The sequence below is a fragment of the Solanum dulcamara genome, chromosome 7 (assembly GCF_947179165.1).
Source record: "Solanum dulcamara chromosome 7, daSolDulc1.2, whole genome shotgun sequence".
Taxonomy (NCBI): Eukaryota; Viridiplantae; Streptophyta; class Magnoliopsida; order Solanales; family Solanaceae; genus Solanum; species Solanum dulcamara.
In genome coordinates, this window is record NC_077243.1 from 1,238,236 (window position 1) to 1,353,263 (window position 115,028).

The 115,028-nt window shown below is 32.4% G+C and overlaps 12 protein-coding genes across 14 annotated transcripts; 4 read left to right on the forward strand and 8 right to left on the reverse strand.

Moving 5' to 3' along the window:
- Positions 1 to 477: 477 nt before the first annotated feature.
- LOC129895993 (glycylpeptide N-tetradecanoyltransferase 1-like) lies at positions 478 to 3,268 on the reverse strand. The gene is made up of 2 exons (XM_055971799.1): positions 3,095 to 3,268; positions 478 to 2,068 (listed from the first exon to the last, which is right to left on the reverse strand). Exon 2 carries the CDS (start codon positions 2,043 to 2,045, stop codon positions 747 to 749), a length of 1,299 nt encoding a protein of 432 aa, XP_055827774.1. The 5' UTR covers positions 2,046 to 2,068; positions 3,095 to 3,268; the 3' UTR covers positions 478 to 746.
- Positions 3,269 to 14,289: 11,021 nt separating this feature from the next.
- Positions 14,290 to 22,057, reverse strand: LOC129894247 (casein kinase 1-like protein 2). The gene is made up of 14 exons (XM_055969838.1): positions 21,610 to 22,057; positions 21,479 to 21,519; positions 19,827 to 19,896; positions 19,580 to 19,728; positions 19,410 to 19,505; positions 19,249 to 19,319; positions 16,812 to 16,873; positions 16,648 to 16,711; positions 16,476 to 16,560; positions 16,271 to 16,397; positions 16,058 to 16,140; positions 15,919 to 15,982; positions 15,393 to 15,529; positions 14,290 to 14,896 (listed from the first exon to the last, which is right to left on the reverse strand). Exons 1-14 carry the CDS (start codon positions 21,683 to 21,685, stop codon positions 14,606 to 14,608), a joined length of 1,416 nt encoding a protein of 471 aa, XP_055825813.1. The 5' UTR covers positions 21,686 to 22,057; the 3' UTR covers positions 14,290 to 14,605.
- Positions 22,058 to 25,377: 3,320 nt separating this feature from the next.
- On the reverse strand, positions 25,378 to 30,686 carry LOC129896712 (probable phospholipid-transporting ATPase 4). Its single transcript, XM_055972664.1, has 10 exons — positions 30,625 to 30,686; positions 28,532 to 30,483; positions 28,333 to 28,443; positions 27,810 to 28,086; positions 27,550 to 27,726; positions 27,262 to 27,471; positions 27,050 to 27,175; positions 26,757 to 26,855; positions 26,425 to 26,616; positions 25,378 to 26,345 (listed from the first exon to the last, which is right to left on the reverse strand). Exons 2-10 carry the CDS (start codon positions 30,322 to 30,324, stop codon positions 25,698 to 25,700), a joined length of 3,633 nt encoding a protein of 1,210 aa, XP_055828639.1. The 5' UTR covers positions 30,325 to 30,483; positions 30,625 to 30,686; the 3' UTR covers positions 25,378 to 25,697.
- Positions 30,687 to 31,996: 1,310 nt separating this feature from the next.
- Positions 31,997 to 35,441, reverse strand: LOC129896677 (coatomer subunit zeta-1-like). The gene is made up of 6 exons (XM_055972616.1): positions 35,301 to 35,441; positions 34,805 to 34,964; positions 34,351 to 34,498; positions 34,175 to 34,252; positions 33,275 to 33,359; positions 31,997 to 32,273 (listed from the first exon to the last, which is right to left on the reverse strand). The coding sequence occupies exons 1-6, from the start codon at positions 35,322 to 35,324 to the stop codon at positions 32,214 to 32,216; spliced, it is 555 nt and encodes a 184-aa protein (XP_055828591.1). The 5' UTR covers positions 35,325 to 35,441; the 3' UTR covers positions 31,997 to 32,213.
- Positions 35,442 to 38,120: 2,679 nt separating this feature from the next.
- On the reverse strand, positions 38,121 to 40,282 carry LOC129896148 (serine/threonine-protein kinase STY13-like). Its single transcript, XM_055971981.1, has 6 exons — positions 40,054 to 40,282; positions 39,788 to 39,912; positions 39,427 to 39,620; positions 39,129 to 39,315; positions 38,793 to 38,927; positions 38,121 to 38,681 (listed from the first exon to the last, which is right to left on the reverse strand). Exons 1-6 carry the CDS (start codon positions 40,178 to 40,180, stop codon positions 38,505 to 38,507), a joined length of 945 nt encoding a protein of 314 aa, XP_055827956.1. The 5' UTR covers positions 40,181 to 40,282; the 3' UTR covers positions 38,121 to 38,504.
- A 12,263-nt stretch (positions 40,283 to 52,545) lies between these two features.
- On the forward strand, positions 52,546 to 55,473 carry LOC129896949 (IQ domain-containing protein IQM4-like). The gene is made up of 8 exons (XM_055972950.1): positions 52,546 to 52,583; positions 52,686 to 52,800; positions 53,123 to 53,188; positions 53,521 to 53,609; positions 53,867 to 53,954; positions 54,212 to 54,442; positions 55,177 to 55,278; positions 55,396 to 55,473. Exons 1-8 carry the CDS (start codon positions 52,546 to 52,548, stop codon positions 55,471 to 55,473), a joined length of 807 nt encoding a protein of 268 aa, XP_055828925.1.
- A 2,368-nt stretch (positions 55,474 to 57,841) lies between these two features.
- LOC129895306 (protein IQ-DOMAIN 8-like) lies at positions 57,842 to 61,022 on the forward strand. Its single transcript, XM_055971004.1, has 5 exons — positions 57,842 to 58,148; positions 58,237 to 58,491; positions 59,474 to 59,695; positions 59,901 to 60,008; positions 60,106 to 61,022. Exons 1-5 carry the CDS (start codon positions 58,083 to 58,085, stop codon positions 60,742 to 60,744), a joined length of 1,290 nt encoding a protein of 429 aa, XP_055826979.1. The 5' UTR covers positions 57,842 to 58,082; the 3' UTR covers positions 60,745 to 61,022.
- A 15,191-nt stretch (positions 61,023 to 76,213) lies between these two features.
- LOC129893862 (transcription factor MYB26-like) lies at positions 76,214 to 78,156 on the forward strand. The gene is made up of 4 exons (XM_055969282.1): positions 76,214 to 76,450; positions 77,091 to 77,220; positions 77,405 to 77,972; positions 78,088 to 78,156. The coding sequence occupies exons 1-4, from the start codon at positions 76,318 to 76,320 to the stop codon at positions 78,154 to 78,156; spliced, it is 900 nt and encodes a 299-aa protein (XP_055825257.1). The 5' UTR covers positions 76,214 to 76,317.
- Positions 78,157 to 81,487: 3,331 nt separating this feature from the next.
- LOC129894369 (uncharacterized) lies at positions 81,488 to 86,614 on the reverse strand. 2 transcript variants are annotated; one of them, XR_008767674.1, is made up of 11 exons: positions 86,075 to 86,614; positions 85,406 to 85,500; positions 85,212 to 85,279; positions 85,061 to 85,104; positions 84,816 to 84,893; positions 84,577 to 84,730; positions 83,755 to 83,907; positions 82,996 to 83,106; positions 82,533 to 82,598; positions 82,172 to 82,327; positions 81,488 to 81,820 (listed from the first exon to the last, which is right to left on the reverse strand). XR_008767674.1 is itself a non-coding variant. In XM_055970034.1 (10 exons), the coding sequence occupies exons 1-10, from the start codon at positions 86,389 to 86,391 to the stop codon at positions 82,229 to 82,231; spliced, it is 1,185 nt and encodes a 394-aa protein (XP_055826009.1). In that variant the 5' UTR covers positions 86,392 to 86,613; the 3' UTR covers positions 81,851 to 82,228. The 2 variants fall into 2 exon arrangements, 1 of the variants encoding a protein (XP_055826009.1); XM_055970034.1 differs by lacking the exon at positions 81,488 to 81,820 and having other exon boundaries at positions 81,851 to 82,327; positions 86,075 to 86,613.
- Positions 86,615 to 89,942: 3,328 nt separating this feature from the next.
- Positions 89,943 to 95,730, reverse strand: LOC129896257 (glyoxylate/succinic semialdehyde reductase 2, chloroplastic). The gene is made up of 12 exons (XM_055972113.1): positions 95,433 to 95,730; positions 94,458 to 94,539; positions 94,072 to 94,137; positions 93,692 to 93,767; positions 93,542 to 93,597; positions 92,889 to 92,973; positions 92,659 to 92,719; positions 91,620 to 91,672; positions 91,476 to 91,546; positions 91,312 to 91,384; positions 90,487 to 90,591; positions 89,943 to 90,407 (listed from the first exon to the last, which is right to left on the reverse strand). The coding sequence occupies exons 1-12, from the start codon at positions 95,647 to 95,649 to the stop codon at positions 90,249 to 90,251; spliced, it is 1,104 nt and encodes a 367-aa protein (XP_055828088.1). The 5' UTR covers positions 95,650 to 95,730; the 3' UTR covers positions 89,943 to 90,248.
- A 551-nt stretch (positions 95,731 to 96,281) lies between these two features.
- LOC129896166 (heterogeneous nuclear ribonucleoprotein 1) lies at positions 96,282 to 100,682 on the reverse strand. Of its 2 annotated transcripts, none has more exons than XM_055972004.1 (7): positions 100,546 to 100,682; positions 100,282 to 100,422; positions 100,114 to 100,154; positions 97,733 to 97,896; positions 97,521 to 97,623; positions 97,282 to 97,451; positions 96,282 to 97,180 (listed from the first exon to the last, which is right to left on the reverse strand). In XM_055972004.1, the coding sequence occupies exons 2-7, from the start codon at positions 100,386 to 100,388 to the stop codon at positions 96,656 to 96,658; spliced, it is 1,110 nt and encodes a 369-aa protein (XP_055827979.1). In that variant the 5' UTR covers positions 100,389 to 100,422; positions 100,546 to 100,682; the 3' UTR covers positions 96,282 to 96,655. The 2 variants fall into 2 exon arrangements, with proteins under 2 accessions (XP_055827979.1, XP_055827980.1); XM_055972005.1 differs by having other exon boundaries at positions 100,534 to 100,682.
- A 9,379-nt stretch (positions 100,683 to 110,061) lies between these two features.
- On the forward strand, positions 110,062 to 114,184 carry LOC129896224 (nucleosome assembly protein 1;4-like). Its single transcript, XM_055972081.1, has 12 exons — positions 110,062 to 110,259; positions 110,349 to 110,392; positions 110,478 to 110,573; positions 111,994 to 112,086; positions 112,226 to 112,313; positions 112,399 to 112,460; positions 112,549 to 112,736; positions 112,820 to 113,000; positions 113,085 to 113,128; positions 113,313 to 113,484; positions 113,601 to 113,615; positions 113,716 to 114,184. The coding sequence occupies exons 1-12, from the start codon at positions 110,187 to 110,189 to the stop codon at positions 113,782 to 113,784; spliced, it is 1,125 nt and encodes a 374-aa protein (XP_055828056.1). The 5' UTR covers positions 110,062 to 110,186; the 3' UTR covers positions 113,785 to 114,184.
- Positions 114,185 to 115,028: the final 844 nt, after the last annotated feature.

Consider the following 115,028-nt stretch of genomic DNA (forward strand, 5'->3'; position numbering starts at 1 on the left):
AGATACAACAACATATTAGGCAGATCTTATCCCTATTTTTGTGAGGCTTATGTGAGAAGTTAATTGCCCAAAGGGAATTAGTTCTAAAAGTACCATCCAATGGTAATGAAGTTTCATCAATGGACTTCAAACGAATATTTAAGGTGTGTTTTGGTGGAGGAAAACATTCAATTTTGCATGTTCCCTTAGTCAAAATTAGAAAAAAACATGTTTTCCAGAAAAATAAATTCCTTAAAAATGAGAAAAATAAATTCCCCATTTTGAAAATAAGGAAAAAAGTCCACAAATGACAGTCCACATGTTGGGGTGTGGTACACCCCAACATCCAGTAACTCCCACCCCCACCCACCTTCCATAGTACTCCCTCCGTCCCATATTAGATAGGCATTTTATTAAAAATGTTTGTCAAATTAAAAATCTCAGCCAAACAAGTCTCCCCCTTTTCACACAAACTAAACCCAATTAAGATCCAAAATATTACTGAAGGAGGTATATCTGCTTTATTAATGACAACGTCAATCAAGCAAGTAATGGATTTAGGAAGGACGTACAGAGATAGTTTACCCAGAAAAAGAGTTGAATTAGTACTTATCCATAGTTACAATGAAACAGGGAAGATCAGGAATTACAAAGTCCAATTGAGAGGGCTACGAGACAGATAGAGCAAAATAGAGAGTTTCACATAGAAATAAAATTACCAAAAATGCTTCTCTGTCCCCAGTAACAAGCAGTTTCGCGAGATCCAACTACAAGAGTACAAGCCCAAGCTCTGATGATCTTAAAACATGCTTTGTACGATAATTGTAGAGATAGTAGTGGAGTTTCCCATCACCGGGGCCAAACTTCAGTTCCTTCAAGAAACTATCATTCTGCATAACATCTAGGGCATTGAAAACATCAAAATCCTTCTGCTTTGCCACAATAAGGGCATCATTCATCAACTGAATAAATGGAGTCTTTGTAGAGACATTGTAATACGAATAAGCAGCTTTTAGAGTGGTATGATTCTGGTTACCAAGAATTGATGAAGGGAGTGTGTAGAAACTGCAGAAGTCGGTGATTTCATGAGTCTGAGGACTTTCAACCAGGTAACTGTCAATAACACCTTCCTTCGGCAGTAGCCAGTGTTCCACATCATTTTCATCGAAGTCAGGTGCAACCACAAACTGCTTCAAGTAATTCCTAAGCAATCGAGTAACTGCAGGAACATCATGGGGCTCCATCTTCCTGAACCCAGATGTGACAGTCTGATCAGGTAACTTATACAGCTTTATTGTACGACTCATTGTCATCCTTGCACCAAGCCTGGAAAACCCGACATCAATTAGCTTCTTTGGATTCAGAGATCTATGCCAATATTGACAGGTTGATACAGGTGTTGGAAGGACCACCCCAGCTGTATAAGCAGCTTGCCAAATATTCTCCATATGAACCCTCCTTGTGACCTCTTTTATCATGACGGGAGCAAGTCTTTTTGATCTAAGCTTCTTATGAACACACAGAAAATTGATCTCTGCCATGATCACAACAGCATCTCGGACACGTATCCTTGCAGGTACCCCTGTAATAAAAGCAACCAACTTTTTTGAGGTCTTCACTCTGACTCCAATGTGCCAGCTCCTGTAGTAACCTGGAGGGCGAAGTGCCCATCTAAGAAATTCTTTTGAGTAATTGAACCTAAACATGTTTTCATCATCCTCAACATAGTTGTTTGTTAGGAGAACATAGACCTCATTGCACATCTCCTCCGAGTCCATATCACAGGTGGTCCACTCATATGGACTTGGAAGGTTGTAAGGCTCCTGCTTAACTTCTGATAAGGGAGTTGCAGGTTCAATAGGGCCTTCAGGCAAGCTTGTATCCCCAAGATCTTTAAACTGGCCCACAGGTTGAGTCTCCCAAAACTTATGTCTCTTTGCGAGCGAGAGAGATTCTTGGACTTTTCGTGCCAAGGAATCAATGCAAACCTCGTTACCATTCTCCGGAGCTAAATTATCATCAGAACTTTGGTTATGGTTTTCGGTTGACTTACTGTTGTCAGCCATTTCACCAGCTTCAGTGTATTATTCTGTGTCATTACATCATAAATTCAAAACCCAGAGCAAATGACTAAAAGAATAAGCAACAAAATACAATACAGTGGTAAGAGAGATCAGAATATGTAACTAAGCATCAGGGGGATTAAAGGGGTTGTGACAAGTACTTTGACGGAATCAGTTAACAGTCTTTATTAAGTGAAGTCTGTGAAGACAGAGAAAAAACCATACACTTAAATCTTTAGCTTTTTGGCATAAAACAAATTTAATAAATAACATAGAAGTTCTTGAATTATATCAGCTTCCTCTGTTTTTGAATATATGAATATAATTGTAACCATAGAGACGGTTTTTGCAGTAAAATGAAACTTTCAGCTACTACTTGATGTCAAATGAACAAAAGTCACTTGTCTTTATATATATGATTTAAACTAAAAAAGTAGCCCTAATCAGCTCAAGTAGACACCATCCCTCAAAGATCTTATATATTATGTAAAGCCGTTTTGTTTTTGGTAACTGTGGTGTCCAGGCCAGACTAATTCCATAGGATACCACCCACCTATCACGAGCAACAAGTACCAAGGTAACTCTGTACACCAAGACTAGTGGATTTCACTTAGTTACAACTTACAAGCAAGAAATAGTAATGAAGAATCCTCCATACACATTGAATCCGTCAGAATATCAAACTGATGGATGGGCACAAAACAATAGGCGCAATGCATCAGACCAAAATTGATGTCTCCAAGGAACTACATAGTAGAATAAGCAGTATTGTAACTCTTGAACGAGCTTGACCAGCTGGTTTACCAGCTAAACTACATGTTCTTCAGAAACCAAATCAAACATCATTTTCCACTATTGCATGACTTCATATTCAGGCTAACTTACACTTGATTCAAAATAGTGCAGAGTTTGTAATATATAAGAAAACATCACACAGCAGGATCCAAAATTCCACAATTTCAAAATCAAAATCAATCAACATCTTCCCCCATATAAGAACGAAAACAATTGAATTTAATTTTCCGAGAATGGATAGAATCAAGGAATCAAACCTAGCAGCGTGTTCGAATTCCGTCCGGTGACGGAGATCTGGGGTTTCAGAGCCTTACTGAGTTACCTGCAGGCGCACCGGAGAAAGCAAAGAATATGAAATGGTGGAAATTGAAGCATCGAAGCTATGGATGGGAATCTGAAATGGTCGAAATGGGAGATGGGCCTTATTTTTCTTATGGGCTATGTTCGTCATTCTCCTTTGGGCTGGATTTACACAAATGTCCAGTTTTTAAGCCACCATTTAAATTTGCCCCTATTTTAAAAGTTGTGCAAATATAATCCCCACTTGTACATGAATAAAACTTCAACTTTAAACTTTTTTGACCTTCAAGTTTCGCCTATAGGTAAGCCACAGTAAAAAATTTAAGATCACACAGTTTCAAGGTCATTGAATGTAATTTCCTACAAATTTTTAGACTATGATCATACATTTACTCATTAGATTTTTAATTTGCTCATATTTTTTAGATCGTAATCTAAAAGATCCTTGAGGCGAAAGTCTATCGCAAATAACCTCAATGCCTCTAAGGCTAAGGTAAGATTTGCGTACATTCTATTCTCTTCATACCTCACTTTATCAAATTATATTGAATATATTATTGTTGTAATCTAATAGGTTCTTAAATTGTAAGTGAAATAAAGGGTACTTTTACTAATTGCTATTACAAACTCAACCAAGGTTGGACAAGTAAATAGTACAAAAAAGTAGATAAAAAGAGAGACGAGACGTTTGCAAAGATTGTAACCTTACCCAACATATCAAGTGGGATTATTATTTTCTTGAGCAAGTGAAGCTCCTACACTTGAAGTGCACAGTCAAAACTAGTATAGTCAATAATGGAGTACCATTTATGATGCCTTTGATATTAACCATATGTAATCATTCTTAACTATTTCAAATTTTTGTACATAGTACAATGAAAGCAACCAAGAGACAGACGTGCTTGCTTAATAGTGAAGCAACAACTATGGGACCTTTTGGGTGTGTTTGACATGAAGGAAAATATTTCCGTGGAACTTGATTTTCTAATTATTATTTTTTTGAAAAATAAGTGATTTTCTTACTTATTTCTTTTTATGTTTGATTAATAAGAACAAAATATTGTCCTAAGAGCATTTAGGTATAATTTAGACAAATAATATGACATTGAACCAAACCTTAACCCAAAATTTGGGATTCGACCTCGACCTAGGATTCGACACCTGATTTGAGACCCGACTCTAGAACTCGACTCTCAAGACTTGGAATCCGTACTCGACACTAGATCTCGATCCTGATACGGGTTTGGACAGTTGACCTCGATTTGACTCTTGACCTCGACGCTGACCGAGGACCCTACAAAAACTCATGCCTGGGTCGGGAGTCGAGAGTCGAGACCCAGGACTCGAGTTGGGAGTTGGATGGTGAGGTTGAAAGGTAGTTTTGAAAAATATTATTCTTGTTATAAAATAATAAATTATAAGAAAAGTAAACAAAAGACTAAAGGAAAAAACAAAGCGGAGAGAGTTTGAGAGAATTGTTTATATTTTCATTGTCAAATCTGACAATTTATAGGCAAAGATTAGTTGCCACAATTGACAAAAGAAAAAGTAAAGGGGAGAAAATGACATTCATTAATTCCTAACACCCCCCTTGGATGTCCATAAAAAAAATCTAGTGAAAGAATAAATATATACAACCATCCTGAACGCCCATATATGTTGTGCCTCGTTAAAATTTTACTAGGAAAAATTCAGTGGGAAAAAGCCTAATGAAGGAACAAGAGTACACACATCTAATAATACACCTTGAGTGTTGTCTCATTAAAAACCTTGTTATGAAAATCCAGTGGGACAAAACCTAAACTAAAAAAAAGAAGAGTGCAACGCGTATTATACTCCCTCTGATGAAGACATCATTTAATATCTCAAAGATGATGCATTACAATCTTGTGTCTCAATTTCTCAAGGTTGAAGTTGGCAAGACCTTGGTGAACATATCTTCTAAATTATCACTTGAACGAACTTGTTGAACATGTATTTTACCTTTCTTTTAAAGGTCATGGGTAAAGAAGAATTTTAGTGAAATATGTTTTGTTCTGTCTTCTTTGATGTATCCTCCCTTTAATTGAGCTATACATGCAACATTGTCTTCATACAATATTGTTGGAGTGTCTCTTATCATGGAAATGCCATATGTTTTTTGGATGTATTGAGTTATTAATCTTAACCAAACGCATTATCGACTTGCTTCATTATTGGCTATTATTTCTGCATGATTTGAAGAAGTGACAACCATAGTTTGCTTTGTTGAAAGCCATGATATAGCTGTACCACCACATGTAAATAAGTAGCCTGTATGCGATCGACCTTTATGGAGATCAGATAAATATCCTATATCTACATAACCAATCAATTTTGACGTGGATTTATTTGTGTAAAATAATTCCATATCCGTGGTCCCTCGGAGGTATATGAATATATGCTTAATTCCATTCTAGTGTCTTCGCGTTGGGGGAGAACTAAATCTTGCTAATAAGTTTACTGAGAAAGCTATATCTGGTCTAGAATTATTGTCAAAATACATTAATACACCAATTGCACTAAGGTATGGTATTTCAGCACCAACAAGCTCTTCATCATTTTCATGAGATCGAAATGGATCTTTATTAATATCAAGAGATCTCACAACCATTGGGGTACTCAGTGGGTGTGCTTTATCCATGTACTCCTTAAAATATTTTCTGTATATGTTGTTTGATGGACAAATAGTCCATTTGCAAAATGTTCAATTTGTAGACCAAGACAAAATTTTGTCTTTCCGAAGTCTTTTATTTTAAATTCCCTTTTCAGACATTTTACTGCCTTTAAAAGTTTTTCAGGAGTTTCGATAATATTCAAATCATCAACATATACTGCTATTATAACAAATTCAGATCCAGACCTTTTAATAAAGACATAAGGGCAAATTGGATCATTTTTATATCCTTCTTTTAGCAAATATTCGCTAAGAAGATTGTACCACATTCACCCTAATTGTTTCAGCTCATATAAAGATTTTTGAAATTTTATTGAACAAGTGTTCCGAAAATCTTTATATATTTCAAGCATTTTAAATCCTTTATGAATTTTCATAAAAATATCGTTATCCAGAGAACCATATAAATAGGCTGTAATGATATCCATCAGATGCATGTCAAGTTTTTCATGAACTGCCAGATTTATAAAATACCTGAAAGTGATTGCATCCACCACAGGAGAATATGTTTTCATATAATCAATGTCGGGTCTTTGCGAAAATCCTTGTGCCACAAGTTGTGTTTTATATCTTACGACTTTATTTTTCTCATTTTTTTTGCACAAAGACCCATTTGTATCTCACTGATTTTATACCTTTAGGTGTTTGGACTATCGGTCTGAAAACTTCGCATTTTTCAAGCGAAGCTAATTCAACTTGAATTGTGTCTTTCCATTTTTGCCAATCATTCCTTTGTCTACATTCATCTACAGATTTTGGTTCAAGATCCCCATTTTGTTGCATTATTTCGATAGCAACATTATAAGTAAAACTATTGTCGATAATTACATTATTTCGGTTCCATATTTTTTCTGATGAGACATAATTTATTGAATTTTTTTATCACTTTCAAAAGCCTTAACCTCTTCCAATGTCTTATCAATTGTTATGTCTCCTCGCTCTTTTTGAGCAGGTTCTTTCATATCATGACCATCTTGATTGTTTGCTCATTTTATTTTTTGAGAATTTTAATCTTTGGAGGCGATCGGTCTACCACATTTTAAATGTGGTTTAGATTCATTTGCATTAATTAATTTTTCTACCGGGACATCAACTCGAATTGAAGCATTAACAGCTGGAATATGAGATTTAGTAGCTCTTGATAGATCAGTAAATGCATCTGGCAGTTGATTTGCAATATTTTGCAAATGAATTATCTTTTGAACTTCCAATTCACATTTATTTGTACGATGATCTAAATGAGATAGTGATAATGCATTCCAATCTATTTCCTTTTTCAGCTGTTTATTTTCTCCCCCTAATGCTGAGTATATTGATTCATCAAAATGACAATCAACAAATCTTGCGGTAAATAAATCTCAAGTCATAGGTTTCAAATATTTTATGATAGAAGGAGATTCATACCCAACATATATCTCTAATCTTCTTTGGGGTACCATTTTTGTGCGTTGTAATAGAGCAATTGGAACATATACTGCACATCCAAATATTCTAAGATGGGAAATGTTCGGCTCCTGACCAAAAGCCAATTTTAATGGGGACACTTTATGATAACTTGTGGGTCTGATCCGCACAAGACTTGCTGCATGCAAAATAACATGACCCATAATGAAATGAGAAATTTTGTTCTCATAAGCATTGGTCTAGCAATTAATTGGAGATATTTAATCAATGATTTTGCTAGACCATTTTGAGTATGAACATGAGCAATCGGATGCTCAACTGTTATCCTAGGGACAAACAATAATCATTAAATGCTTGAGATGTGAACTCGCCAGCATTATCAGGACGAATTGTCTTTATTGCATAATCTGGAAATTATGCTCGTAATTTGATTATTTGAGCAAGTAATCTCGCAAATGCCATATTACGAGTTGATAATAAGTACAAATGTGACCATCTTGTAGATGCATTTATTAAAACCATATAATATTTAAATGGTCCATATGATGGGTGAATTAGCCCACATATATCACCCTGTATACGTTTCAGAAATGCTGGAGATTCATTTCCCACTTTGATTACTGATAGTCTAGTAATCAATTTGCCTTGAGAACATACAACACAAGAGAATTTTTTAAATTGAATAATCTTTTGGTTCTTCAAAGTGTGTCCATGTGAACTCTCAATTATTTTGTGCATTATATTAGAACCGGGATGGCCTAACCCGTCATGCCAAATAATAAAATCATTTGAGTTAAGGTTTACTATGGCATGTGTTTCAACCATGCTAATACTTGTGAAGTATAAGCCGGATGAAAGAGCGGATAACTTTTCAAGTATAAACTTTTTGCTCGACGTCATTGTAATAATGTAAAGATATTTATTCTTTCCATCATTTGTAGTCTCAATATGATAACCATTTTGTCGAATGTCTTTAAAACTTAATAAGTTTCTTTGAGACTTACTATAATATAATGCTTCATTAATTGTTAAATTTGTTTCTCTAACAAGTACAACTTTAGCCTTTTTGGATCCTTCAATTAATCTTGTACTACCAGATATTGTATTAACATTAACTTTTTTCATAATCAAATAATAAAAATATTTCTTATCTCTTAAAATAGTGTGTATTGTGGCACTATCAATAAGACACATTATCATAATTGATGTTGGATCCAACTGATGACTGAGAATTTTCATATTCTTTATAAACAAAAAGATACATTATAAGAACGTGAAAAACTAATAACATAAGAAATTTTAAGAAACTGTACTGCCTTAAGAAATATTTTACGAAGGACAACATAATATCAAACATAAAAAAAACAATAACTATTTTTATCCCCAGTTAGATGATCAATTCTCCAGTCAACATTCATAAAATCTTCAGCTTCCAAATGAGTAATATTTAGTAGATCTTCGAAAGCATCATCTTTATAAGCAAGATTCGCCTTAATATCTTCATATTTATTTGAGGGAGTTGCTTCATTATCATCATTCCAAAAATTCAAGTGTGCCTCTACATTATTATCTCTTCTTTTGAGAGCGGCTTGATAAAGTTTCACAAAATAATCGGGCATACGACATTCACGTGCCCAATGACCCTATATACCACACCGGTGGCAAATATTGGATTTACCTCTGGAAGGATTATTTTGAGGAATTTTATTGTTCTCATGTTTATTTCTATCATGATGACGATAATTGTTTCGTCCTCTTCCACGTCCATAACCACGACCACGACCACAACCACGATAATTATTTTGTCTTGATTCAGATTGATTATTTGTTGCTACAAAATTTGCTTCAGGAAATAGAGCAGACCTAGTGGGACGGACTTCATGATTTTTTATTAGCAAAGTATTATTTTGCTCAGCCACATCAGAATACTTTTTAAACCCTTTTTACGATATTGTTGTTGTAGCAACACATTTAAAGCGTGAAAAGTGAAAAGAGTTTTCTCAAGTAAGTCATCATTAGTGATAGTATGTCCACATAATTTTATCATGGAACTTCCTTGTGGATAGCAGAATTATACTCTGTCACAGTTTTAAAATCTTGAAATCGAAAGTGTATTCAGTCATATCGGGCTTTTGATAACACCGTAAGTTTTAGGTGGTGATATGGATCCTTCAAATTAGTCCATAATTCAAGAAAGGTTTTCACAGTTAAATATTCACTTTTTAATCCTTCACAAATATGATGACGGAGAAAAATTATGGTCTTTGCTTTATCTTGACTTGATGCTTTATTTTCTTGTTTAATAGTATCACCAAGACCTTTAGCGTCAAGGTGAATTTCAGCATCAAGGATCCATGATAAATAATTTTTTCGGGAAATGTCAAGTGCCACAAACTCAAGTTTTGATAAATCTGACATGATGACAACTGATATAGAAATTTAGAAATAACAAAGACAACTAAAATAAAATTTCTTCAGTAGATAAATCTGATATAGAAGATAATTTGTCTGAAGAAAATACGAGCTTCGTGCTGATAACGTGTTATAAAATTATAAAATTATAAAAAAAATAAACAAAAGACTAAAGTGAAAAACAAAGCGGAGAGCGCTTGAGAGAATTGTGTACATTTTCATTGTCAAATCTGACAATTTATAGGCAAAGGAAAAGGGGGCAGGGAAAAAGCAAAGGGAAAAAAATGACATCCATTAATTCCTAACAATTCTTACTTTACGAAGGAAAGTCATTTTTCTTAAATTGAAAAAACATAAGTCTATTTAAAAAATATTTTAACTCACTAAACATGAGAAAATAGAAAATTATTAATCAAAAAATGTTTTCCTTCATATCATATACAGGATACACTCCTTGTGTTTTGTGGTTTTACACTTTCGTTCTTGGATTTCTAGGTAGAATGAAGTAGGAGGAGAACATATAATTTATTATACATAAATTTTAGCAACTCAAAAACATAATGGAGTTGCGAATAAATTGATCTGAACACTCCATACAAAAAGAAATAATCGTGTTACAATTTTGAACCAAATGAACACGAATTTCGAGGTCCCATCATCTCCCTCTTCCTGACCTTATTCTTACCTAATCCATTTAAGTATGACCAAATATAGTACAAATTTAGTTATATTACTGACTTAACATTAAACATCTTTTACAATAATCAATTAATATTTGCTTACATGTGAAAACAAGCATGCTAATTAGAAAGACTTCCTTACTTGTTTGATTGGGATTTTCTACCTATTCATTTCAAAATAGACTGCTCTGCAATGATATTATTTAAAGTTTATTTTGTGTGCTTATGATTAAGTTTATTTAATAGTCACTAACTATTTATGATTTGTTTTAGATCACACGTATATGTTTTTGAAGTTTCTTGTTTAAATTCCGTTATATAAATTGAAATTGATAAGAGTAACAAATAACACTTAATGAAGTATCCAACCTGATAAAATAATCTAGACAACAACATAACAACTGATCCATCCATTTAATTTGCATTGATATTGTACTATTGACGTGTATAATATAAATTCTTATTTAAATATCCTATATATACCATAACAATAGATAACGTACAAGTTTAAAATTTGAATTTCAGAAATTAAAGTCAAATGAATAGAAAAATTCCCATCTTTTTAAATTTATTTTTAATTGTCTTCTAAGTTTTAATTAAAACACAATCAAGGTCATAAACAGACCAATCATTTCATTTTGAAACCAATCATTTCATTTAGATCACATGTTTTTTTAATTTTCTTTATCTTAATTTTTTATTTAACAATTCTATATGGTTTAAGACTACAAAATTAAATGATATTTTAGTGTATTTTATAAATTTTAATTTAAAATAATATATTTTAATTTAAATTATGTATCAAATTAAAATTAAATTAAATAAATCAAAACGGATGAGTATTATTTATTCCTATCTTTTATATATTGCCCACAAGCAAAGAAAAGAGAATTTCAATTTGATATTCAACAGTCAACATTGATGAAATGTGGCATGTGATTTTTCTCTTTTTATTTATTTATTTAGTTTAAAATATTCTTGGCGGCCATTGATTAGTAATAGTAGAGGACAAAATAGAAAATGAAAGAGCTTTCGGTGACATTTTTAATATTTTTTTTTATTTTTTTATTTGGTGTTCACTATTCATATTAGAATTAATTAAATTCGAATATACGTCGAAAAGTCTTATGGATAAAACGCCTCTTAACAAAAATGGCTCCATATCCAAGAGAACTCGAACCCTACATCTCTTAATTAAAGATAAAGAAGTACTTACCATTCTACCACAATCTTTATTGGTGTTTCTGTGACATTTAATTAAACGTTTTCTTAATGATAGTATATTGTATTAATATGAAAGGATTTAAACAAGGTATAAAGTTTAAAATTTGTATATTAGCATATACGATATCATGTTGTAATAATAATAATATAAGTTGCTTTATTTGCCAGCGAGATTATACAACTTGATAATGTTAAATTTTTTTGTTATATTTGTTTACGTACATAATATTAGTGGGTTTGTACGAAAAATAAATTCAATATGAAATATATTCCCTCAACTATTTCTATATGTGATATTCTTTAGGCTGTTTCAAGTAAAACGATACTTTCCAAATTTGATTGTTTTTTTTTTACCTTATAGGCCAAGTTTCTTCAAAATTAAAAGTTCTTCTATTTTTAAAATTAAGGTATTTGATCAAAATTTTCAAAACTGTTTTGAAGAAGCTAAAAATTAATAATTTCCCAGTCATGTGTCCCCATTTATAAGTTAAAAATCAACATAATTAACATATGTATAAGTTGTATTAAAATCAATATATTATCTTATATAAAAATAAAAAATAAAAAAACTAATTATAACTAATAGGTGCATTACCGACAAAGAATCAAACTACCCCTTAAAATTTTATGCCATTCTACTATTCTTCTTATTCTAGGAAAAGTCAAAGCATGCCTTTAATAATGTAAAGGAAAAAAAAATCATAATATCAAAAAAGAGACATAAAAAGATGAAAGGATACTCCCACTTTCAGCTCCACCCAAAATCAAACCAAATTTACACAAAACCAAAACTTTGAAGAAAAAAACCAAAAATCTGTGTTTTGATATAATGGAGAATTTTAGATCTATGTCAACAAGAGAAGGAAAGATGCAAATAGAAAATTACTATGGTGGTTTTCCAACAAATATGCAAGATTTGAGGAGTTATAGTACTAATTCTTATTATTCCTATGGGGGTATGATGGATAAAGAAGTGAAGATCAAGAAGAGCAAAAGCAGAGTGTCTTCAAGAAATTGGGCTTTTAATGACCCTGAATTACAAAGGAAAAAAAGAGTTCTTGGATATAAATCTTATGCTATGGAGGGTAAAATGAAAGGTTCTTTCAGAAAAAGTTTCAGGTGGATCAAAAATACTTGCAATCATGTTGTCCATGGAATTTGGTGAAACAAATCATCCTTATTCAACTAATAGTCATTTTCTTGGTCTATTGTCTTTTTTTTTTTTAAAAAAAAAGAAAAATGTTAAAGATTGTGTACACACTATTTTCTTCGGACTCCACTAATGCCCAAAGATAGAATTACACAGATAGAATTACACTGAATTTATTGTTATTGTTATTTGATTTTCTATAAATTATATCATTGAAGTGAAAAAGTGGGGTGGGTGGGTGAGTTTGGGGAATTCTTCCTCTTAATGTTTTGCTCAGATGGTTGTAATCTTGCAAATATTATTAATGATCTATATTTGTTTTAATTTTGATCTTCTATTGAGAATTGGGATTTTTTGTTTATGAGTTATATGTAATATGTAATGCACTTTGAAGCTTGAGGGTGCAATTGTTAAAAGGAATCTTTAACCTTCTAAATTGAGAAAAAAATTGGTCCTTTTTTCTAAATTGATGAAAGATAATTGCTGATATAAGATAGTAATACAATATTAGTCGTACACAACAAAATAATCAAACACCATGGTTAGATTTTTTATTTTTATTTTTTTAAAAAGAGGACGCTATCGCTGATCGCTTAGAAAATTGGATAGGTTAATGTTACCGGTTCAAAAATAAATAAATTGGAGTGGTTCATAATGTCTTTAAAATCCCATGAATTGGTGACTAATAACTCAGTTGGTTGCCTATTTAAACTCTTACTTTATTGATGAGGATTCAATTCTCTATCTTGTTATCTCCTTCCTCATTTCCGTTTTCCCAATTTCCCATTAAAAAAAAGAAGAGACTAGCACATAAAAGAAAGGATAGCTTTTCATTTTTGGTTCCTTTTACTTTATACTTCACTTTTTCTATCTGTTGGACAAAAAAAAAGTGAATTCCTATCAAAATATTTCCTTCCAAAACAAAGAATCTGCTAAAAAAAATTTGGACATACCTTATATTTTTTAATTGTCGATGAAAATTTCATAAATTATTACAGCGAAAAATAAAATTAAAAAAATAAATATTTAACTGAAATGTATATATCTCACTCTTTCACTCTTTTTAAAAAAAGATTCAAGTACATTACAATAGAATCTACACGGGTCCTATAATATAACTTTTGATTTGTCCCTTCAACATCACATATTGTTGAACAACTCTAAATTAATTGAAAAACCCAAAACTCCATCAAAAAAACACCTTTTCCTTACACGTAAAATTACTCTTCATTATACTGAATTAGTTTGAGACCTAGAATTTTTTTTTGGTCACTCTCTTTGACTACACTAGCCTCAAAATATATAAACATAATACAATGTTCTTTCTCATCTACACAATACCAGGAAAACAACATCTTCTTCCACAAGTAAATATCAAGAAAGTGGATATTAATTTGAGGCATAGTGGGTGTAATTAGTAGAAAATAATGGGAAGAATATGCCATAGAGGCTATGTGAGTTGCAAAGAATAATGACAGAACTTTCCCCCCTTTATGCCCACTAATATATATCATGCACTTCAACATTAAAAATGCACATGAACACCCGACAACTTGCAATTCAGATTCATGCACAATAGCAAAAGGATGGGTGTAATTCCAATACAATAAGTCTCAAGTGAATATTTAGTCTCCAACCATACAAAAATACATTCATAATGCACAACATAACACCATTAAAAATACTAAGAACTCTTATAAAGGGGATAGAGAGAGTGAGATGAGAAAAACAAAGAAAGTTTCAAATGTACAGAAGAAGCATAAGCCAAGATTACCAGAGGGATCTCACATTAATTTCTATTTTAGCCTTTCCTGATGGCAACTCGTAGCGAAATCCCCAAAGTTGGTGCAATTCTTTTGCCAAGATTTTACAGTAACCAGAGAACAGAGATAAAGCAGCAAAGCTAGTAATGCAGCCTCTCATCATTTTTGACACTTAAGCCCTCTATTCCTTTAAGGGCGGCCTCAAAGTTCTTTTCCATTCTAGTGGAGGAGCTGCGCTTCTGATCTGATGACACGATTGGTGAACTTCTCTGAGCAACACTGGAAGTTTTACGGAGATGTCCTGGATTTGCATCTGTTTTACTGATGTGAGAGGGATCGGGTTCAACACTGGTGATAACTGGATCACGACTGCTAGAGACAGCTGGACGCCTTGTTGATCCACTAGTCCGGAAAAAACTTGAACTAGATAACTGCAACAAGAGCTCAGTCAAAATTTCTTTATTCCATTGGTTGCCAACAGAATCACAAAACATGAGTATATTTTTGCTTGCATTCTGCAAGCTGTATGTTTTTCTGACCTCGTGCTAAATCATGTGGAGTGAATTTATATTCTCAGCTTAGCATTTACATTGAAGAAAGAAAATGTCAAAGGATGGAAACTTTTGTGATGTTCGACTAGGAGAAAGTGCAATACATGATGAGAAATAAATGCAAATAAAAAGCAACAAAAGAAGAAAAAAAAGAGGGCAAAGTTCATGATATCCCTCCATCCCCTACCTGGTAAATTGAAATGACACAAAATTTATGCCATTATAGTCTAACAAGATCAAAATGTACTCATAATCTTGTGCCAACTTGTGTTCTACTAAAGCACAATTTGTTTGATATAGTACTACCACTTTAAACAAATCAACATAAGCAGGGATATACTTGTAAAACAACAAGAGTGACAGAGCGAGGAGTCACCTCTTTACCCATGGATAAATCATTGGCAACTGTCCCTTTTTGCTTAGCTAAGCTTCCAGAGTTGAATTGCAGCCCCGAGTTCCTATTAAGAGCAAGATTTCCTGAAGACCAACCAGTACGCCGACCTTCTTCACCACCTGCATAATATGGGCAGCATGTTATTTATAGGCCCCAATAAATAGCAAACTAGCAGATTGGAGGTATTATACTTTCCTTAACTAACCTGTGTAGAGTCAAAATAACTAATATGATGAAGTAGTGAAAAATACATGTTAATTTTATCCTTTTCATTTAAGGCTAAAGAGGCATTTATTAGGAAAGATACGAGGGATGAAATGATTTGCACAGTAAGTAGTAAACATGAAAGAAACTTATACAAGCTCTATGTAGCAAGTAATGTCCGGTTTTATTGTAAATCTATCATCAGCAAACCGCCAACACCATTATATGCACACCAAAGTTCTAAAATGTAGATTGTGTATAATTTTCTTTTATGCTTGAAGTGAAGAACACATAAGAGGCCCACCTGATTGCCTCTCAGCATTAGCAAGAGCATGAGGCATCCCTGAACTTGGTCCAGCAGTACCACCCTGCACCAAAATTATCATTTCATTTAACATCCTGAGGCCAATTAACACATAATCTGATCAACCTAAGTCACTCACAAGAGCACGAGATGGAGGATTGGCAAGCTGTGACTGCTGATATTTCAAAATGGTCCAGTCAAATACATAATCAAACTGAAAACCTGAAAGGACAAAAAAAGAGAGGAGAAGAAAGAAAAAATGAATACAGACCCTTGAGCAAAGCGTTAACTGAAAACCTTACATTGTCTATACAGCAAGTATCATTGCATGGAAAGAAAGAAATTATCGTACCTTCACGAATGAAAAGGTCACGGAAAATTCTCTTGAGATAAGCATAATCTGGTTTATCCTCAAACCGCAGTGATCGACAGTAGTGAAAATATGATGCAAACTCTGTAGGATAGCCACGACACAATGTCTAGAAAAGGAAAAATATTGTGTCAGTATCATTATAATCATATCACTAGCATAAGAAAAATGTTTGAACATAAAATACCTCTATTGATGTTGAAACTTTTTTCTCACTGATCCTCTCATACTTCTGTTTCTTTGTGCCTGCTTTCAGCCCCTGCCAAGGAAGACTACACATTTTGAAATCAGTAAGTAGAAGTAGCATGAAAGAAGAGCGGAAGACAAACAAAAAAGAAAATTACAGGAATAGATTCTACCTTCCTCTTAAGAAGTACATTAGGACATAACCCAGTGATTCCAAATCATCCCTTCGGCTTTGTTCTATAAGTTTGAAAGCAACAAAGAATCAAGGATCTGTTCAAGAATAAACACAATCCACAAACACGAAAGTGTACAAAAGTTTAAGAAACCAAAATCTTACCGATGCCAAGGTGAGTATTCATGCTTGCATATCTGGCAGTTCCTGTCAAATTTTTGTTTTCTCTGTATTTGAAATTAGAAGAATAAAATAAAATTACCCATTCATTATCTAGAGTTACATCATTTCCTCAGCTAATAGATTAAATGAGAAAAGAATCCCAAAGCATTCACAGTAATAGAACTCAACTCAAAAAACAAAAACTACGACTTTGACTAGCTCAAAATACCAATAACCCACCTCAATACAAACCAACAGCAAAACTCTGCTCTCACTACTAGATTTCAGTAAATAGTGTGTCTTTTCAATAAATAATAATAAACATCTTCACAATTAGACATTGCACTAGATTGATGGTGCCGTCACCAGTAACTTAGAGAGAGAGAGACAGAGAGACAGAGAGAGAGAGAAAATTGATGAGGGAAACTTAGGAAAATGAGCTATAACCATAGGAGAATTAACCAATTTGCTGCAATTCCAAATTAGTTGGGAGTTGAGGTTGACAATATCATGATTTCACTATCTTTATGCTAGCCGTCATCTTACCGCAACTCTCCTCCTTTATCCGGATATGGGAAAAATGCTATCAATTGTTTTGGTTTATTTCACTACCTAACAGTAGTTAGCAACAAAAGAGGTAATCTAGAATAAACTATAGAGGTACCCTGTCGTAACAAATTCAAAAAGTTAATCTTCTTGTTTAAATAAGTAGACTGGTTTAATTAGTAGGAAGATTTGATATTATTTCCTAGCTTGATTATAGGAAGATATTATCACTAGCTTTATTGGAGCATTAAATGATTATTTCCTTTCCTAGATTAGCCACAAGCTTTATTGCAACATTGCTATTTGATGTAAATACTACTGGAATACAAGAAGACTTTTCTTCTTCTCAAAATTTATATGGTATCAGAGCAATTCTTGTTTCACCCGATGCTGGACCCCCATATTATCTTGTCCACACTCCAGTTGGCAAGCTGGGTGTACGAAGGTGTTGAAAAGTCTCACATTGGCAAATTTGTTTCCTTATATGGTCTTGGGAAATCCTCACCACTTGAGGCAATTTTTGGGTTGAGTTAGGCCCAAGGACCAATTTCGTATCATGTGACAGTCAATGGGACATGGTCACCTCTACAAATTTAGAAAATGAACGTAAGCAAGTAACGGCAAGAAAAACAGGAGAAAGACCCACCGCAGAAGCTATAAATGATGTATACTTCTTTATTTTTATAATCTATAGATGCTGAATACTTCTTTATCTTTATAACTAATAATGTAATTTCATATTCAAGACCTCACAATCCATTTCATTTGTTACTTCTTGCCTCTTAAGTGGGAAGTGTCGTCAAAAGGTGAAAAGCCTAGAAAAGTATCAAGGTCTTCAGGCTTTTAAGTTCAAAGAACAATTAAGGCATGGACTTTAGCAAAGAAAGGTGTTAACGAAGGGAAAAAATGCGTGTAGTTTAAGAAAAAATAGTTAAAAATACAAATAATAACCATTAGGATAAAACAACGAAAATTTAATAATTAGGCAAAATAAATGATGTTAACATCATGTCAGTCAAGATATCAATACCATTTTAAATTTCTGATGCATTTTAAAGTTTTAATGACTAATTTTTTCTACTAAAATTCTGATACCAATTGTGATATGCTAGTAATACCAACACATTATAATGATCCAGGAAAACCACATCGATTGTGTCAATATCAAGAAAGCTATGAGATGCATATCCAGCTGGTAATTTTGGATTCTATTGGTCTTTGGCTAGGATAATATCTTATGTTTTAGAAAAAGGAAAAAAAGATGACACTGAAATTCTGTCTTTTTTTTTAGAAAGAATTCTGTCTTTTCTTACAACTCCCTTAAACCAAAAATACTTGTTTTACTTTTCTTTTAGGGATGTCTCTCGTCCATTTTCTTAAATATAAATTGTTAATTCATTTTACATGCCAAAAGAAGTTTTAGCAGACAAATATTTCACTCTTCTCAGTACACATTTATCATCTCCTTTGCTCTATTACAACACAAAAGTCAAACTCTGGTCCCAATAACTCTTTACAAATATTAAACAACTCATATCTTGAAATCTTCTCATAATAAGTGTCCCATGTCAAAAGGGACAAACCAATTGGACCACGGGAGTATCTTCGAAGGAGGAGGAAGGCTAGTGTTTACAGTTTGTGCAAACTTAAACAAGTCATCTTTTCTGTCCCTTTATAGAAAATGCAGCAAAAAGACCACACAGAGCTTATACTTGTTATGAACCATCCTTTTTTGTTTTTTTAGTTTAAAAAAAAACCCATCCTTCTTAGACAAACTATTTCAATCCATGGAATATAAGCATTATCTTATCCTCTCTTGAAAAAGTTCAAAGGAGCTTACAATATGATTAATCAAAAATCAAAGATTTTTTTTGGTTGGGGTGGGCGAGCTTACCTATATGGAATATGCTGATGAGTGGTGGAGTCCCTAAACTTCTTAGCCAGCCCAAAATCAATGATATAGACCTATATGTAACCGATGGTAGTAATGAATCAGTAATTACCCTGCCAGCAACAAGCGAATGAAATAGCAATCGATAGCTTTGATCCCAATACCTGATTTGCACGTCTTCCTAATCCCATCAAGAAGTTGTCTGGTTTTATATCTCGATGAAGAAAAGATTTGGCATGAACAAATTCGACCCGATTTATCTAAAAATTGAATACAAATGAAAACATGTGTTAAATAGTTAACGAAATAAACAAGTGCAAAACTTCACACCTACCATCTGGTCTGCAAGCATAAGAACAGTCTTTAGGGACAGCTTCCTACTGCAGAAATTGAAGAGATCTTCAAGACTGGGTCCCAGTAAATCCATCACAAGGACATTATAATCTCCTTCAACTCCAAACCATTTTAAATTGGGGATTCCAGCTATCAATGTCAACAAAAAATTTCAACTGATGAGGACCAGATATAAACATTATGTAGTAAAGAAGCAATACTAGCCAACAAGAAGAATGAGAAATTACTTCCTCCTTGTAGTATTTTATACAGCTTTGATTCATATAGTAGTTGAGGATGCTTTGTCTTAACATTTTCCTGAGCAACGGAAACAGCAGAAGTATTTATCACAAACTAAAAGAATACCACCAGTGATGGAAGATAAATAACTTAATCTCTAAAGAAATCAGAAGCCATAGACCACGTGTCAGCTTAAGTGCCAAAATGGTAAAAAGAGAAATCAAAGCCATGAGTATCAGCAAGTTAAAAGTAAATCTTCAGTTTACCGAATCTCCACGAAATTAAAGCAGTGAAGCTGTTCTAATATCTACAAAATCGACAGGCAAATTCAAGAGACAAATTCGATAGCAGGAAAAAATCTAAGGTAAACGTATTAACCACCAAATGCGGCCATGAGGAATATGTATAATAAATTCTTTACAAACTTATACATGTTCACATATCAGCGGTCTTGTTATTAGTTGGTAACCGTAAATGTTTCCATGTAAAGCATCTTGAAACTCAACACATTAGCCAGATTGTAATAGTAAGATCAGACGTCACCTCAAATTACAAGCCTAGAATTTCTATCTCTTGCCCAGCTACATTTGCTTAATCTTGGAGACGTTTCTGATAAGCTGAGGATTTGGTTTTATGAACTTGCTGTTTTTCGCAAAAATGTTGTGTGTTAGTTTTCGGAGTTTATACTTATTTTGTTGCTGGAATAGTGCCAAACCTTGTCTAAAATCATTGTGCCATATAGCACTCCTATTGTTCTAGAAGCTTTACGTTATTTACATCTTTTCATTTGTTGCCAAACATCCTCTGAGCAACAACAACAATGCATACCCAATGTAGTTCCACAAATGGAGTTTGGAGAGGGTAGAATGTACGCAGACCTTCACTCTATCTTTGTGGGATAGAGAGGTTGTTTCCAGTAGGCCTTCGGCTCAAAAAAAAAGTTTTCAAAGCAGAATTGCAAGAAAATATGACACCAAAACAGCAAGATACAAAGCCAATGCAGAAACAAATACTAATACACATTGAAGAATAAGAGATTATGCGACTACTAAATACTACTAATAATACTAATAATAACAAGGAGAAGAGATCCCACATAAAGTGGGATTACACTCGGCTAGCTACAAACCTAATCAATACCCTCCAACTCTTCCTATTTGGAGCCATGTCTTCAATAAACTGAAGTTGTGTCATGTCCTGTCCAATCATCTCACCTCAGTTCTTTCTTGGCCTACCTCTAGCTCTCCTAACTCCTACTACAACCAACCTCTCACACTTCCACACTGGGCACATCCTCCTCTTCACATGTACGAACCATCTTAGTCTTGCTTTCCTTGACTTATCTGCCATGAAGGTCACTCCCACCTTATCATATCTCTCCTAATATGCTCACACATCCATCAGAGCATCCTCATCTCCGCTACTCTCATCTCTAGACGGGCCAACACTCTGACCCATACAAGAATGATCTAAAAGGAAGTAAAGAAAAACTTTAATTACTTCCTACTAAAAAATAATGAGAAAGACTCCAACTTTCAACTAACAACAGCTCAAATTCCTTACTAAGACAATCAGGAAGCAACAAAATACAGAATTGTACCAACAGGCACGCGCTGAAAGTTAAAAATTGGGAAAAACAAATAAAAACATCAATACTTACCAGCTTAATCGCAACCTCTTCATTGGTCTGAACATTAGTCCCTAAACATGACAAAACCAGAATTAATCAGAAAATTGAAAAAAATAAATCACAAATAGCAAAATTGAAGAATGTGGGGTTGCATAACATACCGAGGTAGATCTCACCAAACGAACCGCTTCCGATTTTCCTTCCGAGACGAAACTTATTACCAACACGAGGCTCCATTGATTGGAGGCTCGAAGATTAATTATGAAAAAAATTAAAGGATACCCAGTTATAATTGGGAAATCTTGAATCCACAAAAGGGATCTAAGAAGATAAAAAGGTATTAATTAATTAGGTCTATGAAACGAGCAACGTATGGAGGAAGATGATCCATATGCAAAAGATTTAATAATAGTAATATTTGCAGATTTTATGTTTTTGTCTTGTTGTCCCTCTGCCTCATGGCGAAGAAGCATGATGAATCTTCTTTAACATTACTGCTTCAACTTTGCTTTTGATCCAATTTCAATTCAATCCACCATTTCTCTCTCTCTCTCTCTCTCTCTCCCAACTCGACTATGGTGATGACTTTGTTAAATGTGTTTGGTCTTAAAAAATATCCCATCTCTTTCAAGTTTCAATTAATTAATTACTAATATTATCTTAGGCTGTGTTTGATAGGAAAGGAAAATATTTTATTAAAAAAAATATTTCTTTGAAAGATAATGAATATTTTATATATTTTTTTAGTGTTTTGATAATTAAGTAAAAATAATAATTGTATAAGTATTTATATATATGATTTTCACATAAATAATTAGATAAAAATATTAATTATGTTTTCTAGTTTGTATATAAAAATTATACATAGATTATACACTACCGACTATTTTTAATTTAATTTATTGAATGACCAACTATTTAGTAGCTATTTAAGTTAAATCTTTCAGTGATTCATGAAATGTGAGACTATCTTCTCAACTCACATCTTTCTATCTCAAAAGTTTAACTAAAGTTTTCCTCTTTTTATTTAATGAGGGACAAATGATTTTCATCTGTTTTTTTTTTTTTTTTTTCATTTTTCAATTCATATCTTTAATTAAAAAATCTAACAATTTCCCATATGAATTGGAAATGAGTATATGAGGGGAGAAAAGGCATAAATTCCCCCCGAAATTATATCGAAAAGTCAATTACAACACTTAAACTATAATGTCGATTTATTACACATCTAAATTATTTAAAAGTGAAACTATTACCCCCTACAACTGACGTGGAAAAAAAAACACAAGCGCATCAGTAAAAAAAAATAATTAATAAAACAAAATCACCCCACCCCTACATGCTTTCCTTCTTCACACCCACCTACCATCTTCTTCTTCACACCCACCTCTATTTACTTACATTTTAAATTTTGATTTTTTTTCTTTCAAAACTGATTAAAGTAAAAAAAATTAAAAAACAAAATCACCCCACCCCCACATCCTTTCTTCTTTCACACTCACCTACCCTCTTCTTCTTTATACCCACTTCTACTTATTCCCCATTTTGAATTTTGATTTTTTTTCCTTTCAAAATTCATTAAGAAGAAGAAGAATTCTTCTCCCCATTTTGGTGGAGAAAACAATTGGGGTTTGGGGGGTTGAATGGAGGGTTAATAATTAATTAGGAGTTAATTAGTATAAAATATTGTTAATAAAAGAAAAACTAATTAATAAAGAAAAGAAAAGAAAAGAAAAGAATATAAAAAATTGGATGGGTAGTTAATAATTAATTAGGAGTTAATTAGTATAAAATATAGTTAATAAAAGAAAAATTAATTAATAAAGAAAAGAAATATAAAAAATCGAATGGGTGGTTGATAATTGATGGGTAGTTAATAATTAATTAGGATTTAATTAATATAAAATATAATTAATAAAAGAAAAGTTAATTAATAAAGAAAAGAAAATAAATATAACAAATTATAATTTCTGACGTGGCGATGATGTGGCACCACGTGACAGCGAGTGTAATACACCACATACTATGAGAGTGGTGTTATGCGTTCATGTGTGTAATAGTTTCACTTTTAGCTAGTTTAGGTGTGTAATAGATCGTCATGATAATTTAAGTGTGTAACTGACTTTTCGGTATAACTTCAAAGGGTAATTTATGTCTTTTTCCTATATGAGGGATGGAAAAATCGCGTGACTCGCAAATATGAATTCTAGATGAGTAAATTTTTCTTTGAACTTTTCGTAGTAAACACTCATGTCTCATGTAATAGGTCAATCAGTAGATTTAATATACGGAAAAAGGGTCAAAATTACCTCTGAACTTTGAAAAATAGTTTATTCATACCATTCGTTATACTTTAGGGTCAATTATATCCTTATTATTATACTTTGGGCCAAATATGCCCTTGAGTATAACAGAGTGCCACGTGTCGGCCTCTGAGTGGACAACTTATTTTCCCTTTTAAATGTGTTTTTTTATTTGTTTTTAAATCTGTTTTTATTTGTTTTTAAATATGTTTTTAAAATTTATTTTTTTAAATCTATTTTTTTAAATATGTTAATTTTAAAAAAACAGATTTGTTTTTTAAAAAGATAAAAAAAAATTTTAAAAAAGAAAGATTTTAAAAACAAATAAAAAAACATATTTTAAAAAATAAATTTTAAAAACAGATTTAAAATCTTTTTATTTTAAAATATGTTTTTTTATCTTTTTTTTAAAAAATCTTTTTTATTTTAAAATCTATTTTTTTATCTTTTTAAAAAAAAATCTCTTTTTTAAAATTAACATATTTTAAAAAATAGATTTTAAAAAATAAATTTTAAAAATAGATTTAAAAACAAATAAAAAACAGATTTAAAAATAAATAAAAAAACATATTTAAAAGGGAAAATAAGTTGACCACTGAGAGACCGACACGTGACACTCTGTTATATTCAAGGGCATATTTGGCCCAAAGTATAGCAATAAGGGTATAATTGGCCCTAAAGTATAACGAAGGGCATGCATAAACTATTTTTCAAAGTTCAGAGGTAATTTTGACCCTTTTCCGTATATTAAATCTACTGATTGACCTATTACATGAGACATGAGTGTTTACTACGAAAAGTTCAAAGAAAAATTTACTCATCTAGAATTCATATTTGCGAGTCACGCGATTAGGGTATAATTGGCCCTAAAGTATAGCAATAAGGGTATAATTGGCCCTAAAGTATAACGAAGGGCACTCTGTTATATTCAAGGGCATATTTGGCCCAAAGTATAGCAATAAGGGTATAATTGACCCTTTCCCGTTTAATATATGTAAACCATCGAATTTTAGTGTATACATAGACAATTATAAATCACACAATCAACATTTTAACTGTTTTTGTGTTTCATTGTTTTGTTCGTTTCAGCATAAATATAACTTGATTTTATTAGTACCTAGAAAATTGACCTTACAGAATCTTACTTAAAGAGACTTACACTTCACATTTATATAGATGATTCTTTTATCCTTTACATTGAACATTATCTTCGTCATAAGAATGAATCAGTATTTGTTTTAACAATATTGAATCGTAAATCATAACTTTATTTTTCTCCTCGAACCATCATTTAAGATTTAAATTAACAATACGATACAATACAACCTAATATAACAAGTTAACAACCATTCAAACCAACTTGTTAAGGAGTTGTGATGAAAACTGAAAACATTTAACAAACACCAAATATAATATATGCTTTACAAATTACAATATATAACTACTAGATCTTAGTCCCAATTAACTGTTATTATGGATCATTTGATACCATTATGTTCTATTATTATCTAATTTGTCAACATCAATTCCAATATATCATACTATATTTTAATGATAAGTTGGCTATATGTATACAAAGTAAATGGATTAGGTAGTTTGATCTTGAATTAGTATTTGGCTCAATAATTAGTCATGTCAACTTGTTGAGAATTTTATAAATTATTGACTTTGAAACCAAGAGAAATGTGTGTTAGCTATTTCTCATAATTTTACAAGGATGTATAAGTATTGTACACTGCAATGTTCACAGTAAGTACTTCCTAGCTAATGAATGATCTCATTAATTGATCACTATACTTGTGAAGAAAAAAAAAATGAATTTTACAAATAAGTCAGAAGGGGCCAGGGGAAAAATTTGGAAATGGCCAACCTCCATTTCTGTTAGTAATCGAAATGGGGAGAAAGGAAGAAAAGAAGATAAAGCAATGCACAGTTATGACTTATGTTTACTCCATCTGTGAATGCTTTTTCTGCAGCCTTCCTTTCAAATTCCTAATTTTGGCATCTACTCTGGCTGTGAAACCGATATTCGTCTTCTGTCTTGCTTTAGTTTGCTGTCTCTTCCACATACGTTCATCTTGAACGTCTTTCTTATAGTACTTGATTTCTTGAATAATGTGATGATCCCTTGGATGAAACGCTCTTTGGAAAGCTACGTGGGCAAGGTAAGGCAAAATGCAGGCTAAAGTTACTAGGAGGGTGGTACACCAAAAGATTGGAGCAGGACCTAAGTGTTCCTGCAGGATTCTGAAGGCATATTTAGCGTAATCTGGGAATATCTCACCATAGAGAACAACAGATAGGTACCAAACAGCAATGCTCCCCCAGATAAATACATGTTGTATCCATGTGAAATGACTCATTGTGAGCGCGATCTGGCAGTTGACAGCCCAGATGACGCAGGTAAACATTGAAGTACCAAGAATAGCCAAGTCAGCAGTCTGGCCTTCAGAGTGGAAGGCTTGATTATGGAAGAATAAAACGTTGAGGAAGAAAACCACAAGGGAGGTGTAGATACCGTTGCTAAGCCACCCAAGTATTCTATACCAGTCAAAGAACAAGTTTTTGGGTCCTTGCTGGTACAGTGCAGGAAACTGCAGAGGGCATTAAAGGTTTTAATAGATTAACAGATAGGAACTCCGAGAAGAGGTTATTGCCAAAGGACTCACTTACCTGTAAGCAAACTTCAGAGGACACATCCTGCTCGAATACTCCGAGTGCAATTACAGGTAATGAGGTAAGAAGCACATTGAATAGAATCATATACATATCATTATAGACTGACTGTCCGGAAAAGCCAGCGTAAACCTCAAAGTAAAAGAGTGTGAGGCCAAAAGCTATATTTTTATAGAAGAAGTAGCATATCTGCATACAGAAGATTATGGTGCAGATTAGATGAAGTATGTAAAGGATCCAAGTAATGTAGGGAATTTTATGTTATGAGGCCAGGCCACAAATGTATTTCATGTTCTGTGCATAAAATGAAACAGATATACATCAATTACCATCTGAGCAATTCGTTTGTAGCACCAATGCCCGTGTACAACGAGAAGTCTCTCCAAGAACCGAAACTGTGCAACAGCAAAGTCACTAGCCATCACTGCCTGCAAGAAGCTGATAACCATTTAAGCACAGTTACAGCAAGAGGATACACCCGCCAAGGGGAAAATATGACCTTGTTCCATTCCTCAAGATTGATGCAAGAATTGTTCGTATATGCATATTATAGTCCCAAGAAGAATGTAAAGTTGATTTTAATAGATTAATAAGGCAAAAACCCTTTACACGCATTACCAACCTGCATTCCTTCTGCACCGCTAATGCCAACACCAATGTCTGCTTCTTGAATCATCCCAACATCATTTGCACCATCACCAATTCCCAGGGTGATTTTTCCAGTTCCCTCCTTCACTAACCTAGTTACCTGAGAAGTATGAATAGGTTCACTTATGGAAGAAGAAATATCTGTGATAGATTTGAAAAAGCAAATCAAGTTTGAGATTATCTTACCAAAGCCTTCTGCCTAGGAGAGACACGACAGCAAATGACCGAAGCACAATCAACAGCTAAATTCAAAAATTGGTGCTTCGTATCATCCTCCAATGCATAAGACAATGTTTTCCCATCAATTATCAAAGCAAATGCGGCATGAGGATCCTTTTCAAGTTTGACCATCTGGGAAGCATTTGTGATTTGCTTCAAAATGTTCTCCTTTGTAGCCTGATCAGTAATAAATAAATGGAAAGCTGTCACGAGTGATACTAATAAATGTCCACTATTTGATTCCAGCAAACCTACCTGTTTAGAATCTTGGGCCACTGAGTCTGCATCCACTGTTGTTATGCATATCTGTTTCATCCCTTGTCGAAGCAAACTACATGCGTACCCTATGTTTATGGCTGTTTCCATCTTATCACCTGTCAGTACCCATATCTTGAGACCAGCTTGTGCCAGTTTATCTATGCACTGAGGAACCTGGTGAAAACATATGTTAAAAGGACAGTGAAGGGAAATATATCTACTTCCATTTTCTAGTTCCAATAATAAAAGGAACATACTCCCTTCTGTAGTTTGTCCTCCACAGCCGTAGCACCAACAAGGATCAAATCCTTTTCCATCATATCAGATACACGTTCAAGAACAACATCTCTATCCCCGCCAATTGAAGTTTTTGCTTTAGTAAACTCTTCATTCCAAATTGAGTACTCCGCCTCATCCAGTTTCTTGTAGGCAAGCACAAGAGTACGCAACCCTGCTTCCCCGTATTCGTTCAAATGCTTTGTCATAGCTTCCTCAAACTTCCTTCCATTCTTTGCTAATCTATCATAGATGATGCTGCATAATCCAAATAGACAACATTTAATTTAAAATTTAAGCAAGACAGGTAACCGTAGGATACATTGATAAACATAACAAATAGCACAAGCAATGGAAATTCATCCCTTTTGATATTTCCTACTTCACGCAGACAACAAGACATTCGTGTTGACAGTATGTTTTACAGCAGAATGACTTGAATCACTAACTTTGAGAGATGCAGGATATAAAAATGAGAATAAAAAAGGGTAATGAAAGAAAGACCTGTCTGCTCCTTTACACAAGAGAAGAATCTGGCCAGTCTCATCCCGAATAATAACAGACATTCGCTTTCTCTTGCTGGTAAAGTCCAAAAGATTAAGAATTTTGTATTCCCTGGAGTAAATGGACCAAAATGTAAGTGTACAACAAGGGTAATGCAATTCTTGGGGGCAACTTTTGGAGTTTTGAACCTTGATCTTACTTTTCAATTGGATCTTGAAAAGAAGGGTATCTTTCTCTTACAAAAACACTTGATTGAGTTCTTTTGAAAAACTCAAAACCGAATTCTCTGGCTGCAACAAGAAATGATACTTCATCTGGAGACTCTGATTCATAATTACAGCCTCCAGTCTCCTCATTTTGCTCGGGAATAGCAGCATGACAAATTGCAAGTATTCTATAGAAAAGCAAGATGACATCTGTATTTGGTTCTTTCATCCAACATCCCTTCATAAGGCGGCTATCCTCAAAGCTGAACCCCTTTATTGCAGGTTTCACGTTTGTTTCATCTTTAGAGGTGACGACGGTCTCTAATTGGACTCCTACATTCCCACCATTAGTTGTCTGCGAAGGTTCAAGATCTTGCCCACTCATGTCCTCTGCCAACTGCTTTGCAGCTGCAAGTTCTATATCACTAGCACGTGTTCCATACTGAAGACCAGCAATAGAGCATTTCAGGAAGTCCATTTGGTTGCACGTCAAAGTGCCAGTTTTGTCCGAGAGGATTGTATCAACCTGCCCCAGCTCCTCATTTAAGTTTGAAGTACGAGCTTGAGCAGGAGTTCCTGTCTCATCATCATACATACTGATATCCTGGTTTATGAATGATGCCTGTAGGACTTTCACGACTTCAATGGAGACATAGAGGGATATGGGAATTAAATAACCATACAAAATAAGTGCAGTGAGCAAATGCAGAAGGCCAGACAACTCAGACTCGCTTAGATCAGTTGAATTATTGGTATTGTCAAAAGGTTGCAGATACCACCATTTTGGCATGTCGAATTTTACATTTAAGGCAAAACCAATGGAACTAACACATGATATCAAGAGAAGGAGGCCGAAAAGGAGATAAATAATCTTGTCCATCTGTAATTCAACCCTGCTCCTCTTTGAAGGAGACTTTGTAGAATTCTGCATAACTTTGCTATCATGACCAGTGAATACTACAACTCCATAGACATAACCAGTATTCCTAAGCTTTGAATCCCGGAGAAGAATCTGACTAGGATCAAGAGGATAAACCTGACGATCATATTCAAGGTTGCCAACAAAAGTGTAAAGGCTGGGATTGGGATCTTCACATTTTACGGTCGCACTAAATTCCTTGAAAGCCTCATCGTCATCCAAGGGTAAGGTAACCTCTAAAGCTCTTCTTACCTTCAAGTTTGTCTCTCCATCCAAGTTCATAGTTTCCACATAACAAATTCCATCTTCGTAACTAGATGATAAAAGAAGTAAATCACATGGAAAAAATTGATCTTTTTTCACTTTCAGGACATCTCCAACCCGGACTTTCATCCATGGCTTATCTTCAAACACACCATCTGTCGAATGTACACTAGCTTTCCTACGATTTACATTCATATCTTGTAGGAATCGCTTTGAATCTTCCAATCCTTCCTTCGCCATACTCAAACCAACAACAAATACCAAAGGAGCCACTGTACTAAATGGATCAAATGGCGAAAGATCTGTTGTAAGTGTTAGGATTGCACACAGGAGAAAGTACAAGTTAGCAACACGCCTAAATTGCTCGAATAAGGCCTTGGGTAGGAACGTGATGACATTGTACTTTGTAGTGGATATAAAATTTGTGCAATACTTGAGAGGTTTCTTTTCATGGAGTTGGGGTTTGTTGCAATGGACTATTCTTGAAGAGTCAGGTCCTAACTCATGAGGGCCTTCTTCCTCAGAAGTAGGTGGCCGTTTACGACAACCAAATGTGTAAATACTACTCCTACGGATCTTTGCCCTTATCCTACCTCCAGCCATTCTTTACCACCACATGAAAAAATTCAACACACACAACTATAGGTTGCCTTCAACAACACAATTATACGGCCCGAGCATCATGCTTAACTGAACTACAACATCATAACAAGATGTATTTAAGCCACAACTCAAGTTAAACGACGTTGAGATTTACTTAACCTGAAAACATCCAAAAAAAACATCATTTTTTTGGCATCAATTAATCGAAATAAAATTTTGACTCCACAGATCAATAAAATCAAAATTTTTGAGAGCTGAAAATCTATTAACCAAATATTTCACAGGAAAAGAATGCCCCACATTTTTTTTTTATGACAATGGAACTCGCACTACTACCCTTGGGTACTCATAGGTAAACCCCGCTTTTGTGCAATAACTTGCAAACTAACCGCACTAGGGACGAGCTTGACCAAAAGGCGAACCCCATGTTGTTTCGCAAACAAGAATGGCCCCCTCATTGAAAGAGAATATGAGAATGATGCAAAATGACAAAATATTCAGCTATTGGAATGGCATATATTATACGAGTAACATAATAAAGGTGAAAATCCACAATAACACAATATGGGATTTGAGGGAAATACATTATGAAGTTTTTTTCTTTTCTTTTTTTAACGTGCCCATAACAGAGAAAAGTGAAAATACAAAAAAGTTACCTGAAGCAGGAAAAGTGAAAAAAAAAAAAAAAAAAAAAAAAAAAAAAAGGAAAGAGAGAAGAAGAGAATTGGGGAGAGGAAGAAACGGAGGTTGCAACGTGAGAATGCAGAGATAAGTTTTTACGTAGAATTAGGAATGACAAGAAATTCAAGTCCTCTCTCCCTCCTAAACTCTCCAACTAATCCTAGTATTTCACGGAGCCTCTCTCCCTTTTTGTTTTATTACTACTGCTATTTTTTAATAATTGAATTCCTCACTAATTTCACAAGTACTTATTATTTCCATGATGTTCGATATCTATGTTGAAATCACGATTAATCGGAACGTATGACCGGAGAAAATGTGCACCCCTACCAATTTTTTCTTTTTAATTTTCATAACTCAAACTTAAAATCTCTTAGCAAAAATAAACGGATGGTATTCATTCTGTCGTAACCTTTTGGTGGTCTTTTTATTATCATTTGTTACTTTCTCTCCTCTCTGTTTATTTACGTGCATACTATTTATGAGTAATTGTATTCTTTTATTTCTCTAACGAAGGTGAAAATTCTTCGAAACAACAACTTTTTAGTCGTCAAGCACCAAAAGAATTACATAAGTTTATTCAGGAATCTCTCCTATAATAAATAGTCCTACCACTCCATGTTTATTAGTGTATTTTCCATCTCCAAAGTTTGCATTATTTCATGGCATCCGCTACAATTTCATATTTATCATCCATTGGATGCAACGAACATATTTTGATTCGAAATATGTTTCGTTTTTGAAGAATTTTTTTATGATGTGTTCGAAATTGTATGAAGTAAACTAAGTTTAGACATCTAGAAACTAACATAGATATATAAACTACTCCTATTAAAGAAATAATCTCTTGCAAAAATGCACAATAAAATTGCATATAATAGACCTTCCCCAAACCCCGCAATATAGCGGGAGGTTAGTGCAATGAACTACCTTTTTTAACAATTTGTTAACTTTGAGCAAGGTAAAAGGAAAAGGATTAAAGAAGCAGAAATTCATATGTTGATCCAAAATGCATAAAGGATGGCCTCCACTTACGAGATAATACAGGCAACAGAACATTATAAATGGTATAAAAACTGAGACTAAGAATACGCAACCATCACCATCTGAAATAAAAATAACTACATATATATATATATATATATGTATATAATCATAAAGAATTACGTCAAAAAATAATTGCTCTCTCCAAACTTAAAAGAAAATGTTCATCTGAGAAGTGATCTTGTCAAATGTTCCCGCGCTGTTGCCAATGCTTGAGATATTGTCTGAAAATTGTAGCACACATTAAGATAAAAGAAATACTCAGCATAAACAAGTGTAAGCTGGCAACATCTGATGTGGTTCCTTTTAGATACTTAAAACACCAGCTGGTAAAGAATCAAGAGATAATGAACATTTCATTTCAAATAATTAAGTTGTTTAAATCTTGAAAATCAGTTCAGCCATTGGATAGATTTACTGTTTGGTTTTGGATTCTTTCAACTGATTTAATATGCAATAGCTTATTATTAAAAAAGGCCATGGTACAAGATATTCATGCTAACAAGCTAACTAGGGGGGATTAAGGCATAGTTGTTGTCGAAAACTGACTACTCCCTCCGTCCCAATTTAAGTGTCGTACTTCACTTTTTGGTCTGTCCCAAAGTAAGTTTTTCAATTCCAACATTCCACATGGAAAACTTGAGACCACAAGATTTAAAGACCACACATTTTTAATTTAAGACCACAAGATATAAAAGTCTCCGTTTATTTCTTAAACTCCGTGCCTAGTCAAACTAAGACACTTAAATTGGGACGGAGTCACGGAGGGTGTATAATCTAACAAGAAAATGAATTTACTGTGAACACTACCAAGACAGTTGCTTTTTCTTTATAAGCTAAACAAGGCGCAGGAGCATTTTGGGACAATCTAGGAGAGTTCTAACTACAAACCTTGTTTAGGAAACGACTGCAAAATTATTCTAGCTACGCTTAAGAGTATGAGATATCTTAAAACATTGGCTCACTACAAAATTTGCTTCGCCCCTTTAAGTTTCAGCCTAAGCAACATTGTAGATCCGGAAGGGCTTGATTTTCAGACCTTTGCAAGGGATGGATGGATTACTCTACGGTGTCTACTTTTTAAGCCTGTTATTTTACCTGTCCTATAACCCATAAAATTCCGACGGAAGTTTATATGAAGTCAAGGAAAGATATGAGATTCTACATAAGTACACATACACATGATTAAAGTAAGATTCAGCAATAGAAAGAATATGTCGCTCACCTGTTCAGACAAGGGTGCTCCATCATCCATGTTATTACTGGAAACTTTTCCAGCAATAATGTTACCGTCAGTTTCAAGTACCATCCTGCAAGCATACATTCCAAGCACCAAAAAAGCTAAGTAAATGTTGATTGTAAAATATGGAACAGAAGGCAACAATTCAAAGTGGTTAATAGGATGAATATGATACTTGAAACTTAACAGTAATTCTAGATGTTAATAATCTACCTTGTAAAAGCAAGATATCTAGACCCAGCGATGGAACCACATACATTCAAGGGGTATCTGTTGATACCCCTTTGCCGAAAATTATGCTGCATAACTAGGAATTTTTTTTAAATTTATGTATATACATTATATGTTGTCTCCAAAATTTCATGCGTATTTACTTCTTTATATATTGATAATCCTTAGTGAAAATCATGGCTTTGCCACTGTCTGAGACCAATACAAGTATCCTCTAACAAGAGAACTAGATCACAATCAAAATACTTATGAATTTGTTATATTTTTTTTTCCTTTGATAGCTGAAAAATTCTCCTGTGCCAGTGGCAGTTCGCAAATAGAAAATTGTTATCTATCTATGCAACAAATTAAGACACAATACAAGAGTAACTACTATGGTGTCTCCTGTTAAAAGTCTGAACACATATTTGCACAGAGGATTCTCTTCTAACTTCATTAACTCCAAGGCTAAATTCTTATTTGCACTTACTTTTTCACTACACTAAGTTTTGTTTAATCTTGGAAAGAATAACATGAAATTTCTTTAGCAGCAGCAGAACACTAAACAAAGAAGGCGAAGTAACGACAACAAAAAAAAAATGGGAACTGAAATGCTGGGGAAAGCCAAAGACAGTAACATGCTAGACTACAACTACTAAAGAACCACTGACTTACCCTCCATCCACAATCTCATCAAGGCATAAAAGAATAAGATCTAAGTTCTCAAGGGCCTCCCTCTGGTCAACGTTGTTCCTGAAACAATTGCACTTGGTTTAGGCAGAAAATTTACACAGATCAAAAGATCTCAATCCCGAAATCGAGGAGAAGTTTTAGAGTGTCACTAAAAATACCTTAGGAGAAGTGTAACTGCATCATAGAAACCCTGAAGAACAGTGGCTAACACTAGTTCATTTTCATCATCACCTCCAGTGACAAAGAAGTGGAGGTCTTGCACAATCTTATAAACAATTATGTTGTTCTCAAACATTGTTATTTCAGCTGCAGATCAGAATTCAAAAGGTAAGCCCAAACAACTTAAGCACATTCTAAATAGAAAAACTCAACAAAAAGCATTCAAGTCACGTTCAGGGTTTCTTTCTTATTCCATGAAAATACGTAGTTGCAAAAAGAAAAACAGCACTAGTTGTAAAATGCTAAAATGTTGGCCCTATTAGTTCTTGTGTGTCACGCGAGCATGTAACTTGTTGTGAATTTCACTATATCAGAAAGCAAATGCAACGGTATTCCACAAAAACATACTAAAACTAGTTCAAGGATCATTCAAGCAAGAAGAGGTCCCAATACCTTCAGTCCGAGCATTTGTCTTTTGAGTCTTGGTGAAAATGGACTTCTCGAAGGCAACCTTAGCGCTGTTTGTCAGCCAGTCATCAGAGTAATATTTAACAGCTACACGCTTTCCTTCTGAGTCCAAAAGAAGTATGTTCTTCACCACAGGACAAGAATCCTACACAATCAAACAATCACGCAATTTCCAAATTCACTAATAGAACAGGTATCATTAATTGACTAATTTCTATGAATCAAACGGCGATATGAGCTTCTGTACCGAGTGAGATCTAATTCTTAAAAATCGAAAGGTAATAGCTAACAAATGATTGTTTACATCAGTGGAAACCCAATAATGATAACGAAAACTAGAAACCTAAATCACTAAAACAGAAGATTAGACACAATTGATCATTGAAAAATCGGATCTTGCAAAAAATGTAAACTTCTTTTTTGAAGAATTAAATCTTACGCCAAATAAAAAGTACAATAGAACAAGAGGAAGATTACATACGTAATTTAGAAGGAAACCGGCCATTGATGAAACAACGATTCACTAGAGGAAAAACTCTTGTTGATTTGAAGCTGTTCGCGTCAGATTTGGAAACTATTGGGGGATTAGTATAAATATTTTCGGTGAAGGCTAAAATTGGGCTGTTGATGAAGGGTGATAAACCTTTTTGAGAGTTCAACCAAGCCCAGCCCATATGATTTCTAAAATTTATATTTTTGTATCATAATATTCATAAATTATATTTAAGCGTGACTTTAATTTCTAAAAAATTTAGGCCCCACTAACCATAAGTTCGATAGCCAAAGACAAAAATTAAAAAACAACTCATTTGAAAAAAGAAACGTGCAATTTTATGGAGCAGTTGAATTTTAGATTATATGTAAGCAAGCAAACTTCGACTAAGGCCAAATTTCGTCAGATTTCTTTGAAGTAGGAGGATTATTGATAAGGAAAAATTGAATGATTATACTTCAGGCATTTATATATGCATGAAGTTCACTAAAATATTCCTTTTCTTTTCTAGTATGAAATACAAAAGACATTAATAAATATCAAACAATTCGATCAGATTAATTCTTTAAACCATCCATGAAAACCACCCTTACTCTTTTCTTTTCAACACAACAAAATTTCTTAATGCCACTATACAACATCAAACTCATACAATTTGGTCTAAGACTAAATCCAAGCGATAAATTCCTCTCTTGTTAGCTAGAAGTTGAGATCTGAAATTCCTCATCACGGGCTGAGCTTTTTACAGCGCGTGAACAGATTAAGGAGTGTAGAATGCAGGGCCACACTTGCATTTCCATCCTTCAGGCTCGTAATTAGTGTACTGAACTCCCACTCGACCTGTGTTGGTGGGTACTTGTATGGCTTCACAAGGCATACATCCATAGCATTTATGCTCACAGCTTGGAGGACTTGATCCTATCATCTTCATCTCTTCAGCTTCCTTCACTTGTCTTTGTCCTTCTATGCTCATGTTTCCCTTAAATTGGAAAAGAAGAACAACTTGTTTAGTACTCCATTTGAATGCGCTAAATCGCGAAACAAGAGAAATCAAAAGGCAAAGGATTTAGAGAGTTACCTTATTTGTGCTCAGATTTTTGTGCAGAGGTTGATGATTTGATGTCAATGGTCTGCTATTAACACAGGATAAGGAGAGTGCGAATGTGATGAGGACGAAACAGTAGAATTTACTCTTCATTTTCTACTTGCACACCAACTGTTTGTATAAATGAGGCAATGAAAGTCTGAAAGAGAAAGAGAGGAAAAATTCAGGGGATTTAGTATAATTGGAGATTGATCATTTGGTTCACTTCAAAGGATGTCCATATCATCATAGCTATATAAAGGAAGCAAAGGAAAAAGAGGTGGTTCAAAATTGTCAAGCTCCCATTTCCCAAAAAGCAATCCCTCCAAAGCTTCTTGGATTTCTCTAAGCCTCTCTGTAAGTTGTATTGGTAAAAACGAAATCTTTACTTCTCAAACAAGTGATACTACTCTTATCCTGCATCTTTCTGCCCAAAAAAGCCTACACCTTCACAACTTTTTCTTTCAATTTTTTTTTCTTCTTAAATTATATGTAGTAGGATTTAGTTGTACTAGTCTTATTTTGACAACTCAATTCACCTTATGATTTATCTATTTTCTTTCTTTCTTGTTCCTCTATGTACACGTTGCTTCAAATCTTGAAATGAAACTGGAAGTACCCTTTTTAGGTTCTGAGTAAAACCTGAATACAGCAGCCTATAGAAATAGCAGGTTCATTAACAGTGGAAAATTGTGGGTGCCTAGACTGCAGAGCCACCTATTCCCCCTTTTGGTCATATTCTGGAACTAGACAAGAAGGAAAATCTTTCTTTAGTTCTTTTCAGTTTTAAATTCAAGAAATAAGTACATAGAATCAATGTCTGGGTGATTCAGTACCAAAAAGAAATCTTAATTTGTGTTAGTGAACAGAACTTATATAGTACATAATAAAATGTATGAGTAGTTAACTACTTTCATGGATAGGGAAGCGCCGGGGGCGCAGCCAAGTAAGACGGAAATTATATGTTTAACTCATTTTGATTTCTTTTTACTTTTCATATTTTAAACCACTTTATTGAAACTCTGGCTCCACCCACTGGGAAGCACTGTGACCAAAAAAGTTTTTCTTGTTATCCAAAAAGAAGAGCTTGATTTTCTATTGGACCTTGCAAGGGTTTCTGAATTTATCTATCCAAAGAAATGAAGCCTTTCATTGACTTTTAGCATTAGGCTAAAAGTTGAACCAAGTGAAGTAAGAGCAGCTGATTGCAGCATCAGCATTGAATAATGAGTTGCAATAAATAGGAAAGAAAGAATGAGGAGCCAATAATTAAACATACTTTTATTTTTGGTTTTTTTAACATTTGAGGTAAGAACTGCGAAACCAAACCTGGGAAGCAAGCACATATAAAAGGAAAGCTGATAAGTACCATTCAATGCACTGTTTTTAATTTTCTTTTGCTATAGTACTAGCTGAAAGTAGCATGTGCAGACAAAGTCAGGTTGTAGGAATGTAGTATATAGCCTATGGTTTTGGGATTTAAAAGAATACTGTTAATTAAGTTTTTGATAAATTGTTTGTTAATATCAGCTGCTTCATGTTATTTTGCCATCTTATTTTCTTGCAACCTTGCTTCGGATTATTATCTTTTTTAAGTTGAGGGTTTATTGAAAATAATTTTTCTATTTGTAATTTAAACGATAACAACTAAAAAGGAACGAAAGACAACTATTTTAGAACAAATATTTATGGTATACATGACAACTAAAAAGGAACGAAGGAAGTAATAACAATAGGAAAAAATTCTTTTGGCCAAAAAAAATTTCATTGCACCTACTTTTAGATTTTTGAAAATAGTAACTTTATTTTGGAGGCAAAAGGTTAGTATTGTCTTTCTACATTTGTGGCACAATTTTGAGCCAAGTTTTTTGAGCCATTTAACATTAATTTTTTGGGCCATTTATACATAAAAAGATCTATATTCGTTTTAGCAGATCTGGTTGTCTCTTTTATGTATGTATCTCCTCCTTCATCTTTTGTCTGCTCTGTGCTTTTGGTTCTTCGTTTAAGCTTGCCTCTTGCTGGAATTTGTTTCTGTTTTGTTCATCGCCCTTGGCTGTGATGTTGAGCTCGCCAATTATGATGAATTCCTCTGTTCATATGTCTTTTTAGGCAAAGCAAAACATATGTTTTTGTTTTCTTCCTTGTCTACTTGTCTGAATGCCTTCTAACATGTGCAACACTTGCTTCATCTCTGGCCTATTTTCTGGCTTTACATCCCAACATTTCTTCATTATATCTGACAATGCTGTGGGACAACATTTAGGTATCTCAGGTCTTCGATCCTGATATATATTTCCAAAACAACTCATCAGTACGTTGAATGAAGTATATACATATATAAAACACGTCGAGTTTTTAATGAACTAACAAGTAGATGAAAAGAGAGTAAGTACCTTATAAATTTGATGTGAGATTTTACTACGAGGAATGTGTTCTGGATATGGGTCTAAACAAGTGTACATCTCCCACAAGCAAATTCCAAAGCTATAGACATCACACTTGTGATCATACGACGGTTCGCTCAAAACCTGATGAAAGAGTAAAAGATAAATTACTACTTTTATTTAACAAAGGAAGAGAAGTTTAATGGATGCCTTTTTAAGCTCTGTTGCATACAGCCGTTTTAACTTCTTGATTAATGCACAGATTGTTTACTTAATATTTATGTTTAAGACGATTGCAAAAATAAAATTGATAAAGAATATTTGAAATATATATGATGTACGTACCTCAGGAGCCATGTAACCAATAGTGCCCGTTGTTCCAACCATCATAGGAGGATAATTCAAGCCAAGAGAATAAAATTGACTAGAGATTCCAAAATCAATTATCTTCACTCTTCCAGTTTTGTCAAGAAGTAAATTTTCAGTCTTCACATCTCTATGCGCAATCTTTTCCGAATGAAGGTAACTTAATCTGTAATTATACGTATTATTAGTAAAATAATAATTCCACATATAATTTAACATGTGATTAACCTATGGTTTAATATGTGTATCAATTTAGATGATAGATGAATATACATACCCTTTAGCAACGTCCATTGCAAGTTGGACTATAGTATCCAAAGACAGCTTCTTCTTCATTGTGTATTTTGAAAGATAGGATCTAAGAGTTCCTCCACCAACATATTCCACAACAAGGCAACATCCATTTACTGAACCTTTTTGACACTTCATTTTTATTTCTGACATGTTCTCCTTCTTTATAGCCCCAATAAACTGCACAAAATTTATATAATTCAGCTAATTTTGTATATAGGCTTCAATAAGAAAAGAAAGGAGAATTTTGGAGAATAAATGCTTAAATAGATGGAAACTTTACTTTGTAAATAAACAAATAATCAATATTATAAGAAAAAAGAGAAATTAATTAAGTAGATATGTACCTTGGCGATATTGGAGTGTTCAAGAGTGCACCAAATAGAAACTTCTTGCATGAATACATCTTCCATCAATTTCTTTTTTTCTTCCGTTGAATTCTTCTTTTCATCTCCAAAATCAAACATTTTAACTGAAATTCATCGAAAGAATGTGTATTAATTAAAAGTCACCAATTTTTTGATAAATGCATACTACTTTTTGAATCCATAATTAAAATAATAACAATAGTATAAATCATAAACATTGAACCCATCGAAGAGTTAGTACTTACCTGCGACTTCTTTTCCATTGTAAAAGCCTTTGTAAATTAATCCAAAACCTCCATAGCCAACGAGTTTTTTGACTGTGAGTTTTTTAGGATTCAATTCCCATTCTTCTTTCTCCATGGTGATCTTCATGTTAACTTCCACACGACCTAGCTAATATTACTTGAAAACCTAGTATTTTGTTAACTATTTTTTTTTTTTGTGCTGTGAATTGTGATGTCCCCCACCCTCACGTATATATATTAATCGTAATTAATCCGTTTCCTATATGGAATGGGATTAATGATATTAGGAAACTATAATCCGTTTCCTATATGGAATGGGATTAATGATATTAGGAAACTATAATCCGTTTCCTATATGGAATGGGTTTACGTAAGTGATATTAGGAAACTATAAACCGTTTCCAATATGGAATGGGTTTACTTTAGAGATATTAGGAAACTACTAGTATATATTATAAATTGTTTTTTGACTTTTAATATTAAAAATATTTAATAAGATGTATTATGTACTAATTAGTAATATATTATAATAACAATAATTTTAATCATTAACTTATTTATTTGAGGATATTAAATTAAAATAATGAATACACAATTTAATATTAAAATATTATTATCTAGCTATAATCAGCCACGATATTAGTTTTTTTTATAATTATGTTGAAAGTTTTGTATAATTTTTTTCGATTTTAACATACATATGAGAATAGAGCTATAATAACGTTAAGTTTATGCAGATTCTGATGTTTGAATGTTGATTGAAATTATGTTGTTTATTTTATCTTTGTTATTGCAATATGTTATTACTTTAATCCCAAATATGAGATTTTTTGGCGTGAATTTGAATTTAGTCGGACTTTAATGTTCGTTCTGAATATCGGGTGAGAAATTCAAAAAAATAATTCAATATTTTTTAAAAAACTTCAAAAATAATTAAATATAAAATTTGAACTGATAAATTTGTCAACAAATGTTACATATTCTATATCTAATGAGATCTCGGATTTGTTTGGTATAGGATTTCTAAGTCACATTTTCGTACTTTTCGTTTTAATAGTTACACTCTTTTATATTCGAATTCTATACACCATTTGAACCAAGTTACATTGTCCTCTATATCATTGTTCTTTGTAGTATTATTCGGTTATCACAAGTTTTTTGTTTCATAAAATTCCAACTCAAGATTATTTTTTATATTTCATTGTTCTTTGTAGTATTATTCTGTTATCAAATTCATGCTTTAACTTGACACAATGAAGAAGACTCTGGAATGTTGATTAATTTGTCAAAGAGTACGTCGGCCAAGTGCTTCAAAACGTGAGCACTTATTTTATATTCTTTTTTTCCATCTATTTTCTTATGATAAAGTCCCAGGAAAGATGTGTGTGTTTGTGTAATTTTCTCCATGTAACTTCTTTAATTTGAATTTTTATAGTTTTTTATTATTAAAGTTTGTATTTTCGTTTAGATGCAAATTAGTTATTGCAACTTCGTGTGTAATAATAATAACTACTAACCAAGATTCAATAATACTATTGTCCATATAAATTCATAACTTTTAATTTCATGAAACCCCTACTCAAGGTTATCGTTTTTATTTCATATTTGAAGTCGTGTTTTCCTTGTATTATTATGGTAGTAAAGCATTACTCAATAAAAAAGACTCTTTGATGTTGATTAATTAGTCAAAGGAAAGGTTGACAAGAACTCAAAAATTGTGTATTGATTCATTGTTATTATTTTTCCATCTATTTTCTTATGATTGAGATCTTTATGAAGGTATGTGTATATTGTGTTCTTTCAATGTAATTTCTAAAGTTTGGAAGGTATGTGTAGTTTGTTTGTACCTTCGTTAGACAGAAATTAATTATTGTAGTGTCAATAATATGCTAATTACTATCAAGGTTCAAACACTACTATTGATAGATTAAAAAAATGAATATATATTTAAATATTGAAATACGACCTTTTTATGATAGTTTTTGCAGTTTCGAAGAACCATTTATGTTTTATTTAAACATTTTTTTTAAAAAAAAAAAATAGTAAAAAAAATAATATTAATAGGTATATATTGCACATTGATTTTTTATTTTTTTTTCATTTATTTTCTTATGATTAAGATTCTACGGAAGATGCATTTTTCTTACTATCAGAAAATACTGATAAGTAGAATAGAGCAAGAAAAAGAGAAAAAGAAGAAAAAAATAATTAATAAAATATAAAACAAAAACGAAAATAAAGGATAGAGACAAAATTAAAAATATGAATATTTATTTAGATAATAATAAAAAAATAAGAGATGAAACAACAAAAATGAGTGGATAGAATCGAAATCTTTCTTTGGCTTAGAATTCTATTTACCTTTTTTTTTACTATAATTATATTTTGTTTTTATTATTATTATTATTATTATTATTATTATTATTATTTGAAAAAATGTGTTAATTACTATCCTGCATTCATTTATATTCTTTATTGTAAAATCTTAAATGTCTTAAAATGTACTATTTTACTTATTCCTATTTTTTGGTAAAATTTAAAAGATTAAATATTTATTATTTTGACCTTTCATTTCCTCCGTGAAGAATAAAAATATCTTAAAATAATTGATAGTTATGATGTTATGTAGGTATTCATATTGTAGTCCTACAAATAAAGACATTGTAAGACTGTGTAGAAATGATTATATTAGACTTATTATATTTTTGGTACGTACTTCTTATATTCATTTTTTAGTTTGACTTGAATAATAAAATAAAGGTTATTGAATAGTGATCGGCTTGTGGGAATGAATGTAGACAAGAGTTTGAAAATTTGTGCCTTAATTTCATATTTTCTTCTTCTATTTTTTAATGATTAAGATCATAAGAATGATGTTGCTTAATTAATTAATTTATTTATTGTATGTTCTCTCCATAATTTTCTTTGTTTTATATTTTATATATATATATTTTTTATTATCATAAGTTTATAATTTTTTGGGGTCCAAAATAACAACTTATGGGAATATATATATATATATATATATGCGCACATATTATAAATATCTCTTCTATCTATATTATATTTTAATAAAATTATTGACATCTTATAATCTTTTTTAATCGCGCGAATAAGTTCACTAGTGATCAATTAAAAAAAGAGAATGAAGATTAATATTATATATAGTAGAGGTTAAGAAGATAGAATCTTATTCCAACTCAAATTTTATTTAAATTTGAATTTAAATATCATATCATTTATTAAAAAAGATCTTTTTTATTTTTATTTTTTTAATAATAAAGATTTTTTTATTACTCTTCCTTATCCTTGATTTTTAAAATAGAATATATATTTTTTCTTATAAACTATAGGTTTGGGTTGAGAAAAATATTTGAAAACCAATGAAACATTTTTTTTCCTACATTTTTTTCTCTTTTGATCATTTATCTTCTTTTTTTGTTTATTATTTTTCCCAAAAAATAAATAACATTAATTAAAAAGTTGAGTACACGTAAGCAACCTAAATTCAAAATCATGATTTTGAAGATAAAATTATTATTAGTGAAAAAATCTACTACTACTATTATTTATTAATATTATTATAATAATTATTATTATTGTGTTGTTCTTGTTGTTTTTATAATAATAATAATAATAATAATAATAATAATATTTTATTTAATTGGAGTTCATTTAGATAAATTTATGAAATAATTGGAGTTCATTTAGAACTCTACAGCTGTAGATTTTAGTTTTAATTAAGATAATGAAAAAAAAAATTCTACCTAAAAGCCTAGTATTTTCAAATTTAAGTAATTTAGACTTTTCAATTCAAAATTTCTATTACAATATTTTTGTCCTAAAAATTGCCACTTAGCTTTCTATAGCTTGCTAATTGGCTTAACCACGTGCAAACTACTCTCTTTTATATATATATATATATAGGCACCACTCTAACTCTCCGATGGGAGAACCATTCTAATAGCCCAACAACAATAATCACAATGTGCACACAAGCCTAAAGATGCGAAAGCAGGTTTTAAATCAAAGATAAGTGTTGAGTTCCCATAAACTCAGAAACCTCAAATGTGCGAAATTAAACACCTCTAAGAACTGAAGGTCATCGTACCAAAATTCTAAAACTAACAAGTCTAGAATAGGAGTACAACTCCAAATAGAAACCAATAATAAATAGAAACATTGTCTGAACACCTAAGTCCTAAAAAGGAAAAGGACTAGAACAACGATAGAGTCCACAGTAGCCTGAAGTAACAGCTCACCCTTGAACTCGAAAACACGATCACTCCTCTAGATGAAGTCTCTTCGCAACCAGCTAAATATGTCCTGTACTCAATAAAAGGCAGAGCAAAAGTAGTATCAGTACCCAAAAACAATGGTGTATTGGAGGGATCACGCGGTTAGCTAGTAAACAGATCATAGACAAGTAAATTCCACACAATAGGCATATACATATACAGAATAAGTTAACAACATCTCAACATCACAATTCAAAGTCTTCCGCATACTATAATTTCACACAAGGGTCCTCTCAAGGGACCTACAACAATCAATTTTGTGCCGGAACGTGACACCCGATCCCAAAATATCACAATCACAAGAACATTTAATGTTTACAATATTTATACCACCAAGAACAGATTCGTCACAATAACATGCCAGCAAATGATCACCTCATACATAATCTAGCATGTTTCCCTATTCATATACACACATGCATATCATGAAGCAATTTAACAAGTATATGAAACACATAGGGAAACTAGACCATTACCTGCCTCAAATTCAAGCTTTCACAACCTTACAATGCAAGAGTCTTCCCTTTCCAGGTTCGTTCTTCTCGTTCTTGGTCTAGAAAATATTAAATACACATCAAGGATCAATACAATGGCCTAACTATCAAGAAATATAACACAATTTCACTCCCTAGGCCAAACCCATGATCCTAACCTTACCCTAGGGCTATTTTCCATCATAGATTTTCAGTTCAAACCCTCCCCCAATGATTATCACCCATACTTCTAGTTTCTAAGAATCAAAGTATGAATCTAGGGAGTAAAAACCTTACCTTAAGCGTGGAAATCAGTGGAAAGTCAATGAAAACCACCCTAGGTTGCCTCTTGGGGTTTTAGAAACTGATTGTTGTAGAAAAGACCGTTTCTCGTCTTTTTCACGATTTAAGTCGCGACTGTCCGGCTCTAGCGGAAAAGATCCCGCTCTGACGGGATATGCCCTTCACACCAACTTCGATTCTGGAGGTTTTACTCGCCCGAATGCGATTTTGCGAAACCGTAAATACTCCGTACCATCTTGGCTATCAGCCTGTCCAATTAAATTATAAATTTGACCCCATTGGCCTATCCCTAACGACGGGAACAAATCGTTACAGATAGATAGATGATTATTTGATGATCTTTTTCTCACGTTTTATTTTTCTGATTTTATCATTTTCCTTTTTGTTTTCTTTATAAAATTATTTATGCTTATCGATGGCATCTAACTATTCTTTTATAACAATTTCAGCCTATACACAAATGCTAACTAACAATATTTCATGTTTATCACTTTAGCAAAATTATAAAAAAAAACAAAGAGGAAACTAAAACCATAGATTTAATATCTTTCAACCACCCATCATGGATAATATTAAAAAACTTAATTTACAATAAAAAGAAAAAGAAAAAACCATTCAAATTTTGCTTAAAAGATTTTTATGTCAAATAACATTCAATGTACCTTGTGTACTTTTTTCTTGCTTCTAACATAATGTTTTGATTTTGATCTTATATAATTGTTATAATTGTTTTTCAGGTTACTACAATAATACAAATAACATTAGATATTAAGAAGCATGTAATTTTATGACATTATAAGATTGATCCCTTGATTGATGTTTCTTACTTTGATATTATAATAAGATTAAATGTAAAATAATTAAAGAGCAAATTAATTATATATCGATAACTATGATAATTTATTGTATCAATAACTCACAATTTGAACATCATATATCTTTTCAATAGAAAAAATAAAAATACAGAACCTCGAAAGGACAACGAAATCAAGCAATTGTATGCAGTATTTCTTGTGGTATGCATAGTGATATTGAGCCCGTTTGGATGCGCGACCAACTTAAAGCCCCTTTTTAGCTTTTGGACGTGTTTGCCTAATGCTAACTTTAAGCCATAAAGTTCTTAAAGTCAGTCAAAAATGAAAAGTTAGGATTCCTAACTTTTTTTTTCTAGTGCTTAAAGTCATTTTCTTTGACCATGGAAATTACTTTTATATCCCTTATATTTTAACTAAATTTCCAAACTACCCTTTTTATTCTTTTAACCCTAAAATTCACATCATTTTCCTCATTTAAGCACTTTTCTCCAAACACTCAACTGCTTATTTATAAAAATAATTTGGAAAAATTACTTAATTGAGTGCTTTTTAAAAATTAATTACTGATTTTAACGATATTTTTTATTTATTACAATTTATAGCAATACATAGCAATATTATGATAAATCTACACTTGTATTAAAAGTGAATTATGCATACAATATAAATATATTATAAGTGTTTTAAAATATATATTATGTTTGTGTAGTAAGAAACTGACATAATGTATTATAAGTCTATTAAAGTATGTGATAAATGTATTATCCATCTATAAAACTTGTATTGTATATGTTTTATAAATAGTTCTCTGCAATATGTATTAAAACTGTATTATAAATGTATTATAAGTATTGAGTGAAAAAAAAATTATTGCTATAAATGGTAAATATTTTCTTAATATTATATATTTAGGTAAGTTTCCCAAATAACTTTCAGCACTTCATACATAAAAGTTACTTTTTTAAGTCTATCCAAACGGGCTCATTATTAGTTACTTTTTTGTTCTGTTCTCCCTTCTCCATACAAATAGGTAAACTTTTCTTTGTTTGATTAACTGCTACACAAGGATTAACACTTATCTTAATGCTTTAGGCTGAATTTAATTTTGAAATGCTTCATTAGAAATCAGAGAAGCACTATTGAATTGACAGTAAAATCAATATTTGAGAGATTGTGGAAAAGAATGAAAAATACTGTATGGCTGCAAACATGGGTGGAAGTTTTAATACTTTTGAGTTGAAAGATTTTTCTTTTTAAAGTTTATTGACAGTTTTTAAAAATAAAATAAAAAAATTACAGTTTTTTTTTTGCGATTTTTAATTTTAAAAATTTATTTATATGATAATTAATTTTTTTAAAAAAAATAGGCCAACGTGGGACAAATTCGATTTTTGTTTTATTGTGAAGTTTCAGTTTTTTAAAAAATATGGTGGCTTTATAATATAATATAATATAAAAGTTTATTATTATTATTACTAGTATTATCGCATTTGTTTTGCTATGAATAAGGAGGGGTTGAGGAAAGATAGTTAAATATTAAAATATTATGGTAACTTTCCACAAAAAATGGAGCACACACTTGATATTAAAAAATGAGTTTTAAATAGAGATTTACAGTAACATCACCCTATTTTATAGAACTGTTTTAACATTATATTTTATTTAATTGTTGGAATTACTTTAAAATTATTTTAAAAATTAAATAGCAATTTATTATTTAAACCTATTATATGTAATTAATTTTAATTATTCAAAAATCTGCTTTTTTGTGATGGCAGGTGTTTTCACCTCTTCTATTATATATAGATATATAGTAAGTCGTTTCCAATATGGAATGGGTGTACTATTTCGCAACGGACTATCCGTAGAGAAATCCGTTGTTGACTCTTAACATCAATTTTTAGTCCCACAATTTGTGACCATTTTTTTTAATGCATAGCTAATTCGTCGCAATTTTTATTATGATTGTTTTTTTGAGTTAATTTCATGATATTTATTGTGAATTTATTAGTAGTTTTCTTGACAGATGTTTTAAAAAAAATGCAAATTCAGATAGATGCACGATATTGGGATGGTGTCAACCTAAATCGTTATCATGATGTGTGGTGAAACAGTGAAAGTTTATAACCATTTTCCTACTAGTATGTATTATATACAATAGAACAACAAAACATATTAAAATTAGCTACGAATTTTTTCACTAATTCATTGCTAAATTGCTCGTAGATAATAATTTTTTTGAAAATTCATTGCTGATATAGAATTTGTTCGTCTCCAATTCCCGCTTTTTTAGATGCTACAACCAAAAAAAATTGGTGATATAATCTTTGTCAGTCTTAAATTCGAATAAAAACAATTGCTATAATTTACCAATTAACATAAAACTAACTAATTCATTATGACTATTAAGATGTAGTCTCTAGATCTGAACACTAAATGATTAAGACTGTTTGTTTTCAATATTTAAATGTGCATATGAGCCATCGAGTTTGATGATCAAAATATCTCAATAAAATTAGTTGCATAAAACCAAATTGTAATCTAAGATATTTGTTAGAAAATACATATAAATTTCAGTTAAAGTAACTGAATTTCAATAATCTGTGTGTGAAATTCAGTCATATAAAATTCCACACAATAATTTGAAAATTGGTAAACTTACAATGTTTTTACACACTATAAGCACGACTTAAATTATGATACTGAAACAAAATATTTGTATGGCTTGTCCCTCGGTGTGGTCAGCACTCCATACTATCGGAACGCTTACACTTGTTCACTAATTATTTACTTCGGTTGTTCACTTCCAACCACCAAGCCTGCAAAAAGTTGTTTCTATATACACACAAAGATTAAATGTTCAAAAAATAATCTGTTGTTCTTATTATCATCTCCTTAGCACACAACTTTTATAGTGTTATGCTCATCTATTCCCAAGCGATGTATTATTTGTTTATCCTCACTAGACTAGAATACATGCATGATTGCTACAACTTTAAGCATAATTAATAAATTAAATATATGCTATGATTTCTTTTCTTCCTATGTTTCCTTTCGTAATTGAAACGGATGATACCTTTATTCATATCAACATGCCTTTAACTTCTCAACGCGTCCAACTTAATAAGCCTCGATACCACAAAATAGATGATTTTGAAAAAAGAAAATTGGAAGTGAGTATGCTCCTAGCTAGTTATGTTGTTTGATCGATATTGGTGTGAAATTAACGCCAGAAAAATATTTATCGATATTAGTGATGGCAAAGAGAGCTCATATTTTAATAACCCTCTCAATTCGCCCGATTAGATACCTAGAGAAAATTGTTAAAACATAAACACGACACGTGGAAAAAAGTAACATTATATTCTTAAGTAAAATCATTTTTTGTTTTGGCGCTGCTAACTTTTTTTTAGAGGAACTCATTTAATGGATTAGCAAGCAAATATAGCAAAAATTCCATTGGGATATGACTTAGTAGACTAAATAAAGGCACCAAGAATGGAAGGAAATGTGGTGAAGATGTTTTCAACCAAAACATATTTGGCTTTTAATGGCTGCTTCGTCATTCTTCCTCTTCATCATTTTTCTTCGTCTTCTCCTTTTTTTCTTTCTTAAATTTTACGTACCAAAAATGTGAATCGTTTTGAGCTAATTATATATTAAAATATTCGAAAATATCGAGAAGATTTCATATCTAAATTTTGGGACCATTTAGAGGTGATTTTAATTTGATCAAGATTGAATCGTCATTGTATACTTCATGTATGTTTATGTTATATTTCAGATTTTTGAGTGTATCATAATGTATAGTCAGTATATAGTTCATGTATAAAGAGTCTATATTATATAATCAGTGTACACTTTCTACGAATTTTAGCAAGATATATTGTATAGTTGGTGTATATTTCTTATGATTTTTGACTATTTTATTATGTAAATGAAACATGACTATATTTTTTATAAACTAATTACTTTATTGTATATATTTGAAATTAGCTTTAAAAATCTACCAAGTAAAATCATGCATGATCACCGGAAAAAATAAATCATGCATGATCAACATTATATATAATTGATGACATTTTTTTTTATATTTAATTATTTTAAAGTATATACTTGAACTTGTTAAAATAACGAATATTAGGAACTCTTTCTTTCTGTGTATTTTTATTTCCAGAATAACAAATACGGAGAATATAGTTTAATGGTAGATTTTTCTTTCATGATTTTTATTACAATCTGACTATAACTTTCGAGCATTGTAACTCAAGCTTGATTACAAAGTTGTTGCTTTCCAGGTTAGGTTGTTTGACGACTACGTCAGAGACGGGCTAATAAGATATATTATTATTATTATTATTATTATTAATAATAATAATAATAATAATAATAATAATAATAATAATTACTTCATAGTTTAAATTTTTCATCCATTATTTTAATTACATTTATCAAGCAATTTAGCATCAAGAACTCACTATTTGATCATTATAATCTGTCTGTTTTTGAACCACTTAAACAAATTCAATTGTTATTCTAAATTACATATTTAGGAATAAACAAGAACAATTAAATGGTCTTAGGGGTACAATAATGAGCAATTTTCGCATATAATCATTCAAAAATATCTTAATTATGCTCCATAGCTATAATTTAGGTAATTACATTTTGTAATTATAGCTATAGCAACATTTGTATAAGTAGCGCAACATTTGTATAATTCGCTATACAATTCACAGTTTTTGTATAGCACTCGTATAATTCGCTATACAATTCGCAATTTTTGAATAGCGTTTGTATATTTCGCTATATAATTCGTGCACAACGTTTGTATAATTCGCTATACAATTCACAGTTTTTGTATACAATTCACGCACAATGTTTGTATAATCGCGCACATCGTTTGTATAATCGCACACAATATTTGTATAATCGTGCGAAATATACAAAACTCAAACTGTAATTATAGCTAGATGTTAGTGGCGAGTCATAATTAATTTAATCTATAACTATGTTAACTAATTAACTAGTATATATTTGACTATTCGCGTAATTTTTCCTACAATAATTAGTTTCTTATATAGGATATTCGACATAGTAATGAACATTTGAGCTAATACGTAAATAAATAGGGCTAAATATAGGATATAATTTTTTTGAACTTTTACATATCCGAAGTCCCAAATCTATATTAAAAAAAGTTGAATTTCGATTTGTTGGAAGAAAACAAATGGTAAAAGTCAAGTTGAGAAAAGTTAAGAGTCAATAAACTAGCATTTCACGATAATTCTCATTTATATATTTCCTTATTACATTTCTTCCTCTATCGTTCTTTGATTTGGTCCTCGTGAACACTATTAAAAATTTCTGTTTTCCCACTGTATTTCTCACCGAAAATTGTACAGTGATTATTCTCATATTTATTTTGATTGAATTGGCTAAAAAAAAATAGTAATGTTTCATATGGAAAAATTAAAAAGTTTCTCACTATCTTAATAGAATTTATTTTTCACCATGCATTTTTCTAAAGAGTCAATTCGGTAGAAAATGAATGGAAAATCTTCTATAACACAAATTTTTTACTAATTTACGATGAAAAAAACCTTTATTTCTAGTAATGAAAAAATTGCGAGATAATAAACCTTTCACAACATACAAAGGCGCACTAGAGAAGTACGTTTGTGTTGAAATAAAAACAATAAGGTGTATGCAGAAGTTAATAATTGCAATACTTGAATAAACATAAATCAAACAACAAATTAAAATAAATTTTATGTATGGTTGATCAAAATGTTTAGAAAATATTTTTTTTTAGGATAACAAGTTTCTTAAAATGAGAAAAATGACTTTTCGTAATGAAATAGGAAAAACAAGTTGTATAAGTGATATTCCACATTTATTGTTTCCTCCCCAACAACCTAATCCCCCGCCCCCACCCCTTGATCATCCCACCCCCACCATCCCCACCACCCTTGAACCCCACTCCCACTCCCAATCTCATCCCGTCTCTATAGTATTTTGCTAGATGACATATAAATACTTTTGGAATCACATTTTCTTGCTTAGTTACCAAACACCAGAAAATAAATTAAAAAATCCATTTTTTTAAGAGTTTTTTTTTCTAGAAAATCATTTTCCATGGAAAATATTTTCCCCCATGCCAAAAAGCACATAATCTTTAATAAGGGATTTTAGTTGCCAAAAAGAAAGAAAAAAAAATGCAGAAAAGATACTAGAGCAAATCTCTACCCCTTCCTATACGAAATGAGGAAAAAAGGAAGTTTCAAGATGGGAAAAAAAAAGGTCAAAATATTATTCAAAGGTTACGTAGAATTAATAAACTTGAATTCATAACTTTTAATTCATTTAAACTATCAACCAGTCTCTCTATCTCTAGCTCTTTCATTCTCCCACTAGTTTATATAATCGACTTCAACTAATTTCGAAATGTTATACGTTTTTATTTTATAAATTTGTTTGTCGAGTACTTACGAACGAACAACTTATTAAGAGTTCCTATTAAGAATATTGAAGTGAAGAGAAAGGAATATCGAAGCAAATCAGAAATCAACTTCATCAACTACATTAATCACGCAATCTCTAATGACAGATTCTACAAATATCCTTGAAGAAGTACTCTTGTTAGTTTCTAATTATTCTATGTCATTTTTGTTTTCTGTATAAATTTTATCAAAATAATTTGAATTTTTTTTTCATTATAATTATAATCATAATTTACACAGATGGAAGGCACTAGATTTTGCAACTCTTAGACAAAGTTCTGTTTCTTTCTTCGACGTTGGAAAGACAGAGACACCAGTTTCGCGCTGGGCACGAGCTCAGACTAGGGCTTCAAAGGTACTATATAACAGTCGTGCTCTATAATAACATTTAAGTATTAGATCAACTTTTTATTAGAATCATTTTTTCATATTTATTATTATAGAGTGAATTGAGGATATTATTCCACATATTATACAACTAAAAGAAGATGTCAAATGAATGGATCAACCAATATCTGAATAGACTAGCCCACTGATCGATCAATGTTTGTTTGAGTCAAATAAACAAATCAGTCAGTTGGGCTAAATATATATAATGAGTCATAACACAATTTGTCCAACTCGTGAAAATCATTTACTTATTTATATGTTTGTTCTTTTATAATTTGTTGGTGTAGGTTGGAAAGGGCTTGTCAAAGAATGAGAAAGCTCAAATACTAGCTGAAAAGATCTGGTTAGAAGCTGTAAGTGAAATATGTTCTCTTATAAAGCACCAAATTAATTTAGTGATAGCATTTGTGACGAACTTCATATTTAATTCGTCGCGATTAATTTTCAAAGTTTCTAAACTTTTAAACAATTTCGCAACGGACTATCCGAAGGGAAATTCGTTGTTGACTCTTAACATCAATTTTTAGTGCCACAATTTGTGACCATCCTTTTTTTTTAATGCATAGATAATTCGTTCCAATCTTTATTATGATTGTTTTTCTGAGTTAATTACTTAATTTAACGATATTTATTGCGAATTTATTAATAGTTTTCTTGACAGATTTTTTTTTAAATGCAAATTCAGATAGATCCACTACATCGGTATGGTATCAGCCTAAATCGTTACCATGATGTGTGGTGCAACAGTGAAAGTTCACAACCATTTTTCTACTGGTATGTATTATATACAATATAACTAAAAATAATAATTAAATTAGCTATGAACTTTGTCGTTAATTCGTTGCTAAGTTGCTCGTAGCTAATAATTTCTCTGAAAAAACGTTGCTAATATAGAATTTGTTCGTCTTTAATTCCTGCTTTTTTAGTTGCTACAACCAAAAAAAATTGGTGATATTTTTGCAAGCTCAATTATATTATAGTTACTAGCTAGATACTTTTTATTTATTTGTACACTATATATAAAATTACAGGCTAGATATCGGTGATGGAAAAGAAGTTATTGTCGAGAAATGTTCAAGGAGTGATCTACAATCCCAATGTATCAAGTATCTTGGACCAGTAAGCATTTTATTGCCAATTTTAGTCTGATTAGTAAATATAAGGATGTAATCATCAGTATAGTTTATATTTTGCGACTAATTCGACAATCAAACCCGTCTGACGACGTCGTTTGCCCAAATATTTTGTTATTATTATAAAGAACATATATAACATAACATGAAAAGAAAATCGACTTGATGGTTATATATAGTGAAATATTATTATAGAGGATGACACCGTGTATTTACTATGGAGTTATACTGTAATTTATGCAGAAAGAGAGGGAAGCATATGAAGTAATTGTTAAGAATGGAAAGCTTATTTACAAGAAAAGTGGTGTTTGTGTGGAAACAGTTGAGGGTACTAAATGGATATTTGTGCTCAGTACCTCAAGGACCTTATATGTTGGACAGAAGCAGACACACCATTTTCACCACTCCAGTTTTGTAGCTGGTGGTGCTTCTCTTTCATCTGGAAGATTGGTCGTTTCTAACGGGGATCTCGAGGTACTTTATGAGTTCTGAATTTTAGAATTATCACTTCAACTGTTAATAATTGAGTTCTAAATTTAAATATTTATACATATTTCATGAATTTCTTAACACAAATATACATTGTTGGAGCAAAGGCATATTCAGGCGTCTAGATCCACCCTGATCGATGTCATTGTGTACTTATTGTCTATTATACCCACCGTCCAACACATCCCACCCCGACACCCTCAAACCATCCTCTATTCCACCACCACCCCGTCCACGTCCTAATATTTATCTGGATTCATAAAAATGACTTGCATATGCCCCTATTATTACAAAAATGGTTCACATATATCTTTGTTATCTAACAGAAGTGATAAAAGTTATTTAAAAATATTTTATGATTTTTTATTTTTTCAAAAAGCCAAAAAATACGTGTGACAAAGATCAAATATACGCCTACATGAATATTTTTTAAGGAAAAAAAATAAAAATTGATTTTTTTTTAATTCCATTAGAGGAAAAGGATATATGTGAGTCATTTGTATAACAATAGGATATATATGAGTCACTTTCATAATGAGGGGTATATCAACTTTAAATAACAAAGTTGAAGGGTATATCAGACTCTTTAAATACTTTTGAGATAGTATTTTTTATTTACTTACTAATCTTCATAAAAAAAAAAAATAAGAACACTTATTTCTTGTTTAATATTTTCGGTGAAAAAGTTTTTTCTTCCCTCATGTAATTAATTTTGACAGGCAATATGGGCATACAGTGGTCATTATAGACCAACAGAAGAGCATTTGGAGGAGATAATAAGCTTTCTTCAGGACCACCAAGTTGACCTCACGAATGTTAAGGTCAATACATTTATTAATCGATGCTATTTTAAATTAATTGATTTGCTAAATATGGATTAATTAAGGTGATGGATTAATTTAACTAACTGTAATTTTCTTTTTTTGTTCTTAATCCAGAAATACTCAATAGATGATGACGTAGTACCCGACAAGTCAAAAATATCAAATGAATCAAAAGGTGATGGCACCAAATAAAATCGAAAATTTCAATTGTGGAAGTTCACTAATGTTTCTGATTCAAATAAAAAAGTAGTTGCAAAAAGAGAAAATTCGAATTAATTATTTTTCTTGAGCCGTACAAAGAGAAAACTTCCTGTATTGTTTTGTGCAAGCACCTTCGTGTAAACAAAATATAGGAAAATTATGATATAAGGGTTCTTTATCGCCACCATCTACTTCAGATATACGACCATGTAATTCAATATCTTCAATTTTTTTTCAAGTGAGAAATATATTTCATTTCGAACCTAGTTACTTGTTTTCTTAACGAAACATGTTTTGGTATCAAATTTATGCTTATCTGGATATGTCCTGTAATTTAATTTGGATTCAAAATTCAAATTCAAATAAAGTTTACTTCAATCATTATTGGGTTACATGAATAATTCAAATTCAAATGAATTTATTTGAGATCTTAAAATTTTGAAATTCTCTAATAAATGTCACCAGGAAGAAGATCAGATATAAAGAGGTAGGAGAAAACGATTTGAGAAAAAGTTAAAAATAAAAATAAAAATTGGCCATTGGACAATTTTTTTAAATGTAAAATAACTAATAAAATAGTAAATATAAAGGGGCACACACTGATTTTCTTTCATTATTTTGTACTCTTAATAACGAGGCATAAATAACCGATGGAGAGGTGAAAATTAAGGCATACACATAGTGTAATGGTAAATTTGCCCAACTTTGATATAATTTGGGCTAAATGCTATTAAAAATAAAAACGCATAAAATGTATTTGCTAGTTCATAAGGGAAGTTTCGGGCCACTTTAATAATGATAGAGAAAAACTCAAAACTATCTTTTTAACGGATGATTAAATTTTGTATATAATTAGTGAACAAGTGTAAGCATTGATCAGTATGGAGTGCTGACCACACCGAGGGACAGGACATACAAATACTCGATTTTGGTATCATAATTTACGCCATGTTATAAGTGTGTAAAAAATTGTAAGTTTACCAATTTCCAAATTATTGTGTCTGAAATTTCATATGGCTGAATTTTACACACTGATGATTGAAATTCAGTTAGTTTATAAGAAATTATATGTAACTTCTAACAAATATCTGAAATTAGAGTCCATAATTATATCGAAATAGATAGACGCCCATAAAAAATACAAATTAAATAACAATATCCAAATAAGATATTTGTGAAATTTCTACAATAGAAATATGAAAGTAGTTTAGGGTCATTTGTACTTTTATCCTTATTTTGTGTTGATCTTTAAGTTTTGCTCCTTATTACAACTTTTTTCATGAAACATAAATTTATATTTTTACATCATTAATTTTAATAAATGTCCTGCATGGCGTTTGACCTTAAAGATCTTTATGTCCCGCCAGACATAAGCCAATTTCTAAAAAACAAACAATAAAGACTTAACACATTTGAAGAGTGCAGTATTGTACTCTTACTATAAAATGTTGGGTAAATTACGCGGATAAACAAACATATATTAGTCAATTAGCTAACATAGCTATAGTTTGAATTAATTATGGCTCGCGGCAAACATCTAGCTGTAATTACAGTTTGAGTTTTGTATAATTCGCGCGATTATACAGTTGAGTTTTGTATAATTTGCGCGATTTATACAAACGTTATGTGCGAATCAAATTGTATAACGAATTATATAAATGTATACAAATGCTGCGTGAATTATACAAACGTTGTTATAACTATAGCTACGAATTGTAATTAGCAAACTATAGCTTTGAAGTATAATTAAGATATTTTTGAGTGACTATATACAAAAATTCCCCTAAAATATTTTTATATTATTTAAATTTCGTATCTAGTCAAATTACATATCAACTCGGGACAAAGGAAGTACTCCCTCCATTTCATATTAAGTAAATTTTTGAGGGATTTTTCATTGTTCAAAATAATTAAATTGTTTAAAGTTCAAGATAGATGTTTAAAACTTTTTTCATATTTCTTTTTATTTATTGAAGTTTTATATTTTCTAAAAGATAAATTACACTATTTATAATGAAATTATATTATTTTTTTAATATACGATATATTATCTCACAAACTCACTTAATATGAAATGGACAAAGTAGTAGTTTTAGGGAATCAGGAGCACGAAGCCCACGACTTCGTGAGGCCGGGGACTTGCTTGAATTATTAATTGTACTTTTACACACAAATTTATTTAAACTTTATTAAAAGCATGTTTTAACTGTCTTATTTTCCGGAAAATCCTTTCACTTTCTCACTAATATTTTGTCGTGTGTCAGTTCAAACTAAGGTCGGAAATTAAAAAAAAAAAAAGTCATCTCAAACGACGTCGTTCCTCTTTCCACAAACTATCCGTTACAGCTTTTCCTTTTTTCGCATCATTTTCGAATTTCAAAATTCAAAACCCAAGAAACTCCTACGTGTAGTAATTAAAGCTCCTCAATCCTTTCGAATTCTCAAATCCCAACTTTTATCTCTAAGTTTTCAGACAGTGTTTTCTGAAATTGTCCTATTTACTCATCTGTCTGTTCTGTTTTTCCTCACAACAAAAACCATTTATCAAGCTGCAGAAACTGTACCAAGTTCATATTTTTTTTTTCAAGAAACAAGAATTCATGGGTGGTTCTGGGAAGTGGATTAAATCTTTAATCGGTCTGAAAAAGAATCAATCAAACGATTATGTAAGTTGAATTGGCTAATACTTGCTCTGTTTCTGTTTTGTTTTTTGTTGTTGTTAATTTGAATTGTTTTATTTGGGGGTTTTTGTAGGAGAAGGGTAGTGGAAAGAATAAAAAATGGAAGCTTTGGAGGAGTGCATCGGGTGGAATTGCTATGGCAATGTCGAAAGGTGTAAAAGGGGGTGGGAATTCGGGAGATTCGGATGGATCTGAATCTTCATCTCTCTCCGACAGTGCTTTGGCTGTTGCTATGGCTACTGTGATCAGAGCTCCACACAAGAATTTTGTGGTTGTGAAACAAGAATGGGCTGCTATTCGAATTCAGGCTGCGTTTCGAGGTTTTCTGGTAATTCCAAGTTTTCATCTTTTCTCAATAATGATGTTTATATAGTTTCTGTTGTGGAAATCAATCAAGATTCTGTAGAGATCTATGTTGGAAGAAATTTGAATGACTTGGGACCCAAAGGTGTTAACTTTTTTTTTTCTTCTGAAAAGTGTTATGTTTGTTATACTTGAGTTTAGCTTAACGAGCACATGATGTTAGATAGGAAGGTATGGAGATCACAAATTAGGCTAGAAGGTTAGTAGGTAGTTGATCTTGTTTTGCTTTTAAACGGAATTAGGCTTGGTGGTAGTCTAGAGCACTGTATCTGTTGTAGCATAAGCCTATTCACGTAGTTTCTTACTATTGATATCTACTAGCGTCTTTTGTCCATTGTGTTTCTGTTATCGCATTAATTTATTGTTGTTACTGTTTAGTTTCTGGATGATCTGTACTACTTTACTTATTAGTTTCCATGTTTCCTTAACTGGTGATTTTTCTTTTAATAACTACTTGAAGCCTCTCTACCTCCATGAGGTAAGGGTAAGCTCTGAGCACACTGTACTCTCCAGACCCCACTCGTAGGATTTCATTGGATATGTTGTTGTTTTTGTTGCTTTGTTTGTTATAATTAGATGTGAACATGAAAGAAATTGAATTACTTGCATTTGGAGAAAAATTGCTGAAAATTGAATCAGGAAAAATTGCAGTTCAAGAGGAACAGATCTAGATGAGTGTACAAGTGGATGTTGAGTGACAAAACTAGACATATAATACATTACAAACTTAAATCCGTTTGTTATTCTTTCTCTTGTCTAAGATGAGCTTAAATGGAGCGACAATATTAGTGTTGACTCGGGATTGAGGCATAGTTGTTGTATGGTATTCTAGCTCCTATATGTAGAGATGTTGCCATGTTATGTCCTTAAAATATTTTTGCTCCCACTTGATCTTTTGCTAATGATTTATATAGCTAATGATAATTTTTTGTTGAAATGATCAAAAGGCAAGGCGTGCGTTAAGGGCACTGAAAGCAGTGGTTAGGCTACAAGCTATATTTCGTGGGCGACAGGTGAGAATGCAAGCTGCTGTAACCCTCAAGTGTATGCAGGCTCTTCACAAGGTGCAGGCTCGAGTTAGAGCCCGATGCAATGAAACATCCGTTGATGGAGATGCTACAAAAAGGTCTCTTGTTGATAGCCAAGCTGATCCAATTAAGCAAGCTGAGGTATGTAGTTTCTCTATAACAATATCGTTTGTCCTGATACGTACTATTTAGCTGCTATAGCGAAATGCTATTATAGAGAATATATTCATTGTTTCCACCAAAAGCATGGCTGTTATAGTGATATGTTATCACAAAGGATGACTATTATCAAGAAGTCTGACTATAGTATTGTTGCTTCAAACTATCTAACTTTTCGCTTTCTCAGGGTGGATGGTGTGATAGCCCTGGCACAGTGGATGAAGTGAGGTGTAAGTTGAAAATGAGACAAGTAGGAGCAATCAAGAGGGAGAGGGCCATTGCATATGCCCAACAGGTATTATATTTAATTCTAAAAACATGTAATATGACATAAAATTTCTCTATAGATGTAACTAACTGGCCTGAATAAAATTTCAACTGATCTATTTCAGAAACTGAGAACAATCCCCAGCCCGAATTCAAGAACAAGGAAAGTTGAAACCCCGAATAAGATTAATGCTAATGGGGATTCAATTTGGTTAGAACGTTGGATGGCGAATAAGCCTTGGGAAAACAGACTGGTGGAAGATTTCCACACTGATGCATCAGGGATGACCCCGAATTCCAGGAAGCATGAAGATTATGATACTGGATCTTTCACTGAGCATAGTTCGGTGAACATTAGACGGAATAACATGTCTACCAGGATATCAACAAGAGGACCAACAAGTTGTCAAATTGTTAATTCATCTTCTGAGCCTTATGCTGATTATTATCCGTATGATGATAGTATGACTTCTCATTCTTCCATGTCAACTTCTGAAACTCTTGGATCGAATCAGACTCCTCCAGAAGAGGGACATAGCAAGAAACCGAACTACATGAATCTCACGAAGTCTATTAAGGCAAAGGTTAAGCAGAGGAATTCAAATTACTTGTCTCACAGTATGCAGAGGAATTCAACTGATAGCTTACAAGTCCATAGGAAGTCAAGTCCACTTTCAAGGGCGATAGCAAGGAGAAGTGCTGATCGTGATCTTTATTCAGTTGATCTGTGTAAGGATCTCTACCCTCCCTCAAATGCATTCTGATCATCCATCTAAACTGGAAGACGAAGGCGATCAGTGTTATAAAAGGGAGTGTTAGTGAATTTTCTTTGTCCATTTAGCTCAACAACTTGTTGTCTTGACAGTAAAAATGAGTTTCTTTTGTTTACAGAAGTTTAGACTTAACCAATACATAATGCATTAGATGATTTCCTCCAGAAAGTTGATTTACGATTTGACTATTTGAGAAATCAACCCCTCATTTACTTGAGTTTTCTGTATCATATTGTGTGCTATTTGTTGATTGCTTTATGAGATTCTGTTTGTTTCGGACAACTTATTCGTTGCCTTTACATATTGGATGGATAATGTTTGCCTGTTTATATTCTTGAATTAGATCATCCTGGGAGTTGTTAGAAATGTAATGTCTCCAGTATATCAATCAGATACATGACAATTTTTAAAGAAATGTATGAAGGTCTTGAACTACACTTATATTCCGTGTTAAAAGTTCATATTCTCTCTAATTCAATTGGTAAACAACAAGACTTAGAACTTGAATATCACTAGAGATAACACACTCCCCCGTCTCAATTTATATTATATTATTTCCTTTTAGTATCCGTTCGAAATAAAAATGACACATATCTATATTTAAAAAATTTAACTCAACACTTTCTGTCTTACCCTTGACGAGAAGTTTTTATAGTCGCACAAATATTTATGACATGTATAAGGTCATGGATCTAAAGGCTGATCCAAAATTTGAAGTTTCTGTATTCTAGCTAGTTGCTTTGAGTAAAAACGTACCCCCACCGGGTGTCACACTATGATTAAGCTATTAATGTTATTGTATACTCATACACATGACATGCATCTATTGATTTGATGTAAACAATCAGTGTGGGTAAGTTTACTACTGTTTCGTGTTATATTGAATCCTAGATTAATAATTTTTATATATTAAATGATAATTTCTTTAAGACAATCAAAAAGTTTGATTCAAAGTTATTGAGTTCTGTTGATCCGCTTCTAAAGTTTCTAAAGATTTTTACCCATTACATAAATATTATGACATATTTAAGATTATGAATTTCAATCCGTTCTTTCATGAAATATACGTCGATTCAAACTATGTCAAATAAATTGAAATGGAGGGTATATTTCATTCTGCTAGTCATGAATCGCAACTATGAGGTACAAAATATGGAAGTGAATGAAAAATTACTGCAGCCCATATTTTGAGGTTGCTTAAAGATTGGATCACATGCATGCATTAATTTGGACCATGAAGAAAGAAATGATGACATGTTATGTAATGTAATAAGGGAATTTCTAATAAGAAAAGAAATGATAATGAAGTTTTCAAACTTCTTCCCATCTTTCCGCTTAAAATAGACTACTCATAAAGAATGATATATTGTTGGTGAGTTCCATCTCAAGAAGGACATTTGAGCAGTTTAGTAAAAAAATCTTTAATTCGTTATAATTACTTTTGAGGAAAAAAAGAAGTTTGGCTTTATACGTACTAAGATCAGAAGGGGAGCTATGACGTAACTCGTATAATTATTGTTACGTGTTCAGGAGGTAATGAGTTTGAGTTGTAATACAATTGCGTGTTAGTAAACACTTGTAATCTTGCCGTTCTCCGAATCCTGCACATAGCGAGAGCTCAGTGCATCAAATTGCTTTTTACTATATACTAAGATTTTGACGACTGATTTCAAACAGTGGAAATAATTTTTTGCAAAACTACAGGGATAAAGTTGTGTCTAGTAAATGCTTGTGGTATGACCGTTTTTCGAATTCTACACATAGATGAAGCTTAATGTACTGAACATGAAATTTAAGTTATGCATGCGAAGATTTGGAACTTGTTATTTCTGTTATAAGATTCCTCTTGGGGGTGGAAATAATTGATAGTAAGAGCCAAAGTAGTACTACTTGCTCGAGTTTGGAATTTAACTCTTAAGGACTATTTAGACATGATTTTAAATCATGATTTATAATCGTGATAATTTGAAATTGAAATTTTGTTTGAAAATATATTTTAAATTTTTTAAGTTATATTTTCTCTAAAAATGTGTATATTAAAATGCTACTATTTGATTTAATTAAAGATGTACATAAATTTTATTTCTATTTGGGGAAATAGAGAAATTGGATAGGATAGACTCTTAGCTCAAGATAAGGATAAACACAACATTTATGAAAACATAAATAGTAACACTAGGATAGTAAGAAAACCCAAGCATAAGAGGTAACAAGTAGCAATAGAAAATTAATTATAATGAGAAATATAGAAATAATAATAATAATAATAATAATAATAATAATTACAACAACAACAACAACAACAACCCAGTGAAATCCCACATCGTGGGGTCTGGGGAGGGTAGAGTGTACGCAGACCTGACTCCTACCAGTGTAGGACGGCTGTTTCCGAAAGACCCTCGGCTCAATAAAAACATAGAACAAGGTCAGACCTTGACATTACTTCTTATCAAAATAGTTGATTTAATTGATGATACGAGTTACAAAAGATAATGTATGTTATAAAATAATAAAATTATAAGAAAAGTAAATAAAAGACTAAAGGGGAAAATAAAGCGGAGAGAGTTTGAGAGAATTGTGTATATTTTCATTATCAAATCTGACAATTTATAGGCAAAGATTAGTTGACACAATTGACAAAAGAAAAAAGGGGCAGGGAAAAAGTAAAGAGGAGAAAATGACATCCATTAATTCCTAACACTCTCCCTTGGATATCCATAAAAAAAATCTATTGAAAGAATAAATATATAGAGTCATCCTAAACGCTCATATATGTTGTGTCTCGTTAAAATTTTACTAGAAAAAATCCAGTGGAATAAGCCTAATGAAGAAAATAGAGTACACACATTTGATTACGCCTTGATGTTGTCTCATTAAAAATCTTATTAGGAAAACTCAGTGGGACACTAGACTAAGGGAAAAAGAGTGTAGCGCGTATTATACTCTCCCTGATGAAGACATCATTTAATATCTCGAAAATGACTTATTCCAATCTTGTATCTCAATTTCTCAAAGGTTGAAGTTGGCAATAATGCACTAATTGCACTAAGATATGGTATTTCATCACCAACAAGCTTTTCATCATTTTCATGAGGTCGAAATGAATCTTTATTAATATCAAGAGATTTTACAACTATTGGGTACTCAGTGGGTGTGCTTTATCCATGTAAAATCTCCTTAAAATATTTTCTGTATATGTTGATTGATGGACAATTATCCCATTTGCAAAATGTTCAATTAGATCAAGACAAAATTTTGTCTTTCCGAGGTATTTCATTTCGAATTCCTTTTTTAGACATTTTACTGTCTTTGAAAGTTCTTCAGGAGTTCGGATTATATTAAAATCATCAATATATATGGCTATTATGACAAATTCAGATCCGAACCTTTTCATAAAGATACAAGGGCAAATTGGATCATTCTTATATCTTTTTTTTAGAAAATATTCGTTAAGACGATTGTACCACATTTGCCCTGATTGTTTCAGCCCATATAAACATTTTTGAAGTTTTATTGAACAATTTTCTCGGGATTGTTTATATATTTCAGACATTTTGAATCCTTCAGGAATTTTCATAAAAATATCGTTATCTAGAGAACCATATAAATAGGTTGTAACCACATCCATCAGATACATGCCAAGTTTTTCATTAACTGACAGATTTATAAGATACCTGAAAGTGCTTGCATCCACCACAGGAGAATATGTTTTCATATAATCAATGTCGGATCTTTGCGAAAATTCTTGTGCTACAAGTCGTGTTTTATATCTTACGACTTCATTTTTCTCATTTTTTTTTCGCACAAAGACTCATTTGTACCCCACTCATTTTATACCTTCAGGTGTTCGGACTATCGATCCGAAAACTTCACGTTTTTCAAGCGAAACTAATTTAACTTGAATTGTATCTTTCCATTTAGCCAATCATTCCTCTGTCTACATTCATCAACAGATTTTATTTCAAGATCATCATTTGTTGCATTATTTTTATAGCAACACTATAAGCAAAACTATTGTCGACAATTACATTATTTCGGTTTCATATTTTTCCTGGTGAGACATAATTATTGAAATTTCTTTATCATTTTCAGGCGCCTTAACTTCTCCCAAGGTCTTATCAATTGTTATGTCTCCTTGCTCTTTTTGAGCAAGTTCTTTCATATCATGACCATCTTGATTGTTTGCTCCTTCTCTTTTTCGAGGATTTTTATCTTTGAAATCGATTGGTCTACCGCGTTTTAAATGTGGTTTAGACTCATTTGCATTAATTAATTGTCCTACTAGGACATCAACTCGAATTGGAGCATTAGCAGCTGGAATATGATATTTAGTAACTTTTGATAGATCAGTGAATGCATTTGGCAGTTGATTTGCAATATTTTGCAAATGAATTATTATTTTAACTTCCGATTCACATTTATTTGTATAAGGATCTAAATGAAATAGTGATAATGCATTCCAATCTATTTCTCTTTTCAACTGCTTATTTTCTCCCCCTAATACTGGGCATATTGATTCATCGAAATGACAATCAACAAATCTTGCGGTGAATAAATCTCTTGTCATAGGTTCCAAATATTTTATGATAGAAGAAAATTCATACCCAACATATATCCCCAATCTTTTTTGGGGTCCCATCTTTGTGCGTTGTGGTGGAGCAATTGGAACATATACTGCACATCCAAATATTTTAAGATGGGAATTTTTTGGCTCTTGACCAAAAACTAATTGTAATGGGGAGACTTGATGATAACTTTTGGGTCTGATCCTAGTGGGCAGACAATAATCATTAAATGCCGGAGATGTGAACTCAAGCATTATCAAAACGAATTGTCTTTATTGCATAATCTGAAAATTGTGCTATTAACTTAATTATTTGAGCAAGTAATCTCGCAAATGTCATATTACTAGTTGATAATAAGTACACATGTGACCATTTTGTAGATGCATCTATTAAAATTATATAATATTTAAATGGTCCACATGATGATTGAATGGGCTCATATATATCACCCTGTATACGTTTCAGAAATGTTGGAGATCAATGCCACTTTGATTACTGATGGTCTAGTAATCAATTTGCCTTGAGAACATACAGCCCAAGAAAATTCTTTAAATTAAAGAATTTTTTGGCTCTTTAGAGAGTGTCCATATGAACTCTTAAAATAGTGTGTGTTGTGGCGCTATCAATAAGACACATATTATCATAATTGATGTTGGATCCAACTGATGAACGTGAAATTTCCATAAGAACGTGAAAAACTAATAACATAAAAACTTTAAGAAACTATACTGCCTTAAGAAATATTTTACGAAGGACAACATAATATCAAACAAATAAAAAAACAATACCTTTTTTTTTATCCCAGTTAGATGATCAATTCTTTAGTCAACATTCATAAAATCTTTAGCTTCCAAATGAGTAATATTTGGTAGATCTTCGAAAGCATCATCTTTATAAGCAAGATTCGCCTCAATATCTTCATATTTATTTGAGGAAGATGTTTCATTATCATCATTCCAAAAATTCAAGTGTGCCTCTACATTATTATCTCTTCTTTTGAGAGAGGTTTGATAAAGTTTCACAAAATAATAGGGTGTATGACACTCACGTGCCCAACGACCCTTCATACCATATCGGTAACAAATATTGAATTTACCTCTAGAAGGATTATTTTGAGGAACTTTATTGTTCTCATGTTTATTTCCATCATGATGACGATAATTTTTTCGTCCTATTTCACGTCCTCGTGCACGGCCACGACCGCGATAATTATTTTATCTTGATTCAGACTGATTATTTACTGCTACAATATTCGCTTCAGAGAATGGAGCAGACCCAATGGGACAAGCTTCATGATTTTTTATCAGCAAAGTATTATTTTGCTTAGCCACAAGTAGACATGTAATTAATGCAGAATAATTCTTAAATCCTTTTTCACGATATTGTTGTTGTAGCAACACATTTGAAGCGTGAAAAGTGGAAAGTGTTTTCTCAAGTAAGTGATCATCAGTGATAGTATCTCCATATAGTTTTAACAGTTTATACTCTCTGGATAGCAGAATTATACTCTGTCACAGTTTTAAAATCTTGAAATCAAAGGTGTATCCAGTCATATCGGGCTTTTGGTAACACCGTAAGTTTTAGGTGGTTATATCGATCTTTCAAATTAGTCCATAATTCAAGGGGTCTTTCACAGTTAAATATTCATTTTTAATCCTTCATGAATATGATGACGGAGAAAAATCATAGCATTTGCTTTATCTTGGCTTGATGCTTTATTTTCTTGTTTAATAGTATCACCAAGATCTTTAGCGTCAAGGTGCATTTCAGCATCAAGGATCCATGATAAATATTTTTTTCCGAAAATGTCAAGTGCCACAAACTCAAGTTTTGATAAATTTGACATGATCACAACTGATATAGAAATTAATTTAGAAATAACAAAGAAAACTAAAATAAAATTTCTTCAGTGGATATACCTGATATAGACGTTAATTTGTCTGAAGAAAATTAGAGTTTCATGTTGATAACGTGTTATAAAATAACAAAATTATAAGAAAAGTAAACAAAAGACTAAAGAAAAAAATAAAGCGGAGAGAGTTTGAGAGAATTGTGTACATTTTCAATATCAAATTTGACAATTTATAAGCAAAGATTAATTGCCACAATTAACAAAAGAAAAAGACACAGTGAAAAAGTAAAAGGGAGAAAATGACATCCATTAATTCCTAACAATTTATAATTTTTTGTCCTCTCTATTTGAGTTTTTCTTTTATTGATCTGGGTAATGCATTCAGTCTTCATGCATTCACTAACTAATGTCTACTTAAACTGAAACACATTAAATTTGAAAAGAAAAAGAATTAGTGTGAAAGTGACAAGTACCAAAAAGCTATGATTTTTTGTAGAGAAAAGACAAGAATATTGATAGGAATTTCCTTATTAATAAGTTGGGTAAAGAAACAAAATTGAACCAAAGGATGGTGTCCCCTGATAGCTCAACTAATAAAGCAAGCAAACACCTTGTGCCATTAATTCTTGCATGTGCAAACTTTATAGAAATACAAGATTCTTGTTTTTTCCCCTTTCTTTTAGTTATATATTAAATGTCTATATGAATATGCAGAGATCACTAATTTAAAACTTATCAACTTAAAACGAGTACTTAAAATTCAGAATTTATAAGTTTCAAATTCTGATTCTGCTTAACCTAACGCCTCCAACCAATCCCTCTTTCATTTCCCTTCTTTTTTTAAAAAATTTTGTGAAGCAAGACTTGAAAAAGAACAATAGTCTATTTCAAACAATTGGTCCCATTTGTTTCTTTGGTTTTCTGAAATCTTTTTTGATTTTACCATCAACCGCATGTTTAATGTATTTTCAACGACGGTTATTGAAAATCTATGCATTTAATGCGTTTCTCATTGTGGTCGATATATTCCAAAACTGCCTACATGATCGAATGCCATTTAACGATACTGCTTACTCTTTTTAGAAATCTACTCCTTTTGTAGGCTTTGCCCCCTCCTCTCTTAGGCTTCCCATTGAAAAAAAATGTTTGTTATATTTTGTTTTTTAGTGAGTAATATATTTCAATGGCAAGGTAAGATTTGCCTACAACTCAATATTTCATATTCTATAAATTTTGTGCTATTACACGGGATATGTAATTATTGTAAGCAGAGGCGGATCCAGAATTTGAGTGTAACAACGGCACCATTAACTTTACTTCACAAAGTTCAGAGTTGTTGAATATAATGGTAGAATTAGAATTTTCACGAGGTTTGAATAACTCAAGCTATCTACTTGCATAAAGAGTCAAAGGAACACAACAACCAGTTGCACCAATCTAATAGATATGCTCGAGGGATCCTCTTAAAATATACGATAGTTTTTTAAGGTATATACCTTACATATTTATACGGAATTTTTTCTAAGGTTAACAGGTTCATGTGCAAACCCCTCTTATAAGCTAGGTCTTTTAGTAATTTCTATTTTATTAATTCACATATCAAAATATTTGTGCATAGATATACTGTGAGCCTTGGAGTAACTGGTAAAGTTGTTGTCATGTGATCAGGAGGTCATGGGTTCAAGCCTTGGAAACAGCCTCCGGCAGAAATGCAAGGTAAGGCTGCGTACAATAGACCCTTGTGGTCAGGCCCTTCTCCGGACCCCGCGCATAGCAGGAGCTTTAGTGCACCGGACTGCCCTTTATATACCTTTATTTAAAGGAGCTCAATTTATGATCTAATAAATTATTAAAATGCTTGGGCCTAAAAGTAAATATCTGTTAATACGAGGGTTAATTTAATAAATTCATTATCCTTTGTCTGATGGAGACTTATTGAACAGATACATTTCTGTCTAATGTATTGTCATAGAACAAGGTTAGTATTCCTTCCCATTTTTATAGATTATCTCTGTCTAATGATCTGTTACTTTATACGAGTCCACCACAGTGTCAACGTTTCAGGTCCCTTGACAAAAAGGTAACTACTAAAATAAAATAGGGAGTAAAAATAATGCACACGATTTTACATGGAAAACCTCCTTGCTCAAGGGAGGAAAAACCACGACTTGTCCAACAGGATTTCACCAATCATTCTTCACTAAGATGCAAGAGCAAAGTAGTCTATTACAACCTATTGTAACTAGACACTAATCCTCTCCACCCCTCGGCTTGCAATACCTCTATGACAAGACTTTGAGCCTAAGCAATATAACTATTGCCCAATACCCAAACTAACTCAAGTTGACGCAAACTTTGAACACTTCGATCAAGGCTAACTTTAGCAATGAATCGGAAACTAAGCAATAAAACTACTGCCCACTTCACAACCACCCCTAGGTTAATGTAGACTTTTCTAACCACTTCAAAGCTAACTCTAGCAATGAGGTCAAAATGACAAACAAACTTATCAATGTTCCTTTATAGCGTAGGAACTGATCTTACAATATTTAGCACAAAAGATACAAAACTCAAAACCCAAATGAAGATGCATGTTTTTTGTCACAATATTCTCTTCATAAGAGAGACAAAAAACCTTGGAGCCACGCCATTGGTCGAGGTCTTTGCTGTTGCAGCACCTCTGTTGCAGTGCCACCAACCACAGTCGCTTTGGCAGCTTTACAGCTAGTCTCCAGACTATCTGTGACTCGCCTTGTTCATTGGACCAAGTCTGCCTACCGGATCCCATGATTTGTTAATACATCAAAACTTGAATACAACAAGATCTACTTGTGATCCTGAATGGATTATGTAAAGTTTTCCAAGAAGGTCATCCCTTGATTGTAATACCTTTTCTAAATTATACTTATGGAGTCATACTGGGTAAGCGATTCCTATTTTGATCCTCAAGCATCTAGTGTCATGAAACCACTCACCTGATTAATCTGTATTTGCACGATAGAAAATTTACTACAAGATATTTTAAACCTCTCTACTCAACAAAAACTCAATTATCAAATTTGATACTTGACATCTTTGATTAACGATGAAAAAATCATTATCATTCTATCGGTACCACGGTACGCACATTGGACCCAATTAAATTTGGATTCGCACCGGAAAGTCCCATATTGGGGGATAAAGCGCTTCCTAACAAAGGCGACTCCGTACTCAAGGGGACTCGAACCCCAGATCTCTTGATTAAGAATGAACAAGTACTTACCACTCCACCACAACCCTTGTTGGTTACCGTTACCAGTTGATGCAGTTCTACTATGTGGAAGAATTTCATTGATATTACTTAGACTATAAGTATTAGAGAGACAATATTAGAATTCGTACCTTACGAATAATTTTTTTTGTGATCTGTTACAATTTGAATAACATAAAAGGACTCTAGAAAGATTTCTAATAAGCTTCCGTGTTAATGTATATTGTGAAAAGAACCGTCTAACTAAAATACACTTGTAATGAATCATAAAACCAAATATTCGGCCAAAATTATTATGAAATTTCAATTATTTAACTTCCATCCCAGTCAAACCAGGAACAGGAAGCAAATATATAATATTCCTCATTAATTAAAAATTATACGTTAAGCTATAACTCTCAATCTCTCATGTTTAGTTAGAATTAAGAAAATTGAATACTCCCTCTGTTTCTTTTTAGGTATTACTCCCTCCGTCCATCTTTACTTGTTCACTATATTAAAAATAGATATCCAACAATACTTGTCCAATTTATGAAATCAAGAAATAATTTTAATTTAGTACCTAATTTATCCTTATCATTAATTAGTAGTCATTTTTCTATTACTTTTTTTAAGAAATTGTATTTATTATATTCAAAGGGTGATATGATAAAATTACTCTTCTATTTATAGTTTCTTAATAATTGTGCAAAGTCAATAGTGGACAAGTAAAGATGCACGGATGGAGTATAACTTTCTATTTGATGGTCAAACGATATAAATTTTGATTAATATTTTAAGATGTATTTTTTTATTATATTGATATAAAAAAAATTACAATTCATAATATATTTTTTTATAATTTTAAATAGCTAAATTTTAATTTAAAAATATTATATTCAAAAAGTACAACGCGAAATGTTACTTTTACTTTGACGCAAATTTTTAAGAGTTATACATTAGTTATCACATTAATCTAGAAAAAATGATTTGACAAGGATATGCAATCAATTTGTCCAATTAAGAGAACATAGGGTTAAGCAACAGACATGAAACTACCTAAAGTCAAAACATATTTTTACCTTATTTTCTACAAAAGCTTAGAGTATGAGTATATATTTAGAGAAAATAATATTTTTAGTTCTTGTATTATTACATTATTTTTATTTTTATTTTTATTTAATGATATTCGATTAAAAATATTTGACTTTCAATTAAGTAATACGTGATTTTTAATCCTTTGACTAACGAAACGCAAACCAAATTAAGAAGCTCAATTTGAGTATTTAAATTTAAATTAGTTATCCGTCAATTCCTTATTGAATTATATTATGCATGGTGGATTGAATCATTACATGTGGCAATAAATTATAAAGTAACATAAAAAGTCAAAAGCACCTAAGAGACTACACCTTGCATGGTTTAAAACAAATATTCATGGGAGAGTTTCATGATTTTATTGATTTCTTTGGTCATTTTTATTTTTATTTAATCCATTTTTTTGTTGATTTTTAGGTTCCTCCGTTTTTTTTAATCCCTTTTGATTTGAGCTCTCCAATTTCGTTTTTCTTGCATTTCTCTTTTGTTGGTGATATATTGTATATTTTAATTAGAAATTAAAATATTAAAAGCATGATAATTAGTTTGCATAAAGTTAAAAAAAAATGGCATCGTAAGTTTTTGTAATTCATGTAATTACAATGACACATGTTCTCTTCATTTTCTCCTACTAATCGTCCCATGAATCCTCAAATCACCCCACTATTCAAATTTCATCGTGATGTTGTGTCAAACACCATCACACAAATTAAGTAATACATAGATGATAATAAAATATATTAATTTATTGTCGAATCACTTGATGCAAAAAGTCCAACATCTAAGAATTTCTTAAGTTGAAGCAACTTCCCATATTTCTTTGATACAACTTGAGTACTTGCTGACAATGTTAGAAGATTTCTAAGGAAACGTCGTTTCAACAAGTTTCAGTTCCACGTCAATAATTCTGCAACAACAAAAAAACAAAAAAATAACACAATTAAACTCCTGTCCTTCTCACAACATTCTTATAATGTTACGTACGTATTACTAATTAAATAGCATTCAACTTATAAAATTGAATTTTTGTTGCATAAATCTCATTAAAGAGATTGTAAAGTTGTTTATAATAAGAGTTTTTTATTCCGACGGCTCAAAAACGTGTAACCTGTAATTAAAAGTGGAGAAATATGGTTCGATCCCATGCCATACTATAATCTGTGCATGTATCGACCATATATAGTTGAAACTTCTTTTATATATAATATGAAATGGATACAGATAGTAGGGGTGACAAAAGCAAATTTAACACAACTCAATTCATTCAAGTGATTAGTTTATTTATTAGCTCAATTAATTTCAGTTCATTAAAAATTGAGTTGAGATGTAATCCAAATTGACTAATGAAAAACTATGTTAAAATATTTTTAAAAAGATATTTTTTATTTTATATTAAATATATAGTCATAATAAAGGAAAACATATTTTTATTAGGTATTAAAATTTTATAAAAGAACGAACGAAGCAACTAAAAACTTAGTAAGAATTGAGTAAGTTGGGTTATAACAGGTATTGTTCATTTCAACTCAAGTAGCTTTTGAGCAGGTCAATAACTCAGCTTATTTTAAGGAAAAACCACCTAATTAGTCAAATATTCCTATCATATCTCTCTATATTTAAAATAATTACATGTTGCCTCACTAGTTAATAATTTTGTACCAGATTTCAATCGAGATACAACTCTTCTTCAAAATAGCAGATTTCAAGCGAAATGCATGTCTATGCACGGATACACTAATTATTTGATATCAGTTATGCAGATAAATTGGGAGAGAAGTGAGCGAGATAGGAAAGAGGCAAGAGAGAGAGTCAGTGTATCCATGATACATGTGAACCACACTTTGATACAATGTATCTAGAAATAATTACACATATTTCGACTCACATATATCTGAGATACATGATATTTGATACCAGATACACAGATACATAACGAGAAAGGCGAGCGAGAGAGTTAGTATATCTCATATACATGTGAATCACGTTTAAATATAATGTATCTGAAATAAATTATATCTAATTCGACTCACATTTTTCCGAGATACATATATCTGTATCTGGCGAATAAAAAGTTGTACAGAAAAAGATAATTTCCAAAATTGATATGAGCGCACATAATGAAGACCTAAATTAGTAAAATTTACATTATTTGCTCTTATTTTAATTTGTTTAAATTCAACTCAATTCACTCATTTGATATCTCCGCTTAGAGACGTACTTGATACTTCCATAGCAGTCAATATAGTGAGGATTGGATGAAGAAAGACAAATAGTTGGAAGACGTTAAACAGAGGAAGTGTCACAATTGATTGGACACTGTTGTAAAGCAATCGATTGCAGGCAGGACATTTTGTATCTTGAAAGTATACTTATCACTAAACTTAACCAACCATTTCCAACACCATTTTGTCCAATCATGACTATAATTAAAGTGTGAAGAAAGCAAGTGCTACGAATCAAGTTATGACATATATTGCCCGTATTTGACCAGTAAATCTTGTGAATTTGTCTTTTAAGCACTATATATTAAATTTAAAAACATGTATATTGAGTGAACTCATATTATTTTTCTTTAACGAATATATTCTCTTCTTTTTTTTTTCAAATTTATCAACCTTTAAGGCTATCACTTATATATAAATCACCTTTGTCAAGATCAAGTATTTTTCCATTAAATAAATTTTATGTAATATATGAATTTGAATTAATACATAAAAGAAGATAGATTAGTTTTTTGTGGAGTAGAGTAGTAAAGACAAATGTGGTATAGCTCCCCGGTGTAGCAACGGACTGATGGAGAGCAAATCCAAATATAGTTCAATTTTTGTATGTAAAAATGGTAACCAGTTGTCAATTTTTTGTTTGGGTTTGTAAGTGGGACACTGTAAAACCACGTGGGACCTATTATTTCTGCATGGATGACTCGTGCTTCTTGCCAAGCCTCCAATCCCCATACTATATCGTCCTTTGTACTGACTATGCCAACAAAATATTGTACGCCTTTGTAATTTAAGATTATGATTTTAAATTTAAAATTCACTAAAAGGCGCAGGATCTAAAATTTTAATTTTTTTTAAATATAAACTTAACGTATAAGTTTAAATTTTGAATTTTGTCAAAAAAAAAAAATCATGTTCAATATGAAGAGATTGTCCTCGTACAATGTCTAAGGATTACTGGTGGATAGTTGGTATTATTGTTTACTGGTAGATTTTTATAAAATTATGTTTATCTGAAAGTTTGTGACTACAAACATTTATTTACAAAAGGAGCATGAAAATATGTGATTTCATCAATGGTAGGACATTCTAATATCTAGTTTATAAATCATCATTTGCTCATTATGTAAGATTATATAAGAATTGAGAAAAATTGATAGTTTTGACGACTTCTACATTTTCTTATTTAAGAGAAAAAATACAACTTAAGAAATTCAAATTACACATCCAAATAAAAATTTTAACTTTAAATCTTGATTTCAAATTATGTTTGAATGGCGTCTAAGATTACTTAAAAGTAATTATGAGTATTTGATAATATTTATTATTAATCTGAAATTGATGATTGATAACTTGTTAAAACAAGTTAAATAAAGTATGAACAAGTTTTTTCAGTTTATGAATTCTGAATCATAAACTTCTTTTACTAACGGTTCCGAATTGAATAAATTTTTAATATAATTACAAAATATGAGGCAAAATTAATAAATCTTCCGAATCCGTAACTATTAGTATAACTATACATCGATGATATGAAAAATTTATTCCACAGTAAGTATATATTATTTCATCCGTTTCAATTTATTTGACTTACTTTCTTTTTTAGAGCCCGTTTGGATGGGCTTAAAAAAACAATTTTTATGTATGAAGTGCTTTTAGAACTTTGAAGTGTTGAAAGTTATTTTTATAAATAAGCAGTTGAGTGTTTGGATAAAAGTGCTTATGCTGAAAATAAGTGTTTGAATTTTAGGGTTAAAAGAATAAAAAAGATAGTTTGGGAATTTAGTTAAAATATAAGGGATATAAAAGTAATTTCTATGATCAAACAAAATGACTTTAAGCACTTAGAAAAAAAAAAGTTAGAAATCCTAATTTTTCATTTTTAACTGAGTTTAACAACTTTATGGCTTAAAGTTAGCATTAGACAAACACGTCCAAAAGCTAAAAAAAAAGCTTTAAGTTGGTTTGGACCAACTTAAAGCTCATCCAAACGGGCTCTTAATCCATTTCAAAAAGAATGTGTCTTTCTTTTTTTTAGCAACTCATTCATTCTAAAATTTCAACATGAAATCTTTAAAACCACAGGATGAAAAGACATTTTGGTACATTTTTACATATCTTTAGTTAAAAACTACAAGATTAAAAAGTCTTTTTTATTTTCTTAATCTTCATGTCAAATCAAACTAGACAAACAAGTTGAAACAACGATACGTAGTAAGTATTAAGTGAATTTTTAATACAACTATAATATTTGAATATTCAAAATGACTGAATTAATTTGTCGAATCCGTAACTACCATTATAACTTCGCCCCTAATTAATTACATCGATAATATAAAAAATTTGTTACATATATATTAGTTATATCCAAAAAAATAATGTAGTGTAGTACTAGTCAGTTCTCATGAGCATCTATTATAAGAGATTTGAGTCCCTTCACTTCTCTTTCCACACAAACTCAAAGGATTTAATTTCCAATTGAAATTAAAAAAAAAACATGAGGTTTCTCTGCCAGATACTTCTTATTTTTAGTTTGTTGTTTGTTTTTAGAATCTGTTTGTGTTAGAATACTAGTCTGTGGTTGTTTATCTGAAAGAGAAAATGGGTCATCATACATGTTGTAACAAACAAAAAGTGAAGAGAGGGCTATGGTCTCCTGAAGAAGATGAAAAACTCATTAACTATATTACTACTTATGGTCATGGTTGTTGGAGCTCTGTTCCTAAGCTTGCAGGTTCTTTATTTAATATATTTTTATTATTTTATATTTATTTTCTTTTTATGTTCATGTGATTGCCAGCTTGATCATCTAGCGGTCACATGAAACTAATTAGGTCATCCATGGAGTTAAAGAATTATTTCTTGCATCATGACATTTTAGTAGTAGGCGGCATCCTCTCTTAGTTTTGAGTAGGCGGAAGCATTCTGTAATTTCATCTTCAATGAAACAACGTCATGATGCAAGGACGATTTTTAATGATATCGCCGGTAGTCCACTTATATATATAGTAAGATATGTTTCCTGTGGATCTCGAGGATCGTGCTCTTTCTCGTGGAATTTTATGGGTCAAGTTCTCCTCTTCTTTCTTCGCCCACTAATGGATTCAATTCAGTATTTTCGGTACGAAACAAATTAGATATATATGGACCCGTAATTAATTTTATAATTTAATTTTAAATATTGAATTTATCAAGTTTATATCTTAGAGTTCACCTGGTTTTCTTCCGTCATTTGTATAGTTCGAGCACATGCACATGTGGAATAAACACCCAAAGATTTTTCTTTTTTTTTCTTATTATTTTTTATAATTTTGACTCGGAGAATATTTATCAAATTCATATCCTGAATTCGCCTCTATTTTTATACGGCACAGGACTTCAAAGATGTGGGAAAAGCTGCAGATTGAGGTGGATAAATTATCTCAGACCAGATTTGAAACGTGGGAGTTTCTCCCCTCAAGAAGCTGCACTTATCATTGAGCTCCACAGCATTCTTGGCAACAGGTAACTAAAGAAAAATCAAAATATAATATATATTTATATAAATATTTAATTTATATACATAATGTAATTTTCTAATGAAGCGATGTCAATTAATTCCCCTTGCACAAATTTTGTGTAATTTTTTTATGAAGAGATCGATATGTGTGTAATTTTCATGTAAAAGAGACATTTTGTTTTTTTATAGGTGGGCACAAATAGCAAAGCATTTACCTGGAAGAACAGACAACGAAGTGAAGAATTTTTGGAATTCCGGTATCAAAAAGAAGCTCCATCTTTCTCATGGAATCCACCCTGATCTCTCCATCATCTTTCCTAATTATAATAATCTCATCACTAATCCAAACCCTAATCCCTCTTTTGATAATTTCTACTCATTCAACCCCAATGTTCCTATTACTAATTGTTTCATGTCAAGTACAAACTCTCCCCTAATTCTTGACCAAATGAACAACATTAATTATAATAGGGATTTGAATTTAATTAATCATAATGGGGATTTGAACTTAATTAATCAAGTGGAGCCTAATTCCCTCCCTTTGACATTTAACTCAATTTCAAATGATCCTACATGGTTTAATTTCAATTATCCTAATCATCTTCAACATGACCTTGAATATAACCCTAGAGTAATTAAACAAGACAACTCCATTGATTCCATGCTCACCTCCAACATTTCTTTGAATGGTACTAATGAGGAGAATTTCATGGATTCAACAAACGCGGATATCAAAATTCATCAAGATTTAATGATGGTACGTACAATTTTAGAGCATACTTTTACTAAATTATATCTTCAACATGCCCAGTCACATTAATTCAGCACTTTTATTTTGTTCTGATACCATTATTTGTTTATATCTTCAACAGACACCTTTATTGTTTCCCGATCAATTTATGATGAGACCTAGTACTCTTCCTACAACTTGGGATTCATAGAGACATGTACATGTTGGCTTTTGTGATGAACATGGTCGTGAAGAAGATGGTAAGCTTTTTATTTTCTATTTCAAGTATACCATAGTACTTGAAATAAGGGAGATTTATTATGAAGGAAGTTTCATTTTATTATTGTAGAGCTATCATTTTAATTTGCATAGTTAAGTTGAGAACTTTAGTTACATTTATGCACTTTTTTTTGTTCCCTCCCGTGAAGTACTAGTCTTTGTAACAATAATAAATACTTGTGATATCAATATTATAAGTAGTTAGTTTCATGTCTTCCAATAATTTGTTTTTACTTGTAGATCGAGTTCCCTTTGTCATAACTCTCACATGTTTTTTTTTATACTCTTTCGGTCTATGTGATATAATTTAAGTGAATATAAAATTTATAGGAAAAAATTATAATTTAAAATAAGTTATAAATATGTGTAAGTTATAAATAATTATCTTATCAAAAATAAAATGACAAGTTGAAAGATAAATTATTTTTAAATATAAAAAATCTCATGTTTGTAGGATAGACTAAAAGGAAAAAAAGTGCATCAAATAAATTGAACAGAGGGATACAGTAGATAAAAAGATTTAAGACGCAGGTTACCTATTATATAATAGATAAAATACACTATGTAAATCTCATTACAGAACTAGTATATATAAGAAAAGATTAAATACAACATAAATGTTACAAAAAAGAATAAAACCTAAACTAGAATATTCTCTCACTTTAACAAAGTTTCATATAAGAAAACAGTTGTTAGTGATTTGAGTTGGACATAGCAAGTTCCAATTTAAGTAATTGTGTAGCTAAAATTGTACTGATTTATTTCATATTAATTGTCACATTTTTTTTACACACCATTTGAGAAATTATTAATAAAAATTAATTTTTTTTACTAAATTACCTATAACTTTTTTCAATACAATCAATATTATTTACTTTTAAATACAATTAATTTTAGGAAAAACTGCATAATAACATCTACTTCACTATCATAGTTACTATTACTTTCCATACTTTTAAAATATTACGTACTTGACCATTAATTAAGAGTTTCCACCAGATACATGTATTTTTGCTATCAGATATATTAAAATAGAGAGAGGGGGGAGCGAGATTCGTAGGTATCCCAAATACACGTAAATCACACTAGATATACACTAGATACATGTATTTATATGTATCTGACGTGATTCACATGTATTTGAGATTTCAAATACATAAGAAAGTGGCGAGCGAGATGGGAGAGAGGTGAGGGAGGCGAGCGAGCTGATTTGTTATGTATCCTAGATACATGCGAATCCACTTGGATATACGAATGTATCTGCACATATCTGAATGTATCCAGACGCACAAACATATGATAAGATACGTAATATTGCAAACTAAAGTGTATCTAAGTAATTAGCTCCTAAAACTAATGGATTTATGTAAGTTTCCCTTTATTTTAAGGGTAAAATAAACTTGATTAATTTTTTCTTAATTTTGTAAAAAGACAAGTATTTTGGGATGGCCATTTTGAGTAATAATAACAACTATTATGTAACGGGAGGAGTAAATATTTTTCCTAATTTCTGATAGTCAAAATACTCAATTGAAAAGTTAATTTAGAGCCAAGCTATTTGCAGATACTAAGGGGACCATTGTTCATCTTCGGAAATTTTTTCCGTTCGCATTAAATTTTTTTTAATTTCTAGTAAAAAAAAAATCTTTTTTCCTTAACGTAAATCTCTAATTTCTAAATTTGTTAATTAATCTTTTTCACATCTTAATTAAGAATATATATCAGTTAACCAATCAAAGTTTTTATTATTAATTGTAGTAGTGTTTTGTTCAGAAGAATTTTCGTCTTTTTTTTCTTTCATTTTTCCTCTCCAAAATTTGTTTAAAAACAAAGAAATTGTGTTTGGTAGCTTTAGAAAGAACAAAAATTCATGGAATTTATTAGCAAAATTGGAAAAAAAATCCTATGGTTTTCCACAGAAGATGTAATGTTTCTTCAACGAGGTGTCAACTTCCTATAAATTTCCTAATCAATTTGACCACACTACTTCATGTTTATTATTATTATGCTAATTAGTTAGGAGATAAGCAAATCCGTCTATTTATTTTAAATGAGACTAATCACTTATAATCTGCTTTGAAAAGAATGACATTTTTTTTTTAATTTGAAAACTTTTTAAGTTTAATCTTTCCATTTCATTATTAGCCATGAAAATGTTATATGAAATATTTAATACTACATGTTCTAAGGGAATTTTTGATATATGTCAAAAAAGTCTTTATTGATATTTTTAGAATCAGTGCTCAAGTCAAATATCGTCGTATGACAATTTTAGTCTAGCGGACAAGTCCTTTCATTTATATTTCGAATTTTTTGCGTTGAAAGTTGTAAAAGGATAAAATGCTGATAAGTGCAGATAATTGTGTGAAAGGACGTTATCTTTTGAAATCGTATACGTTACTATATTATCTTGGGTTGACTCCTCAAACATAAAAAGTACAATACATACAATTCAAAAATAAGTTGATGGAACCCTGTACCTTTGATTTTTTAGTCCTTTCATAATCCTAGCGCAGAGACACCTACAAGTATTATTCGAAACAAATGCATTGGTTTGCTTTGAATTGTTTTTCTTTGAGTCAAGAATCAATCGAAAACAAACTATTTACCTCCTAAGATAAGGTTTTAATTCGTATACTATCCTTTCAAGACTCCATTAATTAAATTACTTTGGATGTGTTGTTGTTATTGAAATACGTTTTTATCTGGCCAACGTCAAGTACAAAAAAAATTGCTAATGGAGAAAGTATGAAATAATTTGCTAACGGCGAAAGTATGAGTGACCCTAAAGTATAAATGAAGGGTAAAACTAAGTTTGAATAACCCAAAATTATTAAGGTGAGAAAAATTATTGGGTCATTCACATGAATGCCTCTATTTTGAGGTGGTGTTTAATTTTTATCCTCAAATTGGTTGATCTTTAATTTTTGCTCTTCAATACTTTAAGAAATTGTTTGATATGTAGGATAAGGATAATAATTAAAGGATAAAATTTAAAATTAATTTGATCTGATATTTGGTTTGAGGTCTTAGCTAATTCCACGATTATTTTATCTCATTATTTTGTACTTAGATGGTGGAATTACTATCTCATACAAAAGGTGCGTTAAATTAATCTCATGAGACATCCGTGTTTATCCCATCCCCATACAAACGACCCCCTAATTAATAAAAACAATTGGACGCAAATACTATTAACATTTTTTAAAAAAATCACAAGATATATTATCCTTTTCCAACTTTCAACGCAAAAAACTCGAAATATAAATGAAAGGACTTGTCCGCTAGACAAAGTTGTACCTTATGAAGTTCAAACCCATAAATTATGCCTTAGTTTCAAAGTTGAGGCCCAACTTATTCCTCCAGAACTTATGGGGTAAAAATTCTCTAAACTTATGCCAAACAAGGCACAATTAGATCATAGTTAAGAATACTTGAGAAAAAATTAAAGACTACCCTAACATAGGGCAATAAGTGCAAAATCTTGAATATTATTATAGATCCTGAGCCAGGCCTTAGTCTTGGGCCTCTTGAATCCAACCAATGTTTTGCGCCCATGAAAACTCAAGTTCTTTTCCAGCTTCTCCAACTCCCACCTGTTGAAAAATGAATAACAAGAAGATTGAAAGGAAGCAATCAACTCCATTATAAACAGACAACAACATTCCACTATATTTCATCTGGCAATTTCCAGTTTACAAGGTGAAAAGAAGGATTCCACCATCCTGCCTAACATCACAGATTTCCCCAATAAAAATCAACCTAAAACACAATTTTGATGTACCAAGCAAAAAAGTATGGCACTTTTACAACATGCTGGCCTTTTAAATCAACAGCGGAAGCATTAGCTTCGCAGGACACAAATCAAAAGGTTGAATGAAATAAGAAAAACCAAATAAATAATTGAGGCATCACAATTATGGCCCATGTAAATTATGCAATATGACCTGAACAAAGACATCTAAAGATGTACAACAAACAGTAATGAACATTGGCTTCATCTTTCATTGTTCCATTTCCAATGCAGAAGAAATCCACTCTGACACAGCTGCATGAACATCTGTTTCCAGATGCATCGCAAGAGAGACTGGAGTGACTGCCACCTGAAAGAGCACAAAAAGATCCACTGGTCAAGAGCATCTGAAAACAGTTTCTCTAGCACAAGGGCAGAGAACAATATGACACTCCGAGCACAGAACTCTCTGACTATTGAGTTCTCATCCTTTAAGCAGACTAGAAAGCTTTCCAGTTTGGAACAGACTACCCCCAGTGTCATGTAGAAGAAAGAATTAGCAGAAATGAACTTACAAATCCATTTTCGAGAGCTCTAAAATCTAAATCCTCGTCTTCTTCTTCTTGTTTCTTGTCAAGCAACTGCAGGGCAAATAACAAAGCAGATAAGAGAACAAATTAAACCTAGTTGGTACTCATTTTTTAAAAAGACAGGGATTGGGTTGGAGAGGGAGAGCGAATGGCAGAGATGTGAAGGGTTGCAGAAGGAATGCTGGTGTATTTGGCAGTATAAACCACAATTTTGCAGCATTTCAAGAATCAACAGTAGAACTGTAGAAGCATGCTATATCATCAAAGTGATAAGCACTTGCCATATAAATGGAAAAGTGCATTAGCAGAGAAATTAAAAATTACTTCCATTGAGAAAGACTATGATGTTATAATTTGCAGTTCCAATCAAAAATCCAACTGACCCTTTGTACTCATCGAGCACAGCAACTAAATACTACGTAGCAAGAAAAGGAAAAAGCATTCTTACCTCCAATCTAAAGTACTTGACTTTCCTGTCCGGATCAGATTTCCCTGCAATACCAACAGATTCAACAACCTCTATGTTCTTTCTCTGTGTAGCTAATTTGCGAGCAGCACCCTGAGAAAAAATAAGAACGCAGAGGTTTGATGATGTCCAGGAGAGGAGGAAAGACATGAGGACTGGGACAGAAAACAACAAGTAGGGATGACACTACTCATTTTCCAAACACATGTCACACTTCTCAAACAATTACTGCCCTTTATTGTCTTGATTAATATGACAAGGCATCAACAAGTATCTGAAAGTATTACTCAGCTAACTTGAAGCTGATTATTGAATCAGCTTCCTAATAACTAGCCTTTAACTTCAGCACTTGGAATCCTATATTTATTGTTCTTTCTATTTTAAGTTTTAATTTTCTGTTTCTTTTTTGGGTGGACAAATTGTACTGCTAAGTGGAATATTAATTTATTAAATACAGTGGATAGAGACATAATTGATTGGTTGATACTTCTACACTCATTCATGATAATTTCAACTCTTTACAAGTTTCTTGTAGATGAAGAACAGGGGGATATTAAATTCATAATCCTCTATAACTATAACACAACGATGTGCAATTCGAACATTACGTGTTTAGCTCCATAGACGCTCTACTCCAAAGATTCATAAGGTAGTCTATTGTGGACTTTTTTTCACCACCATGCAATTATTAGGCTACTACATTATATAAAGGAGCAATTATGCAAGATACAGAGTACTCACTGCAGCAGAAGCATCTCGACCTAATTGTGCGAGCTGCATCCCAAGGCTTTGCTGATTTGGAAGAAAACGTCCAGCAGCAAGATTTCTGGTGGATGATTTAGCTTGCCAGCAAAGCTTAGAGCTCCAGAGACTTTGCTTGGTCAATTTGAATCCCTGTCAAGTGGAGGTTTCAAAAATGATATTTCTGTTGTTTGAAATCTCAACAATAGGTGGACTGGTGAAAAAATGGAAATGTGCTTTAGCAACCATTGCAGAAGGTATAATAGTGATTAGTCCATGTATGACTAATGGCAGGGAATTACCTCTCTGCAATGCAATGGACAGTCAACCATATCATAAATCAAATGTTCTTTTCTTTATTCTTCCCAATTTGAAAGAATATGTTTGATTTGATTTCCCTTTCTGGAAACTGGAGTCGGTGCAAGAATAACTGTTTTGTGGCTAACCCACTATAGGATGACATAGGCGTGATACATTTAACAATAATTTTCTTTGGCTTGTCCATGGCATATTTGGTGCTGTATAACACTTTAAACTATTTCTTTTATGTGGCATCTTCACACTACATTAACAAATAATAGAATTCCCAGGTAGACATTTATATTATGTTGTAGCTTACCCCTAAATAACCTCTAATCACCACAGGTCCCCTCTAAACCAAATCTCACTGCTATTATAATAGAAATAAGAGGAAGTCCTGACTAAAATTCAAACAAGTTATGCAAATTTAAGATTCCTGTGTTGAGAAATGAGAAGTCTGCATTTCAGTCACTTTTTTTTCCCAAAAGAAGTGCAGTTGAGATGGAGGAGCATTTTACAGACCTTGTTTGTCAGAGGAGATTTTGGAACTCCAATATGCAACAAGCAACTTTTAGGAAATGCTCCCTTTTCTATATCTCTGATGGCTGCATTTATCAATGGTAAACAAACACTCACGGCATCCTTGAAATCACTTTCTTGATTTTCATCATTCCTCCTGAAGTATAGTATAGAACAAACTATTAGTTAAGAACAAGAAGAACGAACAAAACCTCAATTGATCAAAAAAGAAAGGTAAGTACCAGTCAAGTGATATCGACATAGATGGAACGCTGTTAAACAATGCCTCCCTAGCACCAGCTACAACACCTGAGTAAAACCTGGACAGTGAAATAGTACACATAATCACAGATTCCCTAGGACATAAAATCATAAGAAATACAAGGGCAAGAGACCTTAAATCACAGCTTGAATAACTTAGTGACTACAGAATTTCAGGAATACATGCATACTAAATTAGAGTACTAACAGAGACTATGGTACTTACATTTGATGGCCACAACTTGAACCCCTGTTGATTCCACTTATTACCTAAACATCCAAGGGGTAAGAAGTAATAGACAGACTCAGCAGGTAAGCGATACTAAATCCATTTTTTCAAAAAAATGATACACAATAGACAGGGGGCCTAAGAATACCAGGACCGGCTTCGACCAGGAAAAGAGTGCCCCAGACAAGGCTAATGACACACAATCTACAGGAGTCCCTGAAAGAAGATTAAATCCACCACGCATAACATTGTTAAACTAAAGCATGGTATAGAATTCTAAACATACAAATACATTGCCAAACTCTTCAACAGAATAACCCTACAGTGCTTGTGTGTTCGTACCAGATACTTCATAAGCAGTAGCACCGTGAATGTCAGTCGGAGTAACTGCAATGGTTTCTTTAAGTGTAAAAGAATGGCCCGCCACCGATTTATCTCTACAATTGCAGATATGATTTAATCACAAAAAAAGGAATTATCAAGATCATTCGAAATCACGGATATGTTGCTTTTTAGCTCAAACAAGAAGGCATTCCCAAAGCTGAATGGTCCGCCTTCAAACATCAACATAACAGTTGACAAAATACTAATGAATTTCAAAATTAAAGACACTAGAATCATATACACTAAACTACATAAGGAAATAGCACCGTGAACAGTGTATGTCAGTCGAAGCAACTGCTGTGGTTTCTGTTAGAATAACAGAGTGACCCGCCACAGATTTATCTCTACAGTAGCCGATACACTTTCCACAAAACAAAAAACCTCCAAAATCATTCAAAATCTCGGATATGTTTCTTTTTAGCTCAAACTAAAAAGAACTGGCAAAGTTAACTCAAGGGTCCAAAATTCAAACTTCTACACAATATCAGTTGAAACACTCAAAACTAACCACACCAAAATCATAAACAAAATTTAACTGGCGTTGAGGGGTTATGTATAAGTAACGCAGCAGAACATCTAGTAAATGAATATGACAAAACATATGTATATACAAGTAGAGAAACTCACGATTGGGGACCGCAGACGTTAACATTACAGAGGCCTTGACGAACAAGAGCATCAACAAGACAAGTAAGACCAGGAGATTCGATCCCATCAGCGTTAGTAACCAATACCACTGGCTTTGAACTGTCGGCGTCATCAGCAGCAGCAGCATCGGAAACCGAGTCGGAAGACGACGGCTGAGTTGATGGGTCATCATCTTTAGGCTTCGATTGCTGATCTTTATCATTTTGGGCACCACCCTTTCTGTTAAGAAGAACTTCCTGAAGATTTGACACCAATCCCGGTGGCAAGAAGTTGTTCTTCACCGCAGAAGTCGTCATTTTTTAAGGGAAAAAAAAGTGGGTAATTCTTTGATGATGAAAAGAGGACCCCTTTTTGGTTGTGCTGATACAGGGATAAAATTCAAAACCCTAGAAATAATTTTCAAGAATGGATATACCTGTCCCAATGGAGTTTTTTTAGAGAGAGAAAGAAGAAAGAGAAGGAGAGAAAATGGCTTGTTTCTCCAATGGGGTACCGTAAGGAAGGAAAAGACTGAAGGAACAGTGATGAAATTGAAGCCTATAAAAAACCAAAACAAATCTCATATCTCATTAATAACGCGTTAGCTACACGAACTAATTAAGAAGCACATCTTTAACTTCACAATATATTTTACACTTTCCGTACCAAATAATAAATAAAATATCTATTTTATTATCGATACATGTTTAAATAAACTTGAAAAATACTTTTAAAATAAGTAATTAATATTAAAATAAATATTTTTCTTATGATATGTTAAAGTGAACGAAGGTTATTGACACGAAGAACATGAGCTGTAGAGAAAAAAAATATTTCGAAATGCATTTATTGTATTGGACTTATAATTTCAATTAAGGCGATTGATTAATGTGAAAAGTATTGCAACTTTGGAGAAAATCTAAATTATTCTTCATTAAATAATATATTTAATTTTGGAAAATCAAATAATTTTCTTTATTTGTGTGATTTTTAACATTATTAAGTCTCTAAAGGATGCTAAAAACAATACACTTAAAAGCAAGAATCTTAAGTACAACATCATGAAATGTATCACATGTCGAAATGAATTATTGTAGATTAATGATTTATATGCAAGTGATTTTCTTTCTTTTTTTTCAAATTAAATAATAAGAATATTACATTATATATACATGAATAGTCATATTACATCTACTTACATGTATTTATCATCTAAATATGATTGGGAATTCATGAAGAATTAATAGTGATATGCTTTTTATATATTCAGTTAATATTATCGCAACTTTTATTTAAATTAATTAATACTTATTATTTACCAAATTTTTTTGTTGACTCATTTAAGAGTACTTTTTCTATTTTATGCTGGTAAAAAAGCCAAAGACAATACTCCCTCCATTTTGTTTCGATTATCATGAGTCAAACTGTATAAATTTTAACTAGTATTTTAAAATATATATAATTTTTCATATTAATATAAAAAGGATTGCAGCTTATGATATTTTTCGTCTAATTTTTGGGTAGTTAAATTTAATTAACATTAGCTCTAAAAATTAATACAATTGACTCTCACACGAAATGAAATAGGTAGGGGTGTTATCGCGGGCGGCAATGATTTTGAAATTGGCGACGTGGCTGACACGCAGTATGAAAGAGCGTGAATTAGCACAGAGAACAATATCATAAATAGACGATATATAAGTTATTATCAACGTGGCCTCCTGCAATTGTGAAATTGTTTTTGTTAGGCCCCACTTTTGGATCAATGATGTATTAGCCGTTAAATAATGTACTGTAAATGACATAAACTCAACTTTCTTAATTAATTAATCAACAACAAAAACAGTATTATCATTACAAATATATTCATGATTCAACTCCCTACTTTATTTCAACGTTGTCTTAGGTGCTATTAACAAACAAATTACTCGGTCAAATAAAGTTAATTTTGACCCCCATAATTATTTAAAAAGTTGGATGTTTTGAATAAATACTACTCCATTACATTTGAGTTGAATCAGTATAATTATTTCAATTAAATAATTTAATATGAAAGGAAAGGAATAATATGGATATGAACAGAGTATTTAGTCTACAATAACTAGAAAAGTTGAAGGTAAAACTCTATTAAGAGGATAGAGTGTTTTGGACTAGAAAAAATAAAAGAACAAAAGCTAAGCATCAACATGGAGTAGATGAAAAAAATAGAATAAAGTAGTCTAAATACATTTATGGACCCCTTTACGTGTTTCTTATGCACCTAGTATGTGTCATTTATACGACTCAACAATTTTTTGAAATGGTAATCTAATCGTGGAGTGCCCGTTTGGACATACAAATTTAATATTTTTCTTCGAGAAACTGTTTTGTTATAGATTATAGTCAATTTTCGCTCTAATTTGAACAATAATAAAAAGATTTTAAAAAAAATGCATTTACCTTCAATATTTTTCAAGTAAAATACATGTTCACAAATATCACTTGAATATTCAAATACCTCAACTTAACTTCAAATATTATTTTTTAAAAAATATCACCAAGTTCATATCCAATGGGTGTATTTACATTTGTGAAAATGAATCTACTAAAGAATAGATAAAGTACGCTGAATTATGTAATACCCCTCAATCACCTGCCTATGATTTTCTCCAACATTCAAATGTGCTTCTTATTGTAAAATTTCCAAAGCCATATCTATCAAAGGAAATTATTCTTATGTATATTAATTTCTCATATTGGCATGAGAAAAGGGCATAGTCTATATTCATTTGTATGAAAATTGATCTTACAACAATGCTCCTTTATTAGTTAAAAGATAGTTTTCCATGTCCTTTGGATCTCACCATTACTTCTACTACTACTATTCTTCTGCTTTTATTACTCCTTAATTTTGGAATAGTACATTTTGACATTAAATACTCAGACCCACCATTTAATTTCAAATGTCAAAGTTGATTTGATCTTTTAGCTGTAAAATAACTACTACTAACTTTTTATCTGGCAATCAGACCTTTAAAAAGGGGTTCATATTCCTTATTTGTCCGATCAAAAAGCTTTTGGGCGTATGTTTTCCAATTTTTATATGTTCGTTGGTCAACATAACTCATTTTCATTTCTACCCCTCGTAGCTTCCATCTCCACCACCCAACACCCCGATCCCTACCAAGTACCAACCACCTCTCATAGGCCATAGTATTGATCTACATTATATATAAATACTTTTAAGATAATATTTTTTACTTATATACCAAACATAAAATATAAATAAAAACCTACTTATTTTTCTAAAAAAAACATTTTCCTTCCTATCCTTTTTTTCATAGATTTTCTAAATATGTGATTATAAGAAAGTGTGATTTAATTAGTTTTAGGTAACTTATGAATTTATTAATCCACTTCAGAGATGTTGAAAGATAACATCTGGCGAAGGACCCAAAACCCTAAAAGAAAAGAGTGGTTAACGTGGGCAAATGTAGGAAACAGAATATTCGGAGAGAAAATTTAGGCTTTGACAGATCCATTGAAACCATCTAAGTTTTAATTTTTTAAAACAAAATAGATCCCTGCTGTTTCTTTATTGTTATTATTATCATCATTGTTTTATAATTATGGTGCTCAGGTCAGCTTTGACAAACCTCAATTAATTGAATAAGGTACCTTAATATCTCCGACCAGCATCCGTGATAACTTCACCAATTCCTTTCTTTATTCTTTTCCCTTTTGGGGATGCGAGGCGAGTTGTGGGGCAAGGCGTTGGAGACCATACCAGTTATGATATCATACTAGTGCTTAAACCATCAGCTTCTCAAATCTCAAACATCTTTGTAAGCAATTGCCAATAATAATATAAGTAAAATGAGAACACATATGATGACAATATAATAACTACAATAACAACAACAATAACTATGTTTAAATCCCAAATTAGTCGAGAGAAAATGACTACGTTGTCTCCTCGTAAGGCTTTGCTTACCAATACAAATTAAAGATCATTCACGTTGCTTCAACAAATACCAGAGAGATTTTTAAAAAATGTGAAAGGAGGTATACATATAAAACCCTTTGAAATGGGTTCACAATGAAAACATTAGTTTTGTACCTAAAAGATTTACCATATCATGGTGGATATATAGCATAATGCACACAAGCTTACCAGCAAAGACTGCTTTTATGTTTAGTGTTTCAATTTCACTTTCAATGCTTCAATTACTGCAGAGAAGTCCTGGTCATTCAGTCCATGAGATTTCGCAACCTTGTAGAGTTCATTAGTTGCTGCAGCAATTGGAGTAGGTTGTGAAACAGATTCCGCCAACCCCAGAGCTAGACGAAGGTCCTGAGACAAGCATATTTTTCGCTTAGAAGACGAAGTTTAGTTTGCATGCATTAGGCAGTCTTGGAAGAGTTAAGAAAACCTTTTGCTGATGCTTCAGAGGAAATGCTGTTGGATACGAAGATTTAACCATTGAAGGACCTTTAATGGCGTACATTGGAGCACTAATAGCACCCTGTGAGATCACCTGTGCGTAAACCATGGAGCAAAAATTAGCAACAGATATTAGACTTATTTCTAGGTTCAATGCACCCTATGAGAAATCTTATATTAGGAAATCCGTTGAAAAGAGGACGAAGTTCTCCTTGAATATAAGAGGCAAAAAGAAAGGCGCCAAATGTTCACCCTGCATAAATTATTCATCTTATGTGTTTTCTCGTTTTACTTTTCCTCGGACGCCAATTATCTATTTTAAATCTTTTTCACACCATGCATTGTCCGGAAACTCGGGGAGTTAGTTTTAAGCCAGTGCAGACTTTTCTCAAAGTAGCCATCTCTATAACTTTTCCATACTCAAATAGAATTGGTCATGGACATAATCTCTCCCCTTTGTTTTTCTTTTTGTATTTACTGCTGGCCAAATCGTATCCTAATAAAGGTAAAGTCTCAGCAACTTCAATTGACGTGGGAGACAAGTGTTGGGGATGTTATCAACATTTACCATCCTACAGAAATCCAGTTCAGAAACCCTAAAGAGCACAGACATGCTTCTAGTTATATTAGTTGCTTACCTTCTCAAGAAAATATTTATACTGTACTCTTCATTAGACGAGTTATTTGTGACTAGACAAAGAACAGAAAATCGTGTAAGATAATTTATAAACCATTAAGAAGATAAAGTGATACAAGAAGCATATTCACAAGGGTCCAACCTCAAAAATAAGCTATTTGTTTTATCAGGAAATACCTCCACTAATACACTTGGATCGAGTCCAACTTTCTCGCTAAGAACTAATCCTTCAGCAAATGAGGCCATCATACTGCAATTTTTTTAAGTGAAAGAAGGTTGACGTTAGTTTTAGTTAGATAGAACAAAAGTATGAAGAGATGAAATGAATTCAATATGAGCACCTTCCCATAACCATATTGACAACAAGTTTCATTGCAGCTCCATTACCAACTTCACCAAGGTAAAATCTTGACTGAGATGAAGGGGAAAAAATATTAGAAAGTGGAAAGAGTTGCATCACACTCAGTGAAGAGGCAGAATGAGACCTTCCCCATGATATCCAATAGTGGAGCAACTTTTTCATACAGAACGCCATCACCTGAAAAGTGAAAAGTTTGCATCCCTGGTTTTAATTTAATCCTTTTTTTATAGTCTCACGAAATTGACTAAACAGCTTTTGTCAAAATTAGAGAGATACATGCATCGCATGTGGCTATATTTCATAGGTAAAGTATCATGCGGACAAATCAATAGTCAATTGAAAGGGTGATTGCTAATTTCCTAAATTTGTAAGACACCAGTCCTCATGCTTCTAAGTTTACAGTAACAACCCCATCTTCTTTTTTTTCTTTCTAAAACTAGTACATTTCATAAAATGTGACCTAAGAGTTATCTCACGAGATTATGAGTTAAAAAATTCAGTTCTCGGTACAGGGCACACCTTCTCTGTGTGATGGTGGAAAGGGGTAGTAGTGTTAGGCGTTGCATCTATTTAGACTTATATATCACAATATAAGTATGACCACCCATAGGTTTAGTTTATACACTACTCACAGTTTACTCCCATCCCTTGTAGATATATAACCCAATCTATTTACCTATGACATGGTGTGTTGTCTTCTAGTTGAAATCACAAACCATAATAACACCACAGATAGGTTTATACACTACCCAAATTTAGCCGCATCTCTTGACCAATTGCTTTACATATGTGACATTCAGATGCTTGTTATTTCACTCTTATCTCTTTTCTACGTTAACTCTGTTTTCCAACTTAACAAGATTTTCCTTAATTGAGATCTTTTTCTTTTGTTTTAGTATCATATTTGTTACGATCAGAAGGTGGTTTTGGATATGAGAGGTTAGCTTGTAGAGAGAATTGCCTCATTTTTCTAGTAATCATTGAGCTGTCTCACTTACTCTTTCTTCTTCAAGACAAACAGAAAAACGAAGACATATATTGGATCATGAAGAACTTTAAAGTGTAACGACAAGAAAAGTTAATTATTAAAAACATGTAACAGTATCTAATCAATGCATATTTCAAAGTCAATGACTCAAATATATTGAAGGGAAAAGTTTCACCTGCAGTGAGAAATATTAGCTGTCCATCTTCTGCTGGCTTCTTGGACCCAGATACTGGAGCCTGTTCGAGAAAATGGAAGAAATATGGAAAATTATTCAACGTAATAACGCACACAAGACAATATTTTGTCGTTGTTTAGTTTTTCTTTGGCCTGAGGGATAGATGGGGTCGTAAAACTGGAAGTATAGCTTTCATATGCAGAATGCATGACAGCGAGGGAAATATTCACCTCCAAAAAATGAGCTCCAGTAGCTCTAATATGTTCGCAGATCAGTTTAGACGTTTCACCATCAACTGTTGAGACATCTACATAACTGCATGTACCCATACAGAGTGAAAAGGCATAAGTAAAAATCAGAGAGCTGTATGAAAGAGCCATAAAAAAGCAGCCAAAATAACTTGGGTTCAGAAAACGCTACTCTAACAAAAATCTTAAATAACAAGAATGATGTAATCACAAGTTTTACATATGACAGTTTAGTAAAATTGAAATATATTTGCAGTACCAAAAATTCAGATTATACAAAAATTTGACTTAAAATCTACCATGAAGGTGTAACTTATAATTAGTTCCTCCCAAAGGATGGAAACTTTGAAATTCTTTTCATTCCAATTTCTTGCATCATGAATAATCATAAACCTCATGTTTCCAGATATAACTAAGACAGACATCTAACATAATAAGCAGCAGGAAGAAAATTCATTTTCAAATTAACAATACCAACAAAGCATTTGCTGCACTTCTTGACGAAAATCACTTCCAAACTCAATCACATAACTAACAGTAAACTAACTAGAATTCTTTACCTGTCACTCGGTGCTAAAAGAACAATTGTAGAGTCCAAACCTTTAAATTTTCAGAGGACAGAAAGTAAATCATACCCTTTTCCTGGTCCCATTCCTTTTGCAGCTCCATATTTTCCACAAGCAACATCCGCCTGGAAAAAGAAGGTATTACTTTCTAGATGCTAACTAGACATATCAAATATACAGAAAGACGAGAAGTTGCACTTAAATAAGCTCAAAACTCACTGCACTCTCAGGATCTGCAAGCATGGCAAATGTGACATCACAAGATGCTGCAACCTCCTCAGGGGAGGATTTGTATCTGCAGAAAAGAACCTCAAGTTACCTTGAAATGCAAATTATCCATAGAACCTCAATTTACCTTGAAATGCAAATTATCCTCAAGTATAAGCAGTAAGAACAGTCAAGAAATTTTTTAAGTGATCTCATACAAGGCGATATAAGCATTGGCATAGATCTTTCTTTTTTCGATTGTTAAGGATTATCATAGATTACCATTGGGACCTCACTGTTGGGTTATCTTATAAGTTTAAACACACATTTCCTAGATACCAACACAAACAAACTTAAGTCTGCAGCATAAACCAAAATTGGCATATACTTACTTTGCCCCCAAGGAGATAAGGGGTTCACATTTGCTCTTGGTCCTATTCCAAACTGTCACATCACACCTGCAGCACGACAACAAACACAATAAAACTGTAAGAGATTGAAATTCGATTATTCAGAAAAAGAGATGTTTAAGTATAAAAATCATGTCTCGTTGCCCCAAACAAGACCGGATGTCAGACTGCACATATTGGTATTAATAATGTGTACTTCTGAAGTAGTAACAGTTTATGGTACTCATAATTCAGCTGGTTAACAAAGAACGATAACAATGATGAGAATGAAGTTAACTACACGCTGTCCAGTGATTTATGAAGATCACAAAATAAAAGATCAATGAATTCCATCAAATTAGTCTATCAAAGTAATAATTGGAACATACCCTGCTTTTATGAGATTTTGTGCCATTGGGGAGCCCATAATTCCAAGACCTAGAAAGCCAATGCTTGATGGAAGATCATCAGCTGCAGACAAACTAAAATTTCATCAGACAAAATAAACACCTAATATTTCTGTCAGTTGTAAAATAGCATCCGAAAGAAGTACTCATAACTCAATGCAAAATGACATCTTAATAATTTCATCCTATTTCAATTTTCACGTGATGTCATGATGCCAGAATATTTTCTTCTTGCTTCAGGTGCGCAGATCAAGAGAAATGCCTCGAAAACTTTCTATTGCTACAAGCTGACGTTGCTAAAACATACATTATAGTACTGTAAAATTACTGAAACTTAACGCTTAGCATAATAGACTCAATACCATGCAGCCTGGATAAATCAACTCAAAAAGTTCATCGCGTTATCCAACATATTGCCGTTCAACTTTTACATATCACTGCTTTAGATATCTGCAAGTCCTAAAGGCATTCCAGTTTCCACTAATTTTAAAGTCCTAAAGACTTCCCAATTTTCTAGCTACAGAAAGAGGCCTTTGTTTGAGATCATATAAAACAGGGAAGAATTCAGTATGCTTAAACAAAATACATCAATATCTAAATTGATTTTTCCAAACTCCAGAACCACCAAAACCATAAATAGAAAAGAAGGAACAAAAAGTCGTCCTCTTCCCTTTTCTACATCTACTAGAACCACAGTAGAGCCAGAAGTAGCAGGCAGAATAGCGGATAGCCCTATTAATTGAATTTTAAGTATTGGTGATCAATAGACAACTTAAATCATAATTTCAAGCGATACGAGCACACTCCTCATGTACAGCCTTAGTGGACAGAGTTTACTGTTTACCTGGTAACTATCCTGTGAAATTAGTCGAGGTTTGCAAATGGAAAACAATTTTAAAAAAGGAGAAACAGAAGCATTTAGTTGTAGTGAAAATTGGAGGAAAAAAGAGAATGTACCTTTGGGAGCAGAAGCAGAAGTTTGAGAAGAGAAGGCCTTAATTGAAACAAAGAAGCGAGGTTTAACGGGGAAAAGGGAGAAGGATTTGCAATTTAGGTGAGTAGATAGCCGAGGACAAAATGTTGAGCACATTGCCATGGCTTCCGATGATGAACTGAAGAGTGCAAATGGATAGGAGGAGGAGGATGTGGAAACTGCAATTAATGCTTTTGCCATTCTGCCTTGTATTATTAGCGACACACTTTTGTCATTTTGTCTCACTAAATTTGCCTAATAATCCATCGCTCCTTAGCTCCTATTTCACCTTAAATTGTGAAGATTAATATTTGCAAACACAAGATTAGGGCTCATTTCGAGGGAAGCAAATTATTTCGAATTAGTTATCTCAAAATTGTTATATCACCCTTAATGTGGTATAAATAATACTACAATTTCAGAATAAATTATCCAATGATTTTATCTCAATCAAACATGAAATAAATTCATCCTAAAATTAATTTCACAGTTATTAATCCCCATCCTTCACACACCAAACTAGCCCTAACAACTTACCTCCAATGAGCTACTAAAATGTGGTTTATGCATCCCCATAAATTACATCTCCAAACGACTTGTAAACTTCTACACAACTTATAAACATAGTTTCTACCCCAAATATTTCACTTTATTTTAAGATCTTGACCATGAAAATTTCTAATTCTAACTTGAGGTTGAATTTCAAATTTGAAAAACTACTCCAAACTTGTTTTCCAACTCTATCTTTAATTTCAAGTTGATAAAATGCACCAAACGTGAGAAAAGGGCTTTATTATCTCCTCTAAAAAAACATTAAACAAACACAAACTCCATCTTCAACTCCAACTTCATAAATTTCAAATAAAATGAAAAATATTTGAAATCTATGGTACATATCTAATTTACCAGCCAACCAATTGCCCCTGTAGGTAGAAGCAACTATATCATCCAAATATCAGACTAGTACTACAAAGTTTGTAACTCCTTCCCAAAATAACTTGAGTCAAGAGACTGGGGGGTTACAGTTCACGCAGATCAGTATGCTAATACAATCTACAGATGGTTTACTCAAAAAAAATAAGCAGATTACATCTAACTGAACCGTCAACCACAAAGAAAACAAACTCAGCAGCAAAGATTTTACATCTAGCTTGAGCCAACCAAGAGTAGTCAAAACAATTGCAAAATTAGACTCGTCAGGAAGGTCTCAATTCCTGTAAGGATGAAACCTTCCGCCTGCAGCACCACCATTACCATATGCTTTAGCACCTCCAGTGCTACCCCCAGTGTCATACCCTTTAGCATTGAAAGATACAGAGCCTCTAGCCCCACCATACCAGCTAGCATCATCACCGCTTGTATATCCTCTGCCGCCAGCATACCCAGCAGCACCACCATAGCTACCAGGAGCACCATAGCTAGTGCCTCCGTATCCAGCTGCCCCATACATAGGTCCACTAAACCCAAATCCATAACCATATCCACCATATCCAGAGAAATATCCTGCCCCACCTCCACCATAACCTCCTCCAATGTTTCCATAACCACCATAGCCGCCGCCGTCGCCATAGCCGCCATATCCACCATACCCTCTACCATATCCACCACCATACGAGGCTTCAGACCCACCAAAGCTATTATACGATCTTGAACCACTGCCACCACGATGCTGCCTGCTCTCATTTGCATGTTCAGCACCAGCTCTTTTTGGCTCAGCCCTCTTAATTTCAACCTGAAAAATATCAAAATGTCAAAGAGCTGTATACATTTCATTCCACATCAGCACCAGCTAGAGAAACACAATCATGATTAGCACGGAGTCTGCTAACTTACTTGTTTTCCATGGATTTCGTGCATACGGCCATTGTTTAAAACCTTTTCCACGGCATTTTCACTATCAAAAGTAACAAAGCCAAATCCTCGGGATCGACCACTCTCGCGGTCCAGCATGATTTGTTGCTCCAGAACATGGCCATAAGAAGAAAAATATTCCTTCAACTCATCTACAATAAGTCACTGGATTAAAACATCTCCTTTAGATCATAGATAATAAGAACTCGTCTTTAATATACCTTCAGTTAGAGATATTGGAAGACCGCCGACAAAAATTTTCTTTGTTTTTGGAGCTCCTTTAACTTGCATGTCCTCCTTAGGTACTGTCCTCTTCACTTCCACCTGATACACAAATTGTATTATATTTACTAAATGTGTAAACTTCCATAAAGGAGGATAATAAACCAAATAAAACATGACAGTCCAAGATACTCCCACGCATAAATCCTACCGTTCTACCATCTATGACGTGGTCTTCCTCTAAAACCTTATTTGCAGCTTCTGGGTCCGCAAATGTTACAAATCCGAATCCCCGTGGCCTTCCAGAGACCTTATCCATCATTATTACACAATCTGTTATCTCTCCAAAACTGCTGAAATACTTCCTAAAAGATTCTGGAAAAATAACATGTACAAAATTAGCATAGAGCTGACAATAGGATATCAGAGTACAAAGTAAAGACAAACTGGATACACATACATCAACTAACATAAGCCATTTGGAAAGTGGATTCATACAACAATATAATTGTTTCTGTTTAAAAATATCAAGATTCACCCAAAGAAGAAAAAGACAGGCCAATAAGAAAGGAGATAATGAACTCGTAAATTGTTCCAAGAAAGCTCAAACAAAGCAGAATTTTCATATCAAAGAAGCATATGACTCAAAGGTTGCATGCAGTATTTTCTACATTTCTATTGAGGTATATCCTATTGACTAACTGTATTTCCTTTTCAAATCTGCTTGGAATTGCTTTACTTAAATAGAGGGTCTTTCAGAAACAACCTCTCTACCTTCATAAGGAGGAGTAAGATCTGGGTTCACACCACCCAGACCCAACTTGTAGAATTACAATGGGTATGTTGTTGTTACTGAGGTCTATCCTACAGAGGAATACACCACAAGATCAAACTTCACTCACACTCCTCTCGCATCAAGTTGACCGTCCCCACCCATGTGTAGTGATTCTATGAACCTCCATTATGGTTGGTATATGATATAAAAAAGAAAACCATCTACCTTGGGGGGGGGCTTCCTCCATAGAATAGCAGTTTGTGTCACGGATTCAGAAAGAAGTTCATCTTGGAGAAGAACCACAAAACACTTTGTTACTCCTTTTTGAAAAAAAGAACCAACGCACTCCAAATTCAAACCATGGAACTACACCTAGTGATGGAGCTAAATGTGTGAGCATGACTTCACAGTGAATAAATCACTACGCAAAGATGGTTATGAGTTATGAGATTCCAAAAAGTCCAACATTTCATATTTGTTGGGCAAGAAAATGCTCTCAAGAAATAAAATTATGAAACGAAGACCCAAATATTAAGTATCATGGATCTTTAATTCAAGGAAGTGGAGAACAATGACGTCACACATTGTATTGGTGCGGCGTAAATAAAATGGAGGTTTGCCTCCGGAGTCTTGTGTGATAAAGATACCACATAAACTTAAAAGTAAATTCTACATAATGACGGCTAGACCAACTTTGTTGTATGAGGAAGTGTTGGCAAGTCAAAAACTTTCATGTTCGAAAGATGCAAGTTGGGGAAATGAGGATGTTGTGATGGATGTATGGACAGAGTAGGAGCGAATAGATTTGACATGAAGATATCTGGAACAAGGTGGGAGCGTTATCCGTGGTGGACAAGATAAGGGAAGCGACTCTGAAATGGTTTGGACATGTGAAGAAGAGATGTGATTTTCATGGTTGGATATAGTAGGTACGAGGAGAGGTAAGCCAAAAAGTATTGGGAAACGGTGATTAGACAGAATACAGTACAACTTCGACTAACCAAACACATGACTTTAGATAGCAGGGTATGGAGATCGAGACTTAGGATAGAAGGTTAATTGAAAGTGGAGTGTTGTCTTGCTTTTCAACGGATTTAGGTTGGTTGGTATTTGTCGTAGTGTTGGCCTTATTCTTGTAGTTTCTTGATTTTGATATCTAGCATCGTTTATTGTTTATTGTGTTTCGGTTATCACACTATTTTGTTGTTGTTAATGTTTCTTTCTCAAATTCTCTACACTGTTTTTCTTATTGATTGTTATATTTTCTTCCGTGTCGTGTTTTCTTTTCATAACTACTTTGATTTGTTGCACCTGGGATGAGAATCCTTCGGAAACAATCTATCTACCTCATTTCTTTTCATACCTACTTTGATTTGTTGCACCTGGGACGAGGATCCTTTGGAAACAATCAATAAGGTTTGCATGTACTCTACCCTCCCCAACCCCACTAATGGGATTTCACCAACTATGTTGTTGTTTGTAATTAAAATAATAATTTCCATGTAAGATGAAAATTTTCCTATCTCAAGCTCATATAATAAGTAAGGCTTCAAAATTTCCACTACATCAGAACCAAATTATAAAATGAACAAGCAGAACTACTAGATAGCTATATTAGGACATCAACTAATATTTGTCTTCAAAATTATCATTGATTCATATATAAATGAAAAGCTATAATACTTGTACTTGTATACACCACATCTGTATACAAGTATATGTTAAAACAACCCACCAAAAAAGAGGCTATGCTAAAACAGGTGAAAGGGACATTAAAATCGGAAATAAGTAGTACGAAAAATTAACAGCATGAGTACCTTCTCTAGTCTCCCAAGCAATGCCGCCGACGAAAAGCTTTCTATCAACAAGCAAAACCAGCAGTTACAATAATTTCGGTATGGCCTCGTGCAGGAGGGGGATTTTGCCATTATCTAAAACCTAAAGACCCAAACTATAAGCTATAAACTACTAAGCTACAAACTAACCCTGCAGAAGAATCATCGTTTGAATGCTTTAATTCATGTCCTGCACTACCATCGTTTCGTTCCTGCTCTTCTACGGCAACATTTTGTTCAGCTACATCATAATCCATTTCGTTCCTATTCTTTCTCTAACTACGAAGATACCTGCAAATGAATACGAGATTATTTCCAACTACCCTATATTTTCTTTTACCTGTGGTTCCGCAGTTTTTCATCTAAACCCTAAAGGGGGAAAAGAAGAAACCCTAACAAAACCTTGACAAATACCAGAGGCGTAGTTAGCTTGTGAATCTAGACGAAATTGAATACTGAGGAGAGTAATCGTAGGCCGAGAATGTCTGTATTTGCAAAAACCCTAGCTGCTTTGCCCTTTTTCTTACTGTGGAATTGCCGCCGAGTCGGACTTCTTATAGGTTGGGTTCGATTACATTTTTAAAAAATTTAAGGTAAACCGTTCAAAAATACCCTTAATATATTAAAAATGATTCAAAAATGTCCTTTTTGTTATAAATTAACTAACTTGACAATTTTATAAAGGAAGAAGAACAAGAAAATATGTATATAGAAAGTGTTAATAGAGAGAGTAATAATATAGAGAGAGTAATAGCAATTCTTTCTCTTATGTGTTTTGTGTGTTTTTACATTGAAGTTTAAGGCTATATTTATAGCCATATTTACAAGTGGAGGAAAATATTAATGGGCATTTTACCCACTTAAAAAGTAAATGGACTATCCACCATTTTAAGTGGACAACCATTTTACTTGGTTGATATTACTTGGTTGATAATACTCCCCCTTGGATGTCCACGAGAAATGTGCCTCGTTAAAACCTTATTAGGAAAAACCCAGTGGGAAAAAGCCTAATGAAGGAAAAAGAGTACACATATCTGATAATACGCCTTGAGTGCTGCCTCATTAAAAACCTTATCAGGAAAATCCAGTGGGACAAAACCTTGACTAAGGGAAAAAGAGTACAGCGCGTATTTTGCTCCCCCTGATGAAAATATCACTTAATATCTCGAAGACGACGCATTCCAATTTTGTATCTCATTTTCTCAAAGGTTGATGTTGGCAATGCTTTGGTGAACATATCCGCCAAATTGTCACTTGAACGAATTTGTTGGACATCTATTTCACCCTTCTTTTGAAGATCATGAGTGAAAAAGAATTTTGGTGAAATATGTTTTGTTCTGTCTCCTTTGATGTATCCTCCCTTCAGTTGAGCTATACATGCAGCATTGTCTTCATACAATATTGTTGGAGCGTCTTTTGTCAAAGAAAGACCACATGTTTCTTGAATGTGTTCAGTTATTGATCTTAACCAAACACATTCTCGACTTGCTTCATGAATGGCTATTATCTCTGCATGATTTGAGGAAGTGGCAACCATAGTTTGCTTTGTTGAACGCCATGATATAGCTGTACCCCCACATGTAAATAAATAGCTTGTTTGCGATCGACCTTTATGGGGATCAGATAAATATCCCGCATCTGCATAACCAATCAATTGTGACGTGAAATCATTTGAGTAAAACAATCCCATATCAATGGTACCTCGAATGTATCTGAATATATGCTTAATTCCATTCCAGTGTCTGCGTGTTGGTGAAGAACTAAATCTTGCTAACAAGTTTACTGAGAAAGCTATATCTGGTCTAGAATTGTTGGCAAGATACATTAATGCACCAATTGCACTAAGGTATGGTATTTCAGCACCAATAAGTTCTTCATCATTTTCATAAGGCCGAAACGGATCTGTATTAATATCAAGAGATCTCACAACCATTGGAGTACTCAATGGGTGTGCTTTATCCATATAAAATCTCTTTAAAATATTTTCAGTATATGTTGACTGATGGACAAATATCTCATTTGTAAAATGTTCAATTTGTAGACCAAGACAAAATTTTGTCTTTCCAAGATCTTTCATTTCAAACTCTTTTTTCAGGCATTTTACTGCCTTTGAAAGTTCTTCTGGAGTTCCAATAATATTTAAATCATCAACATATACTGCTATTATGATAAATTCAGATCCAGACCTTCTCATAAAGACACAAGGGCAAATTGAATCATTTTTATATCCTTCTTTTAGCAAATATTCGCTAAGACGATTGTACCACATTCGCCCTGATTGTTTCAACCCGTACAAGGATTTTTGAAGTTTTATTGAGCAATTTTCTCGAGAATCCTTGTATGCTTCAGGCACTTTGAACCCTTCGGGAATTTTCATAAAAATGTCGTGGTCCAATGAGCCATATAAATAGGCAGTGACCACGTCCATTAACTGCATTTCAAGCTTTTCATAAACTGCCAAATTCATTAGATACCTGAAAGTAATTGCATCCACCACAGGGGAATATGTTTCCATATAGTCAATGCCAGGTCTTTGCGAAAAACCTTGGGCTACAAGTCGTGCTTTATATCTTACGACTTCACCCTTTTCATTTCGTTTACGCACAAAAACCCATTTGTGCCCTACTGGCTTGACACCTTCAGGTGTTCGAACTATTGATCCGAAAACTTCACGTTTTTCAAGTGAAGTTAACTCTGCTTGAATTGCATCCTTCCATCTTGGCCAATCATTTCTCTGTCTGCATTCATCGACAGATTTTGGTTCAAGATCCTTATCTTGTTGCATTATTTCAATGGCAACATTATAAGCAAAAATATTATCGACTACAATATTATTTCGGTTCCACCGTTTTCCTGTCGAGACATAACTTATTGAGATTTCTTCATTCTCATTATTTTCAGGTACTTGGACCTCCTCGGTGGTATCACCATTTGTTGTGTCTCTGGGCTCTTCTTGAGCACTCGCCTCCAAATTATGATCATCTTGATCATTCATTCCTTTCCTTTTTCGAGGATTTTTATCTTTGGAACCAAATGGTCTTCCACGTTTTAAGCGTGGTCTAGATTCATTTGCCTGAATAAGTTGTCCTACCGGGACATCAACTCGAACTTGAGCATTAGCAGCTGGGATATGCGATTTAGTAACCCGTGGAAGGTTAGTAAATGCATCCGGCAGTTGATTTGCAATATTCTGCAAATAAATCATCTTTTGAACTTCTTGCTCACATTGATTTGTTCGAGGATCTAAATGAGATAGTGACAATGAATTCCAATCTATCTCATTTTTCATCTGCTTATGTTCTCCCCCTAATGTTGGGTATACTGATTCATCAAAATGACAATCAGCAAATCTTGCCGTAAATAAATCTCCAGTCATAGGTTCCAGATATTTTATAATAGAAGGAGATTCATACCCAACATATATTCCCAACCTTCTTTGGGGACCCATCTTTGTGCGATGTGGTGGAGCAATTGGGACATATACCGCACACCCAAATATTCTAAGATGGGATATATTTGGCTCCCTTCCAAACGCCAACTGTAATGGGGAAAATTCATGATAATTTGTTGGCCTTACGCGCACAAGTGCTGCTGCATGCAAAATAGCATGCCCCCACACTGAAATAGAAAGTTTTGTCCTCATTAGCAATGGTCTAGCTATCCATTGGAGGCGTTTAATCAATGATTCCGCTAGACCATTTTGTGTATGTACATGAGCGATCGGATGCTCAACTTTTATTCCAATCGACATACAATAATCATTAAATGATTGAGATGTGAACTCACCAGCATTATCAAGACGAATTGTCTTTATTGCATAATCTGGAAATTGTGCTCTTAACCTTATAATTTGAGCTAACAATCTCGCAAAAGCCATGTTGCGAGTTGATAATAAGCACACATGTGACCATCTTGTAGATGCATCTATCAAGACCATATAATATTTAAATGGTCCACATGAAGGGTGAATTGGCCCACATATATCACCCTGTATACGTTCCAGAAACGCAGGGGATTCAATCCCAACCTTAGTTGCTGATGGTTTGATAATCAGTTTTCCTTGGGAACAAGCAACACAAGAGAATTCCTTAGATTGAAGAATTTTCTGATTCTTCAAAGTGTGCCCATGTGAATTCTCAATAATTCTGCGCATCATATTATAACCGGGATGGCCCAACCGGTCATGCCAAATGATAAAATCATCAGAATCAGTAAACCTTTTGTTTACAATGACATGTGATTCAACAGTACCAATATTTGTATGGTACAACCCAGAAGAAAGTGCAAGTAATTTTTCGTGCACAATTTTCTTCTCCATATTTATTGTAGTAATATAAAGGTATTCAACCTTTCCTTCATTTGCAGTCTCAATATGATAGCCATTTTGACGAATAACCTTGAAACTTAGCAAGTTTCTTTGAGACTTACTACAATATAATGCATTATCAATTACCAATATCGTTCCTCCAGGTAGTAATAAGGTTGCTTTTCCAGAGCCTTCAATTAATTTTGTACTACCAGATATTGTATTGACATAGTCCTTTTTCATAATCAAATGACAAAAATATTTCTTTTCTTTTAATATCGTATGAGTTGTGGCACTATCCAAAATGCACATATCTCCATTATTCATCTTGAATCCAATTGAAGACTGATAAATTTATTTATCTTCATAAAATAAAAATGCATTGTAAGAAATAAAATAAGTAACAATTTTGCTAGAAAAACATAAGTCCCATTTTTTTTTAAAGTTAAATTATGGTTATTTAGAATTTAAAAAATTATATAATTCAATTATGATGAATGTTACAATAATTTAGTTTATGGAATTATATACTTATTAACCTTAAATAAATATTATACACAAGTATTAAAAACAAATATAAAATATTATAAAACATTAATATAATATTATTCATCATGTATAGATAATTTGTTTATTGACAAAAATAATACAATCATTATATATTATTAATGTCTAAAACATTAACAAGAATAAATAGTTATTATAATGACATTAAATAAGGCGAATATTATTTTTAGTAACAATATGATATTAAGATTAAATAATAGCACACTAATAGTAATTAATTACAATATTGTAAAATAGCACAATGTAATAAATAATATACAATTATCATAAAAATGTAACCTTGATTATTATTATTTTTTTCTTCAAATACATAAACGTAAAAACACAATAATTCGAAGTACATGATAACATATTGAAAAACATGAAATTAAACATCAATTAAGATCCTTAAAAAAATCTTCAACCTCCAAATGAGTAATATCATTGAGGTCATTAAAATCATCATCCCTTAAGGCCAGATTTGTTTCAATATTATCATTATTCAAAGGCATTGCCTCAACATTATTTTCGAACGCCAAGTGTGACTCTATCCGAGCATTAGAAGAAGAGGCACCACCTCTATTTGCCTTTCTTTTAAAAGAATTTTGATAAAGTCTTACAAAATGCTCAGGCGTCCGACATTCATTTTTCCAGTGGCCTTTCATGCCACAACGATGACAGTTACTTTTTGAAGGGCCATTTTGAGAACTGATATTGTTCTCCCTTTTATGTTGACCACCACCACGACGATTATTATATCGTCCTCTGCCATTGTCACGCCCACGCACATTATTGTGACCTTGATATTTATTATGTCTTCTTTCAGACTGGCCATGTGCTTTTACCATATTTGCCTCCGGTAACGGAGCAGTTCCAGTGGGACGGGCTTCATGATTTTTCATTAAAAGGGCATTATGTTGTTCAGCCACCAGAAGGCATGATATCAATTCAGGGTATTTTTTAAAACCCTTTTCACGGTATTGCTGCTGTAATATTACATTAGAGGCATGAAAAGTAGTTAGTGTCTTTTCTAACATGTCCTCATCATTTATATTTTCCCCACATAATTTTAATTGAGAAGTTATTCTAAATACAGCAGAATTATACTCAATTACGGTTTTAAAATCTTGAAACCGTAAGTGCATCCACTCATAACGAGCCCTTGGCAATACCGTTGCCCTGAGGTGGTCATACCTCCCTTTTAAGTCTTTCCACAATTCAAGTGGATCTTTCACTGTCAAGTATTCCATTTTTAGGCTTTCATCTAGATGATGACGGAGGAAAATCATAGCCTTTGCTTTATCCTGACTTGATGCTGTATTTCCTTCAATTATAGCATCACCAAGACCCTTAGTGGTAAGGTGAATTTCAGCATCAAGTACCCATGACAAATAATTTTTACCAGAAATATCAAGTGCAACAAATTCCAATTTTGACAAGTTTGACATGATGAAAATTAATTTGAAAGTAACAAAGATAACTTAAAAAATAAATTTCTTTAGTAGATATACCTGATATAGAAGTTAATTTTCTGAAAAATTAGAGCTTCGTGCTGATAACGTGTTATAAATTAACTAACTTGACAATTTTATAAAGGAAGAAGAACAAGAGAATATGTATATAGAAAGTGTTAATAGAGAGAGTAGTAATATAGAGAGAGTAATAGCAATTCTTTCTCTTATGTGTTTTGTGTGTTTTTACATTGAAGTTTAAGGCTATATTTATAGTCATATTTACAAGTGGAGGAAAATATTAATGGGCATTTTACCCACTTAAAAAGTAAATGGATTATCCACCATTTTAAGTGGACAACCATTTTACTTGGTTGATATTACTTGGTTGATAATACTTGGTTGATAATACTTTTTTAATCTATTGGATCAAATTTGTCTTTATTTTTATCTATTGGATCAAAAATATCCTTAACTTATTAGAATTGGTTCAAAAAGGTTGTTCTTTCACCTATTGGATCAAATTTGTCATTTCCTACATATTAGATAAAAATTCCCTTAACATATTAGAAATGACTCAAAAATTTACTAATTCTAATTATATAGATCAATAATTTTCTTAGCAGTACTTTGACAACTATTTAATTTTTTAATATTTTTAAAAGACTAAAATTATTAGACAATGAAAAAAATATACAACTAAGATGCTAATAGAAATAAAATAAATTAAAAAGTGGAGTTTTAATTTATTCAAATTTGAAAGCTAAAAAGAAATTTTAAAAATATTTTGATATTATAAAAATATTATATTTATTGATAAAATATATGAAGATCGCACGAAATGTAGACATATTAAATAGTAGGGAAAAGGGTCAAAAATTTTCTTCAACTTTATTTATTAGTTGATTTTACCCTTACCGTAAAATCAAGTTATTCATGCTCCCTCAAATTGACTTCAATTGCCCAATTTTAATCAAAATTGTCCATTTAAAATAAATTTTTAATTAAACCCGACCCACAATCCATTAAATTCAAATCCAAATTAAATTTAATGGCAAAGATAAAATCAACTAATAAATAAAAGTTGAAGGGTATTTTTGACCCTTTTTTCTTAATAGTATTTAATAGTTGATAAACATAGTTTTAGGTAGAAGGAGGGTAAATTTGAACCATTTCTAATAAATTAAGGGCATTTTTTATTCAATACGGGGGACATTTTTGATCCAATAGATGAAAAAAGGGCATTTCTGAAGCATTTTTAATACAATAAGGACATTTTTGAATATTTTCTGAAAATTTAATTATATGCCCATTATAATCTCACATGTGTGGTCTACAGAGATAAATATGTACTCGAAATTGATTTTTATTTCGAGAGTTAAGAGGACTTAATGAAATTAATATAACGAATACGTACTTTATTATTCATCAAACCTTGATAAATCATAAATTGTCAAGTGTGAATTTGATTCTAAGTTAGAGAATGCTCGTGAATAGTGTGTTGTGATAAATTTATCCACATTTGAAAAATTAAACTTTTAAAGTTCCTTGTAAATAGTGTTTCTCGTATTTCAAATGGCAAATTACTGAAGTTAAATACATCTCATGTATTGAAAGTGGATAATCAAAGTTAAACTTAAGTGTGAGAAAAAAACTCTTTCCTTGTTTACTAAGTAAGGTCGAATTGAGATTGAGAACACCAACCCAAAAAAAAAATCTCTTATCCCTACTGATCAACTAATATGCGATGTCAACTACTCAATTTTTTTAAAAAATATTCTAAATTTGCTCCAATAGTGCTTACTAGCATCATTTGCCCTTACATAAATGACAAATCAAATTTCGATTAAGGCCTTACATATCTCGTTCTGCCAGCTTAGTATGATGAAACGAACCTAGCGATTCATCCCTCTACTCATCCCACTAATGTCTCAATCCTCTATATTTTTTAAGAAATCGACTTTTCGTATTAGAAATCAAAAAAGAAAAAAAAAGTAGTCATACATATGAAAATGAAAATTTATCTTAAATATATAAACTAAATCCTCTATGAAGCCATAATAAAAGTAACATCTTAAGTATGTACGCAAAATATCTATATTGGTGTTAGTAAAATGAACGCATATTTTATCAATCTATAAATATTTTAATGTCTTAAAGAGTACTCTAACTTTTAAAATGGATAAAATTTAAATTTTCGTCCATATTTGAGTTGGAAGAATATCTATAAAAATAATGAATGAATATGGAAATTGAGGGAATATTAACATTATATTTTTTCTAATGTTTGGTTAGTTTACTTCCGCTATATAAGTAACAAAAATATTTTACGGACCCCAACAACGAATCGAGACCCAATTTTACACTTCAACCTAGCCTGACCTAACTTTGATCCAAAATTCGTCTCCCAATACTGACCCAAAATTCAACTCTGAACCCGACCGTGACACAAAAATGAATCCCAAACCCAACCCAAGAAAAGACTCCCCAAATTAGTCATAACTCGAGATATGACTAATAAACAACCCAAGACATGTCTCTCGAATTCGACCACATCCTTTAACCCAGGATTCAGAATCAAGCCCCGATCCTAATTTGGGACTCAATTTTCAATCCCAACTCAAAAATCGATCCATGACCCAATAACTAACACTATACTTGACTGACCCAATAATTGACATGATACTTGACTCTTGACTTCGGCCACAACCCCCAATCCTAGGATTTAGAAATCAAATCCGACCTGGCTGATAACCCCCACTCAAGACTCAATTCTTGACCACAACCTGGGGTCTCGAAAAAGGACTTGACTCTCAACCTAATCCAAAAACTAACTCAGACCTGACCCGGGACATGACTCTCAATCCTGATTGTAGTCTAGGACCTGACTCGTAATTTCAACCCCAATTTGGGACTCGACTCTTAATTTCCACTTGAGACTTGACTCAAGATTCTAATCGGGATCTATAATCATGACTTGACCCGAATTCGACTTAAGAATTGACCTCGACTCTTAATCTCATCCTAAGATTGAGACTCAAAATGCTGACTTAACCCGAGATCCTACTCTCCACTTGAGACCTTACTCATGTTTCGAGACCCAACTTTCGACTTGAAATCCAACTTCTAATCTCAAGGTTGGATAATAAGGTCGGGGTCGATTTCTTGATTGAATTCAGATTGTGTCTTGGTGAATTGTATTTTAACTTCAAATGTAATGCAGATACACAGTAATGTAAAATATTTCTTACAAATTAATTATCAAATTACTGAAATTTTATTCGAATATTGAATTATAAAATAAAATACTATTAGCCATGAAAATATTGGCTAAATATGAGCGAATCCATTATGTTACCCAATCCATTTGCTCATATTCTGGACGAATCAAATTATTATGTTGATCTATTTTTAATCGTGTCATATATCACACAAGCGCTCATTTGATACCACTAATCTAAAATTACTTAAAATGAATTTAATTGCTTTGTTTCTTGTTCAAAACATATATTTATGCTTCAATTATTTTCCTATTTATAGAACAATTTTATTTTATTTTAAATTCTATTTGATTTATTGTTTTTCTCTCGAACCCGCACGGAGCGGCACCGCCGAAGGTGGCCTTATTAATTGGAAAATTTATACATACCATCCAAAAAACTGCTCGCACCAAAAACCCTTTACCAGTTCCCTCCTTTTCCCCATTCATTTCTCTCATTTCAAAACCAGTTAGGGTTTCTAATCCGTCTGCTATGAGTAATAATTCCAACAAAGATCAGTTCGGCATGTCCGATCTCGGCGGTTCCCTCCCCGCCGCTGCCGCCGGTAAATTCCCTAATCTTTCCCTAAGCCAATTCGATTTTTATTGATGCATTAACATTAATTCCAATGATTTTTTGGTTGTTTATGTGTAGCTTTGAGTGCCGAGGATCGTGCTGGCTTAGTGAACGCGCTCAAGGTTTGGTTGATAATATCTTGATTTAACCTGTTTTCTATCTAAATGCCAGATGTTTTCATTTTTTTTTTTTTTGTGGAATTTGTAGGATAAGCTTCAGAATTTGGCTGGGCAGCATACAGATATACTCGAAACATTGACGCCACAAGTTAGGAAGCGTGTAGATGTTCTAAGAGAGCTTCAGGTGCTTTTATGCATCGCTAAGATGTTCATGCTTTTTATGTTTTTGAAAGTTTTTAATTTGGTATATGGTGTAAACTGTAACAATAGAACTGATTAACCTTTGCGGTTTTGTATGTCATCGATTGAGTTAAAGCTGCTTTGTAATTCAATCTATAGTTTGAATATAATGTCTAGGTTGATAAATGTAGAGATGAATTGGGTGATATCTGAAGGTTTTTGAGGTACTATTTTAGGAAAACTAATTGTGTATTTGGAAGTTTAAAATTATCCATGTTTCATTCTGTATAATGGCACCGCGAAAGAAGTTAGTAGTTTCATATAGGCTCTTGCTATTATCTGTAGAGTTTTTTCCACCAAATTGGTTGAACTCCTTTTTCTCCTTTTTATATATGTTGTACTTTCTAACATATTGGCTATACCATTACCAAGGGAATAAATGACATAGCGCTGGTTAAATTAACCAAGAAATGAGAAAAGAATACAACTGAATGGCTTAAGTCCATTCTTGAAGCTTAAGAACTTTAAGTGTTTCCACTGTGGGGATAATGCATGTTAATCTATTTATTAGAAAAAATTAACAACGCATTGTAATCTTGTTTCAAAAGAATCTGAAGATATATGATAATATATAACTTGGGAATATATGTGATGGCAGTGTAGTTCTTTTTGTAACCATAGTTTAGGTCTTTAAAGGATTGAGTATTTCAAAAAAGGTTGCACTCCTCAGAAGCCTGTGCCATGTTTTATATGATCCAGAGCGAGAGGAAAAAATTACTCTGATGATATTAAAGAGTAAGGGGAAAAGATTGGGAAAAAATATCTTTTTCCTAAAAATTCTCCTTTCCTTCGCTTAATATCACACTTCGTTCAATGAATATTCACTTTAGATTTCTTAGACCATCTAGCTATTAATTGATTGTTTTAACATAATAGCAGGCTGTTAGGAATGTCTTATGATAGATAGCAGTGAAGATCATGGTGTGTTGCTAGTCATGCCTGATTTTCATCTACATTTAGATGGGAGGAAGACAGACTGACAGATGAATATGACCATGGTTTTGGTGACTCTGCCTGTTGCAGCTGGTTGTCCTTTATTTACATAATATAACTTGGTATAAGTTGTGTCCATCTAGAAAGACACACATATTGCAGATAAATATGCTATGTTTTGTGATGGCATGGCCTCTTATTCAGCCATGCCTATTTTCTTAGCCCAATAAGGCTTAAAAGTTGGGAAATATGGTCAAAGAGGAACAAATTTTTAACCTAAAATGATTAATTTGCGGTGTCCATTCTTATTTTTTCCAATCATTTTTTTAATATGTGGATTAGATTAGCTTTTTACATGAGGCTGGCATATTTTCAATTGCTCCTCTTGTAAATGGAAGAGAAAGGCTTAACATGATTTTGTCTAAATACAGAGCCAACATGATGAGCTGGAAGCAAAGTTTTTCGAGGAGAGGGCTGCACTAGAAGCTAAATACCAGAAGCTTTATGAACCATTATATTCAAAGGTGAGAAGAATAACTCTGTCCATAGTTGCAGTTGAAATTAGTTCTCCCACCCCTCCTTAACCGCCCACCCCCACCCCCCAAAAGAAGGAGAGAAAAGGGAAATGAGATATGGTTTGGTTGTTTTGTGGATGTGTTGCAGAGATATGAAATAGTAAATGGGGTTGTCGAAGTGGAGGGTGTTGATGAAGCTCCCATGATCCAGGGCGAGGATAATGAAACTGAAAATGGTAAACTATTTATTACATTTCTTTCATCCATGCAGATTGATCCTAACATAGACTTTAATTTTTCATGGTGTTAATTTGGTGTCAGAGAAAGGTGTTCCCAACTTTTGGCTGACTGCAATGAAGACTAATGAGATATTGGCAGAGGAGGTAAATAATAATAATAAGAATAATGATACAAATATTTCTTGGTCTGAATTATTAGTCATTTAACTGATTGCAAATTACTCTGCTGTAGATCTCGGAGCGTGATGAAGAAGCCTTGAAGTTCCTCAAGGATATCAAGTGGTGCAAGCTTGATGATCGAAAGGGCTTTAAGCTTGAATTCGTCTTCAATACAAACCCTTTCTTCAAGAATTCTGTCTTGACTAAAACCTATCACATGATTGATGATGATGATGATCCCATATTGGAGAAGGCCATAGGGTAAGTTTTGACTTCTATATGTTCTAGATTTACATACTGTTATCCTATTTTTCTTTGTTTATTTGATGTGGGAGATCTTGCAGGACCAACATTGAATGGTATCCTGGTAAATGCTTGACACAGAAGATCCTGAAAAGGAAGCCAAAGAAAGGGTCAAAGAATGCTAAACCCATAATCAAGACTGAGAGCTGTGAGAGCTTTTTCAATTTCTTTAATCCACCACAAGTACCTGAAGATGACGATGAAGATATAGATGAAGATGCGGTAGGCTCAACAACTTTGATTTTTTTCGTTTACTATGTAATGCAGAATGTTCTTGATCTTATTTGGTAATTACTGTCTTGACAGGCTGAAGACCTGCAGAATCTAATGGAACAAGATTATGATATTGGGTCCGTCGCTGCTTCCGCCTTTCCCATTTACCTTTAGGATTCGTTATGAATTGATGTGTAGATTTACTTTGAACCTGGTCCCAATAACTTCTACATGTTCTAGAATTCTATGGTGCTATGTTTTCTCCGTGTTAAACTGAAAGAGTGAATCTGACGTTTCCATTTGGGACTTCCATGTTTGCAGCTCGACAATCCGGGACAAAATCATCCCCCATGCTGTGTCATGGTTTACTGGGGAGGCTGCTGAAGGGGATGAATTTGTAGATATTGAAGGTGATGATGATGATGAGGACGAAGGTGAGGATGAAGAAGAGGACGATGATGAAGATGAAGAAGAGGAGAAGAGCAAAAAGAAGGTACTGTTTGTTTATCTTGCTTCTACAAAGTAATTCATATTTTCCCCTTAGCTTTTTGTGGAGATGCTGATATTTTTTCTTTTGCATCTGTCCCATATGGTTTATTCAATTGTTAGTCTTCAGCTCGAAAGGTTAGATGAACTGCTTTGATGCATCATTTCTTTTAGGCGATAATGTAAATTGCCTTTCATTTTCTTTAGTATGTGATGTATTTATTTGACAAAATTGCAGAAGAGTGCCAAAGCACAAGCTGGAGAAGGTCAACAGGGAGAACGTCCTCCAGAGTGCAAGCAGCAGTAGTTTGTGTTGTGCCCATAACAGTTGATGAACCCCAACCATTTCATTGGTTGTTGATTTTGCGTTGGCCATGTTGTTATGTCTGCTCTTTTTTTTTTTCCCGTTCTTCATTTTCGGTTAGTTATCAATTTTGTAAAATCCAGTGGGGGCTTTCTGTGTTTGCTTGGGCTCAGCTTTTTGCTTTTAACGAAAATTTCACATTCATGTTCTGTTTTGCTTATCCTCCCTCGCCTCGGCCCTCATTTCAACATCTGGGGTCGTTTTTGTGTTTTAGCTCAACTTACGCAATTGTTCAGCGAAGGTAGATTGGGTCAGTTCTTCTGCTTTAACTCTTCGACATGTAAATTCGTATCATGATTTAAAATTATGATTTCAATTCAATGTTTTGATGTGTGATTTGAAATCATAAGTTCACATCCCAAATTCTCAATAGAATATGCAATTTCATAGTTACTATACTTGTTGATTAGCGAATTTTTATAAAATTATGTATATTTGGTAGTTTGTAAGCACAAATATTTGTTTATTATTATAGAAAGAATATGGAGATATATGATTTTTTGATGTAGTGCTGTACCATATTTTGATGTCTTGTTTTGAAAATTATAAGATTGTATAAGTATTGAATTTTTCTTGATAGTTTTCGCAACTTTATGGGATTTCATGAAAGAAAAAAAATATAATTTAACAAAATTCATATTTATATGTACAAGATAAAAAAATAATTCAACTTCTATTTAAAATAATTTTAAATTGTGATTTTATAATGCATGCCCAAGTAGATCCTTGGTCTCTCAATTTCAGCTTTATTGCATCAGGCAATGACCTGCTACAATTACTTACAAATTTGAGTAGAAGAACGTGATCTTTTCATGTTTTTGTTATGTTTAGATTTTTTTTTGTGTAAAAAACAGGACAAAAAAAGTATTGTGCGTTTTTGCTTCATTTCATTTTCCCTTATGTTTATAATACTACAACTACCTCTCTTATTTAAATTATTTTGTAATAATTATTTTATTCTATTTATTACTAATGAAAAAAACAATATATAGGGACTGATTTACCTTTCCTAAGTCACGCTCTTTGATAAATAACTTTTTTAATGGAGATATTGATAAAATAATTAATTAAAAGAGCATGATCTTAGAGAGGACAAATCAGTGTAGATATATTATTTTTTTCATTAATAATAAAGAGGATAAAGTAATTATTAAAAAAAAGTTTAAACAAGGAATATAACTGTAATA

Bases quoted from the DNA above. Each gene is read 5' to 3' on its own strand.
- LOC129896949 (XM_055972950.1), top strand. From the start codon at position 52,546: ATGACAGATTCTACAAATATCCTTGAAGAAGTACTCTT. The intron at 52,584-52,685 runs GTTAGTTTCTAA...TAATTTACACAG, and splicing joins ATCCTTGAAGAAGTACTCTT to ATGGAAGGCACTAGATTTTG. The intron at 53,610-53,866 runs GTATGTATTATA...ATAAAATTACAG, and splicing joins TCACAACCATTTTTCTACTG to GCTAGATATCGGTGATGGAA.
- LOC129894247 (XM_055969838.1), bottom strand. From the start codon at position 21,685: ATGGAGCCTCGTGTTGGTAATAAGTTTCGTCTCGGAAGGAAAATCGGA. The intron at 16,874-19,248 runs GTAAGCTCGCCC...TTTCAAATACAG, and splicing joins CATCAGCATATTCCATATAG to AGAAAACAAAAATTTGACAG. The intron at 14,897-15,392 runs GTGACTCCTCGC...CTCTTGTTGCAG, and splicing joins ATTTATCCATGGGTAAAGAG to TTATCTAGTTCAAGTTTTTT.
- LOC129896257 (XM_055972113.1), bottom strand. From the start codon at position 95,649: ATGGCAAAAGCATTAATTGCAGTTTCCACATCCTCCTCCTCCTATCCA. The intron at 92,974-93,541 runs GTATGATTTACT...GGGTACATGCAG, and splicing joins GGAATGGGACCAGGAAAAGG to TTATGTAGATGTCTCAACAG. The intron at 90,592-91,311 runs GTATTTCCTGAT...GTTTACGCACAG, and splicing joins ATCCAAGTGTATTAGTGGAG to GTGATCTCACAGGGTGCTAT.
- LOC129893862 (XM_055969282.1), top strand. From the start codon at position 76,318: ATGGGTCATCATACATGTTGTAACAAACAAAAAGTGAAGAGAGGGCTA. The intron at 76,451-77,090 runs GTTCTTTATTTA...TATACGGCACAG, and splicing joins CTCTGTTCCTAAGCTTGCAG to GACTTCAAAGATGTGGGAAA. The intron at 77,973-78,087 runs GTACGTACAATT...TATCTTCAACAG, and splicing joins TTCATCAAGATTTAATGATG to ACACCTTTATTGTTTCCCGA.
- LOC129896677 (XM_055972616.1), bottom strand. From the start codon at position 35,324: ATGGCCGGTTTCCTTCTAAATTAC. The intron at 34,499-34,804 runs GTATTGGGACCT...TCTGATCTGCAG, and splicing joins GACAAATGCTCGGACTGAAG to CTGAAATAACAATGTTTGAG. The intron at 32,274-33,274 runs GTGAGCGACATA...TACAATTTTCAG, and splicing joins GAGCACCCTTGTCTGAACAG to ACAATATCTCAAGCATTGGC.
- LOC129894369 (XM_055970034.1), bottom strand. From the start codon at position 86,391: ATGACGACTTCTGCGGTGAAGAACAACTTCTTGCCACCGGGATTGGTG. The intron at 85,501-86,074 runs GTGAGTTTCTCT...CTGCAATTGTAG, and splicing joins AACGTCTGCGGTCCCCAATC to AGATAAATCGGTGGCGGGCC. The intron at 85,280-85,405 runs GTACGAACACAC...ATCTTCTTTCAG, and splicing joins TACTGCTTATGAAGTATCTG to GGACTCCTGTAGATTGTGTG.
- LOC129895306 (XM_055971004.1), top strand. From the start codon at position 58,083: ATGGGTGGTTCTGGGAAGTGGATTAAATCTTTAATCGGTCTGAAAAAG. The intron at 58,149-58,236 runs GTAAGTTGAATT...GGGTTTTTGTAG, and splicing joins AGAATCAATCAAACGATTAT to GAGAAGGGTAGTGGAAAGAA. The intron at 58,492-59,473 runs GTAATTCCAAGT...AATGATCAAAAG, and splicing joins CTGCGTTTCGAGGTTTTCTG to GCAAGGCGTGCGTTAAGGGC.
- LOC129896148 (XM_055971981.1), bottom strand. From the start codon at position 40,180: ATGAAGATCACCATGGAGAAAGAAGAATGGGAATTGAATCCTAAAAAA. The intron at 38,928-39,128 runs GTACGTACATCA...CTCTTTCATCAG, and splicing joins TTGGTTACATGGCTCCTGAG to GTTTTGAGCGAACCGTCGTA. The intron at 38,682-38,792 runs GTACTTACTCTC...AATATATATCAG, and splicing joins TCTCACATCAAATTTATAAG to GATCGAAGACCTGAGATACC.
- LOC129896166 (XM_055972004.1), bottom strand. From the start codon at position 100,388: ATGGATTATGATGTAGCTGAACAAAATGTTGCCGTAGAAGAGCAGGAA. The intron at 97,452-97,520 runs GTATATTAAAGA...GACTTATTGTAG, and splicing joins TCCAATATCTCTAACTGAAG to ATGAGTTGAAGGAATATTTT. The intron at 97,181-97,281 runs GTAAGTTAGCAG...GATATTTTTCAG, and splicing joins ACGAAATCCATGGAAAACAA to GTTGAAATTAAGAGGGCTGA.
- LOC129896712 (XM_055972664.1), bottom strand. From the start codon at position 30,324: ATGGCTGGAGGTAGGATAAGGGCAAAGATCCGTAGGAGTAGTATTTAC. The intron at 28,444-28,531 runs GTAAGATCAAGG...CATTTACTCCAG, and splicing joins TTTCAAGATCCAATTGAAAA to GGAATACAAAATTCTTAATC. The intron at 28,087-28,332 runs GTCTTTCTTTCA...TGGATTATGCAG, and splicing joins TTGTGTAAAGGAGCAGACAG to CATCATCTATGATAGATTAG.
- LOC129895993 (XM_055971799.1), bottom strand. From the start codon at position 2,045: ATGGCTGACAACAGTAAGTCAACCGAAAACCATAACCAAAGTTCTGAT.
- LOC129896224 (XM_055972081.1), top strand. From the start codon at position 110,187: ATGAGTAATAATTCCAACAAAGATCAGTTCGGCATGTCCGATCTCGGC. The intron at 110,393-110,477 runs GTTTGGTTGATA...TGGAATTTGTAG, and splicing joins GCTTAGTGAACGCGCTCAAG to GATAAGCTTCAGAATTTGGC. The intron at 112,314-112,398 runs GTAAACTATTTA...ATTTGGTGTCAG, and splicing joins GGATAATGAAACTGAAAATG to AGAAAGGTGTTCCCAACTTT.